The following is a 110,663-nucleotide window of genomic DNA, read 5'->3' as shown; positions in this document are numbered from 1 at the left end:
AAATATGGCAAAATTCCACTTATATGACATAGCTAGAATAGGGAAATTTATAGAGACAGAAAGTAGATCAGAGGTTACCAAGGGCCGAGGGGAGGAGGAATGGGGAATTATTGCTTTTTGGGTAGAGAGTCTATGTTTGGAGCGATGAAAAAGTTTTGGAAACAAGCAGTGGTGAGGGTTGCACAACATTGTGAATGTACTTAATGCCACTGAATTGGACACTTAAAAATGATTATAACAACTTGTATGTATTTACCACAATAAAAAGAAAGTGGACAGAATGTGTCTGCACAGACCTGAAAAATAGGAAATGTTAAAATGTTCTTCGAGCTGAAGGGAAATGATACAATATGGAGACAGATCTACATGAAGAAAGAGGACAGGAAACGAGAAATATGTTAGTAATTTTTTTTTTAATTCTCATTTCTTATTTTCTCTAAAAGACAAATAGATACAGCAAAAATAATAAAAACGTATTGTGGGTTTATAACATATGTAGAGGTAAAACATATGCCACCAATGATTCAAGGGGTCACGTGCACTGTGTCTCCTGCAGGTGAGGATGCAGCCCACAGCCTCTTAGGTCAGCACCTGAACCCACCTTAGGGAGGCAGTGTTACTCCACTCAACATACAGCAGTGGGCACCCTGGGATTTCTTTGGCGGAGGTGGCCCCAGGCTAGGAAGACCAGGCAATAGAATGGCCCCTGCACTCAGGCTGTGAGACGGGGTGAGCCACAGGTCGTGCCCCACCAGCTGAACACTGTGTAAGACCCTTAGACCTTGGCAAAACTCTGAGGGCAGGGTAGGGGAGTTCTCGTAGAATGAGGGAATTTCCCACCAGGGATCTTGAAAAGCACTTCTTTGGACTTGCCCTGTCTTGCTTCTGTTGAGAATCCTGCAGCCATCACCTTATGAGTGAGCCAGGGCTGGCCTGATGGAGGATGGACAGCACATGCCTAGTTAATACCACTGACCCTCTTGACAGCCAGCCGTCTGCCAAACACGTGAGGCCAGTGGTTGCCAGCTAGCCACAAAATCGATGAACCCAGGTGACACCACGTGGAGCAGAGATGAGCCTAAATGTCATAATTTAGGGCACCTCACATAATTATGAGCAAACCAGTGGATGTTTGTGTCACTAGGTTTTGGGGTGATTTATTAGCACAAACTGACGGATTCATGGGTCTAGCACTGAACTTGTCTTCTGTGCCCGACAAGCTCTCTGCTCCTGGACTTCAGTCCTGGGGTGGTGGAGGGGAGAGCCCAGCCACTTGCTGAGAGGAGGCAAGGTTTGTGGGTTTGTCTCCTGGAGTTGTGAAACTGTAAGTGGGATGTAAGTGCTGTCACGATTAACTCCTTAAAACGGACCTTGACAGTTACACTTAAAACTCTTTGATGGGGGCTTCCCTGGTGGCACAGTGGTTGAGAATCTGCCTGCCAATGCAGGGGACACAGGTTCGAGCCCTGGTCTGGGGGGATCCCACATGCCGCGGAGCAACTAGGCCCGTGAGCCACAATTACTGAGCCTTCGCGTCTGGAGCCTGTGCTCCGCAACAAGAGAGGCCGCGATAGTGAGAGGCCCGCGCACCGCGATGAAGAGTGGCCCCCGCTTGCCGCAACTAGAGAAAGCCCTCGCACAGAAACGAAGACCCAACACAGCCATAAATAAATAAATAAATAAAATTTAAAAAAAAAAAACCTCTTTGATGTCCATCAAGCTGCCAAAGATTAAACAGTCTGCCTTCAGTGTTTGGGGGTGAAGGGAAGAGACTTCACTATTCACTTTTTGGATGTTGGCACAGCCTTTCTGAAGGGCAATTTGCAACACGTGCCAAGACCCTGAATACCGTTTGAGGAATTTCACTTTTCAGAATCTCCCCAAAAGAGATAATGAAACACGTGAAGGCCTTATGAACAAAAATATCAGGTGCTGGGGGGGAAGGGATGGAGAGGGATAAATTAGGAGTTTGGGATTAGCAGATACAAACTACTATATATAAAATAGATAAACAACAAGGTCTTACTGTATAGCACAGGGAACTGTATTCAATATCCTGTAAAAAACCATAATGGGAAGGAATATGAAAATACATATACATGTATAACTGAATCACTTTGCTGTATACCAAAAACTAACAGAATATTGTAAATCAACTATACTTCAATAAAAATTAAAAATTTTAAAGTCAGGTGCTGAGTTCTTTACACGGAACAAAAATATTGAGCACGTTTATAGCCCATTACAGCATGCCAGGCCCCCTTTTTTTTTTTTTTTTAAAGCACAGGTCTGTGTTTGTTTACTTATTTATTTATTTATGTATTTATTTTGGCTGTGCAGGCTCTTGGTTGCAGGCTTGTCTCTAGTTGCAGCACGTGGGTTTAGTTGCGTGGCGGCATGTGGGATCTTAGTTCCCCGACCAGGGATCGAACCCGCGTCCCCCGCGTTGGTAAGGCAGATTCTTAACCAGTGGCCCAGCAAGAAAGTCCCTAGGCCCCATTCTAGCGTTAACACATATTAATGCATTGAGTCTTCACAACAACCCTGTCATTTCCGTCTTAAGGATGAGGAGACCAACACAAAGGGGGTCAATCTCCCATCCCAAATCACGGTAGCCTCACCCTCCCAGACTCCTGCGCATCCTGGGCCAACTACTTCCTGGCCATCTCTCTCCTCCAGGGGTCTCTTCTTGCTGGCTGCCCACGCTCCGAGTGATCTCTTCTCTCTTCCCCGCAGTGGACCTTCCCGTAGGGCTGCCCAGGTGCAGGTCTGGGGCCATAAAAAGGACTCCATTACTGGCATTCAGCAAACAAGTGCTGAGGAACAGACATCCCTGTTGCTGGAAGGTCATTTCCATGGACTTCTCCCTCTCTCCCCTCACAGGGGAGTTGTCTCCCGCCGCCACCCCTCACCTCCCTCTGCTCTCCTCCCTTCTCCCACACCCAGCTTCCTGCTCTTTTCACCACCCTAGCCCAAGCAGCGTTCCTGAGCTGCAAGCTGTTCCCCTGGCCACCCCACCCACGTCTGCCCTTGGCCTTGGACACTCCCCTTCTCTCCAGCCCCAGCACAGAAGGCTACCCCAGGCACCAGCCTCTCTGAAGGGCGTGGGAGAGTAGTAAAGGGAAAGCAATGCAGCTGTACCGAATGCACTTTTACCAGGGCACGAGCACAAAATGTCAAATCCTTCCTGAGCTTGTTACCTGTCTCCTGGCTCTATGGCCTGCAAAAGTGTCTGCATCCCCCCTCCACCAACCCAGCCTGCACCTCCCTTGGGGAATGTCCCCCTCCTGCCATCTCCTTCCCTCCAGGAGGTCTGCGTGCGATGGGAGTCAGGCACCCTGACTCACCGGGCCCTCACGTGGGAACAGGTGGTTGGCCGGCTGGGACCACTACCCCATGGATACCCCCTCGCCTTTTATCCCAGAGGGAGAGAGGCAGGAAGTGAGTGTAGACGAGAACTGCCATTGAGGGCTCTGTGGGTCCCTCCTTCATCCCAGCCTCCAATCCCCCACTTGACCCTCCACCCTCACGGCAGAGCATGAGCCTCAGAACCAGATCCTTTCGGGAGAAAAGTTGATTAATCTACTGTTTCCTAGATGGCAGCATTTCCACGAGGCTCTCAGGGACCACCGTGGATGGATGGTGTGACTCTCACCACCACAATTTCCCACATGCCCTAGTACTGGGCAAACCTGCCTAGGTGGAAGAGACACCACCACCCCCAGCCCAGCAAAGCCTGGATCCCAGCAGTAAGAGCCTCCTTCAGCTGGGGCAAAGTGAAGTGAGGCTCGGAGCGTCGGAAACAAGAGCAATAGGGCCGCTTCCCTCTGCAGAGGACCGGTTGGAGTGGGGCAGGGTTCTGAGCCGCTCCCCCGACCCCTGTCAGCAGGAAGTGCCGGGAGCCAGGCAGGATGCTGCAGGCCTCCGGACAGAGGACCAAAAGGAAACAAGACGGGAGGGCCGTGCGGGGGAGGGGCGGCTGGAGGTGGGGCGTGGGCAGAGCGAACCGCTAGTCACCCGCGCCGGCCCCCAGGACGCACCGTGAGCCTCCGCTGATCCCGACCTGTGGGGGGCAGTTTCCCCACCTGCCCCCCCAGGTTCTGCCGCCCCTTCCTGCGGCCTACGCCCCTCCTGACTCCCGGGGCGCCCCTGGATCCGAGACCCCCCTGCTCTGGGGCCTCGCCGTCGCCCAGCGATCCGCCGAGCGTTGATTGAGCGCCTGCTGGACAGGCCCTGCTGACCGGCGGTCCGAGCCGCCGCCGAGGGTCCGGGCCAGCAAGCGGGGCGGGGGCGGCGAGCGGGAGGGAGGCCCCGCGGGGACTCAACTCTCAAAGGAAAGGACTCCTGAGACTTCAGTGCGTCTGGCACCCTCTCGGCCCCCGCTCCGCGTTTGTTCACTCCCGGCCGAGCGGCTCTCGGGCACACGGGGCCCTCCGGGGCGCCTCTTGCCCGCGCGGGCTCCTGGGGGCGCGGCGGCGCGGGCCGCGGGCCGCGGCTGCCAACATCCTGGGCGCCGACTTCCGGCACCCTGGGAACCCCCAAAGTGTCACTGGGAGGCGGGCACAGGGTGGAGCCAGCCCCCCGGGCTGCACCACCCACATCGCGGACCCAGATGAGCCCGAGGCCCGCAGCTCCCCCTACCCCTCCCCAGACCCTGGCCGTCCCTGATGCCCGATGGCCGGGGCTGGGTGGGTTCCTCAGGCCGACTACCCCCTAGCCCCGTCTCATGCGGTCCTGGCCTCCACTGTCCCTTCCTGGAGGCCCTGCCTGGACGCCCTCAGGCCTCCTCTCCCTAAGCCCACTCTCCCATGTCCTCTGAGGTATCCCAACTGCTGCCTCCAAAGGGCTGTCCTGGGTCTTACGACCTTTCTTCCTCCCAGGGGCTCGGCCCTCCCAGGGCAGAGGCTGTGGCCTCCTCTGCCCAGTTCCCAGCAGTGCCTGGCCGGGCCTGCCCCACACCGGGGGGGCGGGGGGGGCATCGGGTTGCCGTGAGCTTCCTCTTCCTTAGAACTCTCCCAGAGGTGCTGACCTTTCCCCGCACACAGCCAGAAGCCCCCTCCCAGGCTCCCATCCCTGATCACGGTTCTCCCCCCAAGGGCGCGGTGTCCTAGCTGGCTCTGGACCCCCAGGGTCTGCCCAGACGTTGCCCAGGGAGGCCTCACCCCCCCCCCCATATCACAGAGTGGCTGTGAGGAAGATGGGAGGTTGCCCCACACCTCCTGGCCCTGGAAATGTCCGGGTACTCCCCAGCCCTCCAAACGGGGTAGAGGGAGGGGGTGCAGGGCCAGCCCCGCCCACCTTCCTTCTGCTTTTTCTCCCCAGTGGACTCACTTCCTGTCCTCTCAGGCTGACTCTGCCCTCAGGAGCCTAGTGACACAACCACTCACCAAGCCCAGTGCCTCTTGTTTAGGTTATTGCCAAAGAACTGAGCGTGTGAACGAGGAGTTGCTGCAGCAATGCCCTGTCCACGCTTCACTCAGCCCCGGGTCACTGCAACATTCCAAAACACACACCCCAGGAAGTCACTTTCCCTGCACTGGCATCGGGGCCGCTGCCAGCGGCTCTACCTGGAGGGGCCCTTGTCCCGTTCACGGCCAGAGCCCTCATCTGCAGGAGCACATGGCACCAGGTGCTGATAAACACTCGTGGCTCGAATGAATGCATGCGGCGGAGCCTGCGGGGTGAGTCTCAGGCCAGCCAACTGGCAGGGGCCCTGGTGCGGGCTCCGGAGTGTCACAGGGCCCAGAGGCAGGATGTGGCGGTGGGGTGGTGGAGAAAAGGGGACACGGGGCTCCTGGCTGCCTTGCACTGGACGTGATCCGCAAGCAGCCCAGGAGACTAAGGGTGTTGAGAACCTGAGACAGGCCTGGATGTTGTTACTTGGCTTCAGGTTTTCAAAGTAACAGCTTTATTGAGATATAATTCACATACCATACAATTCACCCATTAAAAGTGTAAAACTCTGGGGTTTTTAGCATATTCAGAGTTGTGCAATCATCACCACAATCGACTTGAGAACATTTCCATCTCCCCAAAAGAGGCTGTGTCACTCCCCATCCCTCTCCCCCCAGCACCTGGCAACTACTAATATGCTTTCTGTCCCTACGGATTTGCCTGTTCTAAACAATTTGCATACATGAATCACGTGAGATATTGTCTTTCATGTCTGCCTTCTTTCACTTGGCATAATGTTTTGAGGTCCACCTACATTGTGCCGTGAGTCACAACTTCATTCCCTTGTATGACCGAGCACCACACCATCGTGTGTCTCCCATCGTATGCACTGACCACATTCTGTCTGTGCTTCCACAGACCGACATTTGCGGTGCTTCTGCGTTTTGGCTGTTAACAGTAATGTTGTGGGAACATCCATGTGCAGGTTTTTGCGTGAACATATGTTTTCACTTCTCTTGAATACACACCTAGCAGTGGAATGAATGAGATCTAATGGTAATTCTCTGTTTAGCTTTTTGAGGAACTGCCAGACTGTTTTGCACGGCCGCAGCTGCATCCTTTTACGTTCCCAGTAGTGTGTGAGGCTCCAGTTTCCCCCCATCTTCCCGAACACTTGTTACTTCCCTTTTATACAGTTATCTACGGGGTGTGAAGCTGCATCTTACTGTGGTTTGATTTGCAGTCCCCTGACAGCTAATGGTGTGAGCATCTTTTTGTGCGCTTGTTGGCCATTTGTAGCAATACATTTTCTTTGAGGAAATGTCTCTTCAGACCCTTTGCCGTGACCCAGAGTTTCCAGAGAGAAGGACTGAAGAAGTGCCCAGCAGTTGGTGCCCAGCAGTTCGAGGCAGCAGCGGGTAGGGCACGAGCTGGCGCACCCTGACCCTCCCCTACCCCCGCCCGGGCTGCGGGGCAGGCTCACATGGGGTGTTTCCGGACTGTCGCTGTGCCAGGCCGGCCGAGGTTTCACTTTTGGATCTGGGGACCTTTGGGCTGTGTGCTCGCTCGGCAGCTCCGGGGCAGAGCCCTCCGATCCCAGCCAGCAGAGCGGCCTGGCTTCAGCTTTGTGGGCACGGGCACGCCAACAGTCACGGTCACGGTGAGCTGCTCCCCGCCCCTGCACGCCGCACCCCACTGCCTGCCCTGGCTCCGGGGTGGGGCTCTCCCTAGTGCTGGGTGGGGGGAGGCCAGCTCCCCTGGGTGGAGACCTGGTACGGGCACCCTTCTGCGGCTTCCCCAAGCCCCCCAGGACTCGCAATCCCAGGCCGGCTTGGGGAAGCCCCAGGCCTCTGGGAAGGGGGTGTCCTCCCCAGCCCGGCTAGTTTGGGCTTAACTCCTGGTAGGCCCTCTAGGTGCTCCTTGGCCCACTCTCAGACTTCAGACCAGCCCTGAAGCTCAGAGGCTTCCTAAGGGCTGGCCCCCGTGACTGGAGCCCAGATGTCCTGGGTCCTGAGTCAGGCCCACATTGGCTTCTGACCCCTGAAGACAGACTAGTGGCTCACGGAGCTTTGGGCGCAGAGAAAGCCCTGGAGGACACGTCTAGGAGCTGGGGACACTTTGGCTGGGCCTTGCTGTGGGCCTTTGCACCAACTGCCCAGGAAGTGATGGCTTCTGTTTCCTCCCCTGCCCTCTGAACACCTCAGCCAGGGGTTCAGCTGCTACAGCAGACAGAACAGTGGCCCGGGGTCACTCCAAGGCCCCAGCCTTGCCCTGCCCTTCCTCAGTGGCTGCTTTTCGTGAGCAGCCCTAAGCCTTGAAGTGACAAAGTGACAAGAGGCCTTGGTGGGTGGCCAGGGCTGCCCCCTCCCCGCCCCAAGCGCTGAGTCCCAGGGCTTTCTTGGGCTTCACGTGGGCACTCTGATCACAGAACAGATGGTGTGCATGGCCTGAGTCCCACTGAGGGCTGTGAATGACGTCCCACCCTGGAGGTGCTCATGGCCCCTTGGAGAGGCGGATGAGTGGATGGCAGGGTGTACTTCTGCTTGTTTTCGTGTTGGGTGATAGTCAGCAGCAAGCGCTTTCTGCCAGTCAGAGCACCCCAGGACTAGCCAAGCAGGGTTGCTTTGGAGGGAAAGAGCTCCCCATCACTGGAGATGTCCAAGTACCTACCTTCCCCCTCTTCCGCCCGCCCTCTTCCAGTCCTGCGGGTGCAAGGCCTGACCCAGCTGCCCGCCTCAGGAGCATGGCATCGGCCTTTGCGAGGGTGGTCAAGAGCGTGGTCCGGGAGCTGGACCACAGTGGAGAGCTCACCCCTGTGGACAGCCTGCAGAGCTCCACCAGCTTCCAGCTCTACTGCCTTTTGGGCAGGAGGTCCTCGAGTTCACGGTTCTGGAGACACCGCTACACACGTGTCAACCTGTCCATCAGGGACATCCTGGAGCCCGACGCCCCGGAGCCAGGTACCCCGCTTGGCACTGAGTCAGAGCCACGGGTCGGGTGGGGGGAGGAGTGGGCAGGCCCGCTGCCACCTGCTCTGGGCCTCTGGGCTCTCTGCTTCCGGGGGCAGGCGCTTTTCAGAGGCCCCTCCGCCCGGGCGGACAGGTGGCGGCTGGTGGGCCGGGCCTCAGCTCTGGTCTTGCTGCAGCTGTGGAGCGTGGCAGCACCTTCCGTTTCCACGACGCTGTGGACGGGCAGCTGCAGGGCAGCGTGGAGCTGGCGGCCCCAGGACAGGGGAAGCTGTCAGGTGGGGCCGCGGTGTCGGGCAGCTCCAGCACCTCGATGCACGTGTGCATGCTGCGAGTGGCCCCCAACACCTGGGAAGCCATGCATCGGGAGAGGTGAGCCCCGGGGTGGCGGGGCCCTGCTGAAACTGGGCAGCCTCTGGGTCAGGACCTCGGGGCATCAGGAGTCACAGGGGGTCTCTGCCAGGCTGAGGGAAGTCCCAGAGGCAGGGGCGTGCTGGGACCAGTGGGCAGGGAAGGAGGCTGCAGAGGTCCTGCGGGCCAGGGCGGCCAGGCAGGGCCCTAGGGTCAGGGGTCAGACCAAGTCCCACTGCGAGGAGGCTGGGCTGCTGGGGTGGAGCCGACACAGGGACCCTGGTGAGAAGGACCATTAGCTCAGAGTGGAGACATGAGATTTGAACCCGGGGAGCGGCAGGGAGTGGAGGGAGACAGCAGCCAGGTGAGCGACCGGCCAAAGGGGTGGGCCCCTCCAGAGGTCTTCAGGTGTCCGCCCGTCCCCGCTGGAACTTGTCTTTTCTTCCTGCACCCCAGCCACTCACAAACATTGTCGGGAGCACCAGGGAGAGAATGATGGGTATTCCGTGCCTGGGCATCCACAGAGCTCTTGGTCTCCTCGGCCGTGTCACCGCCCCCACCCCCCATGGCCACAAAGGCTGAGGTCCAGGGGAGGGAAGCCCGTCCCGTGGCAGGGGGAGGGGAGGGCAGGTTGCACCCCTGCGAGCTTCCCATTGGTCTGCTCACCACAGGCGCTTGCGGCAGCCTGAGCACAAAATCCTGCAACAGCTGCGGAATCGTGGGGATGACGTGTTCGTCGTGACCGAGGTGCTGCAGACACAGAAGGAGGTGGAAGTCACCCGGACCCAAAAGCAGGAGGGCTCAGGCCAGTTTGCACTTCCGGGAGCCATGTGCCTGCAGGTGTGCGGCATAGGTCCCGCAGTGGGCTCGGGCTGGGGAGGCAGGAGGGCAGTGTCCCCAGGCAGTGGGGTAGACCCCTGCCACCAGCACCCTGTTACATCTGGCCCCATAACCCAGAGCCCAGTCTTGAGCCCATATCCATCCCTCAGGGCACAGGCGAGGGCCACCTGAGCCAGAAGAAGATGGTCACCATCCCCTCGGGCAGCATCCTCGCATTTCGGGTGGCCCAGCTGGTTATTGGCTCTGACTGGGGTGAGCCAGGATCAGGGTGACTTCTGGGGCCCAGACTCCATGGCAGAGAGGCAAAGAGGCCTGGAAGAGCCACCAGGGGTCACTGGGGGCATCTGGTTGCATAACCTCATGGGTTGGGGTGGCCGAGGGTCCCTTGCTCTGGCATTTGGGAGGTTGGGGCACAAAGGGGGTACTGCGCAGGGGCCCCCAGCTTGGGAGGGAGATGCCAGGCGCTCCGCCAACCTGCTTCCCCATCTCTGCTCCCGCCTGGCTGCCAGACATCCTCTTCTTCCCGGACAAGAAGCAGACGACCTTCAGGCCACAGCAGCACGGTGAGGCCTGCGGACCTGGGCAATGGGACGAGCTGTTGAGGCATTCTCCTGCCCAGCACAGCACAGCACAGCCGGGGGACGCACGCACGCACACACACACACACACACACACACACACACACGGGTGACACGGTGACAGGCTGACACCAGCCTGGTTAGACCTTGCTCCCTGTCCTGGGCTGCCAGTACTGGGGCGGTGGTGACAGGCTGTGAGGGCCGAGGGGAGGCCTCAGCCCTCTCTGGTTCGGGGACCCACCCCTGCACTGACCAGCCCTGCCTCGTCCAGGCTACGGGCCCTCCTACATTGCAGGTGACCAGCTGCCGTGGTCCTCCTGCCTCACCTCCATAAGGTTCCTCTCTGTCCACTTCAAGTTCCTGTCGGGTCAGTACCTTCTTGGCCACCCCCCTGGTGGGCTCCCCTTCTGCCCCCCTGTGGTCTGCCCTCCGTAACCAGGGCTCCCCGGGGCCGTGTGGGCACCTGGGCAATGGCAGCCCTGTCCCCACAGACGGGCCCGTGGAGGACCGGTTGGCGACCACCGAAGACTTCCAGGGCCTGCAGGCAGAAGTGGGGGCCTGGGCCGTGGGCCTGGAGGGCTTGTCCAAGGAGCCTTGTGGGCAGCTGCTGGGGGCCCTCGGGCAGGTGCTGCGGGACGAGGCCGCCCTGCAAGCCCTGGATGAGTCGGTGAGCGAGCTGGGTGGGGCGTGCGGGGCAAGCTGGGGCGGGAGGGGTGAGCGAGCTGGTGCCTGCGCCCCGCCCCCGCCCCCCCCCGCCCCCGCTCACCCGCCCGCCCCATGCCCTTACCCCCAGCTGGAGCACGGCCTGCGTGGAGGGCTTTTGGAGCCTCGGGATGGTCCGGTGGGTGCTGTCCTCCAGTGCCTGGTGTCCTCCTCCAGAAGGCTGGAAGAGGAACTTGCCGGCCCCGTCTTCTACCTGCTGCAAGCTCTAGCTGGTGAGGGGCTCTGGGGGTGCGGCAGGTAGGGAGCAGGAATGTGGGCTTCCCTAGCTGGCCTTCCGGAACCCCCTCTCACACAAGGTCTCTCCCCAGTGCTGAGTGCAACCCAGCACGTGCTGCTGGCTGAGGTGCTGGAGATGGGGGCCCTGTCGGGGGCGTTCAAACTGGTGAGAGGGCCCAGCTTGTAGGGGAGGGGCTGTGCCGGAGGTGCGGACCCAGTGCATCTGGGATCGGGTGGTGTGGGTGGTGCCAGAAGCCTGGGGGCCCCCTCTGACAACCTCCCACCCTGTTCTGCCAGGTGGAGAGCCTTTTGGAGCAGAGCACCCCATGGCAGGAGCGCAGGGCCGTGTCCCTGCCGCCCGAGCTCCTGGGGAGCAGCTGGGACTCAGAGGCACCCACCTGGGTCCTGCTGGAGGAGTGCGGCCTTGAGCCACAGGTGGGCGCCCCCCAGGTGTGCTGGAAACCGGAGGCCCAGGGCTGTGCGTATGCGCTTTACGCCTGCCTGGCTCTGCTATTCAGGCTGAGCCGGCTCTGCTAGCCTGCAGTCCGCCCGCAGGGCAGCTCTCTAGTCTGGGCAGAGCTCATGCCCACCTAGCTGCCTGGAGCCACACCCAGCCATGTGAGCAGCTCACCACAAGGCCTGGGAGTTGAGGAAAGCCAATAAATGTGATGAACAAAGGGAAAATGCTCACTGAGCTTTTGAGGGGCCCTATGTCAGGGGTCGGGGCAGCGATGGGGATGGTGCCTCCGCATGGGGAGGGACCGGGGGGCTGAGAGCAGGCATCTCTCCCGTGGGGCTGAGGGGGCGCTCCCTGTGCTGCACCTGACCACTCCGGAGCGAGCAGCCACGTGGCCGGGCTCCTGGCCCCCTCCCCCAGCAGGCTGGCCTGGAAAGAACGGGACAGGGCGATTCCAGCCCTCAGGATGGTTCTCTGTCTGCCTCAGGGAACTTGAGAACGTACTGATGCAGGTAGCGGGGGCCCGTTCTTGCCCTCCGGGGCTGCAGAGAGGACAGAGAAAAGGTGTACTGACAAGCAGACAGATCTGCACTCCTGGGGCTGCACTGGGGCCCCAGGGAAGTGACCCGAACCAGAGAAACTGGCCTTTGGGGTGTGTCTCATCCAAATTAATTCGCTCAAAGGTAAGTCTCTCGAGAGGAGGCCTCCGGGCCCCTGAGCCGCAGTCCCTGGGCCCCCGGAGGGCTCAGAGCCTCCCTGGACCAGACAGCCTGAGCTCCCTGGGTTGGGGGGGGCGGGGGTGGAATGGCCCCACGTGCAAGGAGAGATAGTAACTGATTCAGCCAGGAAGTTATTCCCATCTTGGAGCTTGAACAGCCAGGAGAAATTTGCCTCTCCCCGTGGGAGCCAGTCTGCCATCCTCCGCTGGGCGGAAGGCGGGGGAAGCCGCACTCCCCTCCTGTCAGGCTCACCGCCGCCCTGCAGCCTCAGGACTAAAGAGAAGGGATGGTCGGCCCAGCTGCGGCTGGGACACTAACCCCCGAGAATACTCAGGATCAAGGCCAACAGTAAAATTAATATTAAAACAGAGGGTTCGGGACTTCCCTGGTGGCACAGTGGTTAAGAATCCGCCTGCCAATGCAGGCGACGCGGGTTCGAGCCCTGGTCTGGGAAGATCCCACGTGCCGCGGAGCAACGAAGCCCGTGCGCCACAACTACTGAAGCCCGCGTGCCTAGAGCCCGTGCTCCGCAACAAAGAGAAGCCACCACAATGAGAAGCCCGCGCACCACAACGAAGACCCAATGCAGCCAAAAATAAATAAATAAATTTATAATAAAGAAAAACACAGAGCGTTCCCCAAACATCCCAGATCCCGGTACGGAAACTGCTAGAAGGGACCTCCCTGATGGTCCAGTGGGTAAGACTCTGTGCTCCCAATGCAGGGGGCCCGGGTTCGATCCCTGGTTGGGGAACCAGATCCTGCATGCATGCCGCAGCTAAAGAGCCCGCATGCTGCAACCAAGAGCCCTCATGCCTCAGCTAAAAGATCCTACATGCCGTGACAAAGATCCCGTGTGCCGAACTAAGACCTGGCGCAGCCTAAATAAATAAATAAATGTTTAAAAAAACAAAAAGAAACCCCTAGAAATCTACCCCTCACACAGGGAGAGGAGAAGCTGGACGCCTCTCAAGCCTGTTTGTGTTCACCAGGGCCCACGCCCCTCCTTTGGGAACCTCATTAAGGGGACTTGAAAGGCAAAACCAAGGGGAACAGGACTGGAACAGCTTAGGCCTTAGAAATCCAGGCGATAAGTTAGGTCCTGGTCAGCCCCTCCCAGGCCCCCTTTGGAGGTTCTGACTATTGGCCCTCAGGCTCCAGGACCACCAGTGCCCTGAGATTTCCAGTGAGAGCTCATTTGAGAGTATCTGAGCATGAAGACCAAGTCAGGGGGGCCTTCTGTGGAAAGGAGCGCACCCGGATCCTAGCCCCATGGTGGGAGATGGGCTCTCTGCAGGCAGATCTGATGGACCTGGTCAGCCTGGACACTCACAGACCAGCGATGCTCACCTGGGAGCAGGGCTATGGCAGCACTGATCCACCTGGAGCCTCCCTGAGGATCCCAGCAGAGAAATCCCCGAGAAGGGTCACACTCCCAGGACAAAGCAACAGGCTCTAAGTGAACCTAACACCTGGCAAGCAGGGAGTCTAGCAGGGCTTCCGGCGATGGGGCAGGGGACCACGGCAAGGCAGGTGCACACAAGACTGTGAGCAGGCAGGTGCATCATGCAAGAGAAGCCTGCACTCCAAGTGGCCTGCTACAGGGAGGAGTACGGACTCCCAGGCCTAAGAAGCCCAGGCATCACGGAGGCGTCGCGAGAAGAGGCGGGGTGCTGCCTGCCCGAGCCCTCATCTGAGGCTGGGCTCTCCTTTCCAGTGGGCATCACTGTGGGGTTTGCCGCTAGCCTGCCCAGCTGTGCTCTGCAGTGGGACAAGCGTGTGCCTGGTGGGGGAAATGGGCATCAAATGCCCACCCAGCTTCTGGCTCCTGGGCTGCAAGCAGTGGGGGCCAGGCTTGCTTCTGCCCATGGGGGCTGCCACTGAGGTCCACCAGGCTCCTGCTGAGCCCAGGCCCAGACCCAGACCAAGTCAGGCGGCTGTGAGGATACTCCTCGTGGACCCCGCCTGCAGCCGTGAAAGCTGCGGAGGGACCCCCACGCCTGGGAGCTGGAGCCTCCTTGATGGGTGACAGGCTGAAGAACCCCCTGAGGACATTCCCACCAACCTCCCTTCCTTCCCTCCTCCTCTCCTTCACGGGGGTCTGACAGCCTCCTGGCCTCTCCAGCGTGTACCCCGATATATTTCTCGTAGTTTAATCCAGTTTTGGCATCTGCTTTGGAGAAGCTGAACCAATACCCCAAACCATGCCCCTGGCTTCACGCAGACCAGTGCCCTCGGCCTGAGCCTCCCCTGCCCTGGGAATGACCTACAAGGAGACGCCAACCCCTTCCTGCTGAGCTCCAACCCCATCGGCTCGGCATGCGGCACGCGCAGGCCCAAAGCACAGCTTCTCAGCTCAGGGTGAAGCCTGCCTGACCTCCCGCCCACCCCGGAGCTGACCCAAACTCCTGGCTACGTGCTGTCTTCCTTGTAATCTTAGCCCGAGCCCGATCTCGGACCAGGCCCAGCTCATCAGAACCCTGCCTTGGCCCGGACCCAGGCCCCAGACAGACGCTGAACCCCTAGGATCTGTGTGTTTATTTTAAACGCTTTCCACAGGGATGGGCAGGACCCCAGCCTTCAAGAGGCTGTGTGAGTTGAGGCCGCCTCCTCTGAGGAGGCAGCTTTGGGGGCCCTGAAAGGGCAAGAGGACACCTCAAGGTGGAGGAAGCCGCCCGTCCAGGGTCTGGACGGATTGGGTCACGGCCTCGGAGGCGTCCCCAGGGGCCTCTTCCCCACACGTCCAGTCACGCCTCCATTCAGCCCTGAGCAGGGTGCTGGGGTGCCAGCGCGACAGCTCGGCCTGGTGGGCTGCAAATGCTGGCAGCCCACACCCGAGCCCGCAGGTGTCATCTCAGGCCTGTGGTGTCCAGTGGGGAGGTCAGGGGACAGCTTCCGGAGAAGGCCCAGGTGGGGTCTGACATGGTAAGTGGGAGGGCAGGGGCAGGAATGGGGCCAGGCTGCGGGGCAGCGGGTGTGGACCGGAGGACAGATCAGTGCTCTTGGCCAGGAACCTCAGAACCTCAGGCCAGGACATGGCCCGCGAGGAGTGGAGCACGTGACAAGGGCTGATGGGCTGCTGGGGTGGCCGGGAGGGCCCAGGCAGAGGGCAGCCTATCACGGCACCGGCTCCCAGGGCTGTGCCAGCTTCACAGTGTCCCCCACCAGGCCTCGGCCCGGGAGGTCAGGTGTCATCCAGGCAGGGGGCTGAGGGGGGACAGATGGACCCAGGGGTACACGAGGCAAGAGGCTGAGGGTGAAATGGTGCTCCGTCAGAAGGTGCGTGCCCCCTCTAGGTCGCAGGGCTGTCTGGGGGGTGAGCTCCCGGAGAGGGGTCTTTGTGTGCAACAGGCCTTGCGTGGCTCTGGGGGGCAGGCATTGGTGCCCAGCACCGAGCCCAGGGTGCCCCTCAAGGGGGGGCCTCTTCTGCAGATCTGCCCCTGCCAAGACTGGCCACAGGGCGGTGGGGTGCCAGACTCAGCACCCTGGCTCCCACCCGGAGGGTGGGCCAGTCGGGCTCAGCCTGGTCCTGAGCAGCCCCAGGGGCCAGCAGGGCTCCGGTGGTGCTGAAACGGGCTGTCTGTAGACTGGTGGGGGCCGGGCAGGGTGGGCGTGGCGCCGGCCCAGGCAGGGAAGGCGCAGGAGGCCCAGGAGGCGCCCACGGCAGGGAGGGTGCTGCACCTGAGCCAGCAGCACCACCTGCTGGGTGGACGCTTGTGCCGCTGCCACCACAGTGGGCTCAGGGTCACCCTGCAGCTGCCCCAGGTCTGTGGGGACAGGGCAGTTCATGGGGCGGGAGGGCCCCAGGGCCCCAGCCCTCCATCCATCCATTCCCATCCGCTCCGCCCTAGCGCCCACCACCTTTCCGGAACCCCATGCCCCGGTGAGTCGGGTCCTCACCCTGGAACAGATTGTCTAGCAGGTCCTGGTTGATGTGGCTGGGGCTTGAGTGATGGACCAGGAAGCCTGGACCAAAGCAAACCCTGAGTGCTGGCCCCATGCCCACAGCATGGCCCAGCTCCCAGAGCCCTAGGTGCAAGGGACAGTGTGACACCAGGACTGCCTTACCCACGAGCACAACAGCTGCCCAGCGCAGGGAGTCCTGTGGGCTCCGCAGGTAGCCCTGGGTCTGGCTCAGGAAGCGGGGCACGTGACTTGGGTACCACTGAACCTGGGGACAGAAGAGCTCATGGCAGGACCGGAGGGCCAATTCTGCATGGAAAGGAGGCCGCAGAGGTGAGCCCAGGGGCTGAGGACCCTGGGGATCCCCCAGGACATGGCATCAGGACCCGAGGCTTTAGACCTGCCACCACCTTGACTGGAAGGGTGGGAAGACTCAGTGTGGGGGGAGTGGCCCTGGTGTATGTTGGACCAAGTGGGCAGCTGGCCATACCCCCTCACTGTCCCTGCCCTCCCCCCACTGACCAGGCGGTGGCAGATGCGGCTTAGGGCCTCAGGGCTGTCGCAGTGGGCCACGGTGACCATCTCCTCCAGCAGGCCCCAGCGCAGGGCCTGGTCACAGAGGGCCAGGGTCCACTCTGAGCTCTGGAACAGGGGAAGGGAGCAAGGTTAGGAGTCCAGAAAGTGGCAAGAAATGGCCTGGGAGGGGGGAGGTGGCCAGGATGAGGGGTGGAGGAGCAGGCGGCTCAGGAAAGACCAGGAACCTGGTTGCGCATGTCACCTGCACCTGAGGTCCTGGGGGAAGTCCCTGACCTGTAATCTTTGGAGAGGCAGCTGTCGTGGGGGTGGGTGGAGCCCGATGGAGACAGCCATGGGACAGTCTTGGGGGGGCTGACCTCACTGGTGTCCCGGCTGGGGTCGTACAGTCGCAACAGCAGCGGCACGAGACTCTGCAGCACCAGCTTCCTGAGGGGGCCGCGGAGCCCCACCCGGAGCCCGCCCCGGCCGCGCCGCACCAGCGTCCCGAGGAGCCCGACCGCCGAGGCGCGGACCGAGTCCCGGGCCTGCATAGGAGGGCGCGGTCAGGGCGGAGCCAGCAGGGAGAGGGTGTCCGGACGGCTGCCGTCTGGGGGCGTGATCTGGGGGCCAGGAGTGGGGCCTGGTTGGGGAACCCAGGGAGAGCCTGGGGAGGGGGTGGTGACGGCGGGCGGGGCGGGGCCGGGCTCACGTCGTCCAGAAGCGGTGGGAGGCGCGGTCCCAGCTCCGCGCTCAGGAGCCGCACCGGCGCCCGCGGCCGCATCAGGACCCTCCGCAGCGCCCCCAGTGCGGCGCCCACGAGCCGCGCGTCACCCTCGCCTAGCGCGCCCAGGAGCGCGGGCAGCAGCGTGCTCACGTGACGCACCTGCAGGGACAGGGACTCGTGGGAGACCCCTCGCAGACCCCGCCCAGACCCCGCCCAGTCGTGCCCCTCACCTTCCCGCGGTCCAGCGCCAGGTGGCCGAGGCCCAGCAGGCCCAGCCAGCGCACGGTGGGCTCGGGGTCGCCCTGCCAAGCGCAGAGCCGCTCCAGGATGACCTCCTCCCGCAGAAGCCGTGCGGTGGGCCGGCTCTGCAACAGCTGGGCGGGGGGACACAGGGTCAGCACGCTCGCGTTCCCGTGCCGGCCCGGCCGCTTAGGGCCCAAGTCCATGGTCACCCCTCACCACCCATCCTGGAAGCGGGCTCACTCCGGTGAAGAAGGCCATAGCCGTGAGGCGCTGTGCATCTTTCGCGCTGCGCAGCTGGGGCAGCAAGTCTGCGAACAGGCCTCGCAGGTGGTGGTCGGCATGCGCCACCATGGCACTGTGATGGGGCGGAAATGGGAGCTCTCCCTCCGCTTCCGGCCTCGCCCCTCAAGAAGCCTCTACCCGACAACCCCCACGTCCCTGCCTCTTATCGCACAGCCCTGCCCTGCACCTGGCCAGCAGCAGGACTCCCTCCAGGTGGGTGTGGGCTCCCGCCAGTCTGCTCCAGCCTCCAGCCTGCTCCATGCACGTGACCACCGTGCGGCAGCCGTCCCCGGTGAGCAGGGCCTTCAAGGCCTCCACCGTGCAGCTGGGGGGGCAGCAGACGAATGGGCAGTGAGGGCCGGGAGGGCACTGGCCCAGCCCTCACTCCCCCCGGTGTGCACCCCTCACCTGGCGTGGCTGTACGGTAGCCCTTGGTGGGATGGGGCCCAAACCTTGGGGATGTCAGGGGGGCATGGGTCCCGGGCCAGCTCATGTAGCTGTGTGACCAGCACAAGGAGAAGGTGCGGGTAGAAGCCCTGTGTGGCACCCACGCAGCCGGACACAGCCAGCATCTCCCCAAGGGCGCGAGTGGCCTATGGAACAAGGGGCTCATTCAGGCTCAGACACCGCACGCAGACAGGGCGAGGACAAAGCCTCTGTGCTTGAGAGACGTTATGGATGGGTGTGACTCGGGTGAGAGCCTGCTGCCCCCAACCCCCTGAGGCCAGACTCTCCTGTCCCCTTGGGCCAGGGCCCGGGGAGTCCCCTGGCAATGCCACCTACCGCCAGTGCCTCCAGCTGGGATCTGGCCGAGCCCTTTAGCACCCACAGCAGCTGCACCAGCACCTGCCCATTCACGCGCTGGTTCTGGCTCAGGCTGCGCCAAAGCTCGGCTGCCGCCCTGGGGGCACGGGGCATGTGAGCCAGGGCCTGGCACTGGGATGAGGGGAGTCTCCAGATCGGGGAGGCGGCCACTAGGACTCCAGCAGGAGGAGGGGCAGGTGATCAACCCCGCAATCCCAGAGAAACAAAATAAGTGGCATCTGTGCAGACCACAACAGAGCCAAGTCTGCAAGATCAGCTGCCCGGCAGGGACCACTCAGAACCCTGTTCGGCCAGCAGTGGTGAAGCAAACCTGGCATTATGAACAATCACAGTAGAGAATAAAACCACAGATAACTTCTCCTGGGGCGGACTAACCAAAGAGCCAGGGGCGCTGGGGTGCAGCAACCACCTGGCTTGCTCAGAAGCACACCCCGCCAGGCTGGGCTCCAGCAGAGACCGGGAGAGAGAAGGCAGGCCCCAAGCCCGGAACCCAGCACTGAGGACCCTCAGTGGATGAGAGGCAGGAGCGGAAGGCAGGGAAGGCCCTGCCCCGCCATGACCCCCCCCACCCTGGGCCAGTCTCCACAGCAAGCCGGAAAGGGGAAGGAAGCTGCGTCGGGGCCGGGCCGCGGGGGATGCGGCGTCCGGCGGGGCGGGGCGGGTTACCGGTCAGGGGGCAGTGAGCACGGCAGCAGTGCGCACACCACGTCCCGAGAGTGCTCCAGGGCCAGCGTGCTCAGCACTCGCAGGGCCACCCGCTGGGGCCTCCGCTCCACCAGGCTGGGCACCTGTGCCAGCAGCCCTCGCACAAGGCCGTGCACCTGGCGTGGAGGGGCGGACGTCAGTGGTCCAGTCTCCGTGACCCCTGCACGTTACCCTCGGTACCCTGACCAAGCAGCTGCGGCCTGAAGGGGGCTGCTCCCTCCAACCCCCAACCCTGGAGGGGACCAGGCGGGGGACTCTGAGGGCAGGGAGGGGACGGGGCGAACCTGGTCCTCCAGCCGCTCCCTGCGGGCCTCCAGGGCTGAGGACAGGGTGAGTGCTGTTGCCTGCGTTCCCGCAAAGCCAGCCTCTTCCAGACAGGCAGCCGTGTACGCCGCCAGGTCTGCAAGGGCCCCCTCTTCCAAGGAACTCTGGGGAGTCTGGGAGTGGGGGCGAGGGGAGCCTATGAGACCCCCTTGCCTCTCCCACTCTCTTCCTCCTCACCCCGTCCCAGCTCTCGACAAAGCCCCCGCGCCTTTCTGTTGTTTCCCAGCTCCGTCCCCCTTTACCGCCCAGGCATCCCTCCTGCTCACCAGACAACGACCAGGTCCCTCAGGGGCTGGCTCCTGGGCAGGAGGTTGGGAGAAGGGCTCACTGCCAGCTGGGGGAATGGCGGCTGCCCGCCCAGGCTCTACCCCGCGTTCAAGCTCAGGTTCGGGCTGAGGGCCGGTGGAAGGGGGTCCCGGGGGCTGCCCCTGGCTGGCCCGGATCCCTTCAGCCAGAGCCGTCAGGGTTAGGGCTCCCACGGGGGCCCCCTGGGCCCAGCCCCACGCGCCCCCAGCCATGGCCGCCGCACACACTGAGCTGCTCAGCCGGGCCCAGCCTGCAGTGCCTGGCACTGGTCCTCCCAGAAGCCGTGCCCAGGCCTGACCTAGAAGCAGGCCCCAGGCAGGCGGGCCCAGGGACAGGCGTGGCGGCGTGTGGGTGTGTGTGCGTGCGTGTGCGTGTGCATGCTCTGTGGGGGGGGGGAGGTCGGGGAGCCACACGGGGGTGTCCCCAAGTGTGGTGCCCGCAGGGGCTTTTGAAGGGTCTTCTCGCCCAGACCGTTGTTGGTGAGTGGCCAGCCTAGGCTCTGCCCACCAGGCCCTGGGAAAGGGGCAAGCAAGGTCCCTGGGAGACAGTGGATCTGCAAGGGGAGGTGGGGAAGGGTCCCTGACCCTGACTTCCGACCCGTCTGGGCAGGGAATCCTGGGCAGGTGTGGAGAGCTCTGAGGAGGCCCCAGCAGGTTTTCGAAGTCTGGGCCCAGCCCTGAGCTGAGGCCTCGCCTGACTCAGCGCTAAAGAAGCCGTCAGGTCCAGGCTGCGCTTGCGGCCAGGGGCTGGGCTCTCCTCTCTGCATCCTGACCCGGCCGGACATCCCGGGCATGTGGATGATTCGGAGCAGCCCTGGGCTGGAGCCGGAAGCAAGAGGAGCTGCCCTGTGCCTCCCAGGTGCCCTTGCAGGTGACTGACACCACCGGATGGATCACGGTGGTGGTGGGGGGCGAGTGTCTGGGTCCTGGCACTGAGGAAGTGCACAGCTCAGAAGGGGTGACCTGTGGGTACCTGGGGCCTGGTGCATGTTCTGTTGTGTGTGTGTGGCGGCAAGCGGAGTCTGTATCTCTCTCCAAACCTCCTGCTCCCCAGGGCTGGCCTGACCGGGCCTCTGCCCCACATCCCCACTGTCACCCTCACCCAGCAGCGCAGCGGCCACTGCCCAGCCTGGGCCAGGGGAGCCAGAAGAGCTGGTCTGGCCAAGTACCTGGGCAGGCAGAAGCGCTCCGGGAAGCACCCTGGGCAGTCAGCATTCCCCCATGCCCTCGCCTGCTTGTGTCCCCCACCCGGGCGGGAGAGGCCCCGGCCCCGCCCTCTGTCCTGCAGAGCCTCAAACCTCTCTCCTGAGTGGCTCCTCCGGAGCCAAAGCCGGTGGAGACCTGACGAGCCTGCCACACAGAGGCAGGGCCAGCCCAGGAGCCTGGCCAGGTGCCCAGAGCTGAGCCAGTCCTGCTCCCTCACCTTCACCAGCTCTAGTGCAGGCAGGACCCGAGCCCGCCTCTCCTTTCCCAGGACTGCAGGGGCAGGAGCTGGGTCCCCAGGGCCCAGGCCTAGTCCATGCCGTGACAGGTGCCAGGGCCGACAGGGAGCCAGATGGGTGGAGCCCAGGGGCAGAGGGTCCCGCACAGCTGGCAGCAGCAGTGGCAGGGGACACCCAGGCCTCTCCTTGGCTGGGGAAGCTTGAGGTGTCCCACCGAGCCCGCCCCGCCCGGGGGGAATCCCGGAGCCCCTCCGTCTGGCACTTCATTCCCACCCCTCCTCGAGCCTCTAGCATGGAGAGGTCTTCCAGTAACCCCCCCAACTCCTAGTTGGGCACCAAAGCCCCCTCCCTTTCCCCACAGCCCTGCCCTGTCCTGCCCCGGATCTGCTCCTACAGTCCAGCTCCCCAAGCCTCAGATACCAACCCCCACCCCCGGCCTTAGCCGACCTCAGGCCTCAGCACGGGGCTGCCTACCTGCCCTGGCCGGGCCAGGGTCTTCCCTGGGAGGATGAACCCTCATGCTGATTCCTGACTCCAGCCCACCCTGGGAAGCCCTGGGGGTCCAGTGAGTGGCAGACTGGGCGAAGAAATGACACATGACAAGCTGTGGGGATAGTGAGTGACTCATGTTAATTTCAGGCAGCTCCCAGCAGGGGATTCTCAGAGGGCACCTCTGGCACTCAGTCTGTCCACCAGGGCCCGGAGCTTCTCAGACAGCGCCACCTGCAGGGAGGAAGGGGGGACGATGGGTGGCCGTTGGGGGAGAGAGGGCACAGGGCAGGTTGATGATGTGGGCCCTACACCCACCTGGTACAGTGCAGGCTGCTCAAGCCGCCTGTGGGCAGGACTCAGACGGCTCAGGGACCGCTGGGCGAAGGCTCTAGATTCGGCCAGAGATGGGAGGGGCTCACACAGCTGGGGAGAAGAGGGAGGAAGGGGCTGGCTCGAGGTCAGGTGTCCCAGCTTGATTTGAGTTGAAGGTGCAGGCTAAGGGGGGGGCTGGCTAAGGGCAGTCACCTGTCCCTGCTGGACCCAGAGTCGCAGCAGCGGCTCCACGTGTGCCGGCCTCACGGTACAGGACTCCTGGGTCCCTTGAGGCCAGACTCTGAGCTCCTGGCCAGCCTGGGGAGGTGGCTCCTCTGCTAACTGCAGCACGTCTAACAGCAGAGCCCCTGTGTGCGTGCGCATGTGAGGGCGCCAGGCATGCACGGGGCCTGGGGCCTTGAGCTGAACTGCGGAGGGTGGGAGGGGCCTCACCATCGGAGCCCAGGAGCCGGAAGGCAGCCTTGCTCCCAGGCAATGTCTGCTTCTCGGGGTCCTCAGTCAGCTTCATCCGCGGCTGGCCACCCACGGACACCAGCTACAGGGACAGGGTGCTGAGCTAGCTGGACCCTTCTCCCCGGACCCATGGTCCATCCCCAGCCCATCCCCACTGGGCCCCGGACCCATGGTCCATCCCCAGCCCATCCCCACTGGGCCCCGGACCCTGTCTCCACCTTGTAGACACAGCCCAGGGAAGGCTGGCGAGGGCAGGTGACCACGCTAGTACCGATGCCGATGACGTTCACCTCACTGCCCTGGAGGGGGGTGGGGGGGCGGGGCACTGAGCTCGGCCAGCATCTGCAGGCCCAGGGCCCCCGAGCCACCCTCTGGGCTGCCCCTGCCCCGCCTACCTTCTGGGCCAGCCTGGCCAGCTCCTCCTCGTCAATGTTGTTGCTGACAGCAATGGGGATGGATTCCAGCCAGGGCACCCGGAACCTGTGACGGGGGCAGCCCCTCAGATGTTCCTGACTCGCCCGGCCCCCTCCCAACCCAGTCGTGCCGTCTCCCCGCCACCTGATAATCTGCCCTCAGCCACACTGGCTCTGGCCTTTGTGCCTATGGGCCCCTGAGCGAGCCCACCCCAGCTTCCTTGCCAAGGCTGCAGTATCTCTACTGAGGTAGCAGCACATCAGAGAGCATCACGGTGGGAGAGGCACGGTCCCTCCCTCCCTCTGTCCCATCCCAATATTCCTGAACCGGAGGGGGTCTCTCAGAAGGCAAAGCCCCTCCCAGGGGGACTCACTGGGCCGCCACGGTTCGGAAGACGCCGCGGGTCTCCTGAGCCTGCTGAAGCAGGTCGCCACTGTCCAGCCTCACTCCCACTGCCTGGTAGCCCAGCTCCTCCAGTGCCAGGGCTACAGCCAGGAAGTTGGGGAGACCACTCCTGCAGGTGGGGACATGGGGGTAGGGGGTCTGCTGCTGCTCTGCTGAGCCCACCCTGGGGGATGCCCGGGCCTCACCTCCGCACACTGTAGGTGTCCAGCAGGCCCTGGAAGGCCCGGGGAAAGGCCAGGGCATAGGCCACAAAGGCTGCCCGCTCACCCCGGTGTGGCTCCTGCACCCCCAGCCCCAGGTGGCCACAGACACGCTCCAGCCACGTCTCCACGCAGGCGGCCAGGTCCACCCTGGGGCCCTGACCAGCCGCTGGAGCCAACATCTATGGAGAAGGGTTAGTGAAGGATGGAGGACCCAGAGCGCAGGGTGCGGACTGGTTCAACCCCAGCAGAGAGTCTGAGCCACCTGCCTGCCAGCTTCCCAGTGCCGCACTGAGACCACCTGCCCGGGGTGGCTAGGGTGGGCCAGGCGTGGTATCTGCCTGTGCGCAGAGCAGGGACTGGCCTCTCCTGCTTCCCGGGAAGGGCTCGGCTTGGGGGTCTGCCCTCTGGAGTCCAGCTGGGGGGACAGGGGTACTGACCGGGTCAGGGGGCACCTCGGTGCCTGAAAAGGAAGTGATGAAGGAGTGCGCCAGGGTCCCGGCCACCGGCACGCCCCGCAGCTGTCCTGCGAGCATGTTGCTGCTGCCATCGAAGCCTGGGTCAGGGCATCAGGCAAAGTTGGGGGACTTCAGGCACTGAACGGAGTCTCAGGGCTGGCCTCCTCCTCCCCCAAACCAGGCCTCCGTCTCCTGGCCCTCACCGCCCAGGTAGCTGTAGGTAGAGGCGGTGAGACCCCCGTCGGGGCCCTGAGCCCGCCGAAGCCCCAGCTCCAGCAGCCGCTTCTCCGGCCCTGCGATCAGGCGAAGCCGCGCGGCGTTCGTGGCGATGAGGCTGCGGGAGCAAGGGGGCAGGGGACCCGCGGTGAGGGCCGAGAAGCCGCCCAGAGCGGGGCCTCTCCCGAAAACCCGAAAACCCGAGCAGCGTGAGCTGGAGGGCCGTGCCAGGGTCCCGGCCCAGCGCTCCGCCCCCACGGGCCACGCCCCACAGGTCCGGGCCCGGAAGTCCGCGCTCCTTCTCCGGGAGCCCAGGCTTCCGGCCTCGGGCGGAGGCCGGTGTCCCGCCCCAGGCCCCACCTGGCGGCCCGGGCCCCACCTGGCGTAGCTGACCAGGCAGAGGAGCGGCGTCTCCAGCAGCTGCACCACCAGGAGCGGCCCGGACACCTGCAGCAGCGGCACCTGCGGGGCGGGCTGTCAGCTCGGCGCCGCCCGGCCCTGCTTTGGCCCATCCCCCGTGTCCCGCTCCCCTCGGACTCACGCCGGGGAAGGCGAGGGAGCCCTCGGGCAGGGCCCGCACTGTCACCCCGGAGCAGTCGAGGGCACGAAGATGCTGGAAGAACGCGGGGTCTGTGTCTGGGGGCAGCACCGAGGCCAGGAACTGCACGTCTGGGGGCGACAGAGGCCGTGGTGGGCGAGGGCTCGCCGGGGCGGCCGGGCCCGGGGGCTGCCCGGGGCGGGGCTACCTGCGTCCCTCAGGCGGAAGGCGCGCACGAAACGCACGCAGTCGCGCAGCCCCGCGGCCAAGGCGAAGGCTCCGCCGAACGGGCAGCGGCGAAAGAAGAGCTCGAACTCGGCCGCCTCCTGCGCCCGGCCGGCGCGCCAGTAGCCCAGCGCCATGGTGGCCTGGTACAGGTCGGTGAGCAGCGGCCGCGCCGCCGCGCGCCCCTCGGGGTCCTGCTCCGCCGCCATCGGACTCCGGCCGCTGCCCTGGCGCCCTGGACTCTGGCCGCCCCGCCCGCGTGACGCCGCGCTGGCCAGGGCCCGCCCCGCCAGCGGGTTGGGACACCGTGGAGCCACCGCCTTTCCTGGCAACCAGAACCGTCAGGGCGGGCCGCTGGCCTCCGGACGCTCTCTGAGCGGTCTCAGCAGCCGGACCGTGGCTCGAGGTGGGGGCTTGTGCTCTCGCTGGTCAGCCCAGCTCCCCGTGGCCCCTTGGAGCATGGTCTGTCCAGCCCCCCGGCCGCGCGGCCAAGTCTGGGCAGCGCGGGGAGAGGGTGGAAGAGGGCAATTTGAACTCCACGTCCAGCCGGACTCCATCCTCGCCCGCCCGGAGGCCACCCCAGGCCTGGGCAGGGCAGCTCGCGGCCAGCACGCCTAGGCAAGGTGCAAGTCACGCTGTTCGGGTAGCAGTGTGGTGCCGACAGAACGAGGGGGCCGCTCATCCGCCACCAGCTGGCACCGAAGGCTCTCGGGTTCTGCACGCTAAGCCCCACACGAATCCTGAGGGCCCTTGGAGGCCACCAGCTCTGACCAGAGTAACCACAACCCACTCTTTCTCACCAGCCACGCTGGGTCCAGGGGAAGAACCACTAGTGACACAAGTCCTGCCCAGACTGGGGAGTGGGGTGGGGGCCCAGGCAGCACAGTGGGCACAATTTCACAGGGCAGTGCGTCATGGGATCTGTCAAGGGCCCAGGTCTCCAGCAGGCAGCAGGGGCCTCAGGGCTAAGGGAAGAAGCCCAGCCTCCTTCCTAGAAACGGTCGGATACCCGGCAGGGTTTTAAACAGGTCAGACCCGATGGGGCACGTGGCTGTAGTCGCAACAGCAGGGCCAGGACGGCCGCTGGGACCTCTTCCCTGGATAGTTCCAGACTGGCACTTTTGTACCCATGGGGACAGCTCATCGAAAGGAAGCAGAATGGAGACGGTGGAAGACTGGGACGCCTCCCACAGTGAAGGAAACAATGTACACTCTGTTAGAGGTAGGCCTGGATGTCCCACTTGCAACTGAGAGGTGAGAGTCAGGGGAACAGGAGGGGCAGGCAGAAGAGTGGGCTCACACAGCCACAGGAGGGCTGTGAAGAGACCCAGAACGGGGAGAAGGGCAGTGGCCACTGGTGCAGGGGCAGCACCATGAGATGCCGGCCGAGTCTGAGGCTGGGGGCCTGGCAGAGTGGCGCTCACTGAACGCGCCCACCCACAGGGCCCAAACCAGCACAGGAGCCAGAGGGCTGGAATCTCAGTCTTTATTGGCTGCAAGGCTTCACACGCTCAGGCCAGTGCCAGGGCTCAGATCTTGTTGAAAGCAGCAATGTCAACGCTCTGCACCTGTGGAGAGGGAGGCTGGTGGTCACACAGAGCCCTGTTTCCCAAAGGCCCAAGCGCCCACGTGCCTGGCCAGAGGTTCACTTGGGACACCCCAGGCCCCTACCCTGTGTGGGCCCCTCACTCACGTGCTCCTCGAACTTGGTGATCTCCTCTTCCAGCAGGTCCGTGCCCACCTTGTCGTCCTCCACCACACACTGGATCTGCAGCTTGTGGATACCGTAGCCCACGGGCATCAGCTTGGAGCCCCCCCAGGTCAGCCCGTCCAGCTGGACGGAGCGCACGCAGGCCTCCAGCTGGGCCATGTCCGTCTCGTCATCCCACTGGGGAGGAGAGGGGAGGAGGGCTGGGTCAGAGCCCGCTCCCGCCATGAACACAGTCTGAGTTTACTCCTGCCCTGCCCAGCGCTGATCCCTCCAGGACCACAGGGCACCGGGAGGGGAGGGTCAGAGGCGAGCCACTCACAGGCTTGACGTCCAGGAGGATGGAGGACTTGGCCACCGGGGCAGGCTTCTTGGCCTTCCTCTCGGCGTACTGCCGCAGCCTCTCCTCCCGCAGCCGGGCCGCCTCCTTGTCCCCCTCCTCGTCGCTGCCGAACAGGTCAATGTCGTCGTCCTCGTCGTCCTCCGTGGCGGTGGCCACCTTCCTGGCGGGGGGCTCCACTTGGCGCATGGGAGACACGTGCTGCCACACGGGAGGGGAGACTGGGACCCATGCAGTCAGGACCCCAGGCCTCTAGCCCTCCACTGCTGCCTGGGCCAGCCCACGTGGGGGCCGGGAGCCGGGAGCCGGGAGGGCCTCCTGCTCCTCAGTGCCAGGCGTGGGTCCCTGGCGGGGGAAGGGCCCTCACCTGGGTCTGCGGAGCTGTGGCCCGGTGGGCGGGCGAGCTCTTCTCTAGCGCACTCAGCCGGGCCTCCAGCTTGGAGACAGCCTGCTGCAGATCCTGCACCACTGCGGGGGCAAAGGGGATGCTGGTCAGGCAGCAGGGGCTGGGGTGGGGCCCCCCCGCCCATCAGGCCCAGGGCCTCACCCCCTCGCAGGCTCTGGTTCTCCACTTCCAGGCTGGCAATCCGGATGACCAGCTCACTGGGGTCTCCACCGGGCCCGCTGGAGGCCCCAGGGCCTGAGCTCTGCAAGGCAGGGGGCGAGGAAGGGCTCATACCCTAGCCTGCTCCTAGGGGTACCCCCCATTCACAGCCATTCTGAAGCAGAGCCCTAAGCTGGATGAGAAGCCCATCAAGCCCCACGGGGTCCGCCGGCCATGCTCCACCCAGGCAAGGGGAGACGAAGCCCTGCGAGCCTGAGGCCACCGTGGCATCCAGCCAAGCACAGGACGGGAAGCAGGAGCCCAGGGCGGCCCCAACGTGGAGGCAGTGCAGAGCTGAGCCATGGCTGCCACTGCCTGGTGGGCGGCAGGAAGCAAAGGACTCACAGCTCCAGGGGCAGCCAGACCCAGCGCCTCAGGAAGACCGAGCAACACAGCCTCGAGCTGGAAACAGGAGCGGACAGCAGTGGAGGAGCCCACCGGGGGCAGGAGGAAGGAGCATGCCAGAGCAGGGGGCAGCCACCCCGCGGCAGCCAGGGCCACACGCCTGCCTGCCTTTGAAAGCTCTGGGTGGCCCAGGGACCCTGGCCTGGCCACCAGCCTCCTCTGGCTCCTCCCTGACCGGGAGCCCCCGTCATCTGACCCAGGCAGCACTGCCCAGGGACCTCACCGACAGGATGCCACAGCTCAGGCCCAAGTCACACCCCAGGGGCCTGCATGCAGGCCATTCAGCACCGCCTACACCCCAATGCAGTGGCTCCAAGGATGGTGCACAGTGCACCTGGCCCTTTCCAGAGGACTGCTGCCCTCCTCCAGCGTCCAGTCAAGATAAAGGCCTGGGGCCCGGGGCCTGGGGCCCACCCACCAAGCAGCCGTAGGGAAGCCATAGGGGTGGCCTCCTCCCGTGGTCTGCACACCCCCAGGGCACTACCAAGGTGAAGGTCTCCAGAGAGGACAGGCTGACGTACGCCTGGCTCCCTGCCCTGGGACCAGTGGGCAGTGCTAAGCTGACACCGTCTCCTAGACCCACCAGCTCCCACTACACAGAACTCCCAGCAGAGCTGGCCAAGGGGCGCTGCATGGCTGGGGAAGGAGCACTGACCAGCCCCCAGGACCAGGGTGGGCTCTGCTCACGCCACCGCCCTCCTCAGATCAACCCAAGCGTCCACCCCCAAGCTCCCGCTCTGCTTAGTAAATGGCAGCCCCGCCCACCCACAGCTGACCACCGCTGCCGAGTCTCAGCCGCCACCACCTGGCACGTGACCTCCTCTCCAGCCTACTTCCCACGGCTCAGCTCCCAGGACCATTCCCACTAAGAAGGTCCAACGGCTTCCGTGGCACAGGGATGAAATCCGGGACCAGCTGTTCCCCACGAAGCCCCGCCAGCCCCCGCCAACCTGCACTCAGGCCCCACCCCCTCTCAGCAGGCTTCCCCAAGGCCAGGCCGTCTCTCCCGGTGGATCTGTGCCCGCTAAGCAAATGAACCAGGTCCCGGTGCCTCAAGGCGGGCTGGAGCCTCAAGCCTTTGCCCTCCTGTGCCTGCTGCCTGGGCCCGGGGACCTCCCGACACAGCCCCGGCAGCACCACCAAGTGAGGACCAGCTGTGGACGGGTCCCGAGGACGCAGGCTCTGGGCGGGCGAGGCCCCACCTGCTGCAAGGCCAAGAGGAAGTGGCAGGGGAGAGACCAGGCTGTTGGGAGGCCGCAGGCAGCCACCTGGTGGCCTCGGGGGCAGTGCCACACCAAGGTTCCGAATCCAGAACCCTCCATCCCGGCCTCCAGCCCTGTGCCTGGCACCACACGCAGTCCCCAGGAACCTCTGGAATCCCAGTGTCTGCTGAGCCCCACTCTACCCAAATCCAAGCATGGGCCTGGGCCAGTAGCACCCTTTCCGGGTCCGCTGGCAGCTGAATGATGTTCCTCTGAAGTTCATGTGGAAGCCCCTGCTGCCAGGGCCTCAAAGTGGGAGATTATTTGAAAATGGGGTCTTCACAGTGGTAATCAGTCACAATGACGTTATTAGGGTGGTCCTAATCCAATGACCAGTGTCCTCATGTAAAAAAATTTGAACACAGAGAGAAAACACAGGAAGAAAACAGCCATCTACATGCCAAAGAGGAACCGACCCCACCACACCCTGATCCTGGACTTTGAACCTCCTGATCGTCAAAAGATAAATTTCTGTTGTTTCGGTCACCTGGTCTGTGCTGCTTCATTATTACAGCAGCCTAAGCAGACCAGTCCCCAAGCCCTAACAGCTGCCCAGGTGCATTCCCTGAAGACCGGGACCCCAAAGCTGACCCCAGAAGCCAGGGCCCTAAGGCCCAGTGGGGGAAGAGTTCTAACAGCCTAAGAATCTCCAGGGCCGCAGCCCCAGAGCTGCTGAGCCCCTGGCTGCAGCCTTCTGAGCACTTGAGCACAACATGCCTGGCCTGAGTGCAAAGACCTTGCACCACCTAAATCCCGTGGCTGCCTGGTCTGAACTTGCTCAGGCAAGCAGAGGGTGGCAGGTGGGATTTGCGGCTAATGGGCAGAAGGCAAGGCAGCAGCATGTGGGGGCCAAGTATAAAGCAGGGCCTGCTGGGCAGACAGTGGTGGCACCACTTCCTGGGGGACACCCACCCAGGGCCGCCCAGCTGATGGCCAGGAACCAGTATATCCGAGCCAGCTGTGGCAGGCAGAAAGTTCCCAAATACGTCCCCAAACCCTGTAAGAAGATGACTTCATGTGGCAAAAGGGACTCTGCAGATGTGATGAGATTGAGGATCTGGATGTGGGGAGGCCACCCTGGATTATCCAGGTGGGCCCAGTATCATCACAAGGGTCCACGTAAGAGAGAAGCAGGAGAGAGAAAGAAATGTGACAGAAATAGATGTCAAAGTTCGTGACGCTGCTGGCTAGAAGCCATAGGCCAAGGAATGTGGGCAGCTTTCTCAAAGGTGGAAAAGGCAAGAAAACGGATGCTCTCCTGGAGTCTCCAGAAGGAACACAGCTCTGCTGACACGTGGCCCTCGAGGCTGGGACACCACTCTGTAGCCCAGACAATCCTCTGAGAAGGAAGGTGGGGCAGCAGGGCTGCCACCCCGAGGGACACACCCCCCCGCCAGGCTGGGGACAGACTGGACGTGACAGTTTCCCTCTCCTGATCTCACGTGGGACCTGGAGCCCGAGCCGCGCTGCAGGGCCCCTCTCTGGGCCTCAAATTCAAGATGGTGGTGACTCTATGACTTGGACTCAGCACACCCTGTGAACCCATCTCTCTGGGGAGGGCCACGCCTAAGAGGGAAGGGAGGAAGCACGGCACGCGCCAGCCCCTCACACGCTCGGAGCAGGGAGCGAGCAGGAAGGAAAAGGCCTCAGGCCTGGTACCACAGGAGCGGCCGTGGCAAGGTGGGGAGTCCCGGGTGAGCGCCAGCAAGCTCGGCAAGGACGTCTTCTCCCGGAACCCAGCCCCGCACGCCGCACCCCGACTTCGCTCCAAAGGGGCAACATTATCAGCGGTACCGGGGGAAACGCCAGGCATGCCGTTTGGCGTGAGGGCGGTACTCACTCCGGCCAGGGACTTCTGGATATTTTCTCTGGCTCTCGCGATGTCACGGAGGATCACGCTGGCGCCGTTCTCCTGCAGATGGTGCAGAAAAAACAACTCATTAAAAAAAAAAAAAAAAAAAAAAAAAATTTAAAAAGCCAGCCTCGTGTGGAGAGAGCAGGAAAGCCCTGCACAAAACAAAAGCTCACAGGGCTGAGGACGGAAGAGGATGGAGTCCTGTGGCCCTGACAACAGGGCCTGAGGTGCACGCGGCCTGCAAGGCCAGCCGGGCCACGTGTCGCAGGTCCTGATGGGCACCTAGAGATGCTGGGAGCGCCCTGCCCACATGAGACACAAGAGTAGCTCCAGCTCCTCGGGAGCCAGCCAGCCGCCCTCTGAAGAACCAACCCCAGCACCTGCAGCAGGGCTACCTGGGCCCAACGTGCCATGTCCCCCTGTGCTGGCACAGACACCCCGAGACCCCAAGCGCAGCTGCCCCTACCTGGCGTGAGGAGCCGGCCACGGGCCCGTTCATCTGCTCGTAGAATTTCCTTTCTGCATCATCATATTTGAACTTGTCAAACCAGATCTTCTCGTGCACTAGAAAGTTTGTGGCCATTTTTCTGTTGAGAGGGGAGGAGAGACTAAGACAACCTGGCCGGGAGGAGGGGGCACCTCCTCGCAGACCCCAGGGCTGGCTTGCACAAGTGCCCCTTCCGACAGCCTGGACCCCGAAGGTGCAGGGCAGGCCGTCCTGGTCCTTGGGTGACAAGGGCTCCAGGCCCCAGGGCAGAGCACCAGAGGTTCTCAGCACGGACCACAACGAGCCTGCGAACCCCTCCCCCACCCCACGCGGGCTTCCTTCAGTGCTAAGGCGGGTGGTCCTCAGGCCAGTCCCCAAGACCAGCGGCTCTCAAAGCATGGCCAGGAACCTCTGGGGGTCCCCAAGGTCCTCCCTTTTCCAATCGCACAACTGTTCAAGGCTGGATTTATCACACAATATACACCAACAGACAATGCACAAGCAGGTTTAAGAATCCAGCTGCCTCCTATTAAGCCAGACACAAGATTTGCAAAAATGTAAAACAAGGCCACTTAGTTCACTGAACTTTTTTGTTACAGGAAAGTTATTTCTTGCATAAATATCATTAACGTGTAACAAGCTTGTTATTATTTTTCAACAAATAAGTGCTTCTGCATTTAATTACTAATATAGGAAATACTAATAGACAAAACGAAAGCTCTTTAACATCACAAGACCAGCAAGTTTGAGAACTGCTGCTCTAGACCAGGGCCTGGCAAACTCCAGCCTGTGAGCCAGACCCCACCACTGTCCGTTTTTGCACGTCGCTGTATTGGCACGTCTTCAGTCTGCTGCTTTCCCACCGCTCGGCAAGGCGGGGGAGCTGCCACGGACCAGGGCCCAGAGCCCGGAACTCTCACAGGCGACAAAGTCTGCTGACTCAGGACCGCCCTGTCCCTCACCAAGCGCAACAGAAAAGGGCCCAACCTCACCAACTCTCTTTGCTGAGGATCCCAGGCCATCACTGGACCTCGCCAAGTGTCCCCCCGGGACAAGGGAGGTTGAGCCCCGTGACTCTCCTCCACCCCACCTCGAAGAGGCATCACTGAACAGTTTCAGTTCCATGCCACCCCACGCACACGTACTGCCTGATGGGGAACGCCCCCCCGGCAGTGGGCCCCACACCCTGCCCCTCGCACCGAGGCCAGGATCCCGTCAAACCAGCACATCCAACCCCACCGAGGAGCCGAGGGGCTCCAGCCGGGAGTCTGGGGTCCAGGGAGGTCCCTCCACGTCCCCTCTGGCCCCACCTGCGGCCCAGGGTCTCTCCCCACTGGGGGGCCCCCAGTCTGCCCTGAGTCCGTCTCTGCCCGCCTGCCTGAGCCCAGTGGGCTAAGGGATCCCTTCCATGGCCAGGCTCTGGCCTCCAGAGACCAGCTGGCACTGCATAAAACCACTCTGGGGGCCAGACCCCTGGGTCCACAGGCTGAAGGCAAGTTGGCCTCATCCAGTGGGTGTCTTCCAGACTCAGGCCGCTGGACCGGCCACGTGCTAGAGCACCTGAGACACCCACCTCACCTCAGGTGGTTCTGGACAAGGAGACGGGGGAGACAGCAGGACGGGTAGGCAAGCGGCCCAGTGGGGCCTGGGGGCCGGGAGCCTTCATCGCTCCCCTGTCCCATGACAGTCAGGGGAGACTCTGGAAGTTGCCTGGCCAAAGGGGAAACCCTGTGCAAGACAGATTCAGGCCCACGTGGATCCCTTCCCTCCCCCAACTTGGTGGGGGTGACCCCAAAGGCTGCAATGCCCCAGGGGCAGATAGCTATCCCTGCCCGACCCACTCCAGCATCCAACTCAGCCGGTCCAGGAGTCTTGGGAGGAGCCCCGCCTGGGTGGGGGCAGGGAGGGGAGCACGCCGGCCACCCAGCCCGGCCCGGGGAAGCCCAGGCACCCGCCCGGCACGTTTTCCCTACTTGGGTCTCAGGCTGGACATGGAAGGGCCAGACCGGGCGCTGGGTCGGTGAACCAGGGACGGAGCTTCGAGGCGCCAGGCCATGCGCAGGGCCTCGGCGGCGTGGTGGCGGCACTCTGCGCTGTCGTAGGCCGGCTTGCTGAGCCAGGGGGCCTCAGCGTCCTTGTGCAGGAAGTACCGGTAGGGCAGGGCAGAGGGGGCCTCCCCGTCCACCCGCCGCGGCCCGAGCCGCCGGCTTCCCATGGCGCTGCGGCCCCGCCGGTCTCTGCGGCCGTGCCGGGCGCCCTCAGCCTGACCGGCTCGCTCCTGCAGGCGCACCTTCCCGGGGGGGTGGCCGTCAAACAGGGCCTCGTAGAAGCCCCTCTCGGCCGCGTCGTAGCGGGGCTTCTCCAGCCACACCTCCCGCACCAGCGCCTGCAGGCTGCCCAGCGGGGGCTGGCCGTTGGCTGGCGGGCTGGGCTGGCGGATGAGGCGCAGGTCGGGGGCGGCCGCCCACTGGCCCGTGCCGGGAGGCCCCTGCCCGCCACTCCCCTCCGCGGCCAGCAGCAAGGCCTGAGACCACTCCACGGACGCCCACTCAGCCTGGTCGAAGGAAGACTTGTTGACCCAGACGCCCCAGGTCACGTGGTGGCAGGCCACCTGGCTTCCGTGGGCGCAGAGGGCCCCAGGGGCCAGGGCGGGGGGCTGGGCCGCCTGGGCGGCCGCATCTGCCAGCCTCTGGTGGTATGAGCTCTCCGCCTGGTCGAAAAGCGGCTTGTCCAGCCAGACGTGGTCGGCTGAGAGGCCCACGAGGGCCAGGTCCGCCTGGCTGAGCCAGCCCTTTGGGGAGCGCTTCCTCGGCTTCTGCAACGGCTTCTTCCCGTTGTGGCTCTCCCCGGGCTCGCTGCTGCCGCTGCCGTTGCCGTTGCCGCTGCCGCTGCCGTTGCCGTTGCCGTTGCCGCTGCCGCTGCCGCTGCCGTTGCCGTTGGGGGCGTCCGCCTCCTCGGCCTCCTCCTCCCGGCCCGGCCCGTTCACTGCCAGTGCCTCGGCCGGGGGCTGCTGGGCGGCGGCTCTCATGGCCTCGTGCTCGTAGAAGCGCCGCTCGGCTTCCCCATACTTCTGCTTGTCTTCCCAGACCGTCTCCAGGGCACAGGAGGCCTTCCTGCTCCTCATCCTCCACGCAGCGTTAAAAAGCAAGCACAAAGGGCAGTTGCAACACCGCAGGCCGTGGGCAGACGGCGCCCCCGCCCCTCCCTGCTCGCCGCCCGGATGGGGTGCCCCGGGGCAGCATGCACGGGGAGCTGGGGAAGCAGTAAACACACACGAGCACAAAGCACGTGGTGTGTTTGTGTGTGTGTATTCTAACTGTAAAACTTGTCTTTTCTCATCCTACATGTACCCAGGCTCTCCAAGGGGGCCCAGAGAACACTTTCCAAACCTCTTTGGCTACAGAAACCTCTTCGGTGAACCCCGAGAACAGCTGCCAAATAAACACAAGACGCACTCAGCTAATTCAACTTTTACGTCAACAGCAAATGAGTTTTAGGATAAGTGTGTCTCGTGAAACATTAGAGACTCAATTACTCTGAAAAGTTAGTCGCTGTTCATCTGAAACTTTAACTGGACGTCCTGTGTTTTTGCTAAGCCTGGCCACCTCCCTGAGGCACTGGGGCTTCTGTTTTATAGAAATGCACTTGGTGGTCTCAGAGGATGGTCCCGCTCCTGGCACACTCTGCCTAATCTGAGTCCCCCACCTGCACGGCCACACCGCCATCCTGAGCAGTGCATGTTCCAAGGGAAGCTGGAGGGTCTTAGCCAAGCGGCACCTGGGAGCAGAGGGTGGAGTGCCCACCCCTGCGAGGCCACATCAGGGGAGACGCCAAGGAGCGAGTGTCTAAAAGGGAAGGAACCCGGTGGCTCTGGCAGTTAAGAATCAGGTTCCCTGGTCAGCGGCCGATGCCTCCTGACCAGGAGACAATCAACTCACACCCGTGGGTGCACCTAAACTAAAGGGACCATGTGGGAACCTCCGAGTCCTGTCCTAGGACGCGGGATCCTCCCCGCATTCCAGCGCCTTTTGGTGTAAGGGGCTCCGCACACCTGCCACTGTGGCTACTGGATAAGCCTCTGTCCAGAAGCCTGAGCTCAGAGTAGCCCTCGTCCCCTGCTGCCCCCGTGCAAGACTGAGGGCTGCTGGGCCACAGGGCGTGCGCGAACAGCCATGAGGCGATGGCCTCGGCCCTGCCGCTGGCACAGGGCCCCCCATTCTGTTCCCGGGCACGGTGCTCCGTAAAGGCTAGCCCCCTTGCTGGGCAGCCCAGAATTCTACAGCGGCCCCTATTCAGCAGAACCAAGGGGCCTGGGCCACCGCAGCCTCCGGCTAGAAGCAGCTCAAGCCCAGAAAGCCCTGGAGGCCAGTCTGCTCTTAGGGTGCACCTAGGGGTCCCCGAGCTCACACCTGGCTGGCCTGTTCTAGAGAATGGCCTTAAGTAGCACAGGGACTCCTCCCCTCAGACCCTGCTCTGGACCCTGCGCCCACCCAGAAGCAGAAGCACCAGGCCGACTGGCCCGGGGCTGAGCAGCTTGCCCTCAGGATGGCCCCAGCGTCTGCTGCTGCTGCGAGGTCACCTGGTGCAGCCTAAGCGAGGGCAGACCCGCTGGGCCCTCACCCCAGGAGAGGAGGCCCCCAGAGGGGGCAGACTTTCACCCCGGGACAGCAAGCCCTTCCTGCCACTCACCGCAGGGTCTACAGCCCTTCCCTCACAGCCCCCCGACCAAAACCAAAACCCAGTTCCAATCACCCCGGGACGTGTGGGCCAAGTCCTGACCGACCTGGGACTTCAGGGAGACTCCCCTTTGTGCTCTGAGGGGCTTGCCGGGCTCTCTCACGGCACCCGACGCAGGGGCGGAGGCCCAGGCTCGGAGAGGTCCCTGACCGCCCCCTCGAGCCTCCCTCCCCGGGCCAGCAACACTTACCAAGGCCAGGCTGACTGCAGAGGCAGAGCTGGGGGGCGGGAGCCCATGCCCAGGAGGTGGGGCATTGTGACATCACCCACTGTCCCCGAGGGCTGCAGGCCTACCAGGCTGGGCTTGTCTGCCCTCTGACCTCTCCGGCGGACCCTCACGAAAGCAGCGCAGCGCGGGTCAGGGCTGGTCTGGCCCCTTCAGCCCTGCCCACCAGGCTGACCCCCCAGTGCGGAAGCCCTGCGTGAACCTGGCGGCCTAAACGCTGTCCTCGGCTCCTGACATCAGACCAGGCTCTGCTCAGAGCTCTAAGGGCCACAGTTCGGGGGCGGGGAGGCCCCTTCTCAAGATGCCCGTGAGCAAGGGACAGGGCCTGAGACCAGGGGCTGGCCAGGGCGGCGGCACCCTGCCCTGCCCACAGGTGTGGAAGGTGCACGCCAGTCCTGACCTACTGCCCGGGCAGGAACTGGCTCAGCCCAGGAAGGCACTGAGGCCACACCCAACAGGTCCAGACAAGGAAACCGAGGCCGGCAGCCTGGCCCCAGAGGTGTCAGGACTCGCCGGGCATGGTGAGGGCTGGGCTGGGGGTCCCCTGGCTCGGGTGAAGGGGACACAGGAGCCTGGGACGGGCAAGTACTTACTTTCGCTTTGATCTCCTAGGACAGCATGAAGAGAAAGCAGCAAAGTTAGAGACAGTCAGACAGGGTGGCCCGAGCAGGCTGGGGGGCCTTCTCAGAAGCTGCTCGGTGAGGCGGCGTGGAGGCAAGTTTGGTGGGGAACAAAGGCGAGCACTGGAGCAAAGACCCACCACCCACATCCCAGGGGGCAGCCGAGTCCGCGCTCAGGGCGGCGCTGCTCCTTCATCACTCGAAATGGGCAGATCCTGGGGTTCCTGTTAGCCCGAGCCAGGCAGCCCCGGGAGGCCCCATCTGAGCTCCTCACTGAGCTGAGCCCACCTGGGGAGGTGAGCCAGAACCTCGAGCGCCCCACTCTCCACGTGGATCCGTGCTGTGGTGGGCTCCCCCCACCCCTGCACTGCCACTGGGTCCGGACCGCTGGACCAGGTGTAAGACGACAAGGACCTGGCTGAAGGTCTTGGCGGCCACCCAGCCCCAGTGCCCACGCCGGACAGGGCCTCTCCCTCAGCAGGGCCACTATGGGGGCGAGAGGCCACGTGGGCAGGGTACGCTGTCCCCGCAGGCCGGCACCGAAGGGTGCACAAGAGGACAGACGGGGTGCCCAGCCCTGAATCCACAAGAGGTGGCAACCAGGAGCTAAGGACCCAGTCAGCCCTGCCACCTAGGCCCCTGGCCTCCCCTGTCTACCCCACACTGCGGTCAGCGCGCCAGCATCAAGTCACCCCCCGGACAGGGTGCACCAGGTGTCCTGCGGGGCAAACAGAGAGGCTAGCAGGTAGGAGACAGGCGTGCACGGAGGTCCCGCGCAGGTTCTCCGCAGACACCCACCGGAGGGGCTTCTTAGCAGGTGAGGTTCCCGGAGGGGGCGTGTGGCAAGGCTCTGGCGGGAGGAGGGCTCCCCAGAGACACCGCACAGGAGCGCTGTCACCTGGGGAGGCGACCACAGACAGCTGAGGGCCGCCTGGTAAAGCCAGTGCCAGGATGGGGCCAAGAGCACCCACAGGGCTGCTGGAGGACGAGGCCCCCAGGACAGCCGGCACAGCACCCGACATCAGAGGCAGGGGCCCACCTCTGTTTCCTTGCGTTCCGCCATCCCTGAATGCGGCCCTGAACGCTCCCGTGCTCCTCGGGGCCCATCTCTCCCAATAGAAGAACCACTCTGAGTCTGAACGCTTTCCCGCGAGGACGCCACCAGGGAAGCACAGAGCTCTCGGCTAGGGCCCGGGCGTCCTACAGGAGCAGTCGGGTCTCCCTCTCCCGCGCCTTCTCTCCCCAGTAACAGTGGCGCACGGGGCGCAGAGCTCACCAGAGCTAGGACCCAGCGGAAGCGGTCCCACCCTGTACTCCGCACCTGCAGGGCCAAGAGCGAGCTGCCTGCCACTAAGGACCAGCCCTGGTGCGTAAAGCGTGTCAAGACCGCTCCCGTAAGAGGGGGCACTGAGGTGTGGGAGGCCCCGGAGGGATCACGGCCCACCCAGCCACCAGGACCTGGGGTGAAGGCAGCGAGCAGCTCTTCCTCTGCAGCTCCCCCAGCCCTGCGCCCTGTGAATCAGCATCCCTGGCTGTGCTGAGGGACTTTGGGGGCTGCGGAGTCCTTCTCAGCCTCTGCCCAGCTGGGGGGGCAGTTCTTGCAGTGCCAGTACAGGGAACCTGGCAGCAGTCCCCGACCAGGATACTCCTGGGTGGAGGGTCCTGAAGGTGAGGACATGGCCTGGCAGAGCCGTGCCCGCCAATCTGCCAAGAGGTCCCCGTGAGGCTGGGTGAATGGGGAAGGTTTCTGGGAGGGGTGAGGGTTGCCCCCTCCCCCAGCTCCGTCCGCCACACCTCGTTCTCATCCTCCAGACAGTCTCAGGTAACCAGGTGCCCACATGACCCCATCGCAGTCACACACACGCAGGGGCTCCCAGGTCATCCACCCAGGGGTCAAAGCTCTCTGCCCCCCTTCCACAGGAAGTGGGAATCGGTGTGAGGGGTGGGGAGATGGGGCCCCTGGCTGGCGTGGCCTGGACCAGTGCTGCACAACTAGAGCTTCCATGCATGCAGTGTCCAAGAGGATGGGGCGAGCACTCAACATGCTTCAGCTGATGAGAACAAGCCGAGTAGTGAGGCAACTGCATGGGAGTGATGCCCTCTGCTTTTCTTTAGAGGCGAACTCCACAGCCCCAAATCCTACTCAGAAGCTTTCCCACCTCTGACTCCTGGACAGTCCAGCCCCACTCAGAAATGCCAACCTGTCCTGCTGGCAGGGACGGGGGCCCCTGCACCCCAAGACTCAGGCCTCACACTGTGGCTGCCCAAGTCACCCCACCTGAGGCCCAGCCAGCTGCATGACATCTGTGCTACGATGTCACGGCCGTTGGTTCTATTTCTATCCCAGTCTGTGGTGCCCTGGTCTATCTACCCTGACCGCCAGGTGCCTGTGCCCCCTTCCCTAGGACGGCTCCAGCACTGCACGTGCCTCCTCAACCATTCTGAGTACACTTGACACCTCACACAGCTGGGAGACGGGAGTGGGGTAAACTGAGGCTCCGGGTCGGTGAGGTGAGAATCTGGGACTCCGTGTCTCATTCTGATGCCTGTACTTCACACAAATGTCACACTGCCCCCACTTCGAATTCACACGTGCCATCTTAAAACAGGGACATAGGGCTTCCCTGGTGGCGCAGTGGTTGAGAATCTGCCTGCCAATGCAGGGGACATGGGTTCGAGCCCTGGTCTGGGAAGATCCCACATGCCGTGGAGCAACTAGGCTCGTGAGCCACAATTACCGAGGCTGCGCGTCTGGAGCCTGTTCTCCGCAACAAGAGAGGCCGCGATAGTGAGAGGCCCGCGCACCGTGATGAAGAGTGGCCCCCGCTTGCCTCAACTAGAGAAAGCCCTCGCACAGAAATGAAGACCCAACACAGCCATAAATAAATAAATATATATATATATAAATAAATAAACCCAAAGTTTAAAAAAATAAAAAAATAGATGTACCACTCAAGGTTTGAGCTTTAAAAAAAAAAAAAAAAAAAAAAAAAAGGACACAGGGCCAGGGCTCATGCCAGCATTTCCTGCCTGCCCTGGAAAAGCTGATACCAGAGCACGACGCATTGGAGACGTTCTTTGTGTCCGCCTATTTAGGATCACCTTCAAGAAACCTTCATTCACAAAAACACTGGTCAAGCATGTTTGCCCCCCAAGGCTCCTCTAAGGGAAGGCACAGCAGCCGCGCTCCAAGGTGAGGAGATGGAGAGCTGCAGGGCACCCCGGCACCGGCACGGGGCCCAGGCCTGACTGCCCCGCAGAGGTGGCACAGAGCACCAGCTCCTTGGAGTCTGTGCGCCAAGCTTTCTCAGGGAACACCTACGCTGGAGCTGGGCACGGGGGTGGGGCTCAACCCACTTATGGTTGAGGGCTCCCTAGGAGCTAGGGGTGTCAGAGCTGCTTCTGAGGCAAGACCGGGTCCTTCCCCGACCTAGGCCAGGCCTACTCCCTCACCAGTTACTTGTCAGGGTCAATCTGCTCTCGTGACAAGCAGGGACCACCCCAAAGTTCAGCCACACAAACAGCTCTCTTGCTCCAGGGTGGCCCGTCACTCTGCAAACCCTGTCGTGCTGGTCCCCGCCCCATTCCACCCCCTTGGCTCCAGGACAAGCCTTTCCCTTCTTCGTTCCACTGAAAGTGCCCACTTTTCAGGAAGGCATCCTCCTCCCCTTCAGAGACTGGCTTCGACATCGCCTCCTGCCCGGATCACCTTATCCAAATCCAGACTCTCCATCCCTCTCAGAGAACGCTGTATTTGAGTCACCCAGCAATCACACCGTTATTCTTCTCCAAGTTCATGAGCTCTCCAGGTTGCACGAAAACTGGGCCCGTGCCTGTCCCCCAAGCCCAGAGCCGACGTGAAGTACGCGCTCCACAAACGTCGACAAAAAAAGGGGGGACTACAGGCCCGGGTCACAGATGGGCAGACATCCTTGTCACCCACCGGGGCGGGGGCCAGCGCGGCCCCGACATTCCCGCAGCCGCCCTCCCGCCTGGGCAGCCGCAGGGGTCCGGCCGGCACGTGGCCCGCGGGCTCCGCCCCTCTGCTCGGCCGCGAGCCCGCACCCGGCCCCGCGCCCCGGAGCCGGCCTGCCGGCGGTTCTCCAACCAAGTACCCGCCGGCGCAGCGCGGGCCGTCCCTCCCCCGGGCCCCGGGGCCTGGCGGCGCAACCCGCGGTACTCACACGCCAGCCAAGGACGCGGCGACCAACGAGGAGGGCTCAGCGGCGCGCGACGGCAAAAAAAAAAGGGAGAGCCGCGTTGGCCGCGCACGGGAAATGAAGCAGCGGGCTCTACCACGCGCCGGGACGCGGGGGACGCGGCCCGCGCGCACGGCCCGCTGCGCCGCCTGGGCCCTCCGCGCGACGCTCCCCGGGGGTGCGAGGACAGAAGACAGTGGGAGACCCCCGCGGGGCTCGCCCTTTCCCGGAGGAGCTGGAGCAACCCGCCGGGCACAGCGCCGCCGGCTCCCGCCCCCCTCCGCTGCAGCTCCGGTGGACTCGGCGGGCCCGGGCGGGGCAGACCGGCCGGCACGTGCCGGGTGACGTGCGGCGCGGGGTGGGGCCGCGCGGGGCCAGCGCGCCTGCGCGCGCCGAGCGGGCGAGACAAAGGGGAGGGCCCGGCCGGTCCCGCCCCCAGCGCCCGCCCAGCGCGGCCGGCCGGGCGGGCGTATGGCCCCGGTTCCCGCGCCCCCGCTGCCGCTGCCGCCGCAGCCGCAGCAGCAACCATGTACCCCGCGGGACTCCCGGCCGGCCCGGCCCCGCGCCGCGGCCGCCGCCCCCCGCCCGGGCGCCCCGCGCAGTCGCCGCGGCCCCCCGCGCCCGCCCCGGTCCCCGCCGCGCGGCCGCCGCCCCCCGCGCCCGGGCCGCGGCCCCGCGTGGCTGTGAAGATGGCCTTCCGCAAGGCCTACTCCATCAAGGACAAGCTGCAGGCCATCGAGCGCGTCAAGGGCGGCGAGCGGCAGGCCAGCGTGTGCCGCGACTTCGGCGTGCCCGGCGGCACGCTGCGCGGCTGGCTCAAGGACGAGCCCAAGCTGCGCTGGTTCCTGGAGCAGCTGGGCGGCGAGGTGGGCACGCAGCGCAAGAAGATGCGGCTAGCCAACGAGGAGGAGATCGACCGCGCCGTCTACTCGTGGTTCCTGGCGCTGCGCCAGCATGGCGTGCCGCTGTCGGGGCCGCTCATCCAAGCGCAGGCCGAGGCCTTCGCGCGCCAGATCTACGGGCCCGAGTGCACCTTCAAGGCCAGCCACGGCTGGTTCTGGCGCTGGCAGAAGCGCCACGGCATCTCCAGCCAGCGCATCTACGGCGAGTCCGAGCCCCCGGCCGCCGGCCCCGCGCCCGGCCCGCCGGTCAAGCAGGAGCCCGCGCAGCTCACCCGCGCCGGCCCCCTGCCCGACCGCGCCCTGAATTCCCCTGCCCCGGCCGAGGGCGGCTACGGCGACGAGCAGATCTACAACGCCAACGTCACCGGCCTCTACTGGAAGCTGCTTCCGGAGCAGGCCGCGCCCCTGGGCGCGGGGGGCTGCGGCCGTCGCTGGCGGGGCGACCGGGTGACGGTGCTGCTGGCTGCCAACCTGACCGGCAGCCACAAACTGAAGCCGCTGGTCATCGGGCAGTTGCCGGACCCACCCAGCCTGCGCCACCACAACCAGGACAAGTTCCCCGCCTCCTACCGCTACAGCCCCGACGCCTGGCTCAGCCGCCCCCTGCTGCGCGGCTGGTTCTTCGAGGAGTTCGTCCCGGGCGTCAGGCGCTATCTGCGCCGCAGCTGCCTGCAGCAGAAGGCTGTGCTGCTGGTCGCCCACCCGCCCTGCCCCAGCCCTGCGGCCAGGTTGCCCACCTTGGAGGAGAGCGAGGAGACCCCCAGGAGGTGCCGGCCTGAGCCCCTGGGCCCTCCGGAGGAGCTGCAGACCCCCGACGGGGCGGTGCGGGTGCTGTTCCTGTCCAAGGGCAGCAGCCGGGCGCACATCCCCGCCCCACTGGAGCAGGGGGTGGTGGCCGCCTTCAAGCAGCTGTACAAGCGGGAGCTGCTGCGGCTGGCCGTGTCCTGCGCCGGGGGGTCCCCGCTGGACTTCATGCGCAGCTTCATGCTCAAGGACATGCTCTACCTGGCCGGCCTCTCCTGGGACCTGGTGCAGGCAGGCAGCATCGAGCGCTGCTGGCTGCTGGGCTTGCGGGCTGCCTTTGAGCCCCGGCCGGCGGAGGAGTGCGCTGGGCAGCCAGCTGGCCAGGCCGAGGAGGCCGCGGAGCGCAGCAGGGTGCTTAGCGACCTCACGCACCTGGCAGCCCTGGCCTACAAGCGGCTGGCGCCCGAGGAGGTGGCCGAGTGGCTGCACCTGGACGATGACGGGGGGCTGCCCGACGGCTGCAGAGAGGACCCAGGCCCCAGCCGGCCTCCCGTGCTGGTCCCTGGGGCCCCTCCGCCCCCAGCCAGCCTGCCCTCTGTCGCGGCGGGAGGAGAGGAGGAGGAGGAGCCTGCCGTGCCCTCCGCTGGGGAGGCCGTGCGGGGTCTGGAGACAGCTCTGCGATGGCTGGAGAGCCGGGACCCCCGGGAGGTAGGGCCGCTGAAGCTGGTGCAGCTTCGCTCACTGATCAGCATGGCCCGGAGGCTGGGGGGCATCGGGCCCTCTCCTGCAGTCCCTGATGATGGGGTGTGACCAGGCCAGCCCGAGCAGCCCCCAGTGGCCTTTCTCCTGCGGCACTTGGAGGGGATACACACAGCCTCCCCGTCTCTCCTCCCCTCCCCTGGGGTGGCCTACCCGCCCCCGGCTCGGGGTTGCAGGGATCCCAGCCCATCCTGGCTCAGAGGAGCTCTGTTGGTGAAGGGCCGTTCCCTCCACTGGTGCCCGCGTTTCATGTGGGGAGAGAACAGAGGCCGCGGGCGCCTGCTCCCCCTCCCTGGGCAGGCGCGCACGTGGGGTCTGCGGTCTTAGCCAGGTGCCCTCCCGTGCAGGCCTGGTACACACACCACAGCACTTATCAGAGAGCAGGTGGCTGTGCTCCCACCCTGGCCCCTGTGGGGTTGAGGCCTCCAGCCATGTTCCTGTCCGCACCGCCCAGCACTTGTACCGGACAAGGGCCCGGCGCTCCCATCCCTTCCGACCACAGCCATGCGGTCGGTCGTCTCAATGGGAAGCACACCACTCGTTTTGTTTTTAGCGCATTAAGTCTGTTTTTAACAGATACTCTTCAGGGACCCGGGGTGGAGGGCTCCGTGGGCTGGGAAGGGAGGATGGTGCCCGGCACTCGGGGCCTCCCAAGGTTCTGGATGCAGCGAGGGCTGTAGGTTTCTGTTCCACTCGGATTTAACTTTCCTTAAGAAAACATTCTGAACAGCTCTCTTGTTCCGTGGGGTTGGCGAGCACTAGACCTGGGCCCTGGTGACCAGTGGCCGGGCCAGCGCCCTGTGCCCCCACCAGCCACAGCCCACTTTGTCCAGCCCCAGGGCCCAGAGCCATCCCGTTTCCCTGGAGCAGCCCTGTGGCACTGACGGCCATGCCAGGACAACCCTCAGTGCCTTAGCTCCCCTCCAAGGCTCCCCTGCCCAGCCTGCCCTCAGGCTTCTCCCCGGCTCCTGGCACTTCCCATGGCCCCATCAATTAGGCTCCTAGATGGCACAGTTTGTAAGGAGAAAGCAAGGGCTCTGTAACCGTCCAGCTCTAGATTCAGGATCCTGCTGGTGGCCTGAGGCCGAGAGATACCCACCCAGGCCTCCCAGGGGCTGCCCTGCAGAGATACCCAGAGCCCTTGTGAGGGGCAGTGGGGCTGGATTTGAGGTGCTGCCTGCCTCAGCGCTCTGCCCTCATCCTCACCTGCCCCATCCTCCTGGTGGTCTGAGACTGCAGAGGCCACAGACAGGTGCTGTGTTTGCAGGAGGGGAGGGCTGTGTATGGCGGTAGGACGGCTGGGCGCCCCCAGAGCAAGGACACAAACTGTTCCTTGGAACCACCCCCAGTCAAAAAAAAGAACAAAAAACCCCCCCAAACCACGTATGTATGTGTATGTCAAATCTGAAAGCTGAGGGACAGTATGTAGGATTTGGGAACAAGAGAAGGGAGTCTTGGCTAGCCAGGCCCGGGCAGCAGCCTCCAGCCGCACCTGCTGGGGCCCACCTGGCACCTCCACTTCCATCTGTGTCAAGCCTGCACACCTGCAGGAGCCTCTGGCGGTCTACGCTGGCCCTGGGTCTAACCAAGCAGCTGCACGGGGCTTCAGGATGTCTTGCATGTTACACCACCTGCCTCTCCAGCTGGTGGTGACCCAGGGACCCAGGCCGGGAGCTCCTGGTCACGATGGCCAGCCTGCTGGTCCTCTGCCCTGCCCGGCCTGCCTACAGTGGCCTGTGGAGAGACAGACCTCAGAGCCCAGGTGGGCACCAGGCGAGGGTGGCCTCTGGTAGCATCATCAGCGCTGCCCCTCTTGCCAAGTTTCCTGTCTCAGCCTTTAATCCTCTTGTACCCAGGAGCCTGGGCAGGGAGACTGCAGTTGGTATTGGGAACCGCCTATCAGGACAGGACCTCCCACCTCCTCTCCTCATGTGGCGCCAGCCTCGTCCCTTCTGGGGAACCAAGGCTGCACCCCAGGAGGTGGCTCTGGCTGGTCCCCACGGCCCTGGATGGGCAGCGCGGGAACGAGGCACAACGCAGGCTGGCCTGGGGCCTTGAAGAGTTCGGGGGCCCGTCAAGGGTCTGGGAGCCGCTTCACTTTGCTGGGCTGGGGACTACCTCACCCAAGGGCCTCCGAAAGTGTCCTCTCTAGAATGGGGGCACCGGTGCCACCGGGCCCTGCACATGAAGAGGGCGGCTCTGGCCCCAAATGCAGCCCCAGCAATGATCCTTGTGACCCTGGGCCCCATCGCAGCTCTGGCACAAGGTCACCCACCTCCCTGGGCTCACCTCAGTGTGAACCACAGGGCAGAGGCTTCCTGTGGGAGACGCCAGTATGTCTCTGCAGGAGAATGGGTGAAGTGGCCTCACTGCCGTTACCTGCTGGGCCCGGGGCTACCTGCTGGGCCCGGGGCGTCTAAACAGCTCCCTGGTTTGTGCTAAGGAGAGTAAGGCTGTTGATGGCACCGAGGGAGGGGGTCTTAGTTGCTGCTTGAATTCCTTCAACAGCCCCGCCTGCAGAGTGCTGGGCACCGTGCTGGGGACTGGGTTTCTTGCCCTCAAGGATTACACGTCTCTTCTGAGGGTGTGGGACCCCTGTGGCCTGGGAGGTGCTCAGGGACACAGCCGCCATGCTCTCCCCATCCTGTTCACAGCCCTCTGACAAATCCTCAAGGCGGTGAAGGTCACTGATTCTAAGAAGCAGCCCCCGGTCAGTCACTGTCAGGGCTGGCCCCGTGGGCTTGGTGGTAGGCACAGCAGGAAAGCACTGCAGGTGGAAAGGTGAGCTTGAGGCTTCTGCTGAAACCAGCCCACCTGGGGGGCTGGGAGGGCAAGACCAGGCTGCAGCATCAGAGGGAAACTGTATGAGGCCAGACTTGCCCGAGGGGCCTCACGCTTGGGAATGAGCCCCCAGGTGACAGCGGGACCGAAGATGGAGCACTGGAGTGCGGGGCGAGAGGAAGGGGGCGCCCTCCAGCGGGGGCGCGGGCCTCCTGGGACCCCCAGCCTGCTGGCCCAAGAGCGGGTCAGGATCACCAGGGGAGCCCCGGGGGCAAGGGTGCTGAAGTGGGCTGTGGGTGCTTGCCCTGTCGAGGGGCCCTTTCACAGCCAACCTCACTGACAGCAGAGGTCACCGGCCAGATGGGCCCAGCGCGCTTTATAATAAAGTCTGGATGTGCCAATGTCACATGATCCCTGTTCTACTCTTATTTTTGTAACTCTGTCTAGTGCTTGGATCCAGAACACCTGATTTGAAAAACTGGGGAGGGTACAGAAAAGGGACATAGATGGAAAAAGCTCACATCCACCAGCTTCTGAGAAAAGTAATTTCAGCCTCGCAGCATAAGGTGAAGAGACTTGGCCGGCCAGCGAATGGGCTGCAACCCTGCCCCCAGCCCCAAGCTGCCGTTCTTGGGTCAGGCCCTCTTCACCTGGCATTCCTGTCACGGGCCATCACCAGCTGGGCTCACCGGGCACCTCTCATTCAGGAGGTGACCGCCTAAGGGCAGGGCTGGGCAGAGTTGCATCTTCTGCTCCCCAAGCCGAGCCCAGCCTGGTCCTCAGGGATTCTGTTGGAAGATACATGGCGGGGACCCACGGACGTACAGCTGAGGGTGAGGCTGGAGTGCTGGGTGGGGGGAGGGGGAGCCCACCCTTGCAGAGCTCTCGGGTGATAGGAAACCCTGTCCCCAGACCACCTGCACCCACAGCTCCGAGTCTGAGCCCAGTATCCTGGGCCTTGGCTGAGACGTGCTTCCAGGCGCTTGGAACTTGGTTTTACCAGCCTCCAATTAAATATTGGTTGCTCCATGCTATAGGACAACGTCTTTATTCCCGATTCAAAAGTGAAAAAAAAGGTGCCGAAAGGGACTCGGGCTGAGCCCTCCAGCAGGTGGAAGGGCCGGGGTCAGATGAGCAGTTGCTGGCTGAGGGCCAGCCGCCGAGGAAGGCTGCAGTGGTGGGGGGCTCAGGGCCGTGCGGCCAGTGAGGGGCAGGCTGCTTGCTGCGTAAGCCCGGCTTACAGGTGGGGGATCACTTTGCCGCAAGCCTCACAGCTGGTGGGCGGAAGGAAGGGGCTCCAGCACTGGGGCCCGTGTGGGGTGGGGAGGCCCCCGTGAGCCTTGGGCTGCAGGTAGCCTGTCCCACACCCGGAGGCCCCTCGTCCTTGCTTAGGGCCCCAAGTTGCTGGCTTTCCTGGCCTGTTGGTCCTTTCGCGGACATGCTAAGAACCAAATCCTGCAGTCAGAGGCCAGGCCATGGACTCTTGACCCAGGGAAGGGTCATCAGGACCAGCTCCACCTGCCACTTGCCACGAGCTTAGGGTCTGGAGAGGGGCCCACACCCCGCTGTGTTCCCCACTGCCCAGGACCTGTCCTCCACCCATCCTCCCAGACCTCAAGCAGCTCCTCCACTGGCCTGCAGGCTGGAGAGAACCCGAGTCCTCGGGAAGGGGCCGGGGGCTGGTCATGGCCTGCACCCAGTGCCTGCGCCCTACTTCCTGCTGAGTTCCCGGGCCCGGCACGTGGCGGCCTCCACGGAGCTCATGGCCGCTGCCCGAAGCCCGCCCTGCTCCAGCGCGTGGAGCCCATAGATCGTGGTGCCGCCCGGCGTGCACACGTCAGTCCGCAGCTGAGCCGGGTGCTGCCCCTTCTGCAGAAGCATCTTGGCCGTGCCCTGGGGAGAGCGGCATTGGGGTGACTCGGGGGAGCCCAGCAGCCCCTCTCAGCTCAGCCCCACCCGCACCCCCGCCGCCCCATCTCAGCCCAGGCTGCTCAGACCTGCTGTCTCCCTTCCCACAGCTCCCAGGAGGCGTGCTGCCCCCTCCCCTTCCACACACCCCCCAGGACCGGGCCGCAGGGTCTCACCAGCAGGGTCTGGGCGGCAGTGCGGTGCGCCAGGCCACTGGGCATGCCCACCTTGATGGCTCCTTCGGCCAAGGCCTCCGAGAAGGCGCACACCTGTAGCAGCGGGGGGTGGGGACAAAGCCAGCACTCCCCTGGACACAGAACCCAGCCTGCAAAAGGCTGGGGACCCTCAGGAACAAGGTCCGGCACACCAGCCACCAGAGCTGAGGCCAGAGCTGAGGGGTCTGCCAAGGGGCTGGCCTCAAAGGCCCGGGAAGGCATGGATATGGGGTGGGCGGCGCACACGGGGAGCTGGGGACCCAGGCGGGGAGCCGTGGGGTCAGGGGCTGTCAGGGGGGCTCCACAAGGCCCCACTTGGCCGAGGGAGGGCTGGCCTGTGAGGACAGGGGTTGGGGTGCGGGGACCAGACCACACTCACAAAGGCCACACCGCTGCCACTGAGGCCAGTATGGACGTCCACCTGGGCCTCGGGCACCTCCTCGCACTGCCCGCAGGCCTCCAGCAGGGTCCGCAGGAGCCTGGCCTCGCTGCTCCCGACATGGCGGCCCCGCGCCATCACCATGGCACCCTCCTGGACCACGCAGGGCAGGTTGGGCGAGACCCGCAGCACTCGCGCCATCGGGGGCAGCAGCTGGCGGGAGAGAGGCTGCGATCAGGGCGGCCGTGGGATCTGGCTGCTGGGCAGGTACACGCCGGGCCAGCGCAGGCTCTCCGCTACTTCCCGGGCGTGGCGCCCTAACCCCAGGTGGGAGGAGCCCTAACCCCAGCCCCCTAGCTGCCTGTGCAGGCCGGCCGAGAGGCTGTCTGCCCCCCAACCCACCCATCCTGGTTTCTGGAAGGGCTGGACCCAGGCTGCACCCGGTCTGGGATGGCAGCGGTGGGAGGCCAGCAGAGCCCACCCTGGGGCCAGAGCCTCAGCCCCTACTGCACCCCGACAGGCCACCCACCTCCTCCAGGGTGCTCAGGGAGACCCCGGCAGCCACGGACACCACGATGTGCTCAGCGGTGACCACAGGAGCCACCTCCACCAGGACAGCCGGCAAGATGTGGGGCTTGGTGGCAAAGAAGACGAGGGAGCAGCTCTGCAGCACCTCCCGGTTGGAGTGGGTCGTCTGGCAGCCCAGGGCCTGCAGCAGGGTTGCCAGGACCAGGCCCACGTCAGCGGGCGTCCTCCCAGACCACAGCCCTCCCTGCCAGAGCCCACCCTGCAACCCCATGGGCCCCCCATTGCAAACGGCCCTAAACCTAAAGCCCATCACGCGCCCAGACCACCCGTTCTCGCTCAGGATCCAACCTCAGATGGCCCTGATGTCAGCACCTCCTCGACCCCTCTGATCCCAGTGAGTGCCCGTGACATTCCTGCCCGTCCAGCACGCACACGCACACGCACACACACACACCCCTTTACCCCACCCTGGCCCTCCACAACCTTGACTTTCCTTCTGGCCTTTGACCTCCCCTTCCCCAGCCCAGCCCGTCTCAAAACTTTAGCTAAGTAAGCAGCACTTCCCTGGCCCCAAGGAGCCAAGAGCCATCTGAGCCCTGGGAAGCCTCCACTCAGAGGAGCTGCCCGGCTCACCCGGAAGCGGCAGAGGTTCCTGTCCGTCGGCGCGCTGGCCAGCACGTGCTGAGCTTCCACTTTTCCTGGAAGGAAAGGCAAAGGCGGGTAGGGGGTATCAGTGAGGATGTGGCGCGGGGAGAAGCCAGCCTGGTGGGCCCCTTACGGCACGTCTCTGAGGCTCAGCCACACCTGGGCCATGCTGAGCCTCTCCAAGAAGCCAGGTGCTTGGCGGGGCCGCTCCACTCGGCTGGGACCAAGCAACCAGCTTCACTTGATTCTACTCAGCAGTCATCACTGCCCACCTGCTGCTGCTGCTGAGTCCAGACGCCCTGCTGGACACAGGGGCCGGGAGCTTGCCTTGTCTCGTGACGACACAGATCCCAGGGATCCCTGTCTCTGGGAACGGGAAGGCTGGGGAGGGGGCATGGTGGGTAGGGAGGCTGGGGTGGGGGATGAGCTTCCTCCGGAGGGGGGGTGCATCTGTACGGGGACATCCAAGCAGAGGCTCAGTGCCCGTTTGGTAGAAATCCTCTACAGATCAGATTTCTGTAAGGTCTAACAGGAAGGCAGAAGTGCACCCCACGGCCTGAAGAGACGGTGGCAGCACTGTGAGACTCCGTGCAGCCGGGGAGGCAGGTGATACTCCAGGTTTTACAGGTAAAACACCTGAGACTTGCAGTAAACTGTTTTCTGATGATTTTGACCTTCCTAGACCTTGACATATGGCTGAAGGCAGAAAACCAGTCCATATCTACATATAAAGGTTTCTAAATACTGTGGAGTATGATTAGGACAGCATCTCCATCCCTGCTGTAAGTGGTGCTCAACCGAGGATGATTTTGCCGCCCCCCCCCCCGGGGACATTGACAGTGTCTGGAAACATTTTGGCTGTCACAACTGGGGTGTCACTGACATCTAGTAGGGAGAAGCCAGGCAAGGGGCTAAACAGCCTACAACGTGAAGAATGGAGAATGTGGCCCCAAATGTGCACAGTGCCGGACACCAGGGGTGCAGCCGGCGAACAAACAGAAAGAAGAGTCGGAAGCTCAGAGCGGTCAGGCAGCTCGACCGAGGTACGAGGTTAGGAAGTCGGCAGGAGATCCCGCGCTCTAAGCTAGGGCTGTCCAAGAGAAGTATCGCTCGAGCCACACACGTTACTTTACATTTTCTAGTAGTCTTATTAAACAAGTAGGAAAAAACGAGTGAATTGTAGTACATTTTATTTAACTCAGTGTAGCCAAAATGTTACCCTTCCAACACCTAATCAATATTAAAAGTTACTAAGATACGTTATTTTTTGTTGGGATGCTAAATCTTCCAAATTCGGCGTATATTTTATTCTGTGCGCTCACAGCACATCTCAACTCGGACGTGGGGACGGCCGGCGCTGAGGCTCTCCACCACATCCCCTCCAGCCGTGCTCCCAGAGAAAGCAGAGACCGGAGGGACAGGGTCCGCGTGCCACCCTGGCCCACACCCGCCGGCCAGCTCCACCCTGGGGCCCCTGCGCGGAGGGCCCCGTGCTGCCCGGGGCTCCGCGAGGCAGGTGAGCTACGGAGAGGTAAGCCCGTCCCTCCCACACAGGCCGATGTCGGACGCCCGCTAGCCCGCCGGCCCGGGACCCCACGCGCCCCACCTGCTTGGATGAGGCCCTGCGCGATGGCCTCCGCCATGCGGCCCGCGCCCACGAAGCCCACGCGCCTCGGGCCGGACTCCGCCGCCACCGACGCCGCCATCTCGCCACCACGCCCCGCCCCTCCCCGCCCGCGCCCTCAGCGCCGCCAATGGGCTACACCACCCTGCACCTGCCCTCGTCCATTGGCTGCCGAGACCTCACGCTCCGCCCCCTCCCGCGGGCTCCACGCTCTATCGATCGCTACCAATTGGTCTCGCCCCTTCGCAGCTCATTGGCAGGAGAGATCTAGGGCGAGGAGGGGCGGGACGCGGCGCGGGGCAGGGCGGGACGCGGGACGCGGCGCCGGCCGGGACGCGGCGCGGGGCGGGACGCGGGGCGGGACGCGGCGCGGGACGCGGCGCGGGGCGGGGCGCGGCGCGGGGCGGGGCGCGGCGCGGGGCCGGAATATTGTATTGGGTTCTGTCCTGAAGTGTGAGATTTCCCAAAGCGCAACTTGAGCTGGTCATTTAAAGGCGAAGGGCAAGAAAGGGTGGGGGCTCCTCTGGTCTTATCCCAGAGGTGGGTGCCTCAGGCCTGTTTCTCTGGGTGGGAACAGAGTGCCCTTGGAGCCTGCAAGTGGACTTGGGTGTGGAGGACAGGGTTGCCTGGTCAGAGCTTGTGGTCAGCTCTTCCCCAAGCCACAGTGGGTCCGGGTGACAGCATAAAATTGGCACAGCCAGTGAAATGTGGGAGCAGGGGTCTGCTTTTCTGTTAAAGGAGGTCCTCAGGCCAGCCTGGATTCTGGTTTCTGAGGGCCTCTCAGGGAGCTGCAGGGGAGACCTTCATGAGGCCTAGGTCCCCAGCAGAGACCTGGCCCCTCTTGCTGGTCCTGTGGGAGACGGAGTGCTTGGCCAGGGCCAGGGACCACCTTAGAGACTGAGAGGGGGAGGGTGGGTGTGGGTGTGGGGTGTGCTTGTAATTTTTGATTGACATGGGAAAAATAAGGTTGAAGAACTAAGATTGCAGTTTTTAAGACTGAATTTTAAAGATGTTTTATTTTCTTTAAACTCTACTTTGACACGTTTTAAGCTCTTCAACAATGAGATCCCTTCATTCCTTCAACGCTGCCCCTTCAGCGTGGGGGCCCTGCTCTGGGCTGGGAACGAAGGCCACACAGCAGTGGAATGCAGAAACCCCTACCCTGCAGACCTGCATTCTGGCTGGAGAGACAGCCCCTCTACGATAAACACACACACCCCATAACCCAAGGGACAAGTCAGGACACACAACCACTATTTGTGTCCGGCCAGGCATGTCCAGGCCTCTCTGCCCTGCCCTGGGCCTCCTTCCCCCCGTTCTCACTTGGCTGATCCAAGCTCCAACTCAGGGACCACCAGCTCCCCCTCTCCCTGAACGCCCACAGGGGCAGACCCTTCACATTCACAAAGGTCTGGCACCCAGCGGATACAGCATGAAGGGCAGACCCGGTCCTGGAGCTCCAAGCCCTGGGGGGTGGGGGAGGGGAGGCGTTTCCAGAGGAGCAAGCAGGCGGGGTGGGCCTCAGAGAGGAAGAACCCCGTCAGCAGAGACCTAAAAGGTGGGGAGGCACTGACGTGAGAGGGGCAGGACTGGCCCCTGGAGAGGCCCGTGGGCGGGGGTGGTGGTAACAAATGCAGTGAGGGATCAGCTGGACACAGGGACAGAGGTCGGGACTTGTGTGCCTGGCACAGGGAAGACAGCCCATGGCGCCTGAATGAACAAAGGAAGTAAGGAACGTGGCAGGCGCACCTGGGGCCAGAAGAAAGCTGGGAGTCACTGGTGTGAAGATAGCAAAGGGTACCCCAGGGGAGAGGGGACCCGAGAAGCGGTGGGCCCCGGAGCCAGGGAAGGTGCCTGGGTCCTGGGGGAAGCACATCCAGCACTGACTGGCTAGGCAGGGGCCGGTTGGTCAACCGGTCCAGACTTTCCTGCTGAGGATGGGAGGCCTGTGCCGCTCACCTCCATGCCTGCCAGGCCCACTCTTGCATGACACCTGTTGCTGCCCATGGGAGAAGGGCAGGCCAGGCCCCAGCACCCAAGCTGCCACCTGAGGGCTAGGGAGATGAGGGGCCAGGTCTGAACTGGCCAGTCGCCACTGCTCTCCTCAGATCCATCTGCGTGCCCGCTCAGCCTGCCCAAATCCAGACCCAGCCTCTTTCCCCAAAGTCCTGGGGGTGAGTGGGGGTAAGCCCGGGGAGTGCAGGTTACCCAGGCCTGCACCTGGCTGTGCGTGGAGAGGCTCGGCTACGGCCGCAGCCCGTGGGGACTGCCGCAGGCGCCTGCCCTCTGTCCCCACCGGCTGACGGTCCAGCCTCTCCTGCCACCTGCCCACACACCCACCTCTCCGTGTCTCAGGCCACTGCTACCTTCCACCGCAGGGACAGTTGGCCACCGTGGCCCAGCAGCTCCTGGGGGCGGGCCAGGCTCAGGAGGCAGTGCTGGGGGCGGGGGAGATGGGGGGCTGATACAGAGCTGCCGGGGCCAGGCCTGTGGAAATGCACTTTATTGGCTCCCAGGGATCAGAAGCGTACATGCTCTGCGGCTGGCGTTGGGCAGCAGGGTGCCGGGCCTGGCCAGGCCTCGGCTTCCCTGAGGACGGTGTGAACGGTGGGCCTCACCGGACAGTTAGCCAGGCCTGCCCCGGCAGAGGGCGTGGAGCAGGGGCCCGCCGCCACGAGGGCAGCGCCCTCAGCCCCGGCAGGTTCTGAGTGGCCGCCGCTGGGCTCTGCTGGCTGAGCGCCGGGGAGAAGGCGGCACCCGCTCCCGCGGCGCACTTCACTTCCGGGCCTGCTCGTAGTTGTCAGTGAACCAGGCACAGGTCTCCTGCACGGCTGCAGAGGCGGGCGGGTGAGGCCCAGGGACGTAGGGCAGTCACCCCCGTGTCCTGCCTCCGCGGTGAGGGTGTGGAGGCCAAAGCTGCAGGGCGTCCACCCCCAACGGGCAGCAGGGAAGCTGAGGCCCGGGGAGGGGCCGGGCGGTCCTGAGGGATGGGGTGGGAGGGCTCACCCTGCTTGAAGGGCGTGAACCGGAAGTCGGGCAGGTAGGCCCGCAGCTTGCCATTACTGGCCGTCTTCTTAAACTGCCCGTCCGACTTGGTTGTATCAAACTAGGCACCTGGTCAAGGACACAGCAGAAGGGGCAGCCCACCCCCCACCAGCCTGCCCTTGAACCTTGTCTAGCCTTCCCAGGGGGAGCCTCCAGGAGAGAGCAGCAGACCCCCTCACCCCCGGCTGCCAGGGTGAGTGCCATGGGTGCGTCAGACCCACAGCCTCCTGCAGGGAGGCCCACGGTGTCCTGCCTAGAACCAAAGGATACGGTGACCTCCCCATGGAAGTCCATGGCCTCCACCACGGCCTCGGCCACCTCCTGGATGGACAGCTCATCCTCCTCGCCCACTGTGGGGACCGAGGGGCCAACGGCCAGGTCAGGCCTCCTCTGCCTGGACCCGCTGCCGCCCAGCCCCACGGATGTTCCCGCTGTCCTGCTCAGCGGCTCTCAGGACAGACGGGTGTCCTGCCCCATGCAATGGGGGTGGGGCTGCAGGGCACCCACCTGACAGGATGATGGGCTCCACCTCATCGTACTCCCGCAGGACCCAGATAAAGAGCCGGGCCAGGTCCTGGAGGTCAGACAGCCAGGGTCAAAGGCCACAAATTACGGCCAAATGGGCCCAGGTCACCTCTCCCAAGTGCTCCTGCTCGGCAGGGTGCAGCCCAGGTTTGGCTGGGGCCCAGGTTACCCCCCTCTGGGCAGTGCTTGGCCAGCTCCGCCCCAAGTCCTTTCTCCTGATGAGCTCAGAGCTGTACCCAGCAACTTCCCTGGGAACAGGAACCTACACGGACCCAGCGAGGACCAGTGACTGCTCCCCTGGGGGCTCAGCCTGGACACCCGGCCCTTCCTAGGCTCCCTCATGCCTCCCCACAGCCAGCACGGCAGCTCCAGGAGACGTTCTGGGGAACAGCTGTGCCCCTCGCGGCACCAACCAGTGAGTAGATGAACTGCCTCCGAGGCCTCCCTGTGCCCCACACTGTCAAGGCTGAGCCGCGACCTGCGGGTTGGGGAGGGCAGGTGTCAGAGGGGATGTGCCAGCACCGCCCCTCCTCCCCGCTGTGCTCCAGGGGCCCCATCAGGCAGGCAACCAGCTGGGCAATGGGTGGCGGTCACTCACTCTTGGCCAGGTGCACCTTGTGGATGAGGCCAGGCAGCACATGGCCGTCCTCGATGCTGAAGTTGTCATGGGGCCCAAAGACGTTGGTGGGGATGACAGCGGTGAAGGTGCAGCCGTGCTGCTGGAAGTAGGCCCTGCGGGGGCACAGCATCTCCTCTGGCCCTCATCCTCGGATCACGGGCGAGCCCCCAGCCCGGCCAAGGCTAGCGAGGAGGGGAGCCGAGATCTGGGAGCCCTGCCAGGGCTGCCCCCTGGGCCCACCCACCACAGGGCATCTGGGGCCCCCTTCCCCGTTCTTGGCTGGCTTCAGCCTGGCACACGCGGGAAGAGGACCTGTTCTGCACGTCGATCATCCTCTTGGCGTAAGAGTAGCCAAAATTGCTGCTGTGCGGGGGTCCGTTGTGAATCTGGGGGAGCAGAGGAGCCGCTGCTTCTCAGCCCTGCCCCCAGGCCAGGCCCCGCCCCGGCCCCGCCCCTCACCATGGTCTCATCGATAGGGTAGCTGGTCTTGTCGGGGAAGATGCAGGTAGACAAGCAGGAGACCACCTTTCGCGCCCCCACCTCGAAGGCCGAGTGCAGCACGTTGTCGTTGATGTGTATGTTTTTCCTCTGAGGAGGGAGGGGCAGGGGCAGGGCGGGTTCAGGCCCCAGGCAGGATCCCAGCCCTTACCTGCCCTTCCAGGGACAGAAGTTCGGACACACCCTTGCAGGCAGTACCTGCGCCAGCTGTTCTACCTGCTCCCAGGACCCACTGTCCAGAAACCACGGCCCCCTCCCAGCCTGTTAGTCCCACCCCCAGGGCTGTAGGAGGGTCCAGGCCTGCCTCCCCGGAGGCTGGGGGAGGGCCCTGAGGAGGGGGCTACACCCCTAAGCTCAGGGCCGAGCCTGCCCACAGGGGCTGCTGAGGGCTAGGCAGGTGAAGTACGAGCCAGGAGCCCAGGGGGCCCAACCTGGCCCCGCGGCGGGGCAGGAAGAAGCGGCCCCTCCACTCCCGCACCCCCAGGAGCTCACCCTGCTCTACTGCTCAGCAGCAGTGAAGCCTTGGCTGGCCACACCCCTCCTCCGGCCCCTTCCGGGGACTTGAGCTGGCCAGGGCATTTGGGTGGTCTGGGGAGAGGTGGTGGCCAGGCAGCCTGCTGGGAAGGCTGTCACTGAGACAGGGGCCCCCAGGGAAAATGTGGTCTGAGCTTCTGCCATCCCAGGCCCGATGCAGGGCCAAACCAGGCCAAGGCCAATTTTAGAGATGATGGGGCCAGCCCTCAGAGGCCCAGCTCTCCTCCTGCCCCTACCCCACACGTGCAACCCCTCAAGGCACATGCTGCAGACCCAGAGCCCAGCTCACACACCTCTGCACCCCTGAGTGCACCGTGGGCCTGGCTCAGTGCAGCTGGACCTCCTGGGACCAGGAGGGTCTGAAGGCCCAGGGGGCAGGAACCAGCCGGGGGTCACACGGCAAGCACTGGCTTGTCTCAGCTCCTCCAACCCCCAGGTTAGCTCTGAGGCTTTTCCTATTGGGCCAAATGCCCCCAGGTCCACCTGTGTGCCCCTCTACCTACAAATCAAGTGTGGGTCACTGGGGGCCCCTCAGGGACTTCCTGGGGCCGGAACGTGAGCTTGGGAAGTTGGCCAGGAAGTTCCCAGAATCCGGGGTCCTGGCGCCCAGTGCTCACTGGGGCCCCCTCACTTACCCAGAAGTCCAAATTGTATTTGATATTCCGGAACAGGCCCCCCACCATTGCAGCAAGATGGATGACACGTGTGGGCCGGACTTTTTCAAACAGCGCTCGGGTCTGTGCAGCGTCCCTGAGGGGGAGCCGGGCCATCAGGGCCTGCTTGGAGGCCCGAGGGAACTAGCACCCTGGCTCAAAGCACTGGGGGCAGGAGCCAGGCAGGGCCGAAGGTGGGAGGGGCTGCCAAAAGGGAAAGCGTGCCGGGTCAGGCCTTGGCTGGTATGAGTGTGTGGGCTTACAGGAAGAGATGGGAGGAAGTTTGCCCAGGAGCAAAACTGCACACACCCAGGCCAGGCCAGCCACCTGGCAGGGACGGCCCACACATGAGGCTACCAGACCCAGGAACAGGCCTGGCCCAGAGCTCTCAGTCTGGAGAGGGCATGGTGGGGTTGCTCCAGGGATGAGCCCACTCACGTAAGATCAGCATCCTTGGAAGAAACAAACACCCAGTCCTCTCCGGGCAGCCTGGCCCCATCTGCTACCACCTTCTGGATGGCTCTGCCCACCAGCCCAGAGCCCCCAGTCACTAGGATCCGCATGGACCCCTGGGGCTCACCCATGTCGGCTGCACCTGCAGGGCCAAATGGTGTGAGTCTGAGGCCATCCCGCTCCCACGAAACAGAACCCCACTCCCCTGAGATGCCTCAGCCTAGGGTCACTGCCCTTAGCACTGGGCCCCACTGTGACTTCCAAGGGCTGGCCTGGGGCAACTGGCACAGTATAAGGTCAACAGGGCAGGGAGACTGCCCACTGGGGACCAGACACACCCATCTAGCCGGAGTCAACCCCTCCTCTCAGCCCTGTTCCCCAGGGAGCCCTCTGTCTAGAGTTGCACAGGGGCCCTAGGGCTACCACCCAGCTGGGAGAGCCAGGCTCTGCCCTGCAGGCCCAACCCTGACCCCCACTGGGCCAAGAAAAGGAACATTCGGCTCCCCTCTGGCTGACAAGAGGGGAGGCAGCCAACCTTGGGGCTGGGGGCTCCTGGCCCAGGTCGTTTGGGCTGCTCCCAGCCAAAGTCCATATGCTACAGAGGGGGAAGGGGCGGCGCCTGTGTATGCAGCCCGGTGCCCACCAGCGGCCAGCTGTTCCCAGCTAGCCTTCGAGAGCCTGGTTCCTTCTGGGCAGGTTGCGCTTCTGGCTAAGAAATGGACAGGCCTCGGGGCGCCACCACCTCTGAGGACCCTTCCTGGGGGCTGGAAATCTGCTCGGGCCGCTACAGGACGGCCCTGACCCCGCTGCAGGGCCCCACGGGCAGCCCCGACCGGAGGGGACGCTGCCCAGAAATCCCGCTGCTCTCGACAGCGCGCGCAGCGCGGCAGCAGGCCTTGGGGTAGACTCCACCACGGCCGGGCCCCTCCGCGTCCCCCAGGCGCTTCCCACGCCCCCGGGTCCCCTTCCTGGCCCCACCTCCGAACCCACCGCGTCTTGCAGCTAGGCCCCCTCCCACGCTTCCAGGCCCCTCCTACGTCCCCAGTTCCTGGCACCCCTCAGGTCCCTCTGGCTGGGCACCCAAGGCCCAGGCCCCGGCTCGCCACACCACGCCCCCCACCAGGGTCCCCTCGTGCCTCGCGCTGTCTCACCTGCGCCTTACCCAACCTGCCCGGGGAGCGGCTTCATGCGCCGGCTGAGTCCTGCCACGCACTGGGGCTAGGTGGAGGGAGCGGGACCAGGTCGGGCCCTCCCGCGGAACTCTGGGAAATGGAGTCCTGGAGGGGCGCCCCGGGCGTTGCTGGGAAGTGGAGTCCGGCACCGCGCAGCAGCCTGGGAAATGTAGTTCTTTCCGGCTCCGCCTCCCCTGGGCAGACCCCGACCCGCCCTTAACCCAGCCTGGCGCTGGGCGCAGGCCCCTGCTGGGGAGCGTGGGGGCGTGGGAGAGGAGGAGGGGCGGCGCGTCTCCGAAAGCCCGCAATCTGTGCACCGAGGAGAGGCGGCAGGAACCAAACACCATTCGAAAAATGGAGGAGCTGCAACTCCTCAGTGCTTTCCTAGGGCAAACACTGTGCATTTGTGAGAAACAACTGCAACTCTGTTACTATATTCGGGACACTGAGGGGGCAGTATATAAAATATACTTTAATAAATACATTAAAAAGACAAACACGTTTCAGGAGATTATTAAAAGCAGGAGACCACTTAGGGGCCACTGCTGTAGTTCAGGTAATGAGAACTCAAAAGAAGTTTACTGACTTAAGCAACATCGAGATGGTAGAATTAACGGGACTCATGCTTCACTGGCTATGCAAGTTATGGGGAGGAAGTTAGGAATGACTCCTGGTGTGATGGTTGGTGTTAGGTGTCAACTTGGCCAGGCTGTAGCACCCAGTGATTCAATCAAACACAAATCTAGGTGTTGCCAGTGAAGAGATTTTGTAGATGGTAACATCTTCAATCAGGTGACTTTAAGAAAACGAGACTTTCTCCTTCATGAGGGTGTCATCCATTCAGCTGAAAAGCCTTAAGGGCAAAACTGAGGTTTCACTGAAGGAGAGGAAATTCTGCCTCAAGACTGACTGGAGCATGAGCTGCCTGTGAGCACTAGCCTGCCAGCCTGTCCTACAGACTTCAGACCTGCCAGCCCCACAGTCACGTAAATCAATTCCTTGAGATAAATCTATATCTATATCTATATCTATATCTATATCTATATGCCTGGGTTTCTAACTAGGTCACTGTAAGTACGGTGAGTGGAGTTTTCACCAAGGGAGGTAAAGAGCTGGAATAAAAACAATTGTAAACTGAATCCAGCAGCATAGTACAAGGATTATACACCATGACTAAGTGGGATTTATTTCTGCAATGCAAGGGATGGTGCCATATTCAAATTAAAAAATAAACGTAATATATACCACATTAAAAGGACAAAGAGGGCTTCCCTGGTGGCGCAGTGGTGAAGAATCCGCCTGCCAATGCAGGGGACACGGGTTCGAGCCCTGGTCCGGGAAGATCCCACATGTCACGGAGCAACTAATCCCGTGAGCCACAACTACTGAGCCCGCGTGCCACAACTACTGAAGCCCGTGTGCCTAGAGCCCTTGCTCTGCAACAGGAGAAGCCACCGCAATGAGAAGCCCACGCACCACAACGAAGAGTAGCCCCCGCTCGCCGCAACCAGAGAAAAGCCCGCATGCAGCAACGAAGACCCAACGCAGCCAAAAAATTTTAAAATAAATAATAATAAAAAAATAAAATAAAACAACGCCTTGTAATTGTTTAAAAAAAAAAGGACAAAGAAAAAAATACATGATCATCGCAGCTGATGCAGATAAAGCATTTGACAAAATCTAACACCCTTTCATGATAAGAACACTCAACAAACTAGGAATAGAAGAGAACTTCCTGAACTTAATAAAGGGCATTTATGAAAAACCCACAGCTAACATCATACTCAATGAATGAAAGACTGAAAGCTTTCCCCCTAAGGTAAGAAATTAGACAAGAATATCCATTTTTGCCACTTCTGTTCAACATTGTACTGGAATTTCTAGCCAGAGTAACTGGGCAAGAAAAAGAAAAGGCATTCAAATTGGAAAGAAGTAAATCTATCACTATTCACAGATGACATGAGATATATACACACCTTCTCCTTCAGTGATGGACTGGAGGGGAGGGTCTGATTGCCTTAGCTTCCTCCCGGGTTGACCAGTGGCCACGGGAGGGGGTGCACCCAGACTGAGACCACCACTGTGACCTCCTACAACAGATTCTAGGAAGTGTTGCAAACCAAAGGTGAGGTGCTCTTACAAAAAGAAAGGAGGAGGGGATGGATGTGGCATGGGCTGAAACAAGAGATGTTCATTACAGTCCACCCCTTGAAAACCTGATATCCACATAAGCACATTTTCTCAAAAAGCAATTTCAAAACTTCCTCTCAAACCATTCCAACATAATGCAATTATTACATAGCTCTGAAACTACTCCCTCCCTCTCCCCAAAGGAAGATAATCCAGTGTCTGGTTCATTAATTGCATCCTGTTTCACCTAGTGTTTTGGAGCCATGTCATCTCCTTTATTTCTGGCAAGATTCCATCATATTTTTTGCATCTTATGAACTTAATTTGAATTTAACTATTGCTATCACACAATAGTAGGAAAGAGGTAAAGGGAAGAGAAAGGAAATAAGCTTTAAAATATGACTGTAGGACTTCTCTGGTGGTCCGGTGGTTAAGACTCAAAGTTTCCACTACAGGGGGCACCAGGAACTAAGATCCTGCATGCCCCACACGCGGCCAAAATAAATAAATTAATTAATTAATTAAATAAAATATGACTACAACACATTAAGGAAATAAATATGGAAAGAGCTACAGTCTTTGTTAATTAAAGTCTGGGGCAAACTGATTTTTTTCCTCTGTTGGTGATCTACTTCTTTTTCCTGGATGTTTGTATAGTATATTATCTTTGTGGTTCAGTAATTTCATTAGACTTTGTGTTCTCTATTTTTTTCTTAGTGCACAATCAGGTCTTTCAGTATTGAAATCAGATATTCCTTTAGTTCAGGAAAGTTTTCTTCTGTTACAGCTTTGAATCTACATAGTTTGGGTGAAACACTGTGGGCAACACCCAAATCCCCCCTTTTCATTGTCAGTTTACTGGGTTCCTACAGCACCAATATGAGTCAAAATAAAACTTCCTGTTATATTTTACTTAATTTAATTAATTAATTAATTAATTAATTTAGGCCACACTGCATGGCATGTGGGATCTTGGTTCCCCAACCAGGGATTGGAGATTCCTCTACAGTGGAAGCACGGAGTCTTAACCACTGGACCGCCAGGGAAGTCCCGTATTTTACTTTATTTTATATCTATATATTTGTATAGTTCCTCAAATGATCATGTATTGCTTCTGTAATTAAGTTATTGAATATGTCTGTAGAAAAATGGCTGGAGTTTCATTAGACGTGGTGCCGCTCAGCCTGTAAGTGGTGGTATGATGTATCCGGGAATGACAAGAATTCAGTGGGTGGTCACAGGACACAAAGGCACAGCCTCCCCCCGCCCCCTGATGCTTGGGCAGCAAAATAACTGTCCTATGGATCTTCTGTGTTTCATGACCAGTGGCTTCTTTTATACCTGTCGTCTCATATTTCCACCATGTGTTTTAATAGTTTTTAATGTTATTATTGTATAGAAAACATTCATACTATGCAAACCTATTCTGTATGGAAGAACTGGCTGGAAAAAAAGAACAGTTCAAATGACATGCACACTCAGTGTTTCATATGGCCTGACACAAGCCAAGAGTGAGCATACAGGAAAGTGAAGCTGAGTGAGGAAAGCTACAGTGCCAACAGCGCAAGGGCTGAGCTGCCCTAGGTGGATCACATCCTCCTGCAACAAATCAGCATCCGAAAACAACAAGCCAGAACCAAATGATGACTAGAGTTATGTGACCTACCCATGCCCTTCGCCAGGTGCTCAGGGCTGCTGTGTGATGAAAGATTATCCAAAAGCTCTGTAGCCCATCTGGATTTCAAAGGCGTTTAGAACCCACCTATGATGCAAATAGAGACAAAGACCTACGTTTTAAGTTTTAAAAATAAAATCTGGATGCACTTGAAAATAGTGACTTTCAAACCATCAGTTTGTTCAAGAAGTACCACAGCCACGCGGAATCCAGCAGGCTACCGGGTGGTGCCCGCCAGTGCAGGCAGGCCTGGGCCAGCCCCCGGTCGTGGGAAGGACCCGAAATGCACAAGTTGACCGCGGGTGGAGAAACAATCCGGTCCCTCGTGCTGGTCTCGCTCTGGCACTGCTTGCTCCATGTGCCCGGGGACATCCTTCCGAGGCGCTCCTTGGAGTAGCAGCGAGTCCCAAGCTCTCCCCTCCAGCGGCTGCTTCCAGAGCTTAGCTTACAGAGGTCCACGCTGCCTCGCTGCACAGGTGTGATTTCTGGTGGTTCCGAAAGCTGGACTTCCAGATGAAGCTCTTCCCGCACCTCGCGCACCGGAACGGCCTCTCTCGGGTGTGGATCCGCTGGTGCTGGGCGAGGAGGGTGCTGTAACTGAAGGGCTTCCCGCACCACTGGCACCCGAAGGGCTTCTCGCCGCTGTGGACGCGCTGGTGGCGGTGCAGCGTGGAGAGCCGCGTGAACGCGCGGCCGCACTGTCCGCAGGTGTGTGGCTTCTGGCCCGCGTGCGCGCTGCGGTGCTGCGCCAGGTGCGAGCGCTGGCTGAACGCGCGGCCGCACTCCCCGCACGCGTGCGGCTTCTCGCCGCTGTGCGTGGCCCGGTGTCTCACCAGGCGCGAGAGGTACCGGAAGCTCTTGGCGCATGTTTCGCACGTGTGGGCTCGCTGCCGTTTCGTGTTTCTCTCACGGGTCCTGGGGCGCGGGCTGTGGAAAAGTTCGGGTCCCCACTTACCTCCTTTCTGGGCACCTTCTGCTTTGGAGATGGTCCAGTAGGTTCTGTGTGGTTGTCTCTCCTGGAAAAGGAAATTCTCAAGGCTCCCTAGCCTGCCCTCGTGCCCGGCGGCTTCTCTGCAGACCAGTGTTGGAGGCCCAACCCCTGAGAAGCTTCCAGATGCTTCTGGAGGCTCTGAGGCTTGAGTCATTTTCGCCCTCGCAGTCACCTGCTTACGCAAAGAGCCCCAGCTGGAATCTGAAACGAAGAGAAAGGGCCTATGTGTTACTCTGTTTGAGAAGGTCCACCTGGGGCCCCCCCTCCGTGCCCGGGAGCACAGGCTCCACGCGCCGGCCCTCTCCGTGGGGTGTCTCACAGGTGACCCCAGGTTCACTGGCTGTGCTCATGTGCTCACCTCCTCCACGGACCTTCCCCTCCTATGTCCCGTTTCCTCCCCACCTTTTTTTAGTGGAAGCTTGTAGCTGATGCTGCCAGCACACTACGCCAGGCCCCCTGCCTCTCTCGGATGTCGGCCTCGCTGCAGCAGACAGCTCTGCAGAGCTCTGGCTGCCAGCACCCTCTGGGGCACAGGCGCACCTCAGTCCTTCTCCAGAGCTCTGTGCTGCCAGCCCACGCTGCGTGACAGGTACCGCCCCGGGGGTGGGAACAGAGGACAAGTGTCCCATCTCCCTCACTCTGATGGACAATCCCAGACGCCTCCTGCAGCCTCTCAGCGGTCACGGTCCTGGAGCTATCGAGCTCCACACACTTGCAGTGGCGACTCTATACTGACTTCGCTCTCCTGTCTCTCTTCCTGCTCCCTCTCGCCTGCTTCCAAAATTGCTGCCTTCCAAATACACCACCTATACCCCAAACTCTCAGGCTCTGTGCTCAGGGCGACCCAAACTACAGTGACTGGTACTGGGGGGGGGGGCACTGCGACCAGGCCCCGCTGCTCGGAGGCCCACACGCCTCTAGTGCAGGGCTGGGCTGAGAAAGCCGGCGCAGCATCAAGAGGCCAGGGCCTTCGCGGCGGGAGCTGGAGACAGGGCCGCAGGAGGGGAGCGCAGCGCTACGTGGTCGTTCTTGCCCTCTAGCCATGTGGGGCAGTGGTCTTCGGGAGGCCCATGGGGTCGCCTGTCCTTTGTAAATGTCCTGGACGGCACTGAGGAGAATGGCAGGCTCAGGGCAGCCACCCCCAGGGGAGGCCAAGAGCCAGAGGCCCCCGTAGCCGTCGTGGAGCCTCAGGTCCCCGCGGTGGCTGTGCTGACTGCGGGGCACACGCTTAGCCGTAAGGCCAAACACCGAGGCCTCTGAAGACACAGGCTGGCCCGTCGCCTTGGTGGAGATTAAGGCCCGGAGAGGGGAGGAGCAGCACCCCAGGGCCCGGGGTGGGGGATACTCGGCGATGGGTAATCGATCACGGTGTGCCAGACAGTGAGCAGCTGGCCGGGCTGCTGCTTGACTTGTAGAACCAGAAAAGGCCAAGAGGTGGGGAGGGGAAGGCTAAGATCAGCCGCCATGCTGGAGAGCCCAATCCCTCACCCAGATCTGGGCAGTGCTCAGACCTGGGGCCCGCTGACGAAGGGGAGGCTGGGTGCCCTTGAGACAAACCTCCTGCAAGTTAGCACAATAGATACTCTCCTCCCCAAAGAGCTGAACGCTGGGAAAAGAGGGATGCCCACACCCGGAAGGCTGCTGGATGCAGGATTTGAGCCGACACTGAAAACAGGGCCCCAAAATGCCATGAGAGTTGGGCATATGGAAGCTGGGTGACAAAAGGGGTGGGGAACCAAGTCACGGACCCACTTGCAGGGCCTCATCGGGATGGACGCACTTAGCAGCGGGGAGAACCCTCTCATAGTCTCCTGACCTGAGGAGTAAGAGCCATTACATTGGGAAGGGCCAAGTGGAAGCCCCAGAAACTGCCCCCAGCCCCGGCCAAGGTCCTCAACCAGCAGCTGGGCTGTGCGCACATGGCCACCTCAGAGCGGAGGGATGCAGGGACGGAGGCTCCACCACAGCCCCATTTGGTCCACCCGTGTGGCCCATGAACCACCCGACGGCTCACGCCTGCTGCTGGGAACCACCGGGAGCTTGCCCAAGTGTAGGCTTGGCTTCAGCTGCTGGGCCAGACGCGGTGCCTGTGGTGGCCAGGGCAGCAGCCCCGCACGCGGGAAGGGGCTCTCAATTTGGCAAATGTCTTCATGCACAGCGGGCCGGCGGTCACTGTGTTGATGACCTCATGCCAACTGGATGCAGTGAACGCACTGAAGTGTTACGTGCTCCGGATACCCTAGAACGATGCCTGCACGGCAGAGGGTGGGGCAGAACCTACAAAGGGCCAGGGCCACGTCGAGTCTATGGCGAGAGGCCCAGGTGACCTCGCCCTCCTCCCTCCGGGAGAGCAGCACACGCCACACGGGGGAGACTGCCCCTACCTGTCGCTGAGTGACCCAGAGGCTGCCAGTGTCGAGCAGGGCCTGGAAAAAAGCCAGGGCTCTGCCTCAGGTCCCGGCTGCGCGGGGACGGGAGCCACGGGGCCCTGCGTGGAGTCCCTGGCCAGCTGTGCCACGCAGAGCCCTTAGATTCCAGGCAAGGACACACTTGCCATTTCAAAAGTGGTGTGTGATGTGCCGCTGGGCTCTGCAGAGACTGGACAAGGGACAGAAAATGACCATGTGGTCAGAGAGGCCACCAGCAGACAGGTTACAGGCAGATGCATCTAAACAGGCCTGGCAGGTCCGGAAGACACAATTAGTCATCGGAGTGAGGGCCCGGGTCCTCACGTCACTCATCTCTTTGACACCAGCAGCTGTCTCAGCTTGTCCCCGGGGCCTCCCTGGGACCCCAACAACCAGGTGGTCCAGGTCCCACTACCTGCCTGGGCGGGCTCCAAACCTGGCCAGGGGTGGGGCAATCTCCCAGGGGCAGAGCTCAGGGCAGGGTGCCTGCTCACCAGCTCCGAGGTGAGGATGCAGGTGAATCCCAGGGCAAGGTCACACCTGGGGAGAGGCGTGCGATGCACGGTGTACAGATCCATTGTGGGGAAGGCACTGAGGGACCAGGGGACAGGACGGCCTGTCCTGTGGATATCAGCTAGCCTCTGTCCTTGGTCACCGGAGCTTGAACAGGTGAGCCCATGGGAAGAGGAACCCCAGTGCAGGGAGGGGACATACATAGTTCCCTCTTGTGGAGGCCCCTCTAGCTGCTGTCCCCACTGAACGGGTGACCTGTCAGCAGCAAAGGCCGAATCCTCAATGTGAAACCTGCAGGAGACTGACCAGTGCTTGTGGGCAAGTTAATCACACAGGACCTTCCATCCTGGAGGAGACAGTGGCTGGTCCCAACCAACACTGATACCTACTCCAGACACAGGTCTGCCTGAAGCACCTTTGCCAGCACCCTGCTTCTAGGGCCCACCCCGGGTTTCTGGACGTCGGAGCCACAGCTCATAGCTTTAGATCAAGGGATCCATTTTGTGGCAAAGGAGATAAAACAGGAGGTACAGGGCCTCCAAAAACACTGGTCCTCCCATATATGCACCACTAGAGGCAGCAGCCTGATGCAACATGGCAAGGTTCTGCTGAGGAACCAGCTGTGGCCCTCCCTGGGGTGCACAGGCACTCAACCAACGGCAGGTGTACAAGGAACCAGGGCCATCTGTCCCGGGACCCACATGCAGCATTTTTGCTTCCGCTTACTAGAACCTTTGGCTGTGCGACAGAGGCTGCGTGGCCTGCAAAACCTGAAACACTTTCTGTCCTACCCCCCGACCTCCCAGGAGGGGAGAAGGGCTAGTGACTGAGTTCAGTCCCCAGTGGCCAGTGATTTGATCAATCGCACGCATGCAGCGGAGCCTCCATAACAACCCTACGCAAAGGGGTTCGGAGAGCTTCTGGGCTGGTGACCACGTGGAGGTGCTGGGGAGTGAGCACGCCTAGAGAGGGTGTGGGAGCTCTGCACCCCTTCCCCAGACCTTTCCCTGTGCCTCTCTTCCACTGGGCTGTTCCTGAGTTGTGTCCTTTATAATAAACCGGTAACTCACCAGTAACTGTTAAGTACAGTGTTTTCTTGAGTTCTGAGCTGTTCTAGCGTACTACTCAAGCCCAAGGATGGGGTCGTGGGAACCTCCAATCTACAGCTGGTCGATCAGAAGCACAGGTGCCAGCCTGGCCTTGTGATTGGCACCTGAAGTGGGGGCGGTCTTGTGGGACTGAGCCCTTCACGGACAGGGTCTGTGCTAACTCCGCGTGGTCAGTGTCAGAACTAAAGTGTAGGACACCCAGTCGATGTGCAGAGAGGTGGAGACTGGTTGGTGTGAGGAACCCCCTACATTTGGTGTCGGAAGCGTTGCTGTGAGAAACAGAGAACAGAAGTTTCTGTTTAACGGCAGGTGGACAGACATGTCCTGACGGTGCGATGGTCACCAGCGGGCCACTACCACACGTGGCCAGCAGCCGTTCTTGGAGGCTGGATGTCTGACCCAACCAAGGTTAAATATTCTGGCTTTCACCCCTGTGCCAACGGCATCATTTGGAGCCTGAGACCCACAGCGCAGAGAACCAACCCCACCCCCAACTTTCAGGACTTGAGCCAAGAGCCTCCCCGCAACTTTGGCCAGTTGGGTTGGGTTTTCGGTTCCTTGCAATTGAGGGTTCTGACTGATAGCTCATCCCACGGGGACGACCATGTGACTGTCCTTCTGTCTGACCGTTCACGACGCTGGCTGTGTGTACTGAGCGTATATACTGAACAACCTGAGGCCCGCGGCATCCCTCATTCACCTGTGCTGGGGTCTCCCGCGGTCTCTCCTTCCTGGGCCCCCAGCAGGTCCGAGCCCCAGGGCTCCTTTCCTTGCTCCAGCTGGGAGATCAGATCTGGTTTGGATCCTGGAACTCCTGCCCGAGAGGAAACGGGTGAACTGAAGCGCTGCGGCACCCTTGGCTTCCCGCCCCAGGGGTAGCCTGGGACTGGGGTTTAGCTGGACCCAGGATGCAGGCCTGGAAACGGGGGGTCTCCCCAGGAGGTCCAGGGGCACAGGGAGCAGGGCAGGGACGTGGGCTCAGCCGAGGTCCACAGCTGTGAGAGAAGTGGACACTCCCGTCACCCAGCAGCAAAGTGCTGGGAAAGGCCCTGCCCCGGGGATCGGTCCAGAAAGCCCACCTGCCCCCTGGGCCTGGGAGCAGAAGCTCCTGGCTCTGGTCCTGGGGTCACAGCCAGCCTGGCCCCTCTGGGATCCCACCTGGGCTCTGAGTGGGGGCTGGGGGTGGGGGGGAGGGAAGGCGTGGGGCTGAGACCCCTCACCCAGGGAGGCCAGGTTCCTGTATGTCTCCAGCATCACGTCTCTATACAGGGCCCTCTGCCCCGGGTCCAGACGTGCCCCTTCTTCCTGGGTGAAGTGCACAGCCACGTCCCCAAAGGTCAGCAGGCCCTGAAACAACACTGGTGCTGCCCGTGGGGTCACCACCTCAGGACGGGGTGGGGGAATTCAAGGTGGGGGAGGCAGATGGCTCACTAGCAGGCGTGTGGGACCCCTGGACCCCGTCCCAGGTACCCTGCCTGCCAGGGGACCCCTAATGACAACCCTCAACCCCACCTGTCCAGCTGGCCCTATTTCTCTCCACCCTCCATCCCCCAACCTGCTCCCTATCGTCTTCCTTGCTGAGTGTCCCTTCCCCAGCCTCAGGGAGGCCCCGGGGGAAAAAAGGGGAGGGGCGAGGGACGCCCCAGTGAGTCCCCTCGTCCTGGAGAGGACCTGGGACTCAGGGTCCCGGGTGCGGCGGGCTCCGCGGAAAGATCTTCCGGGGGGCAAGGAGCCCAGGTCCGGGGGGCAGGCGCGCTCACCTGGGGCCCGGCGGCCGGGGAGCTGCCCGCCATGCCGGCTCCCGGTCCCTCCGAGGCGAGGGCAGAGGGCTGCGGAGAGGAGAGCCGGCAGGGGAGGGCGGCGGGCCCGGGGGGTCCGGACCCAGCCCCGGCCCTTCAGCGGCGTCAGCTACAAGGCTGGCCGGGACAGGGGCCTCCCGAGGACGCCCCTGCTTTGACTTGAGGACCCGGGCGCGCGGGTCAATCCATAATAAAGCAGGGGAGCTGGGTGGGCGCCGCGCGGGCAAGCGGAAAAAGCCCACCCACCACTCCGCCCGGCCTGCCTGGGGCGAGGCTACAGCTCCCGGGCTCCGCGGTTCAGCGGGCTCGGAGCAGCGCCGCGCCGGACTCACCGCCGAAGCCCAAACCCCGAACCGGGCCGCCCCAGCCCGCGCACGGTGGGCGGGGCGGCCCCCGCCTGGCTCCTCCCCCTCTTTGTCTCTGCAGGCCCGCCCCGCCCTCGGACAGGTTCTCAGGCCCCGCCTCCTTCAGGCCCCTTTCCTCCTCCCGGTTTGCTCCACAGGCACCGCCCCCTGCAGCCCCTCCGCGCGTGCGCGCCCAGGGCCCGCCTCCTTCGGTTACTTGCGCTGGGTCACCTGGGACGCTTGCGGAAGGCACAGGTTTCGGGCCTTTGCCGAGGGAGTTCTGGTTCCGTGGATCTGAATGAACTTGGGAGTCAACTTGAGACTCTAAGGCAGACTTAGGAACCTGTTCCGGACCCTCCTGTTCCTAGGACAGTCCTCATCCCCTCCACCGCCTGGCGGGTGCCGCCCTGGGCTGCGACTTCGGAAGGCCTGATAGTCACGCGCACGGGCACCTGTGTCTCCCAGGATCTGGGCTTGGCGCTGACACAGCTCTGTCTTTTTTTTTTTTTTTTTTAATAAATTAATCTATTTATTTTTGGCTGCATTGGGTCTTCGTTGCTGCACACGGGCTTTCTCTAGTTGCGGAGAGCAGGGGCTACTCTTCGTTTCGGTGCGGGGACTTCTCATTGCGGTGGCTTCTCCTTGTTGCCCAGCATGGGCTCTAGGTGCGCGGGCTTCAGTCATTGTGGCTCACGGGCTCAGTAGTCGTGGCTTGAGGACTATAGAGCACAGGCTCAGTAAGTTGTGGCGCACGGGTTTAGTCGTCCTGCGGCATGTGAACCCGTGTCCCCTGCATTGGTAGGCGGATTCTTAACCACTGCGCCACCAGGGAAGTCCCACAGCTCTGTCTTTTAAAAAAAAAAGCGATTGGTCCAGATACCAGGAAGGTTTATTGTTGTGACCAGCTGGTGTTGGAAAAGTACTGCTTCCAGGTACAAGGAGGATTGGAGCAGCGGAGGTGCTGCTTAGGTGAGAGGAAATACAGATGAGTTAGTTAAATCCTTGGCACGCAACTGATCCAGCATAAGGAAGCGGCAGTTGGTAGTAGTGAGGACCATCCCTACTCTTGCTTCTCTTCTGTAGCAATCACGCTGCAGGGACAGAATAGACCCCACAAAAAATTTGTGATGTGGACTTATGATGCCACACACACACCAAGAAGGTATGAAAAGATTTACTACTTACATAAGGAGGCTTTTCTGGGGACAGCAGGGCAGCCCTCTGAAAATGGCTTGAGAAAGCAGGCAAAGAAGACTAGATTGGGGTTTGATCATGGTTAGGGGGTGGGCCAGGTTGAGGGTTCCCACTTGCAGGCAGGGACTTGGAGGGGGCACCCAGGCGTTCCCATCCGCTTGCCCAGATGTGGGGCAAAGGGAAGAGGGGAGGTGAGGCTTAAAAGCTGCCAGCACTCAAAGGTCTAAGAATGCAGACTGTTACATCTTCATGCTGCAATTCGTGGCTTCAGAGATCCTCACAAATTCCTGTAGTATTCACAATATTTGTACATTTTGCATTATCAAGGAATTCATGTTCCTCATAAGCATGTACATTTGTAGGTTTAGACATTGCATGCACTCAGCCTGATACTGATTTTTTACCTTGGCAACTAGATGGACACTGAATCCTCGAATTGCAAATGTTTTATTTTTATAAACATATTTAATGAAAATTAAATTTTCAAAAAATTAAATTTCAACATTTCAGCTTTAAATCTCAAGAGCAGGGAAAACCAATCTATGGTGAAGATAATGAGAGCAGTGTTTGTGTCTTTCGGATTCGGGGGGCATCGGCTGGGCAGAGCCTTGAGGGAATTTTCTGGAGTGATGGCGATGCTCCTTATGTACATCGGGGTTTGAGTAACACAAGGGTCTGTGTATGTCAAAGTTCACGCAAGGGTACACGTAAGACATGTGCATTTCACTGTATAAATTTTACCTAAAAATGTCTCCTCTAATTATATTGAACTCTAGTTAGTGATTTGCGTGCTGAACTATTTAGGAGTGAATTGTACTAATGTCTGCAACTTACTTTGAAATGCACCAAAAAATAAGATGAATGGGTAGACAGAATAGATAGGCAGATGAATAAATGCATGATAAAGAAATATAGCAAGACAGTAACAGTAGAAACGGGATACTGGGTACGTGAGTGGTCACTGTACAATTTTTTCAAATGTATTTTTAAAAATAGTCATAATTAAATATTGACATTTTTCATTTATATAATTTTAAAAAATTTATTTATTTTATTTTATTTTTGGCTGAGTGGGTCTTTGTTGCTGCGTGCGGGCTTTCTCTAGTTGTGGTGAGCGGGGGCTGCTCTTCGTTCCGGTGTGTGGGCTTCTCATTGCAGTGGCTTCTCTTGTTGCAGAGCATGGGCTCTAGTAGGCACGCGGGCTTCAGAGGTTGTGGCGCACAGGCTCAGTAGTTGTGGCGCATGGGCTTAGTTGCTCCGTGGCATGTGGGATCTTCCCGGACCAGGGATTGAACCCGTGTCCCCTGAACTGGCAGGTGGATACTTAACCACTGCGCCACCAGGGAAGTCCTATATAATTTTTTATTGTACGTCTTTATACTCATTAACTATAACTTATGTTTTTTTTTGTTTTTTTTGTTTTTTTTTTAAGAATTTCACTTTATTTATTTATTTATTGGCTGTGTTGGGTCTTCGTTTCTGTGCGAGGGCTTTCTCTAGTTGCGGCGAGCGGGGGCCACTCTTCATCGCGATGCGCGGGCCTTTCACTATCGCGGCCTCTCTTGTTGCGGAGCACAGGCTCCAGACGCGCAGGCTCAGTAATTGTGGCTCACGGGCCCAGTTGCCCCGCGGCATGTGGGATCTTCCCAGACCAGGGCTCGAACCCGTGTCCCCTGCATTGGCAGGCGGATTCTCAACCACTGCGCCACCAGGGAAGCCCCCTATGTTTTGTTTTTTTAACTTCAACTTTTTATTTTGAAATAATTTTAGACTCACAAGAATTTGCAAAATACTACAGAGAAGTCCCATGTTCTTTTCATTCAGCTTTTCCCAATAAAAACATCTTACATTGTCAAAACCAGGAAATTGAGGATGGTATTAACTCATGTACAGACCTTAACCGATTTCATCAGTTTTGCACGCACTCTTTATTTTGGGAGGGGGTGTATAGTTTTTTGAAATTTTGTCACATGTATGGATTCTTGTAACCACCACCACAATCAGGACACAGCCCTGCTCCATCACCACAAAGAAACACCCTTATGGTACTTCTGTATAGTCACACCTCCCCACAACTCTAACTCCTGGGAACCACCCTGAGTCTCCATCACTATGATGTCGTCAACGCAAGAGTGTCGTATAACTGGAACCATACAGTATGCAGCGTTTTGAGACTGGCTTTTCCACTCAGTATAATGCCCTGTAATCCGCCCACGTTGCATCAAAAGTTTGTTCCTTTTGGTTGCAGAGTTGTTTCCCACGCTGTGGATGGACCTGGGTTTGTTTGTTCATTCACCTGTTGAAGGACAGTTGGCAGTTGTGAATAAAGCTGCTGTGAACATTCAGGTGCAGGCTTTTGTGTGAACATACCTTTTTTATTTTTGTAGGATAAATACCCAATTAATGCAATTGCTGGGTCATGTGGCAAGTATATGATTAACTTTACAAGAAACTGCTGAACTCTTTTCCAGAGTTCTTTTTTACGTTCCCACCAGCAACGTAGGAGTGATCCACTCCCTTACCAGCATTTAGTGTTGTCACTATTTTTATTTAATTTTAGCCATTCTGATAGATACTTCATTATGGGTTTAACGTGCATTTTGCTTTATGGCTAATGATGTTGAATATCTTTTAATGTGCTTATTTGCCATCTGTATATATATATTTTGGTGAAGTGTGTGTTCAAATCTTTTATCCATTTTCTAATTGAATTATTTGTTTTCTTACTGTTAAGTTTAGAGAATTCTTCATATATTCCAGATACAAATACTTTGTCAGATATGTGATTTGCAAATATTTTCTCCCAGTCTGCAGCTTGCCTTTTCATCCCCTTAAGAGAAATTTTTTTTAATATATTTATTTATTTATTTTGGCTGTGCCGGGTCTTAGCTGCGGCATGCGTGACCTTTAGTTGCGGCATGTGGACTTCTCAGTTGTGGCATGCAGGACTGAACCTGGGCCCCCTGCGTTAGGAGGATGGAGTCTTACCCACTGGACCACCAAGGAAGTCCCCTCTTAAGAGAATTTTTTGAAGACCACAAAGATCTGTGGGTTGTGCAGGGGAAGTTGAGCAGTGGAGGCACTTAGGTACGAAAAACGATAAATTAACTAATGGGTCAGATCTTTCTTGCTTTTCTTCCCGTTCCAATCTATGATTCCAGCAGTACTCAGGAATTAATGCAGTACTTGCAACAGTGGCTGAGAAACATTTTGTAATATTAATTCACACTTCTCTTGAATTTGTATATAGGTAGGTCTAGATGAAACACTCATTTGACTTAAGGAAAGGACTGAAAAAAAGAAACTTACCATTTTAGGCATTGATTTAAAAAATTACCAAGGGCAAATAGGTGCTACTGGCACTCACATGGTTAGAGAAGGTAAAGCTGTGTAGAAGTCAGAATTTTGGCCAAAAATCTAGAAGCATTTTTTTGTGTTATGTGTCATGTCACTGGGAGACCTGACCTCAATTGTGCTGATCATGATGACATTCTCTGGAACAATCAAAAGACTATATGCAAGATTTTCTGGATCTGCCCAAAGATGAAACATCTTGGAAAAACACAACACATATGACCTTGTAACTGCCCTTGGATATGTGATGGGAATGCTAAGTGCTTTAAAGAAAGTAGATTTAATTTAGATTCTAGAAGAACCTAAAAAGTTAAGCAAAACAACGTAAGTTTCTCAAATAAAGAGCAAATCTTGGTCTTGAGTAGAAAATGAAATTTCTCTTGACTTTGCGCCACCCACAGGTATTTGAGAGGGACTGTTGCTTATTAATAATGTTGATGAAAATTTAACAACAAAAAAATCCAAGTTTGGCTTTTTTTTTTTTTAACAATTGATGAGCCGACATTGATACGTTATTATTAACTGAAGTCTCCATTGAATTGCTTTTGTACCTTTGTCAAAAGTCCGCTGGGTATATTTGTGTGGGATCTGTGCCTGGTTCTTTATTCTGATCCATAGCCCTAGGTGTCTATCCCCCCACCAATGCCACACTGTCCTGATTACAGCAGCAATATTGTAGGTCTTAATATCAGGTGGTGGTCCTCCCATTTTATTCTTCTTTTTCAAGAATTTTTAAGCTATTCTAGGGCCTGTCCTGTCCATATACATTTTAGAATAAGCTTATCTGTGTCTACTAAAATTCTTTCTGGAATTTCGATAGGAATTGCATTAAACCTTTAGATTAATTCGGGGGAAATTAACATTTTTACTATGTTGAGTCTTCCAATCCATGAACATGATAATGTGTCTCCATTTATTTAGTTCTTCTTTGATCTCTTTCATCAGCATCTTTTAATTTGCAGCATACAGATCTTGTCCATGTTTTGTTAAGAGACATCCCTCTCTCCTCTCAGGCCTCCTCCTCCACGAAGCTTTCCCTGCTGTGCACAGGGGTGTGTGTGTGTGCTCTGGTGGCGGTCAGGAGCACTTCCTCAGGGCCCAGGGCCCCTCTTTGGCACTGCTTATTGTAATGACCCCCTTGCTTGCTCCTTGCATCTCACCCCCTGACAGAGCTGGTGCTTGTGAATACCGCCCTTCCCCAGGTCCAGCTGGATTATGTTTTGCTCGGCTTTGGGTTTAGAAATTGGATGCATGCTCTTCCACCCGGACGTGGGGGGGCGGGAATCAGCGGGATTTCCCGCGACTGTCCCCAGCGGCCATTCCTGCTCCCGCAGGACCAAACGCACAGCCAGGGCAGGAGCGTGGCCCTCGAGGCGGTCGGCCTGGCCACTCACTAGCTGTGTGACCTCGAGGAAGTGATCTGGCTTCTCCAGCTTCAGTCCCTGGTCCGTAGAAGGAAGATGTTGGAGGACATTCCTCGTGGGCTTGGAGCGAGCCTCTGCGGGAAGGCTCGGGAAGCGCTGCCCGCCGCGGGAAGGAGGCGGAAGCCCTCGGCGGCCCGCGCCACACCAGGCCTCGCCTCTCTGAGGAGCGGCCCTCGGCCCGTGCCCGAAGGCGGAGGGGGGGTCGCACGCCCTGGGGCCCGGGGCCGCTGGGCGCCGGGAGCTCCGCCTGGTTCTCAACGCCAGCATTTACAGCTCCCGAGAGACACAACCCCTGGCAGCCATTCACACTTGGCGGGCAGGCGGCGCTCAAGGCTGCGGGGGCGGGGGAGCTGCCGTCCAGCTCTGCCCGCGGCCCGACTCCCTGCCGCCCGCGGCCGGCCGGAGGTCCGCACCACCGAGAGGCCGGCTGCTCTCTGCGCGCCTAGAGCGGCACCGGAAGCTTCCCGGGCGGGGCCTCGGGCCGATTTCCGGCCGCGGCGTGCGGGCGGTCGTGCGGGCTTTGTCAGCAGGCCAGCGGGGAGGGCGGCCGGCGGTCCGCGTGCGGGGCGCGCGCCGTCCTCTCGCCGCTGGGCGCCGGGTGAGTGGCGCGTTCCGAGCCGCGGGTGGGGGCGGCAGGGTCCTCCGGTCGGGCGGACGGGCGGGCTGAGCGCGGTCGGCCCCGCACGGGGGTCCCGGAGCCTGGCCCACGGTGAGCCCGGCTCCTGGCAGCCGTCACGGCCGCCCCCGCTGGGCTGCAGTCCTGCCCGGGGCCCGCAGCTTCTCTCCCTAAGGAACGTCGTGTGGGTAAATACCCGGTTCCACTCTCTTGGTTCCTTTCCCTGGCTCCAGGGGTCACACACCCAAGCCGTAGAGCCTCCAGCTTCAGCGTCTGTGTCGCAGTTCTCAAGCCCACCAACCCTTCCGAGGTGGCCTGGCGGGGGGTGGGGGGCACAGGTGCGGCTAGTACTACTGTTTTGCTCTAAGCCTGCCTCCTCTCCCGGGAGCCCAAGGGAGCTCTCCAAATGATGCTGGGAAAGTGGCCGGGGCCTCGAGCCTCTTTGTGCTGGAGGAGATGCAGAGCCGGCACCGCTGCCCTGGCGGGGGTAGAGGTGATGAACAGGATCCCCTCCAGCCCTGGTCCCGAAGGAGAACTCCCAGGTGGGGAGAGGTGATGGGCTGCGCTGTCCCAGCTCTTCCCTGAAGGCTCCATTCTAGAGTCGTATCTGAACCCGGTGGCCGTCTCTGCTGATGTCCTGGACGTCTTACCCCCTCATGCAGTGGCTGCATGGTGGTCATGGGATCTTCAGGGCCTGAGTAGCATGCCTGTGGGTTCCCAGGAGTGTTAGCTGGAGGCCAGTTTGAACTCAGGCAGTTTGTCTGTAGAGCTCATCACGCTGCAGCCTTCTGCAGCGTCCTTTCCCCGAGCTCCAGCCCCAATGAATGACAGAAATGTCTTTTGCCCACCTAGGGTCTGAGAGATGCCAATCTAACCGAGTCTTCAGGCGATACCTTGCTCCTGTCCACAGAGGTGGGACTTTTTGTAGATGTAACATTGTAACGGTATCTTAATAATGGTGGTAACTGCAGCATCCCTCTTACGGAGAATACAGAGAGAAATGAGGGGGGCGGACTCTATATTTTCACAAGCCTAACTTGGTGGCTCCAGCCCTTCCTGGAGTGATGGTGATGGATTCCTGACTCTCCCGGAAAGGTCCTGGGGACGATGGGGCTTGCAAGGCTGAGCTGAGAAGGCCCAGACCGCATTCACAAGCCGGTGATGGAAGGGGTGCTCAGGGAAGCAGCCGACCCAGAACAGGGCGAGGCCTTGAACCAGTTCAGGGAGCTGTCAGGCGTGTCCAGTGCTGCTTTGGTTTGTGGGAGATGACTGTTGAAAGGACACTGAACTTGTCAGGAAAGGAGAAGACCGTTGGCATCGTCGGGCAGAGTCCTGGGAGCAAAAACCAAATGGCTGTGCGGTGGGGTGGGAGGAGGAGATAGCAGCTAGCAGCTGGCTCAGCCTTAAGCGAGTCACCTCCCCGAGCCTCATGGATGGTTGTGAGGAAAGAAGAAAAGCACCCGCCAGGCACTCCACCCCCAACACGGCTGCAGTGGCAGAAGCTCAGGTTGATGACAGTGGCGGCCGCGAGGCAGCGCAGAGGTGCAGCTTCTCCTGGAGCTCTAGTCCGTGTCTTCCTCGTATGTCTTTTTACTCTCCTTTTCCCATTATTCCCAAGGGTGAAGCTTTGCAAACCTTCCCGCTTCCTTTCTTTAGGCTGTAAGCAGCAGACAGCGACCTTGGCTAACTTGTGAGCCCCAGGCTGTAACACCCTTTCACCAGTGCAGACAGCTTCTAGTGCCTGCAGCGGGCACTGCCGCCTCACCATCTCTGAGCCCCTCTGGGCTGCTCGCAGGCTGCACTGCCAGGCTGAGCTTCCACTTCATTCCCAGCACTGAGGCTTGCCCCATCTCTCAGCATCAACTGTGTATTTAGACAGTTTCATGTTATATTTTGTCCAGCAAATTCTATATGTTATAACAGAAGAGTGGGCCACGTTAGCCTCGGATGTTATGGAACCAGAAGTCTGGCGTATTTTTACTTCCTTTGTTCGTTGCATTCAGGTTTCTTTAAATGAAAGAGTATCAATTTAATTTTGCTTGAATTCACAGAAGAAAAAGGAACTAAGCAGAAACTGAAAGATTGCTGAATTTAAGATAAATGTTTATTCAAAGCAAGGTATATTTAATTTTTAAAACTTCCTCTAAAGTTAAAAAAAAGTTATGAAAATCATGAAAAGGCATACATTTTTAAAGCTATATTCTTTTTTTTTTTTTTTTTTATAAATTTATTTATTTATTTATTTTTGGCTGCATTGGGTCTTCATTACTGCATACAGGGTTTCTCTAGTTGTGGAGAGCGGGGGCTATTCTTCTTTGTCGTGCGTGGGCTTCTCATTGCGGTGGCTTCTCTTGATTCAGAGCATGGGCTCTAGGCGTGCCGGCTTCAGTAGTTGTGGCTCACGGGCTCTAGAGCACAGACTCAGTAGTTGCGGCACACGGGCTTAGTTGCTCCGCGGCATGTGGGATCTTCCCGGACCAGGGCTCGAACTTGTGAGCCCTGCATTGGCAGGCGGATACTTAACCACTGTGCCACCAGGGAAGTCCTAAAGCTATATTCTTGTAAATATATGCAAGCCTGTTTTCAGGTGGTAGAACAGTCATTTTAAACAAAAAAATCAGAAAATATCACCTCCAAAACAAAAAACCAAGTCTTCCCCCCCTTTTTTTGAATTAAGAAAAATAACAAGATTTAAAATATAAGCTTACTTTTGTAATACTAATCCCAGCTGATCTAAGCAAAATATCCTGTAAAAGTGACATCATAGTTGGGAAGGGAAAAAATCTTCGACAGCAGGAAATGGGCAGTGGAGGTAGACAGGCCTGGCTCTGAACCTGAGCTCTGCCACTTAGCAGCCCTGGGTGATTGACTTTCTCAGCCTCCGTGAAATAGAGTAAATAATAGAGGTCATAGCTGTCTCACAGGGTTTGGCGGTGTCCCTGAGACCATGCAGGCCGGTTCAGCACCGCCTGGTTGGGGTTTGAGGGGCCCTGATCAGTAACAGCCCTCCTGCCCTCCCAGGTCTGCACCAGTGAGGCCCATGAGCGAAAGGTCACCTCACTACTGGTCAAAGCCTAGGTTGGAGTGACATTGGACTCCTCAGGCGAGTGCTGGTTAGACACTGTCCTGCCTGCTGGACACCCTGTCGAAGAGGTTGGGTGCTGCATGCCACTTATTCTCTCGAACCTTTCACTTGGCGGACTCCTTCCACCTGTCGGGAAGAGAAGCGGGCGGAACGCGTCACGGGCATCCTTCCTCTCGGCGCCGCAGGCACAGGGCTGGCTGCTCCGCCCAGCGCCTGATGTGTCGTGGGGCCTCGGGGCGCCCGCGAGGGTGCTGGTGCTCAGAACGCCGGGTGCCTCTGTGCGAATGAGCTTGAAGAACGCCAGAAAGTGTTGCAGACGGATGGGTATAGTGTGAGCCCTTGTTTATATCTGAAAATCGTGTGTACCTAAGTAAATGTATCATTGTTTTTGTTTAATCAGAGGTCTGGATGAATGTGTATAAACTGAACAGCTAACTGGTTCTCTGTTGGATTGCTGGGGGTTATCATAGTCTATATTTTATGTTTACCACTTGAAATATTTTTACAAGGTGTATCTTATGTTTTTAATCGCTAAGAATTAACAAGATATAAAAGTAAAGTAAAACAGGATATGAGACTGAGGAGTGTGGTCCTGATTTCATAATACATTGGTGCAGAAAAGCACTAGAGGAAAAATGTCCATGTGTAATCTGAGTGGTGGGGTTAAGGGTAATTTTATTGTTATTTTTTAAGTTTTTCTTAAATAGCATAATCTGCCTTTATACCTTGAAAAAATAACTAGTTAAAAGTAATTTTTATAAGCAGAAAAGATTTTAAACCAAGTTAGCGGGCCTTTAACTCAGAAGAACATTCTCAGCGAACGTCACCAGGCAGTGGTCGCAAATGCTGTGTCACAGGCACCCCAAGAGGGCTCCTGCTCCAGGAAGCTGTGTTGCACATCTCACACGGAGAGGAATGCCTCGCGTAGACTGGTGCCCAGCTTCTCACCCTTCTTGTCAGCTCTCGGTGTGCGGGTTCAGTTTCTTCGTCATCACAGGGAGCGTTGCATCTGAATAGTCAGGTTGTCTAATAGCAGTATTTAAGCATGGGTTCATTTTGCTGTAACAGAGATTCAAAAATAGTGTTTCCAACAGGAAACTTGGTTTCTCGTGTTCCATCTCACAGGCAGGTGGGCGGCTGTGCCCCTCCAGCGCCCTGGAGCCTGCCGTGCTGTCTCGTGCACGTCACCGCAGGTGCGCGAGAGGGTGGGAGGCGGGTGGCACACGCACATCCCTTCCGTTCCTGTCTCACAGCTGGAATCAGTCACAGGGTCACACCTCACTTCAGGGGACTTCAGGAAATGAAGTCATTCGCTGCTGTGTGTCCACTAAAATTTCTGGAGGGGTTTCTATCACTCAGAGGAAGCAGGGACGCCGGGCAGTGTGTCTCTGCCACAGTTTACCCCGTGGGCCACCCTGGGTCCCACACCAGGTCATGCTCAGTTACTGCTTCCGCCCAGAGCCAGGATCTCTGTGTGTGGCCTTCTCCCGGCACCAGGGCCTCTTCACGTGGTCACAGTCTAAACTCAAGTCCCGGCCTCCCCAAATGCTGTCTCCTCACCCACCACATAGATGCCCCCACTCAGGAAGGGGAAGAACCCCAAAACCACAGCAGTCGCTGGTCCACAGCGGCTGCGGTTCCCAGTGGAGTCTGCAAGCGTGGCCTGAACCGGTGGCCACTGAAGCGAAGGAGTCCCAGGACCCAGTGGAAATGAGGACCTCTGTCGACCAGAAGACAAGCACAGGACCTGTTGTGGCAGCTCTGTCCCCAAGCCCGAGCTGCCAGCCCCTCGGTGTTGGTGGGTAGGAGAGAGGAGGGCGCGCGGCGGTGTGTTCACGCGGTGGAGGCCGCACACCGTGAGGTCTGTGCCACACAGGCGGCCTCCCCAGCGCGGCGCTCAGCGTCAGCAGACACGTGGTGGGGTCATGACCCTGCTCGGGAGTTAATTAGATAGTGTGGAACGTTCTACAACCTTAGGGGTGTTCTAAAAAGCACTGAATTGTGCACTTTAAAATGGTGAATTTTATGGTGTGTGAATTCTATCTCCATAAAAAGTGGGCACATGTTGAATAAAAAGCAGACACAAAACATACCTGTATGATTCCATTTAATTGAAATTGAAAACCTGCAGAATTCATCTATAATAATAGAGATGGTTCCCCTTGGAGGGGGAGCCTCTGGGCTATGGAAGTGGCGGCGGTTAGGCCGGTGTTCGCCAGGAGTTCATCGAGATGTGTGCACGTCCCTCGCCAAGAAAAAAGAACAGCCTGTTGGGAGGAAGCCCTGCGGCCGTAGAGCTCGCGTTACCTGATTACACCACTTTCCTGCCCCCGGGCTGCTCCCCTCCGCCTGGCTCTGTCCTCGGGGGCACATCCTTGTCCTTGGCAGCCACGTTGGAAAGGGGTTTTGGAGGGCATCGCTTTGTGGGGCTGCATAGCAACTGGTCTGCTTCCCACTGGTGCAGATTTGGGGTGAGGCGATCATGCGGGGTCATCTTGGACGGAGCTCCCGGGAAGTGGGCGCAGCTGGGGGGCACGCTCGCGGATGCACCTGTGAGGAAGGAGGGATTGGGCAGTGGGTCTGAAACAGGCCCAGGCACATCCCAGTGGAGCTTTGGGGCTGGGTGGCCCTTAGGAGTTGCCCCAGGTGGAGACGGGGGTGCTCTGGGCTCCGTCGTGGGCTGGGCCCCAGCTGGGGTGTGGCAGGCAGGGTCCTGAGATGACCCCGACTGTGCACCCCTCCCGGCTGCCAGGGAGGGCTCTGGCGGTAAGTTGACATAAGGTAGGGCTAGTCGGGGAGCCCACGGAAAGCAGGGTTTCTGCAGCTGGTCACGGAAGAGAATCAGAGAGGGCGTCTGAGCTGCTCCTGCCTGGAAGGTGCGGGTGCTCCCGAGGGGCCACCAGCCGGTGATCGGGGACAGTTCCACAAGCGCAGGGGACCACATTCTGCCAACAACCTGAGCGTGTGGAAATACGTTTTCCCAGAGCTTCCAGAGGAGACAGCCTGGCTGACACCTTGTGCGACCCTTCTCAGGGGCCCCAGTTGTACCAGGCTGGGCTTCCGACCTACGGCCCTGTGAGATGGGAGCTGGGTCCCTTTTCTGCTGGAAGTCTGAGGTGAACTGTTACATAGCGATGGATGGCTCGCAATGGAGAGGGCGTGACTGCAACGGAGCTCCGGGTGCTAGAATTCCAGAGCTGGAGAAGGGAGCTGGGCACAGCGTCCCAGAGACCGTGGGAGGTTAAATAAGCACAGGCTTTTCCAAAGCAAACACACCTGTGGAGCGAGGCCCACGTGCAGGTCACCAGAACCCCGAGGCCTCCCTGCACCCCCTGCCAACCATGATCTTCTCCCTAGAGACCATCATTGACTCGAGTCTCCCGCCATGGTTGGTTTTGTCTGTTTCTGAACTTTGTATAAGTAGGATCATACGATATGAACTCTGGCTCAGCGTTACATCTGTGAGGTTCACCTGTGCTTTTGTGTGGGGCAGGTCTTTTCACTGCTATGCATTCCTCCCTTGTTGGAGGACTCCTCAGTTTACCCTTTCTTCTGTTGATGGATATTTTGGCGATTATGAACAGGGCTGTGGTGAACATTCCAACCCCAGACTTCTGCAGGGCGGGGCCGGGGGTGCACAGGAGAACGTCTTTACCTTGGATTCGATCAAGGACATTTAACCCCGTAAAGAGGGAGGGTGTGGTGTGGGTGCAAACACAGGTAGGTTGGTAAATGTGGGAGAAAGTGGGCATTCTCGTCTCATTGCTTCTATTTTCTCACTGAAGGAAGACGCAAGGTCCTCGTCCCTGAGAGGAAGGACGGGGTGTTGGACATTTGAGAGGAGAGGAGAAACCAGGAGGTGATCTTACAGGGGAGTTAGCCAAGTGTAGAAATTGCCGGCAGCTCTCAGGGTCCGTTAGGCAAGTGGTTATAAATGTAGAGAGAACTGAGTCGGCAGCGGTGCAGACACCGATCAGGAAGCAAGCTGAATTTTACTCGAGTTGGGGTTTTCCCACACAAGTATGGCAGAGGAGGGGAAGGGCAGGGGAGTTAGGGTTAATTTGCAAGAGAATGAGTGTGATACATACCCCAAACGGGTATAATCCCATCGACCATCTAAGCTGGGGAAGGAGGGGCAGCGCAGAGGTGGTAAAGAGCAATCCATCTGTGTTTCTTTGGAATATGTCTTGATTTTTGAGTGGAGTCCAAGCCACATCCCGCCCATCTGCCATCGGCCAGTCTGTCCCCTGGAGTTGGTGTTAGCAGTGGAGCCCGAAGGGGCCTTTGCCAGCGGAGAGGCCGGCGGGGTGAGCCGAGCACGGTGCTGGGCTGGGAGGGAGGGCAGAGGGAACGTTTTCCTCTCTCCCACTCCTTGGATATGCGTTTTGCTGCCCGCCCACCCGCCCGCTCCAGCAGATTCCCGTCTGTTAAGGAAGGGGAAAGATAACCGTACTCTCTTTGATTGCAGACTGGTGACTAGAAGGTGACTCCGGAGCCTGAATTTCTGAGCATGGAAATCTGCAGAAGACAGTGTCCGAGGCCCTCACAGTGATGGAGCTCGCCGCCCCTGCGCCTGGCGGGGGCCCTGAACCCAGATTAGGGGGGCTGTTGGGAAACCTGGACGGGCAGAGCGTGCGGAGCTGCCCCTCCCAGGAGGGAGGTTTCAAGCAGGTGACAGTTACCCACTGGAAGATCCAAACAGGAGAGGCAGCGCAGGTGGGCAGGAGGTCAGGAGGAAGCCCCGTGCTGAGCTCAAACCTCCTGCTTCAGAGAGAGCTGATCGAAGGGGAGGCCCACCAGCGCGAGGCTTGCGGAAGCTTCCCGTTTAATTCGGACTTGGTCAGACATCAGGTTTCTCAGGCTGGGGAGAAATCTCACAGACGTGACGAGTGTGGGAAGGGCTTCGGCCAGAGCTCCCACCCCGGGGAGCATCCGCGCGCTCACGGCGGAGACAGACTCTACGTATGTAACGCGTGTGGGAAAGACTTCGTTCTCTACGCGGATCTTGTGGCGCATCAGAAAGCGCACGCGGGAGAAAGGCCCTTCAAGTGCGCTCAGTGTGGGAAGGCGTTCTGTCACAGCTCAGACCTCATCCGCCACCAGCGCGTCCACACCCGGGAGCGACCTTTCGAGTGCAAGGAATGCGGGAAAGGCTTCAGTCAGAGCTCGCTGCTCATCCGGCACCAGAGGATCCACACAGGGGAGAGGCCCTACGAGTGTAACGAGTGCGGCAAGGCCTTCATCCGGAGCTCCAGCCTCATCCGACATTACCAGGTCCACACGGAGGTGAGGCAGTACGAGTGTGAGGAGTGCAGGAAGGCCTTCCGCCACCGCTCGGACCTCATCGAGCACCAGAGGATCCACACCGGGGAGAGGCCCTACGAGTGCAACGAGTGCGGGAAGGCCTTCATCCGGAGCTCGAAGCTCATCCAGCACCAGAGGATCCACACTGGAGAGAGACCTTACGTGTGCAACGAGTGCGGGAAGCGTTTCAGCCAGACGTCGAACTTCACTCAGCATCAGAGGATCCACACTGGAGAGAAGCTCTATGAATGTAACGAGTGCGGGAAAGCGTTCTTTCTGAGTTCATACCTTATTCGACACCAGAAGATCCACACTGGAGAGAGGGTGTATGAGTGTAAGGAATGTGGGAAAGCTTTTCTCCAGAAAGCCCATCTCACTGAGCATCAGAAGATCCACACTGGGGACAGGCCCTTTGCGTGTAAGGACTGTGGGAAAGCCTTCATTCAGAGCTCCAAGCTCCTCCTACACCAGGTTATTCACACTGGAGAGAAGCCCTATGTATGTAGTTACTGTGGGAAAGGCTTTATTCAGAGGTCAAACTTCCTTCAGCACCAGAAAATTCATGCTGAAGACAAACTCTATGAATGTAGTCAGTATGGGACAGAGTTCACCTCAACTCCAAACTTTAAAGGTAGTCAAGAGGTTCACCAAGAGGGACTTCCCTTGAGTCAGACCCCCATACATTTGGGTGAGAAGTATGTAGGTCAGGGGGAACACACAGACTTGTAACTATTCTCCAACTCACTGAGTGATACTCGAAGCGGGTGGTGTGAGCCCTAAGTCATGCGGCTTTGGACGTGTCAGCATTTCCCAGAGTCACCGGCAGGGCTGCCTCTGGAGTGGGCTGCCACCTCCCACTTGGCTGCCCAGCCGGCCAGCCGTCTTCCTCCTCCACTGGGAGCAGGTGCCCGCGGGAGAGCCACGTGACTGGACAGCTGACTTGGAGCTGGACCAGCTTGGGGGGAGGAGCTCGGCCTCGGGAGAAGGTTCTTCTCTTTCATTGCACAATTACAATTCACCCCAGAGTTAAATCCCTTCTAAAGTAGAATTATGTATCTAATCGTATCACTTTAAAAGAGTATTCCTTAGCATATTTTGATCTATCAGAAAGGCAAGTTGGAGAAACATCCTTTCTTATCTAAAACCACAAATTGGTTCCTGTCGTCCTTAGGATAAGTTCCAATCTCCCCATCCTGCATCCGAAGGCCTTTTGCTTCCTGGGGCCTCTTCTCCCACCGCTTAACTCCCTGCCGCACCGTTGGCACTGTGGCAGCACTAACTGCTGGACGTCTCCACTTACCCAGGCCGCTCCTGCCTCCTTGCCTCTGTCCTGGTTGCAATGCCCCCTCTCCTCACCCGGCTGACTCGGCTCGGCCCGCTACCCCTCTGCTTCCGTTCCTCGGTGGCCCTTCACCTCTGTTACTGCGCTTACTCTGATATGTCAAAATCGTGTTTCAGATCCTCTCTCTTTCCTTGTTACAGTGTTAATTCCTAGAGCACAGTGAGCGTATCTGACTGACGTATGTGTCCCTGGCGTCTAGAGCAAGGCGGTAAAAAGCACACCCCAGTCCTTGAGTACTTGGTTTGTCCTCTCTATACTGCTGTTTAAAATATGTTTTTGGATGCTCTTTTTGTTGTTGCTGTTTTGTCTAATCTGCTGGTCTGTCAGAAATACCTCCTCTCGGCCCTGCTGGCGTCTTCGGGTCACACTGCGTTCAGCACTTGCAGTCAGTAGCCAGAGAAAGATGGCGCCCCTTGTGTTTTTGCCTTCGCAGCTTGTCCATGACTGTCCACTTGCTCTGGGGGAGGCTTGTCCTCAGTCACCTGTGTATCTTTCGAATTCATTCAAAGGGCACACAGTCCTGGTATGCTACATGACTTTTCCTGTCTCAGCCATTCCATGATTGAGCCCAACTTCTTCCCATTTCCCTGCTCTCTGGCTCACTTTGTCATTGATTTGAAAATGTAATTATCTAAAAGGGCGAGTGCTAAATACTGGGAAACCGAGATGAATGAGACACCATCTGTCCTGAAGTCGTCCAGAGTCTGATGGGGGAGGCAGGAAGGTCACGGTACGCTGAGTTAAGTGTTGAAAGAGAAGTGTGTTCCCAGTTGTGCAGGAGCATAGGTAAGGAGGTGATTAATTTGGCATGGGGCATCTGGGACGGCTTCACAGAGGAGGTGACAGCAAACTGGTTTACAGAGATAAGTAGACATTTGTCAGCTAGAGCAGAGGATGATCTGGGAGGGAATCTGGAGAAACGGGAGGACTGGCAGATCCCTCTCTGGGTAGGGCTGTTCAAAAGCAGGCCAGTTTCATTACACAGCAGAACTGTTAGTTGTTCCCTCTGAATTTCTTTTATCTGAACATTAACAAAACAACCAGTTTTGAAATGCTGTGATAATGGATTGCCCATGAGGGCATATCTTGAGTTCTTAAACTCCAGCAACCCTAGAAGCCTTGAGGGGGTAAATAATTCAAAAAGAGCATACAGTACTCCATCTTTTGGAAAACTCACCATTACTGGAGATGTTTCAAATGGTATAGAAGCAGATATTACCAGACCATTTTAACCAACTTTGTTTAGTTGAGGTCCAGTTGCCATACAGTAAAACACCTATTTTAAGTGTACAGAATTTTGACAAATCCATACACCTGTGTAACCATCATCATGATCAAGAATAACATTTCTGTCACCCAAAAATGTTCCCTTTTGTCCTTACCCAGTTAGTCCCACCTCAGGCCCAAGTAACAACTTTCTGTTAGTGTGGATTCATTTTGCCTGTTCCAGGACTTCATATAAATGGATTCATATGGCATGTAATCCTGTGTAATCCAAACTTCTTTCACTTTGGCATGTTTTAAAGACTCAGCTGAGTAGTTCTGTGTTTCCATAGCTCTTTTTCTTTGTGAGTAGTGTTCCATTGTATGGGTAAGCATCATTTATTCATTCATCTGTTGATGGAAATTTGGGTTTCCAGCTTTGGCTGTTATGAATAAAACTGCTATGAGCATTTCCGTAAAAGTATTTATTTGGACGTGCCTCTTTATTTCACTTGGGTAAATGCCTAGGAATTTAATTGCTGGATTATAAGATACGTGAATTTTAACTTTATGAGAAATTGCCAAAAAGTTCTTCATCGTGATTGTAGACTTTTACACTCCTGCACTGGCAGGGTTCCATTGGTCCACATCCTTACCAACATGTGGTATTGTCACGGCCCCAAACCCTAATCCGCTCCAGTGGCATATAGCGATGTCTCTTTATGCTTCTAATTTATATTTTCCTGCTGGATGATGATGCTGAGCATCTGTATCATTTTTTGTGATGTGTCTATTCACATCTTTTGCCCATTTTAAAATTGGGTGGTTTGTCTTATTTACTTATGAGAGTCTTTTTTATATTCTAGGTCAAAGTCCCTTCCCAAACATGTATTTATTTATTTATTTATGGTCGCACCACATGGCTGTGGGATCTTAGTTCCCCGACCAGGGATTGAACCCGGGCCCTCGGCAGTGAAAGCGCTGAGTCCTAACCACTGGACCGCCAGGGAATTCCCCCAAACATATACTTATTATGAATACATCCTTTTAGTCTTGGGCTTAAGTTTTTTTTTTTTTTTGGACTTAAGAGACTTTAAAATGATTTGGAGTGGTTTACAGCATATAATGTGGTATTTAGTCTTTAGTGGAGAAAGTTGCTAGTCACCTGTAAGAAAAACAAGCATTGTGGGCATTCCTAAGACAAATGGAATAAAATCTCATCACTTTTGGCTATAACCAGGCTTCTCACCAATAACTGTATTAATTTTTCCAGTATTCAGACATACCCTAAAAGATAAAAGAGAATGTCTGCTTCTAAATCACATCCAATGTGAACTTGCATAAATGCAAAGCATAAATAGAGTTCTTATAACTCCACAGGCACCTGAAAGTTTTAACTACCCTTTGTGCTCACTTCATATTACATAAAGAATAATGGAAATATGGGGAATACTTGAAATATAAATATTTTATAAATCCTTACTATGTGGTTGTCTTATTCTTGTAATACTCCACTCTGGTGGCCTTTGTTTTTGCTTGTAAAATTAAGTTTAAGTAGCACATTAACCTTTCCCCTCAAGTATGCCTTTTGATGTTCATTATTACACCAAAAAGAAAAGAAAGAAATTAACAACCAAAAAACAGATGAAGATGCTGCAAGGGAAGAGATAAATGAGATACAATTCCTTAGGTGTAAAAATATGTTGTTTCAAATTCAGAAGAATTTAATAACTTTGTTATTTCATATGTATCTGGAAATGGGACAGATACATGTCCTGATCCTGTCAAACGAGGTAGAGTTCCAGCCACCATTTGGTACAACTTTCCAAGATAGGGTTAAAGTGACATTCCTGTTTCCCTTGAGACCATTTCCATTGTCAAAGAAAAAATATTTTTTTCATATCTTTCAAAAACGTGACGTCTTCTACGTTTTTCAGCGTGATGCACGAGACTCGCTGCGGTCTTTGAAGGCGGCGGTGATGAAGCAGCCAAAGGCCGACAGCAAGTTCCTGGCTTACCTTTTAATTTTCTTAATGATGTCTTTTGAAGATCAGATTAAAAATTTTTTTGATTAAGTCTAATTTACCAAAAATTTTTATATTTTACGCTTTTTGATTTCTGTCTTGGTTTTTTTAAAGTCTTTTCCAATTGTCATTGCCAGTGTGTAGAAATACATTTGATTTTTGTTAATTGACCTTGTATCTAGCAACCTAGATGAATTCACTTATTGGTTCCAGTAGCTTTTTTCTAGATTCTTCAGCATTTTCTATGTAGATAATCAAAGAATTTTACTTCTGCCTTTCTAGTTTGTATAGACTTTGCTCCTTTTTCTTGCTTTATTGCTGGGCATCTTATACAATTTTCATTAGAAGTGAGAGGACGTCTCGTCTTGTTTTGATATCATGGTAGCATTGCTCTCAAAGAGTTGTGAATTAGTCTCCCCACATCTATTTTCTGAAGTTGTTTGTATAACGACATTATTTCTTCCTTAGACCTTTGATACATTTCACCAGTGAAACCCTGGGGAGTTCTTTGTGGGAAAATTACAAATTCAATTTCTGTAATAGATATAGCACTACTCAGATTTTTCTATTTCTTCTTGTGCCAATTTGGTAACTTGTATCTTTCAGGAATTACTTATTTCATCTAATATAACTGAGGCGTTGGCATAAGGTTGTTGAAACATTTCATTGCTTTTGTGCATTGTATTTTACATTCTATCTTAATGAGTTATATTTAAAATGATGTCTCCTCTTTTCTTCCTGGTATTGGTGATTTGTGTCTTCCTTCTGCTTTTCTGATCAGTCTAGCTACAGATTTGCCAAGGTTATTAGTCCTTTCAAAGAAGCAGCTTTCGTTTTCCTTGATTTTCTCTATTGTTTGTTTCTTATTTCACTGAAATAGAACCATTTTATTCCTTTCCTTCTACTTTGAGCTAGATTCCCTTCCCTTTTCTGGTTTATTAAAGTGGAAGCTTAGGTTATTAGTTTTAGACCTTACTTCTTTTCTGATGTAAACATTTAAAGCCAGTAATTTTCCTCTAAACACTGCTTTAGCTGCATTCCACAGACTGACGCATTGTGTTTTTATTATTATTCCTGCGGCCCGGGAGTGTGGGCGGGGTCGGGCCGGGCGGCCCCAGGGCCCTCCGCCACCGAGACGAACTCCTAGAGGGGCGGAAGCGCAGCTTCCGGCGGCAGGAGAAGCACTTCCGCTGGGAAGTTTTCTTCTCGCTCTCCCGCCGCGGCTGTTCCCGATCCCGTGCTCGCGGAGGTCCGGTTAGGCTTACCTGCAGGGGCCCACCTGCCGGTCAGCGTGGGCGCGCCCGCCCGCCTCAGGCCCCTCCCAGCGCGTCCTCCGCCTCGGGCCCGTTTCCTCTTCCGGCTGCGCCCTCCCCGCGCGGCCCCGTCCGTGGTCGTGGGCGCCCTCCACGTCTGCGAGTCCAGCCTGGACCGCTCCGGTGGGAGCCAGACACTGTGCCCAGCTGCCGGCTTAGTATCAAAAACATCCCGCTCGGGGCTCCTCCGCAGGTGGGAGCCGCGTCCTCCTGCCCCAGACCATCACGCAAATTGTTTGGCGTTCTAGCTCCGTGGTGGCCTTGAGTCATTCCCGCCTCTCCGTTCCCACCCTCCACGTGTACGTCCCGGCCCCCTTCATCTCTCCCCTCGACCACCTTAGTGGTCGGTGGTCGTCTCCCTGTCTCCCCGACCCGGTCTTGTCCTGCCGCCTTCTGACTGGCTCACCGCAGTGGGGGGGTCTTTCAGAAGTGTACCGGATCACAGAGGTGAGGTATTAGACCGTCCCTGCCTTTCATGTATAGCCATGGCCCAGGATGCCTTGGGTACTCCAGCCCTTGCCCGCTTCTCTGGCCGTATTGAAACGGTATACAAGTCCCTGTGTCCTTGTCTTTTGAAGTAAAAGGCTGGCTCAAGAGTTAATGGTTGGGAAATGTGAAGATGTAGAAACAAAGAATAGCTGTTGGGCTGGGGCGCTGGTAACAATTTAGACTATAAATCTGCCACATAGCAGAATCACCGAACTCCCAGTTCCCTGAAAGCGATAAAGGCCTGACACGCATTCCTAAGTTGTATTTACAGGAAGCCAACCCACCAGATGAAAACTGCTGATTGCAAGAACATAGACCCTAGACTGCTTGAAACCAGAAGGTTGATGATGCTTGAAACTTCACCTGGATGCCAACCAATCCAAGAATTATGCACGAGCTGATCACACACCCTGCAGCCCCCCTCTCTCACACTGCTTTTAAGACCCCTTCCCTGAAAGCCGTCAGAGAGTTCAGGTCTTTTGAGCATGAGCTGTCCGTTCTCATTGCTTGGTGCCTGCAATAAATGCTGTACTTTCCTTCCCCGCAACCCAGTGTCAGTAGATTGGCTTTACTGCGCACAGGCGAACAGACCCAAGTCTGGTTCGGTAGCAATATCTCATACAGTTCTCCCCCTTACTCTCTGCTTTCCAGCTGGCCAACTCCAGCCCATTTATAGTCCATAGTGGATGCCCAGTGCAGGGAGCTCTTCTTATTTATCGCTGTGATCATTATTAGTGGGTGGAGGAGCTCAGGCTCTCATGCTAAGCGCTGCCCATGACACCTGTGCCCAGTGCACCTGTTCATGTGTTTGTAGACCATGTATATCTATTAGTGGAAGAGTCCAAATATTCTTCCCATTTTGAGCTTCATTTTTCTTTTTCTTATTGGTTTGTGAGAGTTCTAGTTCTGGATATGAGTCTTTTGTCAGATATATATATTGGGAATATTTTCTCCCAGTCCGTGGCTTGCCTTTTTATTTCTTAACTGTCTTTTGACAAGCAGAAACTTTTAATTTTGATAAAGTCCAATTTATGAATTTAAAAATTTTAAGGTGGGTGCTTTTGGGGTCCCACCAATGAAATCTCTGCTTACCCCAAGATTATGAAAATATTCTTCAATTTTTTTCTTCTAGAAGCTTTATAGTTTCAGCGTTCACGTTTAGGCCCAAGATCGACCTTGAATTAGTTTTGGGTATGGTGTTAGGTAGGGCGTGTTAAGGTTAATTTTTCCCCTTATTGTTCTGGCACCATTAATTGAAAAAAAATAACAACTTTTACCCTTTGAATTACATTGATGCCCTTGTCATGAAACACTGAACTGTATGTGTGGGTCTGTTTCTGCAATCTCTGCTGTTCCATTGATCTATATATCTATGCTTGTGCCAGTACTACACTGCCTTACTGTAGTTAGTCTTAGAATCAAGGAGTGTAAGTCTTCCAACTTTGTTCTTCAAGGTGGGTTATTTGAGGTCATTTGCTTTTCCATATAAATTTTATTATCACCCTGTCTGTTTCTACAAACAAACAAACAAAACCCCAAAACAACTGCTGTGATTTTGCTTGGAGTGGTGTTGAATTTCTAGATCAGTTTAGGGAGAATTGAAAACTTAATACCCATAAACAGGGGATATCGCTCAATTTATTTCCAACTTAGTTTGCTCAGCATTGTTTTTTAATTCTGAGAGTAGAAGACTTGTACATCCTTTGTTAAATATATTCCTAGGTCGGATGTGTGGTTTGTTCCCACACCACCAAGCAGCTAACTGAATTATGACCGTCTCTACCTGGAGATAATATCAGATCCCACAGGTTAAGGGCTCAGTCCCACAAGACTGCCCCTCTCCCCACACTTCAGACACCAATCTCAAGTCCAGGTTGCCACCAGTGATTCTGACTGACTGGCTATAGATCTGCAGGTTCCCACAGCCTCTGCCTTGGGTTTGATTGGTTTGCTAGAGCAGTTCACAGACTCAGAGAAACATTTTACTTACTGGATCACTGGTTCATGATAAAAGGATAAGGCTTAGGAACAGCAGGGGGAAGTTGCATAGGAAAAGTATGGGGAAAGGGCCCGGAGATTCCAAGGTCTCTCTAAACACTGCACTCTTCTCAAATCTCCACATGTTCACCAACCTGGAAGCTCTCTGAATCTTTCCAGCCCTGGAGTCCCTCACTCCCGGGAATGGAGAGCAAACCAACCTTGTGTTCTGGGCATAAACTTGGTCATGACACAGAGCTCTTTCAGTAAATTGCTGTACTGGGCTTCCTAATGTTTTGTTAAGCATTTCTGTGTCTGCTTATGAGAGATACTGGCCTGTAAGCTTCTTATCTTATGATGTCTTTATCAGGTTTTTGTGTCAAGGCTTTGCTGGCTTCTTGACACAGGCTGGAAAAGGTTTGCTCTTCGTCATTCTCCTACAGGCTTCTGAGATTGGTATAGGCTTCCTTAAGGATTTGGTAGAGTTGATCAGTGAATCAGCTGGGTCTGGTGTTTTCTCTGTGACAGGGTTTTTTCCTGTTTTTTGTAAGTTTCATAACGTTGTGTTTATAAGGGAATTTGTCCATTTCAGCATCTCAGTTGCAGAACTTGTTGGCATAGAGTTGGTCATAGTGGAAGTAATGCTACTTTTCACATCTGTAGGATCTATAGTGTGACCTTGTTCTTTCATCTCTGATGTGGGGAACTAGGCATCTTTGTCCAGCAGGCCCCTTTCTCTGGGTGTCTTGGGAACTGTCCTCTTCTGCATCTCGGGGCTCCGCACTTCACCCAGGAAAGACACAGGCACTCACTGTGGCTGGAGACTTTGGGATCCTGAGGAGGGTGGTTGTGAACAAACCTGGGGGCAGAAGTAGGATCTGAGCAGACCATGTCTGCACAGTTTAGGGGAGCTTGCGGCTTATTCCCAAAACTTGGTGAAGAATAATGAAGCTCTGGTGGAAGAATTTGATTCAGGGGAAAGTGCCTGAGAACGTTCATGTGTGCACTGCTGCAGGCATGGGCCATCCTGGTCCTGTCTCCTGGGGAAGCACCTAGGGTGGGGTTTAGCCCCCAACTGTCCAGTCACTTGTCTGCAGCTAAGCTGCTGGTTTTCAGCCATAAATGATGGTCTCGCCACCATTTGGTGACAGCCTGTGGCTTGCTCTCTGGAATGTCAGGGTCCATGTGTCTGGGGGTGGGGGACGCAGGGCACCCAGTGGTTTCCTTACAGTGATGCTGGCCCCCACCTGACCCCCAAATTCCCCTTCCATTATGGAGCGTGCATGGGCTTGTGTCACTGGTTTTTCCTGAATCCCCCTTGGTCCACTGAGAAGGTTCAGGGCTCTTGGGGTCAGGTGGGGGCTTCTGGGCTGCAGCTCTCACTCACTTTCTTTGTCTCACAGATCAGCCCTCAGCACCTGCCTTTCCCCGGAGGGGCCCACACGCCTCCCCAGAGGCCTCTGCTGTTCCCGCGGATGTGTCCCAGGTGAGCACCACCTCCCTGTGCCCTGCAGGCTGACCAGGGCCCCAGCCCCCAGCCCACCCATGAGACTGGTCCACTATGGTGGCTTCAGAGGTCTGTGACTGCCTGCCTGCCTGCCAGGTCTGTCTTATGGAGTGGGGGGAATGTGATTCATTTACATTAAGACCGTAGTGGATGTTATAGAAAACATGAAAATACACTTGCTTCTCTAGGTACTTAGTCTGCTAAAGCTGCCATAACTCAGCACACACGCATTTATTGGTTGATTTCTCACAGTCTGGAGGCTGGAAGTCCCAGATCAGGGTGCTGGCATGGTTGGTTCTGGTGAGGGCCCACTTCCTGGCTTGTAGAAGGAGAGAGAGAGGAAGAGGGTGCAAGAGCGCTCTGGTGTCTCTTCTTACGAGGACACTAATCCTATCGGATCAGGGCCCCACCCTATGACCTATTTTAACCTTAAATACTTCCCTAGAGGCCCCACCTTCAACTGCAGCTATACTGGGAGTTAGGGCTCCTGCAGATGAATCTGAGGGACACAGACATTCAGTCCATGACAGGAGCCTTCCCTTGAGCCTCAGCTTCAGGCCTTTTGAGGTTTTTCCTCCTTTGAAACCCCCTGGCCCCCCGCCTTTTCTTCCAGACACGTGTGTTTCAGTTTCTCTCCATTTCCCACTGTCCTGCAGCCTCAGGAGCGGCCAGGTCTGACGTCCTGCTCCTGGCGGGGAGCTGTTTGTGTTGCAGGTGGCCATACACTTCTCAAGGGAAGAGTGGCGGTGTGCGGACCCCGGCCAGAGGGTGCTGGGCTGGGATGTGATGCTGGCCGTTTCAGGAGCTCGGCTGAATTCGGCCTGCAGAGCCCGTCCAGTCCCTCGACGGCGCCAGGGCCTCGAGTTCAGGCTAAGGGGGTGTGGGAGCTGGAGCTCTTGTCCTGTGGCTGCGGAGGGGCCGTCCTGCACCAAGTCTGGCCAAGGGCATTCTTCGTGCTGCCCTGGAGGCAGCCCACTCTTCCTTCCTCAGACCCGTCCACTGTTAGACCTGGCCCCGCCAGCAAGGAGGGTGGGGAGAGCCTGTCACGGTTTGGCCCTGGCTCCCTCCTCCCTGTCTGTCTTCTCTGCTTTGGGGTGGTTTCCTGGACGTTGCCCCAAGGGCTGGCCTGCACCCTCGCTTTGTCTTCTGTACAGAAAACCGCACCTTTTCTCTCCTTGGAGGATTTTGTGGCCACATACCTGGCCGCGTCTCTCGCCTGGAACAGTGGGGTGAGCCGCGGGTTGCGGGGCGGGAGAGACCCGCGTTTCAGGAAGTGCGGAGGGGCCCCCAGGGCCTCCCTCAGCTCCCAGGTGAGCTCAGCACCCAGCACCCACCAATGGCGTTCTCCTCTCCCATTGGGACCGTGGGCAGGAGCTGCTGTGTGATCAGACCCTGGAAACCCGTGCTGGCGCCCCGCCCCTGCACGGGGCACTGCTCTGCTGAGTGCCGAGCCGGCGGGCGCCGTGGGTGTGCGCGGCGGGGGGCCTGAGAGGGTGTGGGTGCTCCAACCTCGCGGCCGCCCCGGCAGGCGCACGCCCGGGATGAGGTCACAGGGCCCGAGCCCTGCTCTGAGGGGCTTTGTGTGTGGCCGTGGGCAGGTGCCTTATTCCTTGTGCTCGTCCCAGGGATGATGAGGGCGCCTCCCTCCCTTACGTGAGGTGGTGACTGTGGTGGTCTTTCGTTTTTCATTTCAGATTCCCTCAGAAGTGAGATCACGCAGACGTGTGGAAATGAGACCAGCTGGGCAGACACTGGGTTGTGTGGAGCCCCAAGACAGAGAGGGTCTCGGGTGCCAGGTTGGAGGGAAGCCGAGGGTGAGTGGTTCTGAAGGACGTGGGTCTCTGTCTCCGGCACCCTCCCCCAACCCAGGAGCCGGGCCTGGTTAGGGGAACAGAGAGCACAGTCTCTATCCTGACTGGTGTCTTTGTTCTTGTGTAGACACGAGTATGTAAGGTACTAGCCGGCTGTTTAGGTCAACGCCCAGTGTTACAGCCTTCCCTCCTGTGGATAACACCAGCGTTGACCTAGCCGTGACCTCATCTGGGTGAGCATTTGAGTTCATTTTCAGCTTTCCACCATTTATAGTTTTAGCTCATCTGTGTGCTGCTTTCTCACTGCTGGGCCACTTTCTCGGAGTGAATCCCTAATTAGATGGGAGTGAGCTGATAAGACATGTTGTGTGGCTTTTCTCCTGTCTCACCGCCAGCCTGTATAAGTGCCTGTTTCCTCCACCGGGCAAGGGAGGCCCTTTACCGGGGGAGACACTGTAATCGCTTCTGGCAGCCCTCGAGCCAGGGGTGGGGTGGGGAGTGGTGGGAGCTGGCTTCCGAGGGGCTTTGCTCTGGGCCGGGAGCCGGGTGCAGGGCGTGTGGGGCGCAGGGGCCGCCGGCATCTACGACACGTGTGGGACAGTCCTGAGCTGTCACAGCTGCTCGCTGCTCCCCAGATGGTCACACGGGAACCAAGGCCTTCAAGCGTTTCCAGTGCGGCCGGACCTTCAGGCGGGTCCCGGACCTTCTGCGACACCAGAGGAACTACAGAAGCGAACAGCCCTTCGGCTGCGAGGTGTGCGGACAGGCCTTCAGCCTGAGAGGCCGCCTGGGCCCGCATCGCCAGGTCTGCTTGGAGCGCAAGCCTCACCCGCATGGCGACGGCGGCGGGAAGGCCTCCCGCCCACGTGCACCTTGTGCGGCAAGGCTCTGCGGGCCCGAGGGCCTCAGCACCCGCCGGAGCCGCTGCGGGAAGGGCGTCCGCCACCTGGGCTTCCTGACAAGGCATCGGGGGACCCACAGGAGAGGGGAAGTGGAGGCGTGCGTGGGGTTCCTCTGGTCATGTTCACATCAGGGAGACTTGGGGGGAGAGGCGACCTCTTTGTTCCAGACTCCAGGCGCCTTTGCTTGCCCAGCCCCGAAGTAAAAACCTGCGGAGTGGGCTTCTCTAGGGCACCGGCTCGCACTTGGAGACTCGGTCACTGGGCAGAACACCAGTCCCCCTTGCTCATGGGAACGCTATTTCAGGTTATCCAAAGGCTTGGTGAAGGATTTTAATTTTTGTCTGAATTCCAGAGAGGAAAACGTGGGGGGCTGTGAGGAGCTAGCAGAGCCCCAGAGGCATTGCACTGAGGGACCACCTGACCCCGATTTGAGCAAGCCAGTTGTAAAAAGGCTTTTTTGAGACAATCATGGAAATTTGAACATGGACAGGGTATTAGGTGGTATTAGGAGTTTGCTGTGATAATGACAGGGCGGTTCTGTTTTTAAAAGTCCTTAAGAAGGATGCATTCTGACAAATTTATGGGTGAAATGGCATCATGTATGGGATTTGCTTTAAAATTCGAATAAAAAGAGGAAAGACAAAACAGTATCGGCAAAATGAGTTGTTGAAGCTAAGCGATGAGTATGTTTGGAACTTTCCCACATTGTTTTTCTTATTTTACAGGATATTTATATTCTAAGTTCATCAATACATACTGAAGATGGGTGAAAACAGCCATTAAGTTATCAAGGTACGAAGCTGTGTCAGTCTGCTCGGGCTGCCATAGCAACACACCACAGACCAGCAGGCTGAAACGGTGGAAGTTTATTTCTCACGGTTGTGGAGGCTGGAAGTCGGAGATCAGGTGGCCGGTTCTGACAAGGACCCACCTCCCAGCTTGCAGATGGCGCCCTCGCACTGTGCGCTCACGTGGGGAAGGGAGAGAGCGCGCTGGTGTCTCTTCCTTTTATAAGGGCTCTAATCCCATGACACGGCCCCACCCGACAACCTCATCTCACCTCATCACCTCCCAGAGGCCCCACCTCCAAACAGCACCACCACACTGGGGTTAGGGTTTCAACACAGGATTCGGGAGGGGGGATACAATTCAGTTTATAGCAGAAGCTTCTCTGGGTCAGTCCTGCCCACAGAGCAGCTGGGGAAGGGCCTTGCTCCTTCAGGGTGGCCCCATCATGGCCAGTGAGGCCTTAAGGGCGCGGGGCCCACGGCCCTCTGGAATAAATAGAAATGTGCCCTTTGGAACATCCAAGTGGCTTTTCTTATTTATAAAATCCAAACTTTTGTGCCCGTGCTTATATTTTTCTTCCAGCTCAGAGCTGTGAGCAGGGAAGTGCCTGGTTTGTTCCCACCCCACGTGTGGAGTTGTGGAGGCCTTCAGATGGCCTCTGAGTGCAAGTTGGGATGGCCTGTCTTGGGTCTTTGGGCAATAAGCGCTACAAAGACTCGAGCCTTGTCCTGCGGGCCAGCTGGCCATGCGTCCGGGTCACCTGTTTCTGGTTTTTACTCCTTTGTGATGCTTTCACCTCGTGATGCCATCGTGTGGAATTAAGTGTGAACGACACAGAACTGTGCAATTAACTACATTCCATCTGATGACGATTATCGAGTGATGCCAGTGGGTCACCCTGCGCTTAGTGGCTGCTGGACAGGGAGTGGCGCTCCCCTTGCTGGCTGGTTTGTCCCAGCCTGCAGTTCCCTCTGTGCCCGGCTGGGCAGGCCCTGGCGGCGAACCCTTTGAGGGAGTGGCAGCAGGCAGACGGCAGGGACACAGCTGCCTCCTTGTGTCCTTGTGCGCGGCTCCCTGAGAACCCTTTGCTGGATGCGGCACCCTGGGGGGAGAAGCGTGGTGGTGAAGTAACGTGAAGGCACAGTAAGGTCTGCACCTCAGCTCCCTGTCCCCACGTCCCCAGGGGCAGGTGTCCTTAGGAAGCACCAGCCTTCTCAGCAGCGGGCTGTCCCATGGCTGGTGGAAAGGGACGGATGTGCCCCTGGTGCCCTAGGCGTCCACCCTCTCCGCACACCTTCTCCCCGGATGCGCCCACCACGTGCGATCTGTCCCTGAGCAGCTGCCGCAGGACCTGGCCCGCAGAGCAGAGCACCCCACACCTCCCATTTGGGCCCAGAAAACCCAAGCTGGTGGGCCGTTGCTGCTTCGTCCCTGTCCTTCATGACCCGCTGGACCCCCTCCCCAGGAGTTCCTGTGGACGTTCACCCTGGGGAGAGGGGTGAGGTCCTGGCTCCCTTGACCGATAAATCAGGCAACTTTTGTCTAGAAAAGGGAGCCAAGTCGTATTGTTTTAGTGAGATTTATTCCAAGTTAGGGGTCAACATGAGCCTCACACTAAATGAAGTATATCCGTTTGGGAAACAGCAAAGAGCGAAAGATCCCCTCACCTGGCCTGAGGGATAGTCTGCTGATGGCAGAGTGTGTCCTCAAGCGCCTGTCCTGTGCTGTGAAAATAAGCACATGGTTTTGGTTTCTTGTCCTCAAAATAATGGACTCGTACTCTCCACGTCCTTCTACGGGTGCTTTTGTCCATCTCTTGTGGCCCTTCCGCGTCCCTATTCTTCTAACAGCGTCGTGACACGTGTCCCATGGGAGGCCACCTCCTGCCCTGATGTCTGTGCACGCATGGGCTCTATCGGTCTCCTGGGACGGCCGTAACAACGCGCCACAACCTGGGTGGCTGAAGACAACACAACTTACTGTCTCAGCTCTACAGGCCAGAGTGTGAGGTCAAGGCACCAGCCGGGCCTTGCTGCCTCTGAAGCCTCCCTCTCTCCAGCTTCCCGTGGCGCCGGCCATCCTTGGCACCCCTTGGCTCGTGGCCACAGGGCTCCAGCCTCGGCTCTGCTGACACAGGTGTGGTCCTCTGTGTCTCTGTCGTCTTTCTTTTTTTTTTTTAATAATTTTTTTTAAAAATAAATTTATTTTGGGCTGCATTGGGTCTCCGTTGCTGCGTGCGGGCTTTCTCTAGTTGTGGCGAGTGGGGGCTACTCCTCGTTGCGGTGTGTGGGCTTCTCATTGCAGTGGCTTGTCTTGTTGTGGAGCATGGGCTCTAGGCCCGTGGGCTTCAGTAGTTGTGGCTCGCAGGCTCAGTAGTTGCAGCGCATGGGGTTAGTTGCTCCACGGCATGTGGGATCTTCCCAGACCAAGGCTGGAACCCGTGTCCCCTGCATTGGCAGGCAGATTCTTAACCACTGCGCCACTAGGGAAGCCCAACCACTGATCTTTTAACTGTCGCCATGGTTCTGCCTTTCCCAGAATGTCACAGAGTCGGAATCATGCAATGTGCAACCTCTTTAGGTTGGCTTCTTTCATTTAGTGATTTGCATTTAAGGTTCCTCCATGTCTTTCCATGGCTGATAGCTCATTTCTTTTTAGTGCTGATTAATATTTCATTTTCTGGATGGACCACCATGTATTTATCTACTCACCTACTGAAGGACATCTGGGTTGCTCCCAAGTTTTGGCAATTATGAACAAAGCTGCTATAAACATCCGTGTGCAGGTTTTTGTGTGGACATAAGTTCTCAGTTCCTTTGGGTTGGAGTGTCATTGCTGGATCATCTTATACAAGTGTGTTAATTTTGTGAGAAACCACCAAACTGTCTCTTAGAGTGGCTGCACCAGTCTGCATTCCCTCCAGCAATGAATGGGGAGTTCCTGTCGCTCCACCTCCTCGGGGCCTAGGGGGTGGCGCTCTCCTCCATCCCCACAGGCACCGTCAGGTGGCAGCCTGCCGGGCAGACCAGGGCTGAGTTTGAGCAGCTTGTTAAGAGGGAGATGCTGGAAAGCTGTGCAAGGAAGAAGGAACTACCAGAACTAGCCCAACAGGATTCTTAAAGTGAACTTTTTACCAAAGCATAATGTACATACAGATATGTCCCAAATGGTAAGTATGCAAGTGGATGAATTTTCACAAAGAGTAACAATGTCTAATTTGTGGCTTAACAAAAGTCCAGGCAAAACTAAAATGTTGTTATAAGCCTTCCCTGGTGGTGCAGTGGTTAAGAATCCACCTGTCAATGCAGGGGACACGGGTTTGAGCCCTGGTCTGGGAAGATCCCACATGCCGCGGAGCAACTAAGCCTGTGCGCCACAACTACTGAGCGTGCGCTCTAGAGCCCGCGAGCCACAACTACTGAGCCCACGTGCCACAACTACTGAAGCCCGAGCGCCTACAGCCTGTGCTCCGCAACAAGAGAAGCCACTGCAATGAGAAGCCCACACACTGCAATGGAGTTAAAAAAAAAAAAAAAAAAAACCTATTGGTAACAAGATTTCATTTTTTTTAAATAGATTTATTTATTTATTTTTTGGCTGCGTTAGGTCTTCGTTGCTGCGCATGGGCTTTCTCTAGTTGGGGCGAGTGGGGCTACTCTTCGTTGCAGTGCGCGGGCTTCTTGTTACGGTGCCTTCCCTTGTTGCGGAGCACACGCTCTAGGCGCGCAGACTTCAGTAGTTGTGGCACACGGGCTCAGTAGTTGTGGCGCACAGGCTTAGTTGCTCCGCGGCATGTGGGATCTTCCCGGACCAGGGCTCTGACCGGTGTCCCCCTCCATTGGCAGGCGGATTCTTAACCACTGCGCCACCAGGGAAGTCCCTCAAGTGAACTCTTCTCAGAGAATTTGTGTTTGATGCTGCCAGCCGCCCACCAGCACTTCCAACCCAGAACCAGAACATTTAACTAAATTTCCACGGCAAGGTTGGTGGGGGCTGGGGGGGCTCTGTTTGAAAGCTGTGGTCTGAACTCCTCACTCCACAGGGCCCAGGTCCATGGGCCACGGTGGCGCGTCCACCCTGGTCTCCCCCACGCTCCACCTCCCCAATGCAGCCGTTGATGAATGCAAACCACAGGTGAGGGAGAGCGTACTAACCGGCCTCCGTGTGCTTGGACTGACAGCTAAATCAAAATTTAAAATTACCCTCCCCCCCGGAACTCCCTGGAGGTCCAGTGGTTAGGACTTTCACTGCCAGGGCCCGGGTTCAATCCCTGGTCGGGGAACTAGGATCCCACAAGCCGCAGGGCGTGGCAAAAACAAACAAACAAAAACACAAAAAGCCAATAGGTTAAACATAAAAACGCCCGTGGCTCCCCATGGCGCCAGAACAAAGCCCACGCCCCCCCCCCCAATGGCTCTCTTGAGCAGCTCAAACCACGCTGGCCCTCCCGGCCGCCACACGCAGTGGACCACCTCCTCCCTGGCCCGCCAGACTCCCTTCCTGCTCTCATACTACCTGTCTATGCCCGTGATGTCCATCTCTGCCACCAGACTGTCAGCCCTCATGGGCAGGACGATGGCGTGGCCGACTCCCTCTGCCCCTGCCAGAGGAGCCAGAGGTCAGCTGTGGGGTTGAGGGATGCTCAACCCTGGCAGACACACGGGGCACAGGACGATCAAGCTACCTTGCAGCTTGGAAACTGGGAGCCATCATGAGTGGTCCCTGCGCCGGCCGGAAATGCTAGACAGCGAAGCAGGCGGCGCCAGAGCGGAGAGGGGTGGAGGGGGTCACACCTTTATTGATAATCCACTCACCAAATCCGCGTCCTGCGCACCCCCGTCTCCCCCGCACCGTCTGGCCTCATTGGCCTTCCTCCAGGTAGGTTCAGGATCTCCCCAAGGCGCCTTCGCCTGCAGCGTCACATTCACGGTCTCCTTCGACTGGGAGACGGGAAGAGCCCGACCCGGGGACGGACTTCCCAGAGAGGGTGGTGTTCTGTGAGGCGGCACACAATGAGGACCGAGAAGGGGCCCAGGAATCCAGGCGTGACGGGGTCAGGGACGGGACTCGGGAGCCTGGGCGCGAGAGGGCCAAGGACGGGACCCTGGAGCTCCCGCGCGATGGGTCCTGGCATGGGACCCGTGATCCCGCCTTCGAAGGGGCCAGCGACAGGACCCTGGAGCCAACACGCGATGGGGCCAATGACGGGACCCAGGGAACCGCGAGCTTCGACAGCAACGATTGGGCCCAAGAGGCCGCACGCCACGAGACCTGAGACGGGTTCCGGGAGGCCGAGACTGATGCGACCCGGGAGGTCGCGCGCGACTGGATCGTGGTGGAGGCGAAGGACTCGGGGTGCGAGGAGGCCAGCGGCGGTTGCCAAAGCGGCGGGCCCTCGGGGCCCCGGCGCAGCCAGCTGTGCACGCGCGCCAGGTCCCGCATGTCCTCGTGCTCGCGCCGCAGCTGCTCACGCTGCTCCAGCAACTGGCGCCGCGTTTCGTGCAGCACCTGGGCCCGGCGGAGCAGCCGCAGCAGCTCCTGCCGCAGGCGCCCATTGTCCCCTCTGATGGCCTGTGTGTGCGCGATGAGCGCGCGCGCCGCCTCCCGCTCCGCGCGCCGCGCCAGGGACTGCACGCGCTGGCGCGCCTCGCGCTCGAAGGCTGCTTTGTCCTCCAGGAAACGCCGCTTCTCGCGGTGGAGCAGCTGCATGTGCTCCACGCGCATACGCAGCAGCTCGCGCTCCAGCGCCCGAATCCGGGCCAGCTGCTCCAGCTGCAGCTCCTGCGGCGGGGCCGCGGGTTAGCGCCGGGCCGCGGCGTGCACCCACCTCGCCCTGCCCGCGCCCGGCCCTCCCGCGGGGGCGCGCACTGGCCTTGTAGGGCTGCAGCTCCTGCACCTGTCGCGCCACCTGCGCCGCGCGCGCCTCCATCTCCAGCAACTGCGCGCGCACCCCCTCCTCACGCCCGCGGTAGAGCGACGCCAGCTCTGCGCGCTGCAGGTGGATCTGCGTCAGGTCCGCGCGGTTCTGCTCCTCCAGCCGGACGATGGCGTTGGCGCAGCGCTGCGCGCGCGTGCTCACGTAGCTGGCGTAGAGCCGGCTCTCCTCGCGCAGGCGCTGCGCCTCGCACTCCAGGAAGGCGTTCTCCTGCAGCGCCTGGTCGACGCGCTCCTCGCAGGCGTCCAGCTGCTCCGAGAGCACTTTGTATTTTCGCTGCAAGGACTGAGCGCTCTCCGACAGCGGCGGCTCGGTGCCCTCTCCCGCCGCGCCAGACCGGCGCCCGGCGCTCGGCCCGCGCTTCCTCTTGGGCACCATGGGTCGAGGCCTCCAGCCCGCTCCTCCAGCTCAGCCCTTCCCGTCGACCAGCCCGAAGATTCTGGCGGGGTTCGACGCGTCTCAGGGTCACGAGGTTGGGAGAGGCAGAATCAGGAGTTTTGGGTCAATCAAGGGTCAGGGCATCGTCGCCAACCTTTACTAGGGGGCTCCTTTCAGACCTTGGCCGTGCGTCGGGGTTTGTCCACCTTTAGCTGTGTTGGCGGTCAGCCCGAACGGTCTCCCTGGAAACAGAACTTAGTCGCCCTCCGCAACTCCCGCCCCATTGCTTGCGCAACGGCCCGACTCCCCTTCCTCCGTTCCCCACAACTCCCTCACTCGAAGTCTGTGTGTGACGGCCTGTGTGCGCGTCCGTCCGGCAGAGGTCGGACCCCAGACGGGCAGCACTTCGGCTTTCCCCGGAGGACGATGCTGGGCTGGCTTCCGAATCTAACACACCCAGCAGCAGCCGGAGTAGCCCCCACTCTCCACGTGCCAGACTTGGGCCCTTTGAAGCCTCTCCACTGGCGGGCTTTTCCCCCAGGTGTCCCCATATGGGGAGAGGCTTCGCCAAGTTCCTGGCCTCCTTCACCACACGCGCAAACACACACACACACACACACACACGTGTGAAATCCCCGTATATCTTGTCAGGACAGAGCGCTTCCCCACAGCTTTTCATCGCTCCGGGAACCCTAGTTTTCCTCGAAGCACTTTGTGATTCCTTTTTCTCCTTCTGGAGCCCTCATGGGAGTTAGGGTGACTGGGAAGGTCAAGCCCATTCGGATGCCATCCCCTAGTCCAGCGAGTTTCTCTCTGGGATTTCCTCTCTGAGGCTTCTAAGCCTGCCCGTGAGGCACCTGTTCAGTTCACCCCGGCGACCTGGGCTTGATCGGCTTCGCTTCCCAGCCGGCCAGTATGGCTGGTCCAGCCTCCCATCCTGTCTGATGCCTTTGACAATTAACTTAAATCTATACCTATTTCGGTCCTGTCATCATATAGTTGGGTTTCTATCCAGGTCTGTCCACATTTGCTGCAATATGGACAGATTCAAGAATTGTTGACTTGTAACTTTGTGAGGAGCACGGTTTAGGAAACCACATGTGTGGGAAGGCTTGTGTTGAAAACTATCTTAGGAGGTCTGGCTGGACTTGGTCTAGCTAGCTACACCTGCACTGAAGATGTGGCAGAGCCTCTTAAAATTAGGAACACATTTGAGGCATTTTCCTCCTTATAAAAATGTATTTTGTAAATAAAAATAAAATGACATAAACTTCAGGACAATGCAGAATTTCCATTTGTTTTCACATTAAACATTTTTAAAGAAACGCTGAATCATAAACTCCTAAAACAGCATCTGAGTGTTGGCCTTAAATGATGTGGGCTTCTTACAGAAAATAGGGCAAAGCCCAAGTAGAAGCAGGGGAAGAATCAGCCATGATCCCGTTGTCCCATTTGGGACCATTTGGTACCGCTCCTTCTCCTGGCCTGGCATTCCAGACAGGGTCTCTCTGTCTGCCGGGGCAGCCACCAACGCTCTCCACCTCGCCACCCTCAGGCCCTCCTGGGGCCACTGTCCCTATCTGACAGATTGCGAAACAGACTGCGAGAGGTCGGGGCCTGCTCTCAAGGCCCGGCCGGTCCTCCGCAGTCTCGGACCCTGTTCCTTCCCAGACCACACCGCACCGTGGGCCGCCCCTGCCCCTCCCGGGCTTCTGCGCCGCACACATCTGTCGCGGGAGTGTCTAGGTCGACCTGGGTCTTTTAATTTCTGTTTCAAAGCAAGGCAACCGATGGGCAGAGGTTTTTAAATTTTAAGTCGTCCGGGCCTCCCGATTCCCCGGCGATGTGTCCTCGCGTTAAAGCTCATAAACGCCTCCTCCCAGAAGAGGTGTGGCGAGCGTTTCGTTCTCCTCTGTCTCCGGATTCCTCGAGACCGGGTTCTTCCCGGCGCTGCAATTCCCGATTACGCAATCCGGATGGAATCGAAGGTGGAGCCCTGAGGGAAGCCGCGCCCCCGCCCCGCCCCCAGCCCCGGTCCTGCCCGGAAGACCTCCAAACCACGCCCAACCCGGGCTCGGCTCCCTCCTGGCCCCTCGCCCCCGGCCCGGTCCGCACCCCCACCTCCCCTCCCACCCCCGCCACCAGCCGCAAGCGTCCGCCTCTGCGCTCCCAGCCCAGCCCGGCCGCAGAGGCTGCACTTTGCCTCTGCCCCGCGGCGATTAGGGGCGGAACGGGACCTTGTCCCCTCCGTTTCCTCCGGCTTGCTCCCCGCCAACAGCCACGGGGCGCGTGGGTGTCTCCGAGGGCAGCCCCTCTCCCAGGGAAGAGGGGGGCGCCCGGCCTGCAAGCGGGCTGAGATGCCCGCCACTCCGGACGTCTGGTGGCTTTCTCTGTGTTGGGAAAGCGGTGCCTGGTGTCCACCAGGTCCCACCGCCGCCCACGGGAGACGGAACTCACCTCCAAGGGCCCAGATTCAAAGCCAAGTGTTACTCTTGATGCTTCTCCCCACCCTTGGGGTCCTTCCCCCCTCCCTTCGTGAATGGCCTGCGAGGACCTTGAAGGCTGCGGCAGAATGTCGCGCCGGCTTGTTCCTGGGATGCTGCTCTCACCACTCAGCCCTGCCCCCAACCCTGGGCAGGCCGCTGGAGGGCACACCTTGCCGCCCTCGCTTGCGGTTCCTTCTGCCTCGGAGCCCTCCCTGCTGAGCTCCGGAGACTCGGGGTTTGCGCCCCTTCTCAGGAGTCCCAGTGGGGTTGGGCTGTGTGTCTGACCCCGGGGGGTGAGCACTTCAGCGGCCTCTGCTCCCATTTCACAGACAGAGAAACAGGCACAGAGTGAGTTGCCCAAGGACTCCTGAAATCACTGGGTCTGTGACTTGGACCTTGGTGGGCTCTTCCCACCGTGTCCGCTGCCTCTCTGGCTGAGTCCTCTCCTGTCCCTGCCCTGTGCCCTGGGGCAAAGGGAGGAGCCAGCTGCGTTTATTGGATCCCACTCCACGGCAGCCTGAGGCCACATGGCCAGTGCCTATGACCCTTCCACCTGCCAAGGCCAAGTGGACCTGTGGAGGTGGGGGTGGGTTCAGGTGATGCCAGAGACCCCGTCCTTGGAGCTCAGCCCTGGTGGGAGCCTGAGACCCACAGAGGCGGCCAGATGCTGAACAGAGGTCAGACAAAGGTACCCTGGGGGCCTGGCAGTAGGGCTGCCTCAGCCCCACCCCAGTACCTTGTCCCTTGATCAGAAGCGCAGCGCTGATGGCGATCACCATGGCAAAGGGGAGGATGGGCAGGAATGTGAGTGAGGTCCAGGAGAGCCTGTCTATCCAGTGCGTCCTCTGGCTGAGGTCAAGCCCTGGAAAGCCCAGACCTGGCTGTTCTCTGTGCCCTGGGCAGGACCCAAGTCTGTCCCCTCCCCTATATCCCAGCTTGTGTGCTGCCTGCAGACCTGCCCCACCCCCTCCCCTCACCCCAACCTAAGCTGGTCCTGGGCTGGGCATTCAGAGAGGACCCTTCCTCAAGTGGCGGCCCCTCCACAGCCAAGTACCTTGGAATCGGTGCCAGACCCACACCAGGCTCACGGTCAGCCCCAGGTGGAAGGCCCAGATCCAGACCACGATGTGCGTCAGTTCCCACAGCCATGGCTGCCCCTGGAGGAAGTGCCCTCTCCAGACACGCGGTGCAGCGAGGGACACGGCGGCACCACCACCCGAGTCCCATGAGCCAAGGCAGGTGGGAGCCGGTGGGAGCCCCGGGGTGCGTGTTATGTGCGGAGCACGTGAGGGCCGGCTGGGGCTCTGCGGTGATGCTGCCGTGGTGACCCGGGCCCTGGCCTGCTCAGGGTCAGCGGGGCCGCAGCTTCCGGAGAGGCTTCGTTGGAGCTCGGGGCCTGTGGGTTCGGCTCCCTGGTCCTCCCTGAGTGGCCAGACTGGGGCAGCTGGGCCTCGGGGTGTGGTCCAGGTTGGTCTGCATGCCCCCCCCTCCCAGGGGTGCTCACCTACCTCTGTTCGTGAGGACGAGGATGACAAACAGAAGGACGCCCAGAGTCCAGAGCCCTGCGCAGGCCCCGGTGGCGATGCCAGCGCCCCCCTCCACGGGCTGGCTCAGAGATGCCCCTGAGAGACAGCCACGACGAGGCGCCCAGCTGGGGGGGCGCGCCTCCTCGGGGGCCCCCCTGTTTCCAAGTCTGGGCACATGATCTAGAGACAACCACAGCTACAGCCCCAACGTGCTCTCCTGGGAGGGGCGCAGGCAGGTGCCCGGAGTGACCTGGGGTACCTGGGTCCATAGCCCACGCTGGGAGCAGGAGAGAGGAGAGCCCAACTTCGGAGACCCAGGTGCAGGGGAGCACAGCAGGTCCACCCCACAGGGTCGGGGGCTGCACCGGAAACAGGGTGGGCGATGGGCTACACTGTGACACACATGGGGACACAGCTGATATCTACTCAGACTTAGACACTGAGGGGAAGGGAGGGGTGGGGCCCACACTCAGACTGTGACACACAGGGAGGGGCAGGGCCCACACTCAGACTGTGACACTCTGCAGTCTGGGAGGTGGGATCCCTGTGAGTTGGTCTTCCTGGTCATAAGGAGGCTGGTGATGGATGAAGCAGGAGGTTTAGGCCAAATCGTTCAACCTGGGGGGTTTGACCTGCCACACGCCCGCTCCCCCTAACTCTGGGCCTCCTGGATGAGGCCCCCCAAACTGCACATGATCTCCCCACGGGTCAGCTAAAAATTAAAGGCACAGTCCACTTCTTCTCAATGCATAATAAATACCCCGAGTCAATAATGCACTCAAAACTAAGGTGAAGGTTACAGCTGCACGCAATAAAACTGACTGTCAACGGACAACTGATGAGACAATAAAAACCTCTTGACAAAATTTATATCTGCAAGGATATTTGGACAAGGGAAAGTTGGACTGGGTAGACATAACGGCCCCAAGAGAAAACACATAATAGCAGATTTTAAAATAACTAATGGATGAATCAAATGTCCACTGAAAATTTGATTTAATAATTAAGTAAATGTAATGAAGTTCATGCTGCAGAATTCCTTTTTTGCTGAAATTCACTGATTTGGGGATAATTCTGCTTAGGGCCACGTTCTTGGTGGCAGAACGGCAGGGTTGAGACCTCCTTTGGCTGCGGGTTCCTGGGGGAAGGCAGGGAGAAGAGGGGCTGGCCTGCTAGCTGTCACTCGTCCCTGCTGCTCCACAGGCCAGAGGTCCCACTGCCCTCAGCCGCTGCGTTGGACTGCTCCGCGCCCCCCTCTCCAGGCCCCGCTCTTGTCGACTGAGTTTACTAAGGCTCCCACTTGCCGTTGCTGCTGCCTGCAGCTGGGGGAACGCCCAGCTGTGCCTTCAGAGTCAAGTGTG

General features: G+C 59.1%; 10 protein-coding genes across 26 annotated transcripts; 3 read left to right on the top strand and 7 right to left on the bottom strand.

Annotated features, from left to right (window-relative positions):
* Window positions 1–6,002: 6,002 nt before the first annotated feature.
* Window positions 6,003–12,034, top strand: GSDMD (gasdermin D). 5 transcript variants are annotated; one of them, XM_036830228.1, is made up of 11 exons: window positions 6,003–7,737; window positions 8,095–8,354; window positions 8,540–8,732; window positions 9,383–9,551; window positions 9,701–9,803; window positions 10,061–10,114; window positions 10,401–10,496; window positions 10,621–10,796; window positions 10,923–11,064; window positions 11,161–11,234; window positions 11,366–12,034. In XM_036830228.1, exons 2-11 carry the CDS (start codon window positions 8,138–8,140, stop codon window positions 11,603–11,605), a joined length of 1,464 nt encoding a protein of 487 aa, XP_036686123.1. In that variant the 5' UTR covers window positions 6,003–7,737; window positions 8,095–8,137; the 3' UTR covers window positions 11,606–12,034. The 5 variants fall into 5 exon arrangements, with proteins under 5 accessions (XP_036686123.1, XP_036686122.1, XP_036686120.1 ...); XM_036830227.1 differs by having other exon boundaries at window positions 6,003–7,054; window positions 11,366–12,033; XM_036830225.1 differs by having other exon boundaries at window positions 6,003–8,354; window positions 10,425–10,496.
* Window positions 12,035–14,772: 2,738 nt separating this feature from the next.
* MROH6 (maestro heat like repeat family member 6) lies at window positions 14,773–20,333 on the bottom strand. The gene is given in 15 exon segments (XM_036830223.1): window positions 14,773–15,826; window positions 15,828–16,011; window positions 16,145–16,210; window positions 16,313–16,415; window positions 16,670–16,789; window positions 17,041–17,208; window positions 17,373–17,546; window positions 17,618–17,761; window positions 17,871–17,985; window positions 18,100–18,237; window positions 18,321–18,505; window positions 18,696–18,813; window positions 19,404–19,558; window positions 19,727–19,879; window positions 20,033–20,333. Coding segments are annotated over 15 exon segments (2,139 nt in total). The 5' UTR covers window positions 20,285–20,333; the 3' UTR covers window positions 14,773–15,762.
* A 1,787-nt stretch (window positions 20,334–22,120) lies between these two features.
* On the bottom strand, window positions 22,121–25,708 carry NAPRT (nicotinate phosphoribosyltransferase). Of its 4 annotated transcripts, none has more exons than XM_036830229.1 (13): window positions 25,231–25,708; window positions 25,026–25,153; window positions 24,864–24,946; window positions 24,472–24,602; window positions 24,251–24,366; window positions 23,796–23,992; window positions 23,579–23,719; window positions 23,187–23,271; window positions 23,010–23,090; window positions 22,771–22,873; window positions 22,531–22,685; window positions 22,321–22,452; window positions 22,121–22,236 (listed from the first exon to the last, which is right to left on the bottom strand). In XM_036830229.1, the coding sequence occupies exons 1-13, from the start codon at window positions 25,454–25,456 to the stop codon at window positions 22,174–22,176; spliced, it is 1,641 nt and encodes a 546-aa protein (XP_036686124.1). In that variant the 5' UTR covers window positions 25,457–25,708; the 3' UTR covers window positions 22,121–22,173. The 4 variants fall into 4 exon arrangements, 3 of the variants coding, with proteins under 3 accessions (XP_036686124.1, XP_036686125.1, XP_036686127.1); XM_036830230.1 differs by having other exon boundaries at window positions 22,321–22,428; window positions 25,231–25,604; XM_036830232.1 differs by lacking the exon at window positions 23,010–23,090 and having other exon boundaries at window positions 22,321–22,428; window positions 25,231–25,619.
* A 1,009-nt stretch (window positions 25,709–26,717) lies between these two features.
* On the bottom strand, window positions 26,718–42,032 carry EEF1D (eukaryotic translation elongation factor 1 delta). Of its 6 annotated transcripts, none has more exons than XM_036830274.1 (11): window positions 41,676–42,032; window positions 37,465–37,479; window positions 33,882–35,033; window positions 31,888–32,008; window positions 31,407–31,478; window positions 28,245–28,301; window positions 27,843–27,942; window positions 27,663–27,763; window positions 27,278–27,496; window positions 26,941–27,135; window positions 26,718–26,815 (listed from the first exon to the last, which is right to left on the bottom strand). In XM_036830274.1, exons 3-11 carry the CDS (start codon window positions 35,030–35,032, stop codon window positions 26,777–26,779), a joined length of 2,055 nt encoding a protein of 684 aa, XP_036686169.1. In that variant the 5' UTR covers window position 35,033; window positions 37,465–37,479; window positions 41,676–42,032; the 3' UTR covers window positions 26,718–26,776. The 6 variants fall into 6 exon arrangements, with proteins under 6 accessions (XP_036686169.1, XP_036686167.1, XP_036686166.1 ...); XM_036830272.1 differs by lacking the exon at window positions 41,676–42,032 and adding an exon at window positions 41,201–41,239 and having other exon boundaries at window positions 33,882–35,032; XM_036830271.1 differs by lacking the exons at window positions 37,465–37,479; window positions 41,676–42,032 and adding an exon at window positions 36,836–36,915.
* A 123-nt stretch (window positions 42,033–42,155) lies between these two features.
* On the top strand, window positions 42,156–47,282 carry TIGD5 (tigger transposable element derived 5). The gene has a single exon (XM_036830675.1). It carries the CDS (start codon window positions 42,218–42,220, stop codon window positions 44,144–44,146), a length of 1,929 nt encoding a protein of 642 aa, XP_036686570.1. The 5' UTR covers window positions 42,156–42,217; the 3' UTR covers window positions 44,147–47,282.
* Window positions 47,283–47,908: 626 nt separating this feature from the next.
* PYCR3 (pyrroline-5-carboxylate reductase 3) lies at window positions 47,909–52,286 on the bottom strand. The gene is made up of 6 exons (XM_036830962.1): window positions 52,158–52,286; window positions 50,540–50,604; window positions 49,908–50,087; window positions 49,379–49,591; window positions 48,961–49,053; window positions 47,909–48,769 (listed from the first exon to the last, which is right to left on the bottom strand). The coding sequence occupies exons 1-6, from the start codon at window positions 52,255–52,257 to the stop codon at window positions 48,587–48,589; spliced, it is 834 nt and encodes a 277-aa protein (XP_036686857.1). The 5' UTR covers window positions 52,258–52,286; the 3' UTR covers window positions 47,909–48,586.
* Window positions 52,287–54,661: 2,375 nt separating this feature from the next.
* GFUS (GDP-L-fucose synthase) lies at window positions 54,662–59,816 on the bottom strand. Its single transcript, XM_036830976.1, has 11 exons — window positions 59,654–59,816; window positions 58,488–58,644; window positions 58,032–58,146; window positions 56,824–56,952; window positions 56,677–56,750; window positions 56,344–56,477; window positions 56,159–56,223; window positions 55,728–55,794; window positions 55,491–55,570; window positions 55,182–55,281; window positions 54,662–55,006 (listed from the first exon to the last, which is right to left on the bottom strand). Exons 2-11 carry the CDS (start codon window positions 58,631–58,633, stop codon window positions 54,951–54,953), a joined length of 966 nt encoding a protein of 321 aa, XP_036686871.1. The 5' UTR covers window positions 58,634–58,644; window positions 59,654–59,816; the 3' UTR covers window positions 54,662–54,950.
* Window positions 59,817–63,264: 3,448 nt separating this feature from the next.
* GLI4 (GLI family zinc finger 4) lies at window positions 63,265–70,667 on the bottom strand. Of its 5 annotated transcripts, none has more exons than XM_036829826.1 (4): window positions 70,261–70,667; window positions 69,721–69,883; window positions 69,201–69,314; window positions 63,265–64,671 (listed from the first exon to the last, which is right to left on the bottom strand). In XM_036829826.1, exons 1-4 carry the CDS (start codon window positions 70,291–70,293, stop codon window positions 63,920–63,922), a joined length of 1,062 nt encoding a protein of 353 aa, XP_036685721.1. In that variant the 5' UTR covers window positions 70,294–70,667; the 3' UTR covers window positions 63,265–63,919. The 5 variants fall into 5 exon arrangements, with proteins under 5 accessions (XP_036685721.1, XP_036685722.1, XP_036685725.1 ...); XM_036829827.1 differs by having other exon boundaries at window positions 69,201–69,311; XM_036829830.1 differs by having other exon boundaries at window positions 69,721–69,864.
* A 5,786-nt stretch (window positions 70,668–76,453) lies between these two features.
* ZNF623 (zinc finger protein 623) lies at window positions 76,454–88,635 on the top strand. The gene is made up of 2 exons (XM_036830417.1): window positions 76,454–77,213; window positions 84,785–88,635. The coding sequence occupies exon 2, from the start codon at window positions 84,868–84,870 to the stop codon at window positions 86,347–86,349; it is 1,482 nt and encodes a 493-aa protein (XP_036686312.1). The 5' UTR covers window positions 76,454–77,213; window positions 84,785–84,867; the 3' UTR covers window positions 86,350–88,635.
* Window positions 88,636–103,723: 15,088 nt separating this feature from the next.
* CCDC166 (coiled-coil domain containing 166) lies at window positions 103,724–105,290 on the bottom strand. The gene is made up of 2 exons (XM_036830653.1): window positions 104,850–105,290; window positions 103,724–104,758 (listed from the first exon to the last, which is right to left on the bottom strand). Exons 1-2 carry the CDS (start codon window positions 105,288–105,290, stop codon window positions 103,862–103,864), a joined length of 1,338 nt encoding a protein of 445 aa, XP_036686548.1. The 3' UTR covers window positions 103,724–103,861.
* Between the last annotated feature and the right edge of the window lie 5,373 nt (window positions 105,291–110,663).

The sequence above is a fragment of the Balaenoptera musculus genome, chromosome 17 (assembly GCF_009873245.2).
Source record: "Balaenoptera musculus isolate JJ_BM4_2016_0621 chromosome 17, mBalMus1.pri.v3, whole genome shotgun sequence".
Taxonomy (NCBI): Eukaryota; Metazoa; Chordata; class Mammalia; order Artiodactyla; family Balaenopteridae; genus Balaenoptera; species Balaenoptera musculus.
The sequence above is the reverse complement of the archived record's forward strand: the minus strand, read 5'-3'. Positions and strand labels throughout refer to the sequence as shown.

Excerpts from the sequence above, each read along its gene's own strand:
- TIGD5 (XM_036830675.1), top strand. The coding sequence starts at position 42,218 with ATGTACCCCGCGGGACTCCCGGCCGGCCCGGCCCCGCGCCGCGGCCGC.
- GLI4 (XM_036829826.1), bottom strand. The coding sequence starts at position 70,293 with ATGGCGGGCAGCTCCCCGGCCGCCGGGCCCCAG. Across the intron at positions 69,884-70,260 it reads CCCCGGCCGCCGGGCCCCAG|GTGGTGACCCCACGGGCAGC; the intron begins GTGAGCGCGCCT and ends CCCCGTCCTGAG. Across the intron at positions 69,315-69,720 it reads CAGGAACCTGGCCTCCCTGG|GAGTTCCAGGATCCAAACCA; the intron begins GTGAGGGGTCTC and ends CCTCTCGGGCAG.
- PYCR3 (XM_036830962.1), bottom strand. The coding sequence starts at position 52,257 with ATGGCGGCGTCGGTGGCGGCGGAGTCCGGCCCGAGGCGCGTGGGCTTC. Across the intron at positions 50,605-52,157 it reads GCAGGGCCTCATCCAAGCAG|GAAAAGTGGAAGCTCAGCAC; the intron begins GTGGGGCGCGTG and ends CTTTCCTTCCAG. Across the intron at positions 48,770-48,960 it reads CTGCCGCCCAGACCCTGCTG|GGCACGGCCAAGATGCTTCT; the intron begins GTGAGACCCTGC and ends CGCTCTCCCCAG.
- NAPRT (XM_036830229.1), bottom strand. The coding sequence starts at position 25,456 with ATGGCGGCGGAGCAGGACCCCGAGGGGCGCGCGGCGGCGCGGCCGCTG. Across the intron at positions 23,720-23,795 it reads GACACCTACAGTGTGCGGAG|GAGTGGTCTCCCCAACTTCC; the intron begins GTGAGGCCCGGG and ends CCCCACCTGCAG. Across the intron at positions 22,237-22,320 it reads AGCAGCCTGCACTGTACCAG|GTGGCGCTGTCTGAGAAGCT; the intron begins GTGGGTGTAGGG and ends TCCTCCCTGCAG.
- GSDMD (XM_036830224.1), top strand. The coding sequence starts at position 7,865 with ATGACGTCCCACCCTGGAGGTGCTCATGGCCCCTTGGAGAGGCGGATG. Across the intron at positions 8,733-9,382 it reads GAAGCCATGCATCGGGAGAG|GCGCTTGCGGCAGCCTGAGC; the intron begins GTGAGCCCCGGG and ends TGCTCACCACAG. Across the intron at positions 9,552-9,700 it reads CGGGAGCCATGTGCCTGCAG|GGCACAGGCGAGGGCCACCT; the intron begins GTGTGCGGCATA and ends TCCATCCCTCAG.
- CCDC166 (XM_036830653.1), bottom strand. The coding sequence starts at position 105,290 with ATGGTGCCCAAGAGGAAGCGCGGGCCGAGCGCCGGGCGCCGGTCTGGC. Across the intron at positions 104,759-104,849 it reads AGGAGCTGCAGCCCTACAAG|GAGCTGCAGCTGGAGCAGCT; the intron begins GCCAGTGCGCGC and ends GCCCCGCCGCAG.
- EEF1D (XM_036830271.1), bottom strand. The coding sequence starts at position 36,900 with ATGCCCCACCTCCTGGGCATGGGCTCCCGCCCCCCAGCTCTGCCTCTG. Across the intron at positions 27,136-27,277 it reads TCCTCCTGGACGTCAAGCCT|TGGGATGACGAGACGGACAT; the intron begins GTGAGTGGCTCG and ends TCTCCTCCCCAG. Across the intron at positions 26,816-26,940 it reads TCACCAAGTTCGAGGAGCAC|GTGCAGAGCGTTGACATTGC; the intron begins GTGAGTGAGGGG and ends CCCTCTCCACAG.
- GFUS (XM_036830976.1), bottom strand. The coding sequence starts at position 58,633 with ATGGGTGAGCCCCAGGGGTCCATGCGGATCCTAGTGACTGGGGGCTCT. Across the intron at positions 56,478-56,676 it reads ATGATCGACGTGCAGAACAG|GGCCTACTTCCAGCAGCACG; the intron begins GTCCTCTTCCCG and ends GTGCCCCCGCAG. Across the intron at positions 55,007-55,181 it reads GTTCACGCCCTTCAAGCAGG|CCGTGCAGGAGACCTGTGCC; the intron begins GTGAGCCCTCCC and ends CCGCCTCTGCAG.
- ZNF623 (XM_036830417.1), top strand. The coding sequence starts at position 84,868 with ATGGAGCTCGCCGCCCCTGCGCCTGGCGGGGGCCCTGAACCCAGATTA.